This window comes from Juglans microcarpa x Juglans regia, chromosome 3D (genome assembly GCF_004785595.1).
Source record: "Juglans microcarpa x Juglans regia isolate MS1-56 chromosome 3D, Jm3101_v1.0, whole genome shotgun sequence".
NCBI classification, from domain to species: domain Eukaryota; kingdom Viridiplantae; phylum Streptophyta; class Magnoliopsida; order Fagales; family Juglandaceae; genus Juglans; species Juglans microcarpa x Juglans regia.
In genome coordinates, this window is record NC_054598.1 from 34,377,634 (window position 1) to 34,521,812 (window position 144,179).

Below are 144,179 nucleotides of genomic sequence, written 5' to 3' on the forward strand. Positions count from 1 at the left end.
CTAATTTAGTATAGTATAATATATATGATAATATATATTACTAATAGATATCATCTTACATTTTTATAGTATACTTTAATATAATATAATATATACTATACTATATCTATGATATTTAGTATAGATTACTAAATATATAATAGTTTATCTTACTATATATATGATAGTATATAGTACTAATGCATATGATCTTATAGTACTTTTCATTTAATGATAAAAAAAATATATTTAAACATTAAGGTGATGTGTTCGAACGGTATTCATAAACCGTTCGAACACATTATTTGCATTTGAACGTATGAAAAAAACATTCGAACGGATTATTGCAGTGGTGAGAAAATATCCTGCCAATTAATGACTCTGGATTATCGTGTGAATGTTATCTGTTATAGTTCGAACGAATTTTTTCAATGCTAGGAAAATATCCCGCCAATTAAAGATTCCTGGATTACCGTTGAAACGTAATTTTTAGCCAATCGAACGGCCTTAAAAAAATTTGTGCGGGCGGGAAAATTGGTGTGCTGAAATTTTTCGCATTCGACCGCACTTTATTTACGTTCGAACGGTTGGCCATAACTTATAATCTTCCTGCACACCGTCAGTCCCTCATTTTTATCTCCTCTTTTTCTCTCTTCTCTTTTTTCTCTCCAAAATCTTTCAGTTTCTTCATACAATTCTTCATTCTATCATCTTACAAAGAGGATTGCTTAGTATATTTTGCTTAAATGTATGACTTTCTTTATCATGTTACTTCTAAATCTATCATTTTTTTTTATTGATTTTGTAGTTTATATATATATATATATATAAATATTGTGTAAGTGTTTGTTAGATTAAACACAAATTATGTTTGTTAGAGGGTTGCTATTCGAAGTATATATGTTGTATGTTTGTAGTGTTTTTTGAATATGAGTTTATGATGTTTTGTGAGATTATGTCTCATTTGAACTGGCTAGTGTTTGGAATCTGGGTTGATACCGTTCGAACGTGGTAATATACTGTTCGAACGGATAAACATGTTCGAACAGTATATTACCGTGTTCGAACGGTTGTAAAAACTATCTTAAACTATCCTATAAATATGTAATATTATAGTAGATTATATATAGTATATATATGTAAGAATTAATAATACTTAAACTCATTAATATTTAAAAGATAATAGTTATAAAAACTATCTTACAACTAATTACGTAATATGTGCTAAATTATATTATAAAAACATAAGAATTATTAATACTTAAACTCATATTAATATTTAAAAGATAATAGTTGTAAAAACTATCTTACAACTAACTTAAAATAGGCTAAAATTATATTATAAAAACATAAGGATTATTAATACTTAAACTCATATTAATATTTGAAAGATAATAGTTGTAAAAACTATCTTACAACTAATTACTTAATATGTGCTAAAATTATATTATAAAAACATAAGAATTATTAATACTTAAATTCATATTAATATTTAAAAGATAATAGTTGTAAAAACTATCTTACAACTAACTTAAAAGGGGTTAAAATTATATTATAAAACATAAGGATTATTAATATTTAAATTCATATTAATATTTAAGTATTAATTAAACTATGAGAACTAACTTAGCAAATAATAAAAGATAATTAATATTAAACTATGAAGACTAACTCAACAAATAATAAAATTAAATTTTCATTAATACTTAAAATTAACTATAATGTATAATTAAGCTAATAAGTAATACACATGATATATATAATATATCATCTTGTATTCTAGCATTTTTTATTATTGTTGTGTTTTAATATCGTATCTTCTACTTGGCATTGAAATAAACCTTAGACTCATTTGAAAGTTATCAATCATGTTGAATGGTTGATTGATAACTCTTGAATTGTCCAAAGTGGATAGTTTGGGATTGTAAGATCATTCTCGCAAACTATCAAACTATATCTGTTGCATCTGACATTATGATTTTGGTAGAGTCATTCCTTATTGTTCTTTGGATATGTAGTTTCGGTAAAGGTGCATGATATATTACTCGTCGGTGTGCACGACCAAATGAGCATATTTGGACAATAAATAATTTTTCCGCTTACGGAAACTTGTCAAGTTGGAGCACTAAGGGGAAATTGGCATGTCCGACTTGTAACGAACATACCCAATCTGAATGGCTTACGTATATAAGGAAACTATGCTTCATGAGTCATTGTCGATTTTTACCTGGTAACCATAGATGACGTGGAAATGGTAGGATGTTTGATGGCACTGTTGAATGGGGGCACCCTCCACCATTATTGTCTGGAAAAGATGTTATTGTACAGTTTGTGAATGTCGAAAGTAATGATTTTGTTAAAAAAACAACGGAAGAGAAAACAAAGTGCAAATGTGTTGAATTCGACAAAAAAAAGTACATTTTTTGAACTCCCCTACTAGTCGACGTTAAAATTACGGCATAGTTTCGATGTTATGCATATTGAAAAAAATATATGGGAGTCCATATTAGGAACATTAATGTCAATTGAAGGTAAAACGAAAGATAATATTAACTCACAGAAAGATCTAAAGCGATTAGGAATTAGACCTGAAATGCATTTGCAACAAAGTGGTTCGTCTGTTTACATGTCAATTGGGTGGTATACATTGTCAAGGAACGAAAGGTCTACATTTTGTGAGTGGTTGCAGAAGATTAAATTATCGGATAGATATGCATCAAATTTAACAAGGTGTGTGCGTACAAATGACTGGAAAATTACTAGACTAAAAAGTCATGGTTGTCATGTATTTTTACAACGTATCTTACCTGTTGGTATCCGTTGGTTCTTGACAAGAGATGTGCGAGTTGCATTAATTGAGTTGAGTGCATTTGTTAAAGATTTATGTGCTAGAATGTTGAATGTAGAAGTTTTGAATCGTATGAAACGATAAATTGCAGTTATATTGTGTAAGTTGGAGAGTATTTACCTACTGTCATTCTTCGATATCATGGTTCACTTAGCTGTTCATTTGCCATGTGAGGCTTGACTTGTAGGATTAGTCTAGTATAGATGGATGTATCCATTAAACGGTTTCTTGAAAAGTTGAAACGCACAGTAGGTAATATGGCCTGTCCAGAAGGATCTATTGCAGAAACATATATTGATTATGAGTGGCATACATTCTGTTCCAAATACTTCCATGGCATTGACACAATGTTTGATCGGCCGGAAAGAAACTTTGATGTTGACCAAGCAAGACAACGAAACGGATTTTCTGTATTTTCTCAATAAGTACATCCACTTAGTACTCAGCATGATTATGATTTGTGTGAAAGGGAGTTCGAGAAAGCTCAGTGATACGGCTAAATAATTGCCCAAAGATAGAGAGTCACTTGAAGTAAGTTCAAATTAATTGTTAATTAATCATTAAATTTACTTATTAAACAATTATACGAATATACTTATTGTTGGTAATTTTTAATTTTAGTGATCATATTAACGTGCTAAAAGAATTGGGAGTAAATAATATAGACCAGAGACATGAACAGGAGTTCTCGAAATGGTTCGAATAACGGGTAATGACATTAATGCAGATGCAATTTTGCACTAACATATTTTAAATAAAGAGGATTGTTAACGGTTGAGTGTTTATATTTTATTTAATATATAAGTTGTACAGATGCATGCGAGTAATCTGAACGATATGCACTGGCGTGTGGCCCCTAGAGATGCGTTGCTCGATATTCTGCGTGCATTTCTCGAGAAAGTAGGTATCATACAATTGATCGAGAACTTTATAGGAAGATACAAAATAGTGGTGTCCTTATCGAAGGAAGTCATGATGGAGACAATGTTGATTTCTATGGAGTTATCATAGATATAATTGGAATGAAATATGTGAGGGAGCTTGTGGTTTATATATTTAAGTGTGATTAGTGGAATTTAAGCAATCCTCGTAGGAGAAAATGCCAGGATGAATATTTTCTGAGTATTAATACATCAAAAAAATGATATGAAGATAATCCTTTTATTTTAGATTCCCAAACATCTCAAATATTCTATTTAGACGATCTTCAGTTAGGAAATTAATGGCAAGTAGTACAAAAGTATTCTCTTATAAATATTTATGACGTTATCCCTGAGGCAGAGGGATAAGATGAAGAAGAAGATGATCCCTCTACTCAAGAAGCATACCAAGAGAGTCAACCTGCCTTTAACTTATTTGTGGATTTGAGCAAGTATGAGATGATCTCATTACATAGGGAATATATTGAGGCGAAAACAGTTGAGGCGACAGTTGATCAAAGTGTTGACTCATCTGAAGTATCTACAGATGATGAGAGTGAATCTATAGATGAAACTGATACAGATGATTGATCGATTTTGTGTTCACATTATACAGTATCTCGCAATTATGCCACCAAAGAGGAAGGAAGTTTGCATCCCATCTCTACCTGTTCCTAGCTTTCTGTCTGACTCACTATTAGAGTCTGACTCTACGGAACAAGGTAAATAACTAATACTCATTTTTTTAACTAAGATATATGATAATTGATATAAGGTAAATAACTAATATTATTTTATAGAAATAACAGTACAATCTCATCACGGAAGAGGCACTACTAGAGGCGTGACGTTGAAGAAATATCGTAAAGCAGGTAAAATAAGGTTAACATTCCCGACGAACATACCGGAGGTGATGGACAACAAGCAGCTTGGCTTGCATCGCATGTGTACGCTTTTACACAAACTTATACACATTTGGCTAAGAGTTCATGGCATAAAGTCCCGCAAGATGTGAAAGAGCTTATAAAGAATTGTTGTTTGGTACGTAATATTTAAATAATAAATTTTTATTGATATTATTTAATATTCTAAATGATAATATCTTTGTGTATATACTTTTTCAAGGATGACTTCGAACTAAATTTTAGTCGGAGAGAGGAGCGTAGGAGTGTCAAAGAGCTGATGTGTAATGTATTTCGCAAGTATAAGGTGAGGTGTCACGAGCATTACAAGAAATACGAGAACAAGGAAGATGCATGCCAGCATCCTTTTCAGGATGTCCGACCTGAAGAATGGAAAAAATTTTGCGACATGTTTGAGGATCCATCATATAAGATAAATTAAAAGAATTCTCTATGTGTCATATTTGTAATTTTCACTTACTAACTTCTACAACTTCTATGCATAAGCGAAGTTTTATAAACAAAGCGAATAGATCAAAGTTAAAGATTCATTATCATGCAGGCTCAAGATTTTTCCATCGCCTCTCTCAAAAATTGGTAATGTACTTTTTTTTTTAAATTTTTTTTATTCTATGTAGTTTGTTTTTAATATAGACTTTATATTTTAACAATGTCTCTTCTAAAAAGAGTCAGACACTAGAGTTATGATCGGATAAAATTATATGTTGCATCACATACTAATAGTAATGGAGAGTGCACTCATCCCGATGCTCGTAAGAATTATGTAAGTATTATAATATTTTTTAATTAATCATATTTAAATTATTGTGTCAATATTAATTTTATATATTCTTTGTAGGATAAAATGGTTACCCTCCGTGCTGAAGCTGCATCAGATCATAATTCATCAACAAGTGATGTTGAATTTTTTACACAAGTTCTAGGTCAACGTTAGGGCTACTTGAGGGGTTTGGATCGTTGTGTAAAGCCTTCAGGCTCTTCATCAACGTCAAGCACTACTGCTATTGTGTTAGAGAATGTAAATTTTAGGATCAAAGAATTGATGGCAAAACAACAGGAGCTAGAAGCTAAATTGACGAAACAAACATACATGGAGATGCGCATAAAACAGCAAGAAGATCAACAAAGAGAGATGCAACTCCAAATGCAAGAACAACAAAAACAAATGCAGATGCTTATGTAATAATTCAGGCCTCCAAACAATTGAATTTCATTAGAAGTGTTTTTGCATATTGAACAATTATATAATATCATGTACTGATAATTTTATTAGTATTATTAGTATTTTATTTATTTAGTTCTGACTTATTAGATTAGTTTTATTTATATTGAACAATTTGTAATGTATTTTTGAAATATAAATATCTATTTGGTTTTAAGTATTATCCAAGAAAATAATAATCGTTCGAACTTCTATCAAAAGTTCGAACATATATAAATCGGACACAACCGTTCGAACATTGCAAATTAGAGTTCGAATGGTAGAAAATTGCGCGCCGTTCAAACCTGTTCGAACAGGCAATTCACTATTTGAGTTCGATCATCAATTTTTTTTTCGAACGTTTCTTCATGTGTATTTAGTCAAACGGAGTGGTATCGATTGACCGGCCATGAAATACCTGTTCGAACAGTTCCTCATTGTTCGAATGTTATTTACGTCGTTCGAATGGATTTTCGAGACGAATTTAAATCGTCCCAAGAAAAAAAATCCGTTCGAACATGATTGAACGGTCCAGTTTAATTTCGTCCCAAAAGATCTTTTTTGGAACGAATTTTTTATTTTCGTCCCAAAATACCTTTTGGGATAGTTTTATAAGGACGAACATGGGACAGTTTTTTTTGTCCTAAAATATACTTTGGGACGAAATGCCTGTCTTTTGGGACGAAAATTTTCATTCCAAAAGACCTTATTTGTTGTAGTTGATATTCAGAGGCACAAGATACACAAATCATGGTACAGACAGATTATTGAAGATATTAGAACTATTTTCAGAGACATAACAAACTAGAAATTGCAATACACTCCAAGAGAGAGCAATAATGTAACCCATCAAGTTGCCAAACTTGCACTACAATGTGAAGTTGAGGTACTTGTATGGTTAGAAGAGGGAACTACTATTATTGAGAGTTACGCATAGTTTGATAAGCATTGTAAAGAGTAATGTTATTGATGTATGAAAGGCAGAAGTAGTTATTTAAAAAAATAAAAAAAAGAAAAAAAAACAATTTAGCTAAAAACTTGTGAATATAAGTGACCAAAGGATAGCAGTTTGTGAGATAGCAGCATTCTTATTTAATTTTCTTAATTTGCTTGTCATCTTCTTTGGCCAACAATATTTAGATGGAAAACTTTTACTGTTTGTTTTCGTAAATAAGATGAGTTAAAATGAAAATTAAAAGTTTAATAAAGTATTATTAAAATATATATTTTTAATATTATTTTTATTTTAAAATTTAAAAAGTTGAATTATTTATTTTATTTTGTGTGAAAACTTAAAAAATTGTAATAATTAAATAATATAAGATAAAATAAATTGAGAAGAGTTGTAAAAATAAACTAGACTTATTTTAGAATTGTAAAGAATTCTACTGCACAAATTGTGGCTCTATCCAGAACCAACTGTTCATAAGGCGAGTTAGGCGGTTGCCTAAAACCCTGTAGTGAAAGAAGGGCAAAAAATTACTAAAAGTTAATTATTAATTTTTTTTAATATTATCTAAACTAAACGACGTTAACCTAGAAAATTGGAAAACACCAATTCTTAATTCTAAGGTAAAAAAAGGAAAAGAAAAGAAAAGAAAATAGACGTTAACAAGCTTTTTATAGATTCTGCAACTTCACTTAGAAAAGCCAAAAGTCACAATAAAATCTCAAAAATGATGTTCCAATCTATTTGTGAAAAAAATTTCACATCTCAAGAACTCTCCTTTTATACTTGAAATTTACAAATTTTATTTTATCTCTCTTGTACTCTAGAGTCCTAAACTCCAGTCTATGGTCTCTAATCTCTAACTCTCTTACATACATCTTACTTGTATTTGGCACTAGCAGCCTCTCCTATCGCTGCATCGCACTTGCAGACGTTGAGCGGCATCTCTATTCTGCTATGGTAGACGGAAGTAAAGGTAAAACCGAAAAATTGTGTTATATATAGAGTACAATTTTGTGGCAATAAAATAGCCACGTGGCTTGTTTTCAAATCTTTAGAACATCCTTTGCTTTTGTTTTTTTTTTTAATCGTCTTTTTCAAGACTTCAACCGACCACGGCGACCAGAGGTTTCACAATTGAATTCACATGGCCCATGGGCCACGTATTCCTTGACTTTTTTTTTTAAATTTTGTTTTTTTTTTCAATTTCTATAATGTATAATTTATTTCTTGATTTTGAATATTAATATTAATTTATTTTATTTTATTGTGTAGATTAGTAGTGCCCATCTATTATATAAAAGTGAATCTCATTTGCTAAACCAGGTTCTATTGTTTTATATAAAAAGCGGTGCTCATATGTTATATAAAAATGAATCCCATTTGCTAAACCAGGTTCTATTGTTTCAGAATAATACTACATATAGTCATTGAATGTGCAAGCATCATGCAGTCGCTTTGAAATAGAATGGGGTCTACTATTAAAAAATTAATTTTTTTCATGTGAATCTCGTATTTATTCACTTTTTTCAAAGTGATTGCGTAGCGCTTACACATTCCCGATTGCAGCTATTATTTTTCATTGTTTTATGTTAATATTTATTTTATTTTAGAATATTCATAAGCATCATAGTAAGAATGTTCTAGCCATATTATCAATTGAGAATGAAATTTTAGAAGAATTTGAATATAAAAATTTAATTAACAATTTTGCATCTAAAAAAAAAAAAAAGAATAATTTTTAAATAAAAATATACTTTGATACAAGAAAAATGTTAAATTTTAGCTGCCTAGCATTAGCATTAGATTGACCATCCTATTATTCAAATTTTGATTAATATGTAGCTTTTTCACTTTAGCTAATCATTCAAAATTTGAAGTCTACATTAGATTAGTCATCACACTCTTTATAGTAATAAAATATTATTATTTATTATTTATATATTTTTTTAATTAATTATTACTTTTTAATTATTTGTTTATTTTATTTTCACAATCTTCAATAACCTCCAACAATCATATTCATTTTCATTTTCACAATCTAACAATCTATAATATAATAATATCATATGTAAATAAAAATTTCATATCTATAATATAATAATCTTAAAAAATACTTTTAGACTTGTTATAATTTTTTTATATTTGAAAAGAAGAATGAATTTACTGTATCTTATATTTTAGATAAAAATAATTTAACTAATTCAATTCAATATAGAATAAATATAGATAATATTTATTAAATTTAAAAATAAAAATATATTTAATTAATCCAATACCAATGCTCCTCAAAATCTATTCAGCCGGCCCTGGCTGTATGCCACCCCTTCTTTGTGAATTGTTTGTCACCTCACTCTTACCCTCGCCAATGGAAGATGACAAAGTGACAAGTCAATTTCTTACCTAGGGCCCACCACTTGGAGACTTGGGTATTAACCCTCAAACGAAGTAAATGAAAAAGTCAGAAGACTTTCATTACACTCCCCAAAAACGATCCGGCTTGCCTCCTGTTGGAAAAATAACAAGACATCTCCTGTTATGAAATCTAATGGTTACTCTCTTATACATATACTAGCAGTGGTAAACGTGCAAACATCCGCCAAATAGAAGAAAAAAATAAAGTGTGATTTTAAATATTAAAATAGTCTACTATATAAGAATGAAATTACTATTTATTCATGTTCATCATTTATTATCAAATTTAAATTATATTAAAAATTCAAATTAATTAGATAGGTTTTTTCTCTTAAAAATGTTCAGTAAAACTTCATCATTTATTTAATGATAAAAAATAAGTATTTTATAAATTAAAGTTGATTTTAAGTGTATGATATAATATTATTCTCTTAAAAATGTTCAGTAAAACTTTATCTTTTATTTAATGATGAAAAATTAGTATTTTATAAATTAAAATTAATTTTAAGTGTATGATATAATATTTATATTTTAATTATTTATTTTATGTTAGTCTAAATCAATATTTAAACTTATACCGTTAGTAAGAGTGTAACGGGTTCAGTCCGGTTTTGGATAAAATTTAGGACCGAATCGGTATGTACTGATTTTTCATTTTTCAAAACCGATTACGCTCCGGTTACTCTCCTAAACCGGTACATCCGGTTTTACCGGTTTCCGGTCCAGTTCGATTTTTCGATTTTTTTAAAATGTAAAAAACATATAATAAATTGTTATTTATTATGATAAAATGTTATTAATAATTTAATATATATATATATATTATATTTAAAGCACATGATCAATTAAATTTTCATCTTTAAGATTAAACTTTTATTTTATAAATTATAATAACATTATCTTATATATAATTATATTAATAACATATGATCAAAGAAATTACAAATGTTCATATTTAAGATTAACATTTTATATTATAATTTATAAATTATAATATGAAATTATTTCATATATGATATATAATTATATATTATATATAAAACTTATATATATATATATAAATATTTTGTATAATATATAAAATTAATTTATATATATTTTTTCTAACTGGTCCGGTTCGGTTCCGGAAACTACGGAACTGAAACCGGACCGGTTCCGGCCGGTTTTTATAATATAGGAACTGGTTTCAGACCGGACCGGTTAGGTTCAGTCCTGTTTTTCGGTTTAAATTTACACCCCTAAACATTAGATTAAATCTGAAGATTTAAGATGAAGGGTTGAGATTTAAAACCCAAAAACCAACATTTTCTCCCAGTTTTCCTTTCTCCCTTTCTCTCCTTCCCCACGCATGTTTGCCTAATTTAGCTAATTAAGAATATTATCATATTTAAATTATGTTAAAACTTTAATTATTTATATGGTTTTAATTTCTTAAAAATATTTAGTAAAATTTCATCATTTATTAGATGATGGAAGATTAGTATTTTATAAATTAAATTTGATAGTTTATGTATTATATGTTATTTATATTTAAATTATTTAAATTTTAAATTAGTTTGAATCAGTGTTTTAATAAGAGAAATTATTTATATATAAATTTTAACAAGAGAAATTATTTATTATAGTGATAAATATTACAGTCTTATAATTGTATCTCTAAATTTTAACAAGAGAAATTATTTATATAATTTTAAAGTGTGTAAAATATGCACAATATCTTTAAAAAATTTTGGTATATTTGAGATCTACTTTAAATAATCTACGTTTTACATAATAGTGATAAATATTTTAATGATTTTATTTTATTTTTATATATAATAGTGATAAATATTATAGTGATTTTATTTTTTATTTATATATAATAGTGATAAATATTATAGTATTTTTTTTCCTCACTTTCTTTCTCTCTCCTATGGCCCATTCTTCCCCCACGCCCCATCCTCCCTCAACCCAGTCCGGCGCCGCCGTGCGATGGCAAGCCTCACCGCCACCACCGGCGAGTCCCCCTCACGGCGGCGACCAACCCAGCCACAGCCGATCTCCCCCACGTGCAGCCCTCTCTCTCCCCTGCGGTAACCCAACCGAAATGGATTTTTCCCATTTCTCTCTAGTTGCGCAGCCGTACGCGGCCACCCAGCCTCACCGCCACCACCAGCCAGTCCCCCTCACGCCGACGACCAACCCAACCATCACCGATCTCCCCCACGCGCAGCCCTCTCTCTCCCCTGTGGTAACCCAACCGAAATGGATTTTTTCCATTTCTCTCTAATTGCGCCACCGTATGCGGCCACCCAGCCTCACTGCCACCATCAGCGAGTCCCCCTGACGCCGGCGATCAACCCAGCCACCATCGATCTCCTCCACGCGCCGCAGCTTTCTCCTTTGTGGTAACCCATTTCTCACGGCAACTCTCACTCTCTCACTCTCTCTCTTGAAACCAAAAATAAACGAATAAACGAAGAAGGAATAAAAAGCGTAAAAAAAAAAACACTATTCATTACAGTTGATCTTACTATTCATATCAACATAGCCTCTTTTAATATAAAGGAGATATATATATATATATATATATATATATATATGTGTGTGTGTGTCCAACACATTTCATCAACTATAATTTTTTCAACACAAAATAAAAAATGAAATCCTTTATTGACCTATTAATTTTGTAAGTAATTAAAAAAACCGTCTATTTATCCAATAAACATAGTAACTAGTATCGATATTTTATGTATTTTATTTTAATATTTATAATAAATAATATATTTATAAATAATAGTTTTTGTTTTTTTTTCCCAATGGCAATGGCTACTGTTGTTGCCTGTTGGCAAGCCAAATTCTTTAATTTTTCTTCTTTTTCTTTTCCTCCATTCTGTCGTGACACTTATTTTGATCAAACCAAACCACGTATTCTTTGTCTCAAAGTCCAACCATGTAAATAATAAACTCCCACCTTAATTTGGAGAGCCCACATGTTGTTTTATTCTTTTGTTAATTTTTGTTAGAATTTTACTAAAAATAAATTTAAAGAGACCAACAAGAATGTCTTGCAATTGTTTTGTTATTTTCGTATTTATATATAAATATATATTATTTATTATAAATATTAAAAAACAAAAACATATAAATATCTTTTCTCATTTTCTTATTGTTTCATTTCAATTCCTTTGTACTAACAAGTGAACCAAAATGAAAGGAAAAATCCTTTACTACTACAAATGACGCCATAATTTCTGTTCATTAAACATAATCCTAATAGAAAAAAATGAAATAAACATTAACCCAAGAATAGATTTAATTTTTAAACAAATTTTATTTTGGACATTGTTATAGCAACGTGAGGGTTATAAGCTTTCCATTTAAAAAAGTATAACGTGATGATACTTTAACAAAACCAACATCCTTGGGTGCTACGAACATGCTTAACTTTTTCTTATGTACTTTTTTGCGAATCAAATTGAACTTAGTAGAGTGATTTTTCTCATGTATATAAAATTATAAATCATCACAAAAGTATTTTTCGAAGATGCCTATATTCAAAAATATAAATGAATCATTTAATAGCTAAAATGTCTCGTTAGGTATCTTAACAAAAACTCTATTTGCAGGCCTTAGTGCGCAGGCGTTGATGCCACAATGGCTTGGCAATAAACATTAGGACCCATCGATGTAATATTTAAAGGAAGAGTAACACGAGATATAAGTTTAGAACGTTCAAATCTCGTATAGTCTATTTAAAAAAGATTATATCCACCATAAAAAATTGAATTTTTTAGATATTATGTACAAGTCTAGCAGCTTATACGTACGCTTTACATCTGCACAAATTATTTTCCTTCATTTGAAAAAAAGGGAGGGCAATAGAATGAAATAAGGGCAAAATCAACCTCCCATGCACTTTTAACCGCAAAACACCAGCAATATGTGTGGCAAAAAAATGGGAAATGTTGGACAGTACAACATTTCCCATTTTGGATAGATCTATATATATATATCTCACTCAACCTCACTGCGGGCATCCACTATTGAGCCACACACGACCTAACTGGCAACTAACGTACACCTCCACATCTTAACAAAGCTTTATTCTTGATCTCAACACGAAATTCATTCAAAGATGATTTTGCCTGGCTAGAATGAACCTATCAAATGAGCATGATCAGCCTCATGAGTCTCTCTCAAATCTTGAGTTATTACTTGACTGGAAAGCAAAAAAGTCGAGCCACTCTGATGAGATTTGGATTGAAGTGAGTAAAAAACGTTGCAAAAATGTGTAGGGGGAAAGAGCTTTAAATTAGGACATGAGGCTGAGAGCTTGCAAACGGATGAAAGAATGAGAGGGGAAGGAGGAGAGAACAACCTAGAGAGAAAGTATCCAAGCCCTTTTTGTACTTTCTCTTGTTTCGACTTTATTCTTTTTAAAACAATTGAATTCTTTTTGTTATTAAAGTCCAGTGGGCATGCGAGCCCCAGTTGTAGTTGTTATTGGTTGTCTTTCCGTTACATTGGAGTGGTATGGACTCTGGAGGTCGTTAGATTCCCTTTGGCCAGAACCTATTTTACTGTAGCATCTGATACGGATTTGGGAGGCAAAAATCTCAATACAATTATGATATTTTCTCTCTCTTTCTCACTATCTATCCATCTCTATTTCTGGAAGAACCCACTCTTGAAGTCAGCTTATACCCATTTTATGAAGCTTTCCATAATAGTTTTATATTGCTTGCCCAGGGTGTACAGGGGCAAAGGCACTGAGAGATCAGAGAGGTGGCTTCGTTTGGAAATATAATTCATCTCAACTCATCTCAACACATCATTACAATTTTTTCAAATTCTAACACAAAATATAATAAACAATTCATCTTTTTCAAATCTCAAAACAATAATAATAATAATAATAATAAATAATATTCTAATAATATTTTATTAACTCAACTCAACTCAACTCAACATCCAAACGCACTCTTACTATAGAGGTGGTGGAGGAAGGAGATGATCATCATGGCAATGGCCAAAATGGGTGAAGCCATGATGCTAGATGGCCTGAAACAAAATCTCTTTCGACTATTTGTCTTATTTTATGATTTTTTATTTTTAAATGTGTGTATGCAGTGGTGGTGCGCACCAGGGTCCCATATATAGAACAACTCAATCTTATTAGATATCATTTCTTCATCCGTTTGAAGATCATCTTAATTCAGTCTTAATTCATCCCTTGCTCTTGATTTATGAGAAAAACAAGCTGCTTTCGAGACCTTTTCAAACATTGTTAGAGATGCATGTATGGCTTCTTCATCAGAAGGAGAAAACGTACTTGATATATATATTTGCTAGTATTATTTTCAACAATGGTAACTATATATAAGGATTGCGGTAGGAATAGATATTTTTTTAGGAGTGCTTTTAATTATAGAGCTTTACTATCATTAAATAAAGATTGCTTTTAATTATAGGGCTTTACTATCATTAAATAAAGATGTTTATTGTTTTGTGAACATTTATTTAAAGCACTTTTAAAATTAGTTACGATTGTATTTTAAAAGAGCAATGTCAGGTACAGTCTCCATTTGGGGACTGCAATGCAAGTTTAGACAATTTTATCTTTAAAATTTTTTAAAATTTCAAAACTATCCCTCCTAAAATGATATTTTTTCTTAGGGCCGTGCTACTTACAGTCCCCGTTGGGGGCTTGCGTGCGCACGAAAGGGATGTTTATGTCATTTTCCCTGTAATTTTAGTCAAATGTCAAAAATATCCCCTCACTTTATCTTCCTCTCTCAAGCAAATGCGACAACTCTCTGCACTTTGATTATTTATCTCTCTTCCCAGAACACGAGGCCCAAACTCGTCGACTCAAAGCAAAGTGGCCTTTCATTTGAGTGTTTGAAAATAGATCTCTACTGTTTGAGTTCCCTCTGCATCTCCTCCACCACTATCAGCATGTATAGTCTCATTTGAAGCATTTGAGTGCTCTAAAAGTAGATCTCGTCTTCCAAAAACATATGCTTAAAAATAGACCACTTCAAAGATGGATCCAGATGAATTTTGTTCCGAAATTTTAGTCTCTAACGAGAAAAAATTTGATTGCTCACATCTGTAAAAGAATCATTCCAATCTTTCCCATAGGTAATTTCCCCATCAGGACCATCATAAGGGCGATCTTGCATTCTTGAACTAATATACCTATTTGAAAAATCATTTTGAATATCAAGAGATCCAGGCCTAAATTGAATATTGATTTGTAGCCGCAACATGGATTTGAGTTAAGACGATAACATACATGACCAGTAAATATTGATTTAATGAAGGATTTTGCAAGATTCTAGGAGTTTGCTTTCTAACATTCTATCTAGTGGACTGGGGTGAGGAAGGGGATGGCGGACTCGCGCTCGCCGCTCAGGAAGAGGACGAAGGACCATCTTTTAGGAAGGACTCGAGAAGGTCATTATGTTGGTCTTCTCCAATACGCACCGTTTGCTCCAGTCAATCACAAGACATCTCAATTCCACTTAAATAAACGATGCGTCTCATAACACGTCAGGTGTGCGCAGGGAGTCCCCTGACCTGGATTCCCTTTAGAATTATTCTTTTTCTCATTTAATAAAGGGCCTGCACATACAGTCCTCAAGTGAGGACTGCAAATTGAATTTCTCATTTTAAAAACAATTCTGCTACAGGTACTCTTGTTCGGGTACCCGTTGCTGAATATTGGCCACGTCAGCTTTATATTGTATTTATAAAAAAAAAAAGACGGAAAGGACCCGATTTCAGAGCGCCAAATTGATTTCTCATTTCAGATTTCAGAAACCCATTTTGCGCAGAAACAATTCTGCGGGGTCGTCGTTCTTCATCTTGTTCCAAAACGATTTTGCACTGAAAGGAAACGCACCAGAAACCATTTTACGCTGAAAAGAAAAATGGGTCCGTCGTTCTTCATCGTGTTCAAGTGAGTGCCGTCTTACCCATAAACCATTTTGCGCTCTCAGAGAAGAAAAGCGGGTCCATCTTCGTCGTTCTTCATCGTGTTCCTGCTGTCTTCCATGGCCATCTGACAAACAGGCGTCAAGTGAGTGCCGTCGTACCCATGCTCTGTTTTATGCATTTTATTTTCTATTATTTTCTTGATTTTTCTTCATCGTGTTCCTGCTGTCTTCCATAACCATCTGAGCAATTTTTTTTTCCTCTGTTTTATGCATCTAAGTTTTTTTGTTGTGGGTATGAGCATTGTTTGGACTGTTTTAGTGATTTTTTTTCTATTTTTGTATATTTTTCGCCACCCAGTGTGACAAAGCTGCGATAGCCTTTCTTCTACTGATATTCCTCTTGCTCTGTCTCAATAAACGACACCGTCAAGTATTTATTCAACCAGTGTATTTATTCTAGATCTGATGCACGAAAATTTATTCAACCTGTGTATTCATAAACATGATTGGTTTATCCTAGAATAAAAAAAGTCCACCACTTTCTGTAGATGTTTAGTAAGCTGGTTATGGTTTCTCCGAAGATGCATTTGACACAGAACAAGTCTTAGAGTGCATTGGCAAGCTTAAATCTGGTTAGCTGTAGCAATATATTTTAGGTTTTAAAGTAAACCTAGTATTTGGTTGCAAGTTGATGTCGGGCTTGTGCTCTTGGTAAAGTTTTTGCAATGTCTCTTTTAACAAGTTAATGCAGGCAGAAAAATATGAAGTTGGGACCTGTAATTTAATGGTCTTACCCCTAATGTGGATTTTGAGTGTACCTACCATATTTCCTCCCATTCAAACTCCAACCCAATACCTTCATAGACCAGACAGACTAGAAATACAACTATAAACAAGATTAGGATTAGGAGGGTTGTAGTTGGTGTGGAATATATGAACGATATATCTACTCAGAGAGAAGCATTAATAAGCTTTAAAAAATGAAGAGAGAGGATAAGTTTAAATAACTAAAAAAAAAAATTAGGTCATGGTGCCAATTTTCAGACGTGTAAAGTTACAATGATGGTGGTGGGTGCCTCTGAATGGTTGGCTGATTCCGTAGTGATTTTCCCTCTCATATAACTTACAAAACCAACACCTTTTTCTTTATTGCTTTATTAATATTTTTTTTCCTTGTTATTTTTTTGAAGAAAAAATAATTTGTGGAATTATGCAGTTCATCTCCTCTCAACATGGGAAAAAGGGAAGAACACTCATCTCCCCAAACACCATCTTGGCCTTTTTATTTTTTTAGTTTAATGTCATTGATTTTTTTTTTTTCTTTTTGCAGAATGCTAGCTACCCAACTCCTCTCATGACTACAAGCTCTGCTACAAGTGGAAGAGTTGATATAGAGGAACCACCTCAATGTAGAGAAACTGATATTCCATGTACCTCTGGAATAGTTGAAGAAAGTAAAGAAGATAGACCAAATTCACAAGAAACTGAGGATGACATTGTCGGGACATCGCAGTTAAAGGATGAAGTTGGTGGTGATATGATTGAAGAACCAAAGTCGAGAATGGAGTTTAATTCTTTTGAAGAATTAATAGATTATTATAAGTAATATGCTAAGAAAAGCTGGTTTGGGGTAATGATAAGAAGGACTGATAAGGGGGAGGATGAGACTGTCCGATATGTCACTCTTGGTTGTGCCTGTGGTGGGAAGGCCCGGAATAGGACGTTGAATGTCACCAGACCACGTCCAACGGGAAAGACAGAATGTAAGGCAAAGATTAATGCCTTAAACGTTGATGGAAAGTTTCGGTTGACAACAATTCATAATATCCATAACCATGGCATTAGTCGAAATAAATCTCGCTTCTTTCGATGTAATAGAGAAGTGAGTGACTCTGTAAAAAGAGTCCTAGATATAAACGATATGGCTGGCAGCCGAATGAATAAGAGTTTAGGATCTTTCGTCGTTGGCACTGGTGGATTCGAGAACCTTCCAGTTTTAGAAAATGATTGTCGTAATTATATCGACAAGGCAAGACATTTAAGGCTTGGGAAAGGTGGTGTTGGAGCGCTTCGAGAGTATTTTTGTAGGATGCAGTACAAAAATCATGGTTTCTTTGCACTGATGGATTTGGATGATGACGAGAGGTTAAGGAATGTCTTTTGGGTAGACCCCCGTAATAGGGCAGCCTACCAATACTTCCGTGATGTGGTCACATTCGACACTACGTACCTGACGAATAGATATGGGATACCATTTGCACCATTTGTTGGGGTAAACCCCCATGGGCAGTCAATTCTGTTGGGAGCAGGATTGATTTCCAGTGAGGATACAGAGAAATTTGTCTGGTTATTTCAGACGTGGTTGCAGTGTATGGATGGTATTGCTCCGAAAGCTATTATCACCGATTAGGACAGAGCGATGAAAAATGCAATTGCTATTGTCTTTCCTGAAACACGACATCGACTTTGTTTGTGGCATATACTGAAAAAAAGTCTCCGAGAAGCTGTCCTCCTATGCTTCCTACATAAGTGGATGAAGAATGCATTGATGAAATGTGTATATGATACGCAAATTGTTGAAGAGTTTGAGAAATCTTGAGATCATTTTATAACCACTTACAAGTTGCATGAGAATGTCTGGCTGAAAAGTTTATATACTGAGTGTGAGTATTGGGTGTCGGCATTCTTGAAGGACTATTTTTGGGTTGGGATGAGTACAACACAACGTAGTGAGAGCACGAATGTTTTTTTCGATGGTTATGTTCATGCTAAGACAAACTTGAAAGAGTTTGTCGATCAGTTTGATAGTGCGTTGAAAAAAAAAATTGAGAGTGAAAATAATGCGGATTTCCATTCATTTAGCAATACCATTCCTTGCATATCTAGATCTCTTATCGAAAAGAGATTTCAAGAACTGTACACAAATGTTAAATTTAGGGAAGTTCAGATGTAACTTACTGGCATTATCAATTTGGATCCAGAGTTACTTAAGAGGGATGGTGCAGTAAAGACCTATCTGGTAGAGGACGAAATTCGGGTTAAAGAGATCACGAAGTTGGTTACGTTTTCTGTGGACTTCAATGAGGAAGATGCAGATGCTAAGTATTCGTGTGGTTTATTCCAGATGAGAGGTATATTGTGCAGGCACATTTTCGCTATATTTAAATGTAACGGGATAAAATCCCTACCAGAGAAGTACATCTTAGCTCGATGGAGGAAAGACATCAAAAGGAGATACACCTTAATCGATAGCAGCTATGATGCAGGGGATCAGCGGCCAGATGCTTGCAGATATTCAAGTCTATTAAAAACCTATTATCAAATGATTACTCATGCAGCGGGTTCAAAAAAACATATTAAGGATGTCACACAAAAGTTACATGCAATAATTGAATTATATAGTGAGTATCAAGAACCCCCATCGATGACCCTTACTGGTTTTGATGTTGGTTGTACTCAAAATGACACAACCACAGTGGGTAGCTCAAAACAAGTACTCAGTCCATTAGTTGTCAGAGGAAAATGCAGACTCCCATCTCTGAGGAGAGCATCCAGAATGTTGAAAGACATGCAGAAAGTTAAAGGAAAGACAAAGAAAACACTTAGTAAACCGGAAACAGAAATAGGTGCACATTATTGAAGCTTTAAATATACATGTTTAGTCGGGTAATTTTATTAATGCAAAAACTTACTTGTTGCCAATGGTACATGTTTATTAGAGAGATGGAAGAGATACACCAGTGCAGGACACGTGCAGAAATTTATTTGGCCCATCAGAAATATATATTTCTAATGTTGGTTACATGCAATTATATTATTTTTGGTATATTTACATTTGAATTGTTATATTTATGTATTGATTTTTTATTTATTTATTTATCACTAGCTTGTTCAAGACAAATTAGCTAATGTCATTAGTGGAACCCAGAAATAATGGTTGGGAGTCAAGAAAATGTAATATTTATGCGCTTTACAGTTGTTAATAGTAATATTGACATTACTCTAATTTTTACATATTAATCCTTACAGATACAATTTGGGTTGGATGAATCACAATTGGTTCAACTGTCGTTGGAACGCCCAAGGAATTAACTTACGTAATATTTTCATCGACTAGTTGGATTGTTTTGGAGTTTTTGCTGTAATTTGATTCGTGGATTGTATCACAATTTGAATTAGGTTTTCATTATTTTCTTTCTTTTTCTTTTTGGGGGTTACTTTAAGACAATAGTCCCTTTCTGCCATGATTTAGTAGCATATTAGAAGTTTTCAAGTTCACAAAAATGGATAGATGCTGTTTCTTCCACTCACAAAGAAATTACATCCTCATTACAGACTTTCATTGATGTGGAGAAGGATTTGACAGAGAGAGAAACTCCAATGGACAGATTGATTTGTGGAGATGTTGGGTTTTGTAAAACTGAAGTTGCATTACGTGCCATCTTTTGTGTAGTCTCGGCCAGTAAGCAAGCTATGGTTCTAGCACCGACAATTGTGTTAGCCAAGCAACATTTTGAAGTTATTTCATTGCGATTTTCTATGTATCGTGATATCAATGTTGGACTCCTGAGCAGGTTTCAGGTAGATTTGTTTATCTCTTGCAACTACAAAGTCTGAGGATACTAATGGGAATCATTTCTAATCCAATTTGAATTGCTTTCATTTGTTATAGTTTAGAGGGAAATATCCATATTCAAATTTAACTTTAGTCTGTTAGTGTTAGATGCATGTCATTATCTCCTTTGCCTATATGATTCCGATTCATTTCAGTCTTTATGCATATCAGAGTTCTAAATGCTTTCAGTACCTATTGTCTTATCCTAGCACACCATGATCTGTTGGCCTTGTTTGTCATTAGAGTATCTTTGTGACTCTAGATTATAACTTAGACCTCGTTTGCATATCAAGGTTGCAGTTTGCAAAGTAAACAACTGGTATACAGACTTAAAGGAAGTTGCTCCTTTGAATTGCATTACTTGTTTTATTCTATAAGTCAAATATTCATAAATAATATGTAATTATTACTTTGGCTTGAGATTGACCGGAACTATGATAATATGCAGAGCAAAGTAGAGAAAGAGCAATACCTGGATATGATAAAAAATGGTCGATTGGACATATATAGAAATAGATTGGCCTGGGTTTAAAAACTCAGCAATAACTGATTTTTTTTACGAGCATATATAGCCTGTTTGTTCCTCCAAATATATACTCCAATTTATTTTCATTCTATTTTTTCCTTACTTCACATGAAGGAAACAAGTGGGTTGAACGTGAAGGTGAAATTGTAAAAAGAGTGAACGTCCAGCATTTTCAACCCGCTCACTAGATTGGCATTGATCAGTTCAGTTTGATAGTTTTTTGGAAGAAACGTTAGTCATTTGTTGTAAGAGGCGTGTAATCATTATTATTGTCGGATTATTGTAAGCTGTAAAGTGTAATAGGCACGGGATAGACTTATTAAAGTCATTCCAGTATATGAGATGTGCTTCACATACGAAATTTTCTCTTTTGGGGTCATTTCTATAACCAAGTACATGTTCTGATTGGAAGAACAATTTGAAGAAGATACATGACTTTTTCTTTTCTATAGCTATACAAATTGAAGAAGATACATGACTTTTCTATAGCTATATAAATTGAAGAAGATCCAGGACTTATTAAAGTGCATAGCCTCCAATCTTACTCTTCTTGGCGGCATGCTTTAGTTTTTCCAGTGCAACAAGTCCCGAGTTGCCTAACTTTTGCCTATGCAAGGACCCGAAAACTGAAAAATAGAAAAAACAAAAACTAGGCTCTTGTATATCATTTAACTCTTGTATATCATTGTAACCTTCTATGTCTAGGCTCGTAGTGCCTTACACATTGGCATAAAATCATGTTTCTTCCACAACTGAAAAACAGAAAAAACAAAAACTAAAAAGAAACTAAAAAACTAAAAAGAAACTAATTAAAAATAGTCAAAACTCTTCCATTTATATGGGAACCCATTCCAAACTGATAAAAAACTAAAAATAGAATTGTGATAAAAATTCAAATAAAGTTCTGACTAACACAAAAAAATATCCATAACTATTCGTAGTTTAAATTACACATTCAGACTAAGTTCTAACATCACCAACATATAAACAATTTATATACACATAGCAACTAACTTCTAACACTAATCCTAAGTCACTTATAAAGGCAACACAAGTAACACGCTACAACAAATGCAAAGGTCCAATACACCCTGGAGTAATTTGCATGAACATCTTATTTGAGCTTCGCGAACAACAAGTGCCAACTCCTTCTTCACAACCTCATCATTTCTATTGGATAGCACTATCTCTCTCATCTCGATCTCATCCGCTCTCTTACGGAGATCAATCTTGCTCTTTTCGATCTTGTCGAGTATCTTCTCCAGCTCTTTCTTGATTCTTAACAGTTCATTGTGAGTTTCTCCAAGATCGTACTTTCTATATTCATCCCCCTCTACCCACTTGAAATACTTACAATATGGTAATCTCTAATCATTTTAAACATATTTTTGAAACTTGTTAGATGCACATAATATTAAAAAAATTTATTGAACATGAATGTAGTTACCTTCGTATTGTACTTTGGACACCCTAAGAAGGGCCGTCCTGGATTTCTTGCAGTAGATGAGTATCTCAATTGGGCTTCTACTTCACAAAAGCATAATGGTCGACCCAGAGTTCGTTTACCAAAAGATGAAGAAGAGTCCGTGGTGGATGATGACATATTTTTAAATTTAATCCAATAGAGTTTTTAGAAAAATACAACAACCAGGTGAATAAGTAATCAACTTGGATTTTATTTGCTTCCTACCATAAATGTTCACTTTCACGAAATAGGAAAATAAGGCCTTAATCATAGATATATTGTTTTCTTATACATGAGGTTTACAGGTACTATGTACCATTATTGTGGATACAAAAAATACAAATTCATATTTTAAACTGTCATACCCACTTTTGCTGTCTTAAACTGTCATAGAATATTTACTGCATAACACCCATGGATGCAATATTTGGAGAAATATAGCTAACTTGAGATCGATAAAATATACCACATAGTACGTATATAGCTAGTGTCATCTAAAAGCCAATTAATTTGATTGATGGAGGTTGATTGAAGCCTTCAACATAATTCAAGGCCAAGCATGCTATGATGAGAGTACTCTACATCATTATTAATGTACGTATGTTTATACTTACTGAATTATAGTACTATCTTTCATTATAACAATGATGAAATTATCAACAACAATAATTGATATTGTCTAAATCAAATAAATCAGTTGCAATTTTGAATCTAAAACAAATGCTATTTCGAATCAGTGAGAGTTTCCAAATCTCCCATTTACGGTTAGGGTTAGGGTTTCCAGAAATTCAAAATCAAGTGCTAGAGAAATTCGAATCTCCCATTTACGGTTAGGATTTCTAAATCAAATGCTATTTCGAATCAATGAGAGTTTCCAAATCTCCCATTTACGGTTAGGGTTAGGGTTTCTAGAAATTCGAAATTAAATCCATACCAATTCGATGATTTTGAGAACACCCACCTAGTTTTAGGGCATGCGAGGTGTGAAAATGAGATCAAGAGCATGAGAACAACCTGTGACGCCCTTCGTGTTTCGTCTGGCAGCACATCGGTGGGCAAGGTTGTCTGAGGAGAAGCTTGTGGCCCCCATCGTACCTTCGTGGGGGAATGGTCTTCGAAGGAAGCTTGGGAAGCTTGGAGGTGTGAACACATCGAGGTGAAGATTGGGGTTCTTCATCATCTTCCATGGGTGTGTTCGTCTTCAGCAGAATCATTCTAGGGGTTAATGGACCCATTTTACAAGTTTTGACGATGACCCGGACCTAAGAGCCGAACGGTGCGTTTAACTTAAATGGAAACGTACCGTTTCAATAATGCTGAGTTGGAACCCGGGTACGTGGCTTGTCCCCCGTCCCGGGTGCAACCAGCTTTTTTGTTTTAAAAATGTATAGTTATCTACGAGATGATCCTTTCATCAATAACAGTTTCAATTTGGTGTTTTAAAAAAAATGGACTTTCAACCTTTTTTAAGTTCTTTAAACTCTTTTTATAAATAGAGAATACACTAGTCACAAATGGATTATATAAAAATAATTTCACAAACTGATGTAGCATGATGTGCTTCATCATATTGTACTTTTATTATAAAGTAGATCTAATGAATTACATAAAGAGGTTTAAGGTTGTTAAAAACATTTTTTAAGCTTCTAAACTCAAGCTAAAAGTAGTAATTGGCTTAATATAACCATATATATTGTAGCCAACTAAATCTTTTGTGGGAAAGGAGAGGAAGAAATTAACATCTCCAAACGAGATAATTATTTCATGAAGTCAATTTCACATATAACATATGATCAACTATATATACTTATGTAGTGTCGAAAGAGATCAGAAGATATATTGGAGAATGCTCTGATATTTACATCATACAATTACAATTAATATTTGAGAAAACGAGTTTTCACAGCTCAACCTATAGCTAATTGTGGTATATATGTTGCATATTATATAGACGTGGAAATTGGGGATCGATCGATTACAATCAATTATCAATGATGCATCTGCACAATGTTACTAGTACTTGTTAACATATATATTAATTAATCACAGATCATACATTCCTTAATTAATCCAAGGTAGCTAGAAACAAAAATGAACTAATTAAACAAAATTTGAGTCGAAGTTACAGACAGATCATAAACAGAGGCCGAAAATCAAACCAAATTATTGAAGTACTAGAGATAAGCAAAAAGAGAAAAAAAAAAAAAAAAAAAAAAAGAAAAAAGAAAAAAAACCTCTACAGTAAGACTAATTAATTAAGCCGTTTCAACCACTTTCTTGTTGGATTGCTCTTGATCATCTCCTTCATCCTCCCTCGACATTTCCTCCAGAGATTTTCCCTTGGACTCCGGCACCAAAAATGTGAAGAAGAACCCGACCACATTGACCACTGCGAGCACAAGGAGAGAATTTCTCATTCCAATTCCGGCTGGGTATCCCGGATCAGCCTTTGACTGGTCTTGGTTTTGCGACGCATACAAGAACCCAAAAGATCCCACTATTGCACCTGCTTTCCCTGCAGCTGCTGAAATACCATGGCATGTTGATCGAAGCCTCGCCGGGAAAATCTCTGCCGGCACAATGAATGTAGTGCTATTTGGCCCGAAATTGGCGAAGAAGAAGGTGAGGGCATACATGACAACGAAGCCTATGTGGTTGGTTTTTTCTGTCCAGTGGTGGTAAGGAATTGCGAGAGCAAACATGAAAACTGACATGAAGAAAAACCCAATTATCTGAATGGCAAACCTTCCAATATAGTCGATGAGAAGGACCGTTGCCCAGTACCCAGGAACTGTGCCACACAGTGCAATCAGGGTTTGAGCCCTCGCAATCTTGTAGAGCTCCTCAAGGGCGCTCATGGTTTTTGGCTTAGGGATCCAACCAACTGCACTGAAGATGTCTTTCTGGAAAAGATTCTGGCTATAATAAGCAATGTCTACTAAGAACCACGTCGTTGTCGTCCCCAACAAGTGCAGCCCATGCCGAGAGAGAAATTCTGAAGAGAACAACCCGAAAGAGTTTCTTTTTTCAACCACTTCGTCCTCCTCTTTGATCACGGCCTCCTTCCCTGATTCAATATCGACTTTCAAAACCTTCGCCATGTCTTCGCGAGCTTTCTGTTGATTCTTGGCAACTAAGGCAGTGTATCGAGGGGTTTCCGGCATTTTCATGCGCCAATAATAAGTCATTGCAGCAGGAACTGCACCGAACATGAGAATGATCCGCCATGCATAGTCCGCCTGAGGGACAGTCGATCCAGTTGGATCCTCGGAGTAAGCCCTGGCAGGGAAGAGAACCTGAAAGATGCTGGAGACAACTATAGCCACAGCGCCGCCACACAGAATGCCAAACCCTTGCATGGCGAAAACTGCAGCAATAAAAGCCCCCCGAGTTTTCTTGTTAGCATACTCCGCCATGATAGTTGCAGACAGTGGGTAATCTCCGCCAATTCCAAACCCAAGCCAGAACCTGAAAAAACACACAGTCGCAATAACCGAGTTTGGGGTGCTCCCAAAGGAAAGCCCGGAACCGACGGAACAGAAAACCATGAGCATGAGCGTGATGCCATAGACGCGCTTCCGACCCAACCTGTCGCCGAGCCACCCAAAGAAAAGCTGTCCCGTTAGTGTTCCGCAGAAAGCGACTCCATTAACCGCTGCGGCTACGTTAGGCGGCAGACTACCGGGCTTTGACGATCCCTCGACGTGATAATATATGCGACCGAGAAGCTTCGTGACGAGGGAAATAGAGAAAAGATCATAGGAATCGGTGAAGAACCCCATGCCGGCGATCACCACTGCAGTGAAGTGGTAAAGCTGAGTCTTGGCTTTGTCCAGCACGTCCAGGACCTTAAGCTGGTCTGAGGCCATGGTGGAAATCCTTAATTAGATTTCGATCTATACCCTAAACTTCTTCTTCTTCTTCTTTGTACGCTCTCCTGCAAAAAGTGAGACCGATGGAGGAGGAGATCTTTGATTTATAGGTAATCCACAGAAACGGCGTCTCTAAGAAATGTCGAACCCTAGCTGGCGCTCTTCTATCGGAAGAAGGAATCCTTCGTGGAATTTCTGTTGCGGTTTTCTCTGAGATATTTGGGAAAAATAATCTTTGTGATATACCTCAGATGGAGGAATAGATCCGCCTTTTTTTCAGCAAAAATTAAAGGTTTTAGAACTAAAACTAAACATAAATGAATTAATAACGTATAATTAATTTATCTATAGCAAATGCCGATCGAGCATCTTGATCTTAAAATTCCTATATTATAGTCCAAGATCTATGCGGAAAATTAATGAACACATACATTGAAAAGGTTTGATGATCAATAATTACCTGTTTAATGATATTATCCGGTTATATTTTAATGAGAATTGATATTTTTTTAGGATATGCAAGTCTCGCATACTCTCTTCAAAAAAATTATTTAAATCTAGAAACTACATGAAAAAATTATTCTTTTTTATTGATGGACTCTTTTTTCTCAAAGGGAGTGTACGGAGCTTGCACATTATTAGATTGTATCTAGAATTACCCTATTTTAATATACATAATTGAAGCAGAATTAAAATTATTTATAGAAAAACCAAGTGAATAATCACTTATAAAATTATGTCTATTAATATATGTATATAATGCCAAGCACCTTATATATTGAATTTTCATAACATATAGTGCTGGGCCCTATCTTCCAAGTGTGGAGCGAATTCTGTGTGGTTCAGGGTCACTGCTCTGTGAGGCCCATGGGCCTCATGGCCATGTGAAGGCTGAAAATGCAACGAAAATGCCATCTCGGGACAAGAAAGGAAGGGTCGACCCACACGTGTCTGCGTAGCCTTTCTAAAAGGATATGACCTTAATGGAAGCGCCGATAACATGGAACCTAATGAATCTTAGAAAGATACGTACCCTCTTCATGTGGACGTGATTAAGGGCCGGTTTGAATCCTAATAGCCTACATACCAAAAACAAGAGTGGGAAGCCAAACGGTTTGCCTTCGAAAAAAGTTTTAAGGATGAGTAAGTTTTATACATTCTTTTTGAAAAAAATTAATAATTTAAGACTTATATGAAAAATTATTTTTTTAAAAAAGTAATTTTACATACAACTGTGAAATGCTTAAATGCCACATAATCGCTTTGAAAAAAAGTGGAGTCTACTATTAAAAAATTATTATTATTATTATTTTTTACGTGAATCATATGTTTTATTTACTTTTTTCAAAACGATTACGTGGCAGTTGCACAATTCACAGTTATAAATATATTTTCTCTTTTTTAATAATGAACCCTACTTTTTTCAAAAAGAGTGTGCGAGTCTTCGTAGGACTGTATCTAGCATTACTTGTAGACATATAGAGTGGACCCTAAAATATTTATTATTGTCCATGTGAGTTTTTTTACCAACATCAAATGCCTAATAAATGTTATTGAATCTATTTCATGTCTATTTCTGTCACATGTGCTTGGGGATAGGATCTTGAAGAGGGGGGAGAAGGGTTGTGATGTCGTGATGAGGAAGAACTCATAACAGAAGTGAAGAGAAGAAGATTGAAGAAGGTTAACGGCTTTAACTGTCACATTAATAAAATGGTGAGTTTTAGGTAGTGTGCGACTTGTAGCATATGGTTAGTTTGTTGTTGTTTGTAAGTGTTGCTTAATGTGTTTCTATTTTGAGCAGTTTAGTTAAACGGTGCGTTTGAGTTATTAGATGTATAAGCTGCGTTTAATGTTTGTAGTTTTGTGTTTTGGAATTCTTCATGCTTTGTGATTATAAAAGCAGTTTCATGGCCTGTGTAAAGTCCATCTTGGATCATTGAAGTTTCAGTCTTTAGAGGTTGGGAATTCCTCGAAAATTCCCTGTCAATGTTCATCAATGAAATCTTGCGTTTAATCACTTTGTGTTCATGTTCTTGCATTCTTTCTTAATTGTTCTTGCAATTCTTGGGGATTGAAGTTTAGTTCAAGCAGTGCAGTAGTGTTCTTGTTATCAAGAATGTTACAATTTCTCTCGTACTTGAGACTCAAGTTCTGTTTGGATTCAGAAATGAGTTGAATAAAATATTGTTAGAATATTATTTTTAATATTATTATTGTTTTGAAATTTGAAAAAATTGAATTATTTATTATATTTTGTATGAAAATTTGAAAAAGTTGTAATAATAAGATGGGATTTGAAAAAGTTTTAATATTATTAAAAAATTTTTATTCTTAATCTGAAAGAACAAGCTTGAGCCCAACATCACCTGCATAAAACTTTGTTATGCCAACGCGAGGATATAGACTACCAAGATGGATGGTGCGGGTGGCCTTGTGCGTTATAATAAAATTTAAATGAGTAGATTTATCATTTTTTAGATAATTAATAATTTACATACTATTATAGTAAACATTTAAGCTTAAAATTTGACTATAAATTTACTCAAATTTTGATTAAATATTCTACGAATTGGAGATAGCATGTAATTGAATATGAATTAATGATTAAATTCACATTCTCTCAAGGAGCTCAACTTATGATACAAAGTGTTACGAAGGCAAATGGCAATGACAATGATTGTAGGATGAATTGGTGAGGATGCATTTTGTGGGTTGTCAGGACCAGGATCATAATTGTAGGTTGCAATTATGGATGGGGTCACAATCACTTTGTCACATGTGGGTTGAATGAAGTCAATAATTGCAAAGCCAGTCAATAAGCCGACGTTATTTAGCTATTTTTACAAGGATTGAGGAGACTGAAGTGGTTCAAGTGTTAAGGGCATGTGGTCCAGTTGCTTTGTTATTTGTTATTTGCACCCAAGTGACATTAGGCCCACTAGTATCCCATGTCTCGTATGCTTTCTGTTATTTTTTTGCATTCTGATTGGTTTAAGTCATAAGGAGAGTCAGTGTGTGGAATCCCTGGTTGTTATTAGTGGCCAGGTTGGCCATAGTCAGTATCTTGAATAATATTCTAGAAACTCAATTAATTTTCTCTCTCTTTCTACACTATTGTAGAGGTATTCACCCTCGAAGTGAGATTACAAACAATCAATTTTGTGCTATCAAATCTGTGTGTGACAATCTTAGTACCAGATATTGGATCCGGAAAGTTTGTTCATGGCTGAAGGAACACGCATGGGTCAATTACAGGATCGCTTGGCTTCTCTAAAAAAATCCACTAATTCTCAGTGCAAGACCATAGAAATTGAGATGCTTGCTCTGAAATGCCTGTCCCATTCAATCATTCAACAATTGGCTGCCATGACATTGGAGATGCTGAAGAAGAACTAGAATTCATCCCATGGAGAGTCCTATGCTTCTCACTTGCACAAAGAGGAACACTTGGAGTCAGAAGGGGAGTCATTTCCCAGGTCAGTGCGTATAGAATTCCCTAGCTTCTGAGGGAAGACCCACGTGGGTGGTTGTATAAGGCCAACAATTTTTTTTTTTTTTTTTGCTTTTTTATAACACTTTGCCTTAACAAAAATTGAGATTAGCCTATTTTTATTTGGATGGGCAAGTTTTAATTTGATTCCAGGACTTAGAAGAAACTGGAAATCTTGGCAATTGGGAGGACTTTAGAAAGTCCATTTTGACTCGATTTGGTCCCTGCTCCTATGATGACCCTATGGAGTCCCTTACTAGACTCAAACAAAATGGCATTGTGGAAGAATACAAGTCTAAATGTGAGGCACTATTAATAGATAAAGGGGTTTGTCTGAATCATATAAGTTGAATTATTTTTTAAGTGGGTTGAGGGATGACATCCGACTGCCAGTGAGGATGTTCAATCCAAACAACCTACTCACTAGTTAGAGCTTGGCTAAGATCTAGGAGGAGCACATGGGGATTATGAAGAGAAGTCCTAGAGGGTTACACCCAGACTCTGAGCCAGGGTTATCGAAATACCCTAGTACATCCATTGTGACTACCCAGAAAGGGGGACCAAGGCTCTAGTCCCTGTCCAAAAGATAAATCCACAGTAAATAAAGGAGAGCAATGAGAGATGTATCTACTATTATTGCGATTCAAGTGGAATTTGGGCCACAAGTGCCCAAATCCTAAATTGTTTCTAATTGAAGATGTGGAGGAAGAAATTAGTGATAACTCTCAAATTGAGAAAGAAGATGAACCCATAACAGAAGAGGACTTCGAATTAAAACTTAAAAACTGTCAGCCAGAGATTTCTCTACATGCTCTTATTGGATCCCAAAGCCCTAAAATCACGAGAGTTAGGAAAGAGTGGGCAGTCAAGAAATTACACTCATAATTTTCTTGATCCTTCAGCTATTAGAGGGGGAAATATCCCAATCAATGGTGCTGAGAAGGTTAAGATTACGGTTGCCAATGTGGAGTAGATTACCCAGCAAGGGAAAGTGTCATAAATTGGGGTTTAAGGTGCATGACACTCATTTCACCACATCTGTTCATGTTTTGGTGTTTGTAGGGTGTGACATGGTGTTATGGGTCCAATGGCTAAGGGAATTGGATTCTTTGGAATTTTGAGGACCTTTCAATGGAATTTCAGTAGAATGAGAAAATTGTTCATTTAAAGAGGCTGAGCCTTTTAGCTTGCATTAGGAAATGGGTATTAACAAACACAACAAACTGAAGAAAAGGGGATTGCAACTTCAATTAATTAAGGAAGAAAATCTACCTTAGTCTAGGGTTATTCATTAACCTATCTAGAGCCTCATTAACCAGTATTCTAATGTATTTGGGGAGCCAAATGGCCTGCCTCTTCACAGAACTTAAGACCTTTAACATTCTCCCTAATACCCCTATTTATGTGCAACACTATAGATATCCATACTTTCAAAATGATGAAATAGAAAATATTCTGAAAAAGTTGTTAACTACATTAGTGATTCAGCCAAGCCAAGCCCCTTATTCCTCTTGTGTTTTGCTAGTAAGAAAGGCTTATGGCTCTTGGAAGATGTGTGTGGATTGTAGGGCATTAAACAATGTGACTATCAAAGATAAATACCTTATTTTTGTGGTTGAGGAGCTATTAGATGAGTTGAATGGAGCCCAGTTATTCTCAAAGTTGGACTTGCGTTCAGGTTATCACCAAATTAGGATAAGGGCAAAGGATATTCCTAAAACTGCTTTTAGGACACATGGAGACCACTACAAGTTCTTGGTCATGCCATTTGGGTTGACCAATGCCCCCTCAATATTTCAAAGTCTAATAAATGAGGTTTGTAAGCCTTACGTAAGGAGATTTGTCCTAGTTTTATGTGATGACATCCTAATATATAGTAGTATAGCAGAAGAGTACGTTAAGCATTTACAGTTAATTCTGGAAATTCTAAGGAGCCATAGCTTGCTGGCCAAGCCCTTAAAATGCACGTTAGCAAGTTCTGAGGTGGCTTATCTAGGCCACTTAATATCAGTAGATGAGGTAAGAGCAAACCCCGATAAAATCAAGGCTAGCACACAACCCTGGACACACATTACTATGGATTTTGTAGAAGGTCTGCCTCTCTCAGGGTTTTGATAGCTTGTGGGTGGTAGTTGATCGATTGACTAAATACTCCAATTTTATTCCCTTGACCCACCCATTCTTAGCCAAAACCCTAGCCCAATTGTTTATTAAACATATCTCAAACTTCATGACATGCCTCAATCCATCATTTTGGATAGAGGAAGTACTTTTACTAGCTTCTTTTGGTAGGGTTTATTTAGGTCATAAGGGATACAATTAGCCTTCAGTACCTCATACCATCCCAGAATGATGGCCAAACCGAAGTGGTGAATAAATGCTTAAAGAATTATCTAAGGTGCTTTGTGGGAGATAAACCTAAAGGGTGGGCTCAGTGGGTACCCTGAGCATAGTGGTGATATAATATCACTCAACATGCTTTTGTTTGCCTTACTCCATTTGAGGCCCTCTACGACTACCCACCCCCAAAATTACTACCCTATGTTCTTGGAACAACTAAAGTGGAGGCAATGGAGGAAAATTTGAAGTCTAGGGACCAAATCATTCAATTACTAAGGCATAACTCAAAATAGCTTAAGAAAGGATGAAAAAATATACAGATTTGAGGCAAAAATAACATATTTTGAAGTTGGGGGGTGTCCGAGTGGGTCTACCTTAGGCTTCAACCCTATCGAGGAAGAATTTGAAGTTGGTGCCCAGATTTTATGGCCCTTTCCAGGTTACTGAGAGGGTTGAAAAAGTGGCTTAACGGCTCTAGTTGCCACCTTCATCCTCCATTCACCCTGCCTTCCACATTTCCTAACTCAAGAGAAAGCTTGGACAATAGGTGGTGGCATACCAAACCCTACCTCTAGTGACTCAAACATACATCTTGAAGCTTTAACCAGAGGAGATCTTGGCACGGCAGCTTAAAAAAGTGACGAATCAACCCCTGGTGGAGTTGCTCACTCGCTGGGAAGGACAACACTCCGATGATGCTACTTGGGAACCATACCATCTGTTGAAGGAACACTACCCCTACCTTGCGGGCAAGGATAGAGGGTGATTTGTCACACATGGGCTGAATGAAGTCAACAACTGCTGGGCCAGTTAATGGGCTGACTTTACTTAGCTTATTTTACAAGGCTTGAGGGGACTAAAGTGATTTAAGTATTAAGAGCCTATGGCCCAATTGCATTGTTATTTTGCTTCTTAAGGGACATTAGGCCCACTAGTAGCCCATGTCTCGGTTTTATGCTTTCTGTTATTTCCTTTGCATTTTGATTAGTTATATCATAGGGGGAGAGTTCGGTGTGTGGAATCCTTAGTTGTTATTAGTGGCTAGGTTGGCCATAGTTTGTATCTTAAACAATATTTCAGAAACTTAGTTAATTTTCTCTCTTTTTACACTATTCTGGAGATACTCACCTTCGAAGTAAGATTACAAACAATCAATCTTACGCTATTAATTTTTTATGTGACATGCTTCTTATAGTTGCCAAACAGGAGTACCCACAACTCCAAACGCTTGAGATCATGCTGTTGAAATTACCAGATGAAGGACCACCAATACCTACGGTTCCAACAGACAAAGGCACTACAGAAAGAACGTGGGAAGAACGTGATCAAGGCTAAAACAGAAATATTCCTTTTAGCTGCATGGTTGTTATGATGAGCTGTATATATTTACGGATTCTTTTTATTTTATTTTGTATTTTTCCTTTTCTTCTATTCTTTGGACTATGTCTATAAATAGTGAGAGACGTACCGTACTTTAGATCATTACACTACAAGATATATGAGAAGAAGTTTCTTTAGCACTCTGCAACTTTCTATTTTAAGCTTTCTGCTCCATTTGTAATATGGTACCAGAGCTATGACGGATATCAATACCAATACCAACACCAACAAGTCCACAAACCCTCATCACCCAGCCAGCCCCTATTTCATTCAACCTGGAGAATGAGCTTCTTCCTTACTAATTCCTGAGCTCATCACGACTGAAAACTATGTTACTTGGGCATGCACAATGCGTCGTGCATTGAATATCAAAAACAAACTCGGCTTCTTGGATGGTAAGATTCCTAAACCAACTAATCCATCTCATCCCTTATTTGCTCCATGGGAACGTTGCAATGATATGATCATTTCTTGGATACAACATTCTGTTAGTATTGAACATCGATCCACTATAGCTTATGCTGATACTGCTGCAAATATTTGGAATGATCTCCGTGAGAGGTTTTCTATCCAAAATGCCCCTCGCATTTTCCAAATCACCAAAGTAATTTCATCTCTTGTTCAAGATACTGACTCTGTGAGCATTTATTACAACAAGCTCAAATGTTACTAGGATGAACTTGAAATATATGAACCAATGCCTTTATGCACCTGTGGTTCAGTCAAAACTCTCTCAGATTATCATCACCGAAGCAGGGTCATGCACTTTCTCGTGGGACTCCAGGACTCTTATGATTCAATACGTGCTCAAATTCTGCTATATGACCCACTGCCTACCCTCAATCGTGTTCTATCCTTAATTCAACAGGAAGAACGCAGATGACCACTCCATTCCATCCCTGCTCCTGTTGCCATGGTAACTCGAGGTCCCAACCCACGTCCTCCTGGTCGAAAAGAAAAATTATTTTGCTCTCATTGCAACACTTCTGGTCACTCTTTGGAACGCTGTTTCAAGGTCAATCCCAACCTTCCAGTTTGCTCACACTGTCGCATCCCTGGCCACACCAAAGAACAATGTTACAAGCTTAACGGCTATCCTCTAGGTCACAAAAACTCTTTCCAAAATAAATTTTCTGCTAATCATGTCTATTCTGAGCAGGAAGAAGCCAACAATGGTCCGCCTATTACTCAAGATCAATTCAACCGTCTTCTTGCTTTGCTCCAACAACAACAATCCATGGCCTCACTTCCAGCTACTAACCATGTCCACGCCATTCCTTCCAACCCAAGCATTCTCCCGATGACTGGTATACCTCTCTGTTCATCAGCATAAACACACACATCCACCAACTTCAGTGATGCACCATGGATCATTGACACGAGTGCTACAGATCACATGATCTGTAATCTCCAATTTTTCACACACAACATTACACATGTTGATCATGACGTAAGATTGCCAAATGGAACCAAAGTTGCTGCCACACATATTGGCGATGTACATCTATCCTCTCATTTAATTCTTAAAAATGCCCTTTGTGTTCCAACTTTCTCTTTCAATCTTATCTCAGCAAAATCCTTAACTCAAAATTCCAATTGTTGTTTGATTTTCTTTTCGGATTCTTGTTATGTGCAGGACCTTGCCTCTTGGACGGAGATTGGACGGGGGAGAGTGCATAATGGCTTATACCATCTTCAACACCAGCAATTACATTCTACTATTTTAGATTTTCTTTTTCCTTCCAAGTTTATCAATTCTGCTGTTATTACAAAATTTTATGACTATACTTTATGGCATTATCGTCTTGGACACAGTTCAATGACCCAACATGTTTTAAATAACATTCTCAACGTTGATGGGAATCTTTCAGTTAAACAAAACTTTCCTTGTGAAATTTACCCTTTAGCCAAGCTGCATAAGTTACCATTTCCGCAAACCACAAGCACTGTTTCAAAAGTTTTTGACCTTATATCTGCTGATTTATGGGACCCAATCCAACACAAGCTCATGATGGCTCGAAATATTTTCTAACCATCATTGATCAATTTAGTAAATGCACTTGGATTTATTTGTTAAAAGCAAAATCTGAAGCTAGTAATGCTCTTCAAAATTTTTGTTCTATTGTTGAAAACCAGTTTGAGAGCAAAATCAAGACCATTTGAACAAATAATGGAGGGGAATTCCAAATGCCATTTTTTTACCAAACCAAAGGAATCATCCATCAACTTACCTGCGTCACTACTCCTCAACAAAATGCCTTAGCTGAAAGAAAGCACCAACACATCTTGAACGTGGCGAGAGCTTTAAAATTCCAATTTGGTCTTTCCATGAAGTACTGTAATGAATTTATAATAACAGCAGTTTACTTGATAAATCGAACACCAACTCCAAACCTTGGGTATAAATCTCCTTTTGAAGTTTTATACAAAACTCAGCCTTCATACTCCCACCTTCGTGTCTTCAGATGTTTAGCTTTTGCATCAACATTAAGCCATGCTCGAACCAAATTTGATCCCAAGGATCAAAAAGGTTTATTTCTAGGATACCCATATGGTGTTATGGGATACAAATTACTTGATCTGAATACTCAGCAAGTCTTCATTTCACGTGATGTAGTTTTTCACGAAGATATTTTTCCACTTAAGACATCTACAAGCACATCTTCAATCCCACCACAAATATCTGTCCATTTTCCTAACAACTTCCCAACACAAAATTCTGAGAGAAGCCCCAGTCATTCCACAAAAAATTACATGCTTTCTTTTGATCGTTCTTATATCGAAGAAGTGAACAACCTAACCTCCATCGATATGCAAGAAACTCAGCCATATATTCTTCCTCATGACACTTCCCCTCCAGTCATTCCATGAAGGTCTAATAGAGTTCAAAAAACACCTGCATATTTACAAAAATTTCATTGTCAACAAGCTGTTGCACTCAACTCCTCACAATCGACATCCAAGCTACAAGGTCCTCTACAAAAATCCACTTCAGGAAAATCAAAGGTATTATTTCCTCTGTCTGCATCTCTGTCATATGATTTTCTTTCACAAAATTTTAAAGCCTTCACTACTTCAATTTCCTTGCACACCGAACCTTCCTGTTATGACCAAGCCATTCAAGACCCAACTTGGTGCAAAGCAATGAAGCAGGAATTGGATGCGCTCGAAAGTAATGAGATTTGGACCATTGAAGACCTACCTCCTGAGAAGAAACCAATTGACTGTAAGTGGGTTTACAAATATAAGTTCAAATCGGATGGGACAATAGAAAGAGCTAAGGCTCGATTGGTTGCAAAGGGATTTACTCAACGAGAAGGGATAGACTTCAATGATACTTTTTCCCCCGTTGCAAAGATAATATCCATTCGTATCCTCCTTGCAATTGCAGCAATCAAAGGATGGGACCTCTAGCAACTAGATGTAAACAACGCTTTTCTCTATGGGGAGCTTGAGGAAGAGATCTACATGCGTCCACCACCAGGTCATCCATATGCTGCCTCAAGCAAAGTGTGTAAGTTGCAGAAAAGCCTCTATGGCTTAAAGCAAGCATCAAGACAGTGGAATGCCAAGCTCACCTCTTCATTGATCGAATTTGGATTTGTACAATCAAAAGCCGATTACAGTTTGTTCATTAAGTCAACAGAAACAAGTTTTACAGCTCTGCTTGTCTATGTTGATGACATAGTACTAATGAGCTCAAGTGACCAAGCTACCGCTGCTGTAAAAAATTTCTTGGAATCCAAATTCAAAATCAAAGACCACGGAAGCCTCAAGTATTTTCTTGGGATGGAAGTAGCACGCACAAAAGGGGGAATACAGCTCTGTCAACGCAAATATGCATTGGATATTCTATTAGAAAGAAGATTATTAGCTTCAAAGCCATCCAACTTGCCTATGGAACCAAATGTGAAGCTTCGAAAGGATGAAGGTGCTCTGTTCAATGATCCATCTCTATACCGCAAACTAGTTGGAAAACTACTTTATCTCACTAACACTCGGCATGATCTGAGCCACAGTGTACATCTCCTAAGTCAATTCATGGAAGCACCACTTGTGCCTCACTATAATGCAGTCCTCAAGATCATTCGATATATAAAGAAAACACCTGGACAAGGGATATTTTTCTCTGCAAACTCCAAAATGGAACTACAGGCATACTCAGATGTAAGTTGGGCAAGCTGTCCAAACACAAGGCGATCAACCACTGGTTTTTGTATCTTTATAGGCAACTCACTTGTTTTCTGGAAATCAAAGAAGCAAACTATTGTCTCCAGGTCATCAGTCGAATCCGAGTATAGAGTTATGGCAGGCGTGGTATGTGAATTAACGTGGATTAGGTATTTCCTTAAGGATCTGCATATCATCATTTCAAAACCATCCACCTTGTGTTGTGATAATCTGGCCGCCATACACATTGCTGCAAATCCCATATTTCACAAGCGAACTAAACACATCGAACGAGATTGTCATCTAGTCCGAGACAAAATTGCAGAAGGCCAAGTGACAACTGCTCATGTTCCCTCTCATCTCCAACTAGCAGACTTACTCACCAAGTCACTACACTCTCCTGCCTTCACTAGGCTCATGTCCAAGATGGGAGTAGTCAACATATACTCTCCATCTTGAAAAGGGATGTTGAAATTACTAGATGAAAGACCACCAATACCTACGGTTCCAACAGACAAAGGCATTACAGAAAGAACGTGGGAAGAATGTGATCAAGGCTAAAACAGAAATATTCCTTTTAGCTGCATGGTTGTTATGATGAGCTGTATATATTTACAGATTCTTTTTATTTTATTATGTATTTTTCATTTTCTTCTATTCTTTGGACTATGTCTATAAATAGTGAGACGTACTATACTTTAGATCATTACACTACAAGATATATGAGAAGAAGTTTCTTTAGCACTCTGCAATTTTCTGTTTTAAGCTTTCTGCTCCATTTGTAATACATGCAACTACTCAAGCATATGATCATACTTCAAAATAAAGTTTATTGTGTTATGCAGCAAGAAGCCGTTGATTATGAGCATCAAGAAATTTGGGAAATGATCTAAGGGATAGTTGTTGAGGTTGCGCCATTGGTACCGGTTTCTATACGTAAAGCTTGGATCTATCTTATCTCGATGTTGTCTACTTGTACAATGTGAGATAGAGATCGATCCCCCTTCCAAGGAGTACTTAAGTCGCCACCAGAGATTTTTATCATTCGATCTTTTGATATTAATAAACTAGAGATGCCGATCATATCAAAGTTAGTTCTCATTACATGAATTGTTTGAGTTCATCTTGGGACCATGATGATAGACGTGAACCAAATTCCTGCATGGGGTTGGATCACTGCCCAAAGTGTTAGTTGAAGTAGAGGTGAGCTAGGTACATCCTAATGAGACGACTTTTGGGTGTTAGCAAAGCGGCACCAAAGAAGGAAATTAAAGATATCAAATCTAACCAAGCAGATCTTATTTTTGAGCATTTGCTCAATGGCAGCGGGAGCTCAGGTTATGGCAATAAAAAAGCAGGATCATTTGGTAAAAGCTGCAACTCATGGCTCCAGTGTGCACCAGTAGAGGGGAGAAAGTTGGCATAGAGCCAAGAACAAGCATTGGCATCCCATAGGCTGGAATCCCCCCTTGATCTTCCACCGACCCCCAAGCTCTTAAATTTCTACATTCAAACGAGGGTGGGGGATGATTTTTAAGAGGAAAGAAGCATCTTTTCCCTTTCCCCTCTCCTTCTGTTTCTCAATGCTGTTTGTTTGGTAATGTCCCCCTTTACGGAGGAAACATGATAAGGGAGCCTAATAATAAACAGCTTGTGTATGAAATTCACAACACACCAATAACCACAGATACAACACAATTACTGAGTTCTTGTTGTGGCAACTCAAAATACCAAAGTCAAATGTGTTCTATTAGAACATACGACAATATATTAGCAGGAACTGTGTAGTTATAACACGCGCACACACATAGAGGGGCAATGAAAAGAAAGGATGCTTGTTGACCCAACACCGTAAAATCTACAAGAGTAATGAATGTATTAGGAACAAAGGCGTAGGCGTAGAATGTGAATAAAAGGCATCTTCATCAAAACAATGGAAGGTTTGCAATAAGAGGCAATGATAAGAAAGGATCCACATGACCAGACAATCATAATTTAATGACTATCTAGGTTCGTAGTGATACTAATCTACTTCTACTCTTCTAGCAGAGTAGCAGAAGGAAATCCATGTGAAAGTTCAGAAAAAACTGTCTTCAATTAGGTAAAAGGAAGGATAAATTCAACCTCAAATGCTTAACATTGCAACACGAACGTTACCATCTCACTAACTAATGAAATCCATGTGATCATGCAGTTGGATCACTTTCTCATCAACTTCTCCTTCATCCTCTTAACTGCAGCCTTCAGAGTTTCCTCGTCCTTGCAGAACGTAAATCGAACTAGATTCTTTCCATCTTCAGGGTTCAAGTAAAATACGCTAGTCGGAATTGCTACAACCCCAACTTCCGCGATCAGATACTCGCAAAAAGCAATATCATTTTCCAGCCCAAAAGGGGTATGATCTACAACCACAAAGTAGGTCCCACTTGATGGAAATACCTTGAAACCGACAGCCTCCAATCCCTCCACTAAAATTGCTTTCTTTGTCATGTAGTCTCTCTTGAGCTCCTTATAGTAAGAGTCTGGCGCTCTAAGTGCTACTGATGTTGCCCACTGCATTGGAGTGGAAGTAGCAAAAGTGAGGAAAGCATGTGCCTGCCGCACTCCCCATGTCAAATGCGGGGGAGCTATTGCCCATCCAATTTTCCATCCTGTCAAGGAGAACGTCTTCCCCAAGGAATTCATGGTGACTGTACGCTCAAACATTCCAGGAAGAGATGCCATGGAAATGTGATCCATTTCAAAAGCCAACTTATCATAAACTTCATCGGTGAAAACCAAAACATCATTTTCAATGCAGAGAGATGCAATCACATTCAGTTCTTCTCTGGTGAACATCTTTCCAGTTGGGTTATGTGGAGTATTTATAAGTACTGCACGTGTATTCTTCGAGATAGCGGACTTCAGTTCATTGATGGGGACAGCAAAATCTGGAGGGCGCAATGTTACACATTTGACATTGGCACCAGCCATGGAGAGAGTAGCTTCATATGAATCATAAAAAGGAGCAAAGAGGATCACCTCATCACCGGGATTTATCAACCCCAGAATAGTAGCAGCAATCGCCTCTGTGCACCCAGAGGTAACTGTAACTTCCTTCTCAGGGTCAACTGAAAGTCCAGTATCTTTCTTGAACCGTTCAGCAATGGCATTGTTTAATTCTGGGACCCCATATCCACGAGCATATTGGTTTTTTCCATCCTTGATGGCTTGAATTGCTGCTTCCTTTACAAACTCAGGGCCATCAAAGTTGGGAAAGCCTTGACCAAGGTTTATTGCCCCATGCTTGATGGCAAGATTACTCATTTGAGTGAAAATCGTCGTTTTGAACTTCTCCAAGCGCTTCGCAACCTGTCAAACAATAGTTGACACAATAAAAATAATGACTAGCAATTCATTGTTTTAAGAGAAGGGAAAACTGCATAGGAGGTCTAGACATTAACAAGGCACTAACCAAAGTTTGAAAAGAAAGGGGCCAGGCTATCTCACTTCCAATGGACAAAAACTCATATTTGTCACATGCTTCTATGTTTGCATGCACATGTGATGTTTATATGCATGAAAGTGGACATGCATTTGCATTACATAGATGTCAAAAGCTTCTGGAGCTAATACAGTGAGAGGCAAAATTAAAGAATGGTAATAATTAGGGGTGTAACGGGTCTGGTTCGGTCCTATTTTGGACATATTTTAGAATTGAACCAGTATATAATGGTTTTGAGATTTGAAGAACCGATACCGCACCGATTACACCCCTAAACTAGTACTTCCGATTTTACCGGTTCCGGTCCGGTTTTTCCGGTATATTATATAGTATATATGATATATAATAATATCATGACAGATCTTAGATGCGGTCCTTATCGCATATGAATGTCTGGACAGCAGACTGAAAGCTGGTAGTGTTGGGGTTATTTGAAAACTAGACATGGAGAAAGCATATGACCATGTTAATTGGGATTTTTTGCTTGATCTCCTAAGGAGGTGTGGTTTTGGGGAAAGATGGAGATCGTGGATCCGTTGGTGTATATCTACGGCAAAATTTTTAGTTCTGATAAATGGAAGTCCAACGGGTTTTTTTAACAGTACACGAGGCCTTAGACAAGGAGATCCGTTGTCACTACTTCTGTTTGTTATTGTAATGGAGGCTTTGAGCAGAATGACCTCAGCCCTGGTTGCAAATGGGTGTGTGAGTGGTTATTCGATAGGATCCCCGGGAGGGGGACTTATTAATATTTCGCATTTATTGTTTGCAGATGATACACTTATCTTCTGTGAGGCAGATATCAATCAGATTTGTGTTTTAAAGGCCCTCCTTTGTTTTGAAGCAGTTTCAGGGTTGAAAGTGAATTTGGATAAATCAGAGATGGTACCTATCGGAGGTGTACAACGACTAAGACAATTGGCTAATACTTTGGGGTGTAAGATTGCTTCACTCCCTATGACATACCTTGGGCTTTCATTGGGGGCCGCCTCGCGAGCGGCTTCTATATGGGATACAGTGATTGAGAAAGTATAGCGTCAATTAGCAGGATGGAAGAGATTGTACTTGTCTAAAGGTGGTAGGATTACCTTGACAAAGAGTACGTTATCTAACTTACCAACCTATTTTTTGTCCTTATTCCCTATCCCAGCAAGTGTGGCGGTTCGCATTGAGAAACTTCAACGAGATTTCCTGTGGGGAGGATTGGGTGAAGAGTTTAAATTCCACCTAGTCAGATGGGAAAAAGTATGCAGACCTATCTCTTCTGGTGGTTTGGGCATTAGAAATTTAAGAATCTTTAATTGGGCGCTACTTGAGAAATGGTTGTGGAGATATCATAAAGAACCTGAGGCTTTGTGGAAACTGGTGATTGAGAGTAAATATGGAGAATTATGGGGGGATGGTGTACCAATGAAGTGAGTGGGGCTTATGGTGTGGGTTTGTGGAAACGTATAAGAAAAGGATGGGGGGTCTTTGTCAGGCACACAAGATTTTGTCTTGGAGATGGGACTAGGATCAAAGTTTGGTATGATATTTGGAGTGGTAATGGTGCTTTAAAGGATCTATTTCCTGTTCTTTTTAGGGTGGCAAGTGACAATGACGTCTCTGTGGCGGAAGTTATGGTGTTAGTGGGGGAACAAATACAATGGAACATTAATTTTAGCCGGGCGGCACATGATTGGGAAGTTGACAGTTTTGCAGCTCTTTTCAGCCACTTGTATTCACTCAAATGCAGTAATCATCAAGCTGATAGGTTGTGGTGGAAACATAGGGGAAAAGGCTTATTTTCGGTTCGCTCGTATTATAAATCGCTGTCTCAAGAACCTCCAACTCAGTTCCCTTGGAAAAGGATTTGGAGACACCAGGCGCCTCTCAAAGCAGTGTTTTTTGTGTGGACAGCTTCTTTGGGTACGATCCTCACAACGGATAATTTGAGAAGACGAGGGGTGATCATCGCAGATTGGTGCTGCATGTGCAGGAACGAGGGTGAATTTGTCGATCACCTTCTACTACATTGTGATATAACTCGAGAGATTTGGAATGAAGTATTCAAAAGACTAGGATTGGGGTGGGTTATGCCCGAGTCTGTAGTGGAGATGTTGGCTAGTTGGACAGATCTAAGAGGTAACCAACAGATCAAGGCTGTATGGAAGATGTTGCCTATTTGCGTTATGTGGTGTTTATGGCAAGAACGCAATGAACGAACGTTTGAGGACAAAGAAAGATCAATAGAGGAACTTAAAGCTTTCTTTTTTAGAACTCTTTGTACTTGGGCCAGTGCTGTTAACTATAATGGCCAAGATTTCCATGCTTTCCTTGTTTCTAATGCTCCTACTTAATTAGGACATTCTTTGTACTGAACGTGGCTTTTGCCTATTCTTTTATTTATAATATACTTACACTTATAAAAAAAAATATATAATAATATCGTGATAATATATTGTAGTATATTATAATATATATTATAATTGTATTATAGACTATAGTGATATATTATAATATATAATATAGTGATATATTATAATATATTATAATATATAGTGAAATAGTATAACTATTAATACAATAGACTATAGTGATATAGGATTTTAAAATTTAATATTATATTAATATAATAAAAAATTATTTTATATATAATTATATATATTATATATAATATAAAAAATCATGTAAAAAATATTTTATACAATATAAAAAATTAAAAAATATATATATGAACTGGTCTGGTCCGATGTTAGAAAAAGGAAAACTAAAACCGGACTGATTTTGACCGTTTTGAGAAAAATGAAACCAGTACCGGTCTAGTCCGGTTAACCGGTTCACCGGATTTTTTTTTTACCGGTTTAGTTATTACTAATAACTAAAAAAGTTGTAAAGGTTTTCACAAAAGGGAAAAGAAGAAATAAGCCACCAGATATTGGCAGAAGAACATACTGATTACCCAACACAGATCTTGTTTCAAACGTTGCAGAATTCTGTGGATTTCCTTTGATAACACAATACAGATCTTCTCTGGTAAACATCTTTCCAGTTGGGTTATGTGGAGTATTTCCTTTGGATTTCAATCAACAATCCAAGCACTGAGTACCCTAGAAAAAATGGAGAAAGGATATTGGACCATTTCGAGTTATAGCTTAGAATTGATCATAATTTGATGTATATCAACCAGGAGAATTGAATTAACATTTGAAATGACTTGGGGATGGCACCATGTAGCAGTTTCTACTGGATCTATTTCCTTTTCCAGAAACATATACCAGGAAAAAAAAAAAAAAAAAAAAAAACCTCCACTCACATATAAAAATAAAAGTTGGATGGCAGTGAAGAGGGCCTCACAATTCCGCTTAAAATGGGGGAGTTAAGAGTGGGAAGAGCCTTACTCCCAACCTCTATATTTTCCACAACAAATGCATGCCTAGCAAGCAAAGAGAAATGTTCTTCTTCATCCTAGATTGTGTCATTCTCAGTCCCGCCTATTGATGTGACACATTTTAGGTGGCTGTCAATGTAGTGATAGACATCTGAAGCCACTTGTAACATCTTTTTGTGAGGAAGCATTTCATTAAACTAAAAGGAGGGGGTGGGGAGGCCTTGAAAAATTCTCCGTTACAACCAATCCAATGCATAAAAATACAATTAACAAAGAGAAATGGTACCATGACAATGGCCCGGGCCAAAATTCCATGGCTACGCTGAGTAGGGCTGTAAATGAACTAATCAGTTTGATAGCCCACCCAATACTCGCTCAGTTAAATTCAAATCGGACTCAACTTGTGAAAAAAAACTCGCTTGTGAAAGTAGATACCTGCTCAGTTAGAAAATGACACATACCCAAATAAACTTGACTTGGCTAAGGCTTGTTTATGCCCAAACCGACTCAATTAAAGCTCATTCATACATCGATGAAAGTATATATATATATATATATATTCACAATAGTTAATAATATAAGCATAGAAACTTTTATAACTAAGGGCTAGTTTGGTTATACAAACCAAACCATCTCATCTCATCTCATCTCATATAATCATTACAACTTTCTCAAACTCACACACAAAATATAATAAACAATCAACTTTTTCAAATCTCAAAACAAAAATAATATTAAAAAATTATATTCTAACAATATTTTATTCAATTTTCAACTTTTATCTCATCTCATCTCATCTATGTAACCAAACAAGACCTAAATATATAGTATGTAACCTAATTACTTATGCTTAGTCACTTCATAGTTATATGTTATTTATTTAATTACTCAAGTCATTAAATTATAGTAACTATTTTTATAATTTGTACCATAGTTAGGCGGTAGGACTAAATCATTTCATATACTAGTACGTACTATGTATGAACCATATATGAAATATTGATATATACCATTATATTATGGGTATAATATTAGTAATTTATGTAAACAAATAATATATGGTTATTATGAATAAATATCAACTAGTTACATATTAATTATTTATAAATTTTGGTAATTTTCTAATTCAATAAAGGGTCTACTTGTTAGTTGTAAAAATTCCATTAAATTTAGATTTTTTTTAATTCTCTAATTTTTTAATTATTAAATTTTATTTAAAAAAAAATAACTTGAACCAAGCCAACCCGAGCCAACTCGGCTCGAGCTCGTTTTTGGGTCGAGCTAGGAGCTCTTCTCATCGAGCCAAGCTCAAACAAAAATAATATAAAAATCTCGAGCTCAACCAAAGACCAGCTCGGCTCAATGACAGCCCTAACACCGAGGAAATAATAATCATAACAGGCAGTTTAATTTCATAAAATCTTCAATGGAATCTCCCACACCCTCATCCTCCATATACTCGGAGAAGAGAGAAAGGCCAAAAGCCTGCTTCAGGGAAAATTAGGAACAGCAAACTGTCTCCTGGAGAAAGTATCTAAACTGCCGAAAGGTCGATGTATAGAGAGGCATGTGGACTGCACACACATGGGGGAAGTTTGATCTGACTGTGTAGAACGATGTATCCAAGGGCATAATGGTCAAGAGAGGTGGCACATGGCAGCTGGAGAATACTGGAAGGCGGCAGATCAGAAGTTTTAGCTTCCCAACAAAAGGATGGAGGAAAGTAAGAGGATAAACATATAAACAACCGGGAAATAAGCCAAAGGATTTCCTAGGAACAAAAAACCTGGTAAAAAAAGGGCTAGATCTCTCGGCTTGATGACAGTGCATGGTAGTCGCGCATGATGGTGACGGCGCATGGCAGAAGGGGGTGGTAGAAGGAGGGATGGCAGTTTTGATGGTATAGGTGGTGTGGAGTGGAGTTTTGATAGGTAGGGAGATGTAGATGTAGATCTAGCCTCCAAGAAAGACGGGGGAAGAAAAACTTGGGAAAAAAATAGAGGGGGAAGATGAACCAACTTAAAACATGCTACATCACTTGCTGTGACTTGGGATGAAAAAATATAGGATGAAGAGTGGCATTGCTTGGCAAACTTGTTTCCATTGAAATATAAACAAAATCATAAATAGTTCGGGTGTTTTTTATAGGGGAAAAAAAAAAGACATCGGGGAACTCATAGAACAATTGATGAAAAAGAAAAAGGGGGTGTCACTTTATTGAAAGTTCCCAACGAAGTACAACATGGAGATGGCAATCTTCTGCAATACCCAACTCTCAGGAACTACGAGAAAACCACATACGGCAGTCCAATACAAGTAAATAAAGTAAACTACATAGAGAATTAGCATAATACTAATGCAACTAAAATCTCGTCAGGCTCAGCCCAACCTTCTTTGTTATCGTACATCATAACATATATGATATGGTTTCATGCTTCGCTAGGACGCCAATTCCACAGTGGACCTAACCTTCATAGGCATCTACCGTGATGATGCATGTGTATAAATGAGGCTCCAAATTCCAATCCAACCACCATGAAAAGACAAACTTCGAATAGATTCAGTAAACAAAACCAAAATTATAGCATGCAACAAAGTGGATTTGAATCTATGAAAAGATAAGACTTCAAACGCTTATTGAACTTATAAAAGAATAAGTCCTATAATGAATTCTATTCCCGATTTCCATTTCTATAATTGGGTTGGGAGATTCTCCTCTTTTTTTATAATTTTTTTATGATATTTTCCATTTTAGAGCATATAGTAACTCATATATCCTTTTCGGTTGTTTCAATTATAATTTCAATTCGTTTGATAATCTTATTAGTTAATGAAAGCGTAGGACTATATGATTCATCAGAAAAAGGCATAAAAACTACTCATGAAACAAGCAAAAATTCAGATAAAATGAGAAATGAATATAAAAAATAAAATAAAAAGGCTTCATAGCCGGTTAGAGATAGCAATGATTGTAACAGAAATTGGTCAAATTCTTTTTTATTCCTAAAAGACATTCAGATGCTACGAAGAAAAAAGCGGAGAACCCATTTCCTTTTAAATTGACATCAAATACAACAAAACAAAGAAGAAATTATTCTTATGTTACCAAAAGACAAAATGGGGGAACAGCCATTGTACTTCAAACCCGACCAAAAAAAAAAAGAATCAAAATATAACCAAAATAAAATGGGTAATACCTGCAAAGGCTGAGCGGTCTTCTGGATCGACTCGCTAGTAGTAGAAACAGTGTCTTTCTCAGTCGAAACGGTGGACATGGTGGGCACGAAAGATGGGTAACCACAGCTCCTTCCTCTTCCGCTCCCAATTCTAACACTGAAGCTCCCACTCAAATGCTTTGACAAGGAAAGAAATGACGATGTCGAGTGCCTGAAGCGCATTTGAGGGAATGTCCAGGTGCATTGGACATGCATGACTGATTTGTGGACCTAATATACAGTCGGGATTCCTCAAGGTTTTGTACGAAAGAATTGAAGGAAGTAACACTGAACTTTTGAGGTGAGGTCAGGCTCTGTTGGGAATCAACTATTTCATCTTTTCAGTTTTCACGCCACTTTGCATCGAATATATGACTTTTTTGTGGACTGATTTGGGTTTGGGCTCAGAGCGTTTCGGTTAGGTACATCCAGGCGTGGCTTGTGCCACATACTATATGGACTTGTCTGGTTTTTGTAGGCTCCGTTGGTTTCTGGGCCGAGATGTCAATAAATCCGAAAGACCTTTAACAAGCCCAAAATAATATTCCCGAGTTATTAATTAAATTGGAATTTAATTGAGATTTTTTAGGGAACAAAGTATAGATACATAACATAACATGGATGGTGTTAGCGTCGTGTTTCTTATACTTTTGGGTCAGATTCCAGCAACTTAAATCTTGGTCCTTGCACCTACACACTTAAGAAAACACAGAGAGTGGAGGGCCTTGGTGGAGGCCGGGGGGTCTCTGATGCTTAAGTCAATATATCTCCTTAAAAGTTTGTGCGAGAGCTTAAAGAAATTAAAGAGAGTCCTTCGTACCTGAGAGCAGCTTTTATACTAGGTTTTTGGGTGTGGACAACCCATACCTTACCTCAGGCCTCAGGGAGTTCATGTCACTTCAACTGTTCACCTAGTCAGCATTCCTTTAATACAGTGTGGCTCCTAAGGTGGTGTCATTAATGCGGCGTAGAGTCTGGGAGCGACGTCATTAATGCAGCATGGCTCCCTAACTCACTTTATCCTGTGGAGGTTCATTGTTAAGCCTTTTTATGCCTACTGTTAGGAGATCGAGGGTTCTCCGCATCTTTCTCTCACCTGCATGTACATGTTCTAGAGAGCTAGGCATCATTCGAGAGTGTCAGGGCGGCAAGTCCCACTGCCCCTACCGTTCGTCTTTCCCACGTGAGGGTTGCTTCTTGGGTTGGTCTTGCTCATGGGCCGAGTACTCTGTCGAGGCTCATTGATTCCTTTTAGAAGATGGTTGTTGGGCCTGATTGAACTCTCTCTCTCCCCCTCCCTCAAAGATCCCTTATGGGTTTCCTATACGAACCAATAAACGGGAAAATCCCCTTACAGATGGGATAATATTTATTCTCGTCAAGATATAGATACATAACATAACATGGATGTTATAATATTTATTTCCGTCAAGACTTAGTATGTAATAAGAATTTTTCGACTTCAATAGATATTTTAAGACCCACTTCACATATTTATCTCTCTATGAGGAGATAAAAAGATTTAATTGAGATTTTTGAGTGAACAAAAAATAGATACCTAACGTGGATGGTATAATATTTATTACGTCAACACTTAGTATGCAATAAGAATTTTTTTATGTTAATAGATATTATAACACCCACTTCACATATTTATATCTTTGTAAGGAGATTTTGATCCATGTCAAGCAAATTTGTGTAAAATACCCATGCTCAAAAACATGCAATCTCAATCTTTATATCGTGCAATTGGAATTTGGTTTAGTCCTAATGCAAACTAGACCAAGTCTAGGGTATCTTGTGTGTTTCATGTGAGCTTCATCCAACCAGTTAGTCATCAAATTTATTACAGATATTTCTAGTTGGTATAGATATGTAATTCTCATTCAATATTGGTATTGATCTTATAAGATTGTTTGGAAATACAACTATTTTCAGATATTCTTAAATTACTTCATTATTATTCACTACTATTTCACTACTATTTATAGATCATCTAAAATATTCGTAGTATCCAAATAGAGCCTGTGAGACTTGTTATTAAGTAGAGGAAGTGTTGTATTTATTCATGCCAACTATTTGAAGTACGGTCTTCACACGCTTTTTCTATTTCTGTTATTTCTATGCCTTTGTTTGGATAGTAAGATGAGATAAGAGGATAAATGAATAGTAAGTAACGAAATGATTTAAGTTAAGATGTTTTATGAGATTTTGATAATGAAAGAGAAAATATTGAATAAAAATATTATAGAGCTAAAATATTGTTAGATATTTGTTTTGATATTTGAAAAAAATTAAATTATTTTTTGTGTTTTTTTTTAAGTATAGAAAAATTATAATGATTAGATAAAAAATTTGAACATTTAAAATTAAAAAATATTTATGTTTATTATATTTAGATGCTGAAAAATTCCCCCATTGTCTTGGGGCACTAGTCCCTAGCTAACTATTAAAAATTGTCAATTATATATGTAACCATAGTCTATAACCACGCGACTCTTAAAAGGCAAGTCAACAACTGCGTGCGAGCCAATTAAACCTCGACAATTAATTTGTCCATAATTTATTAGCCAGCACAAAATTGTGGACGTACGTACAGTTTGACACATCTTTTAAACTTGAATAGTGGCACTATAATTAATTAATTAATTAATTTTTATAATAAAAAATATTATTACAAGCACAAAGCACAATGACAATGTATGAATTCAGAAATATTTTATTAAAATTCTACCAATAATATCTGTACGTGTAAATGTTATAACTAAAGGCCGGGATGATGTTTGGTAAGACGATACTCTATCAATGTTGATGAAGTGATCTAGCTCGTCGTTCCATTTGCAGATAAATATGGTTGATTATATATATATATATATATATATATATATCTTCCAAATGTTGATCAGATCATGATTAATAGTAGATTAAATTGTCACACTTTTCACATCATGTACTAAAAAACCTAGTCTATATGTAATATATCATTTAATTTATATCAATCATTGCACCATGTTTTCATGGTACTATTAATTAAAAAATGTGGCCTAGATTTTTATTGAATAACTTAATTAGTTTATATATTTCAATGTTATTTATAACACAAAATTACTTCTATATATATGTGATCGATAATGCTAGATCAGTTTGATTTGATCAAAAATCAAATAAGATTCTCAAAATGTGAGATAGCTTATATATATGCTTTTTCTTAGAATGTCAAATTATAATTAGTTTATGTTTTCCAAAATACTCCTATATATATAAAGAGAAAATAGATCATATAAATGTAACATTAAATAATGGTATTGTTATGGTCTCCCAACTAAACCAAAAAAATATATAGCACTAATTAATTATTAGGAATCTTGAAAAATACGGCCAGAATCAAACCTATTATTGCAGCCTAAAATAACTACAATCCAAATAAGAAAACCATAATATATAGAAAAAAAAGGAATCATATAATTTAAAAATGGTTTAATAGATCAATTAAAAATTAATAATAATGTTGCGAGTCCTCCTAAATATGGGGACAAAGCATCCCAACCTATCCTAGTATTTAATACATAAAAACTTCAATGAAAAGTCCAAAATAAATATACATGTTAAATCCCTGATAGGGCATATTCTTAGGAATCTCTCCCACTGTCACTGTGATTCCCGCCCAACGACGCTAGGCTTACGCAAGACTGAGATGGATATGCCAACAGCCAAGACCTCTCTCTCTCTCTCGCTCAGAAAATACAATATTAAAACTGCTGCATGTCTTAGTGGTGAGATGGTTTTCCTTTAGTAATTTTATAGAAGATTGGAGCGATTAATGATTTTTTTTTTTAAAGGAGAAATACCATCATTAATTCATCAAGAAGAATTTATATCTATGACTGAATATATGCGGAAACATCCTCGTATCAACCATTTAGAGCTTTACCAGTACGCTATTGGACTGGTCTAGACTTTACTATTGCTAATACTCTTTACAATCAAATGTTTAAGAGACAACACTCTGCTTAAACAGAGACTCAGGCTCACCCCTCATAGAAAAGGAGGATTTAACCTCTACGGACAAACCGTCTAAAAGACAAACTCTTTTTTTTTTTTTTAACTATATAATATTAAAGAAAACAAGATTGAAAAAAGGACAGATTACAATTTAGACCAGTTCCGGTAGACTTTGGAATCTATGACGGCCTTGAAGGCCACAATCTTTTCTCTTTTTAGCCACAATAGATCTGAAAGATCTGATGGTGGAGATTCTGGTGATTCGGCAAGTGTGGCGGGAAAAACTATCGGAAGGGATGACACTTGAGGACCGCGCACAATTGTGAGCGGCGCGTGAGGACCACATGCGATGATTTTCGTAAAATCACTACTATCCTCTGAACGATTTGTAGCATGTGAGCTAGTATTTTTGTGTTGCGTGTGTCTTTCGAGAGTTGCCAGAAAACTGTAGATCTGACTTTTTCACCTTAAGGAAAAAAAATTAAAAATTAAAAAAATTAAAAAAAAAAGAAAAGGAGAGGAGAAGGACGAGAAAGCCTCTGACAAAAATTTGATCTAAAGGCTTTTTTGGCGTAAGAGAGAGGAAGAGAGGGTGAGAGAGAATATATTTAATTTATGTTACAACACTTCAAACAATTAATAATGATTTTTTGTTTTGGGAAAAAAAGAAAGATCAAAAGATAATCAGGTCCACATGAGTTGCTACAAAAAAAAACCCTTATATATGCATATGGTTAGTTACTTCATATTTGTGATGAAAACTATTATATCTTATTAAAATAAGTCAATTTTTTATAATAAATAGTTATTTTTTTAACAAGAAAATTATAGCTTAGATTATGTTTATGTCTCTTGACATTATATATATATATATATAGAGAGAGAGAGAGAGAGAGAGAGAGAGATGCACACATGAATACAACATGTGCTGTTGGAGAAATAATGCAGTGTATTTGAAACTATTATATTTCTACGAATAAACCTAATTAAGGTAAGTTTTGGATAGTGAGATGAGATGGTTTTAGATAAAAGTTAAAAGTTGAGTAAAATATTGTTAGAACATTATTTTTTAATATTATTACTGTTTTATGATTTGAAAAAGTTAAATTATTTATTATATTTTATGTGAGAATTTAGAAAAGTTATAATGATGAGATGAAATGAGATAAATTAAAGTGATTCTTGAATCCTATGCTTTAAAGTTTACGGAAGTTCATGAACACATTCTGCATCCTACTCAAGTACATGCACAAAACATTCAAAACATAATCTAGAGATTTTGATCACAAGGAAACCCAAAAGTCGTATTTTGTTAAGATATTCATAAATATTAGGATCAGAGTACTACATACGTACGTATGAACGCCATCAAAACTAACAATCTTATCTGAATTAGGTAATTAATTAGTTGATTCTTTTTATAAGAAAAAAGCTATCTACAGTCAAGGAACATAACCGTGGGGGAGTTGGTGCTTATGTGGAAAATGAGACGGCACCATTTTAGTCAAATAGAAAACGGTGCGTTTTCGTCCCATCCCTTCGTCTTTTGAAGAATCCCCATTTTGCATCTCCAAACACCGAGCACTAGAACTTAGTCATCGACTACAGCATCGCGTACTTCTTAATGGACCTTTTCCATTTCATCGTCTTCAACCCCAGAGACCTCATCTTCATAGCCAACCACTTGGTGACACTTTTCGCCTTCCTCACGTGTCGGTACCTAGTCTCTCATGGTACCTGCGCCATACTCGTGCTCCTCATCCTTGCCGAGGTCACTTGCGCGTGCCAGAACAATTGGACGCTCGTAAATGCTTGGAAGAACGATGTCGTATTCGCCACGAAACTGTATGGTCTCCTATCTGCCCCCTTTTACACAGTGTATTCGATTGTCAGGGGTCTTGTGGGACCGTATTTTGTGTACAAAATGTTTACGTTTTATTCTAGTGGGGCAGCAAAGAGTGTGATCCCAAAATGGGTGTGGGTTTCTTGGATTGCTGTAATTCTTACGGCTATTTCTGTTAGTATATTGTGGGTTTCGAATCTTTGGTTTACAGAGAAAGAACGGGAAAACTGGAGAACGGGTTTCGAATCTTCTAACAGTAGGAGCAATGCTATGATGCCCAAGGTAGTGAAGAAAACAAACACTGTTCTTGCCTTGCTCAATAATTTGCAGCCATATTGGTAGAAGACGAGAGACCCCACGAAGACGATAATAACCAACGAAAAAAATTTCAACCCACGAAGACGAGAGACCCCTCCCTTCAAAGAAGAAGAGCTCTGAATGCAGCTCTGTCCTTTCTATTTTCATATGTTTTCATTTCTTTAACTGATAGGCTGACGTGGTAGGATGACTCCCCCGCAGTTACAACTCTCGACTATACATAAAAGAACTGTTTTTATAATCCGTGATAATTTTACCTACGTGGCACAATGGCATCATTTATTCCATGTTCTTTAATTTTGGTATATACTGAAGTGCATATATAATTATATAACTAATTAATTCGAAGCAAACCCAAAATTAGGACAATAGTACTTATTCTTATCCATTTTATTAGCTAATTTTATTTATTTTTTGGTTAAGATCAACTTGTTTTTTTTTTGGATAAACTTTTTTGAGGAGAGTTACAGTTATGAAGAGATTTTATAAAATTAAACCTATAAATTAATGTGTATTTATATAATAACATTAGATCATTTACTTTATAATAAAAGTAATTTTACAATCTGACATATCATATGAAGTCATATTAGCAATTATTTCTCAACTCTTCTCATCCACGTGTAAACCGATGCCACAAGTCTGAAAACTTAATTTTTATTTTTTTTGGCATGGTTAAAAATCCAAATAATGAACATGAACAGATGCAATATTGAAAACGAAATCTGAAAGATAGGATAAGTACATATTGTTCAAAGATAAAACCAAACAGACAAAAGTGTGCAGCTTGGTTAATGGTTATATCCTTTTCAGGCCGCCATCGCACATTTTTGTCCTGCATGCACTACTACGTACAAACCTTGACGAGAACTGGAGAAGGTTCAAAGCCCACATCGATCTGGGTGTTGGCTAGAAAACATAAAAACACAGTAAATTAAAGATGATGGAACGCAGAACAATCTGAATATATATAAAACTCACAGAATTAATAGGGTAAAAAAAAGGCTGAAATTAAATATACAAGTCAGAGTCCGAAGGTGTCCAGACAGAGGCTGACAGCAAACGCCGAGATTTCCACCCTAAAGCGATTTTATTATTTGCTAATTCCTCCACCCTATAGCCGTCGTTGAAGAGTCCCAGCAAAAGCTTCGCTTGACAGTGATTGGCAAAGCTTATGGGTACAGCCCTGAGTCCACTCGTGGCCAACCACTCCCCCGAAGAGCCACCCGAATTACTGTCGTCGTCCCCTCGAGCACGGTAGATCCGAGCTAATGACCCGGAAATGCGGGGCCCCAAGAAGACTCGCTCCACCAAAGCTCGGGTCCTACTGTGCATGGGGAAACCGGCCTCGAGTGAGTCGTACAAGGCGGAGTAGTGGTGGAGAGTGTCCAAAAACCTGCCCACGAATCCTCCTTCCCCAATGGGTCCGACCTCCTCTTCCACCATCGTCACTATCCTCGGGGTGAGAGTCTTGGCTCCTGATAAAAACGAAGCCACGGAGTCCGGTGACCGGTGGTTGAAGTGGGGGAGGTGCAGCATGCAGTTGACTACCAGGGCCTCGCCTCTCACTAACTTCAGAGCGGACGGTCGGAACGTCTCGTCCGAGTCCAGCCTGCACTGGTGAAAAGAGAAAGGTTGACCGATAGACGCCGCGAAGGCGATCAAACGGCGACCGGTCTCCTGGATGGTCCCGATCGATCGTCGACCGCTGCCGGACCCACCCCTCGAAATCGCGGTGATCCTGAGGTGTGGGGCGGGGGGCCCGTCCTTCCTGGAAACCAATGCTTGCATGAGAGAGGCCCATTGGATTCCCTCCATGATGTCGTAGTCGACGATGTGTACCCGCCTGTCGTGGGACACCGCCTCAAGAATGGCTTGGTTAGCCGTGAAGTGGCCGAACTTAACGTAGGGTGACATATCCTGCAGCAGCTGGAACGCCGCGAGGACGTCCGCCTGATGGTGCTGTTCATCGCGCTGTGGTCCATTGCCGATTAGGTTCTTGGACTGAACACCGCCGGTGCCTTCGAGCAAGCACTGCAGGGCCTCTGTGAAATACGCCGCTAATCTTTCCATGTTGGTTCCATCTGTGGGAGAGACCAACTCCTTGAGCCGAACCAATATCACCCGGGCCAGATCCCGGCTTTTGTTAACGCCGGTTAGAGCCTCCGCCGCCGCAATCAGGAGGTGGACTAGCCTTAGACCCTTGCAATCGTCGTTGTTAGCTTCATCATCCACGGCCATCATGTCCGCAGATTCAGAGTTGGACGAACCTCCTTCGACAACGTCAACCTCGCTCGGAAACAGGTTAAAATTCAATCCTCCATCGTCCATCATCGATTCGATGAGGTCCTTGAATTCGTCGTGCCCTGCAAGAGACTCCCAATCAACAATAGGAGGCCAGTTTTGCCGGTTACAACCATAGTCATGTTCAGTAGGGCTGGTGGTGGTTGTTGTGTTGTTGCTATAAACTGAACAGTCAAGTTCAAGGGTGTCTTCCATGGCCATAGCCATAGCTATTGCTGAGCTGACCAAGCTCATACGGTACGAGCTAGAGAGAAGTGTGTGTCGGTTGGTCTGAGACGTGTGGAAGATGCAGATTTAAAAGGGTTTGGAGAGAGAGAGAGAGAGAGGAAGGAGATGAAGCAAGAGACAGCTAAGGTTTGCAACTTGCTGATATCGAAGTTGCAACTGATTGGGTTTTTGAGGTTTTCTTATTACTATTTTCTTTCTAATTAAAATGAATAGAGGTAATTTTCAAGCACGCAGCATCTGATGAGAGAGAGATATAGATAGAAGTTGCGTTGGGTTTTATATGTATTTATATATGCATCAGTACTCTGCGCGCGCGTCGTAATCAGATTTCATTTTATATGTAGACAGACTATAATTAATTTGGTGCCCTCTCAAGATATTTTTGAATGAAAAATGATATTTGAAGTCGTAGATTGTGTAAGTATCATATAATCTTTTTTATAAAAGTGAGTAAAATAAAATTTATATAAAAAAAAATTAATTTTTTAATAATAAATCACATTATTTTTTAAAATAATTGCATAACGTTTGATTGTTGGTAGCATTACTCTTTTTAAAAATGAATCCAATGTCCATTTGCGGTTCCTACCACCTTTGCACTCCTTTTTTTTAACTAGGGACTGTGCCACACACAGTACTTGCTAGCTCTACTTGCATGCACCTAACAACCTTCAAAGCTGCTAATAATTCTATATGGAAAATGATGTATTTATGAGCCATGAAAGCTAGCTAGTTGTTGCTGCAGCTGCATTGACAAGTAATTGGAGGTTAAGGGTTCAAAATCATTTTGAGTATCTTTCACCCATTACACGTACGTACAGTATATTCCAAACCAAGAGTCAGTACATGATCATCGGTGGTAGCTAGAGATTATTAAGAGCATTAGTATTAGACTAGCCAATTATCGATGTATCTTCATATTTGGCTAGGCATGAGTAAAATCCTCTATATTAGACTAGTCAAACCACTACAGCTCAACATATAAGTTACAGTAAATTAAGCTCTCTAGTCATCTTTGACTGGATACTATTCACTCACCAAAATAATATTTTAATCATATCCAACAACCATTATCTTATCTAATTATTTTAAAGTATATATTATCCATTTCAATTTTGATAAATATTCCGTTATTTTCTATCTTATTCTATTTAATTAATAATAATTAAATTATGAAATTAAAATTAAATTATTAATTAATATATAATTCTATTCTCTATCTTATTTTAAGTAGAAATTAAATTGTTAATTAATATATGAAGTGTATTTGTAAAATATTACAATTTGTTTGTAAAATATTATTAAAATATAATATTATATTATTATTTTGACTTTAAGATGATTAGTCTAATGTGGATTTACTTAACCAAATGTTAATGCTATAGCCAAAACTTGAAATTCAAGCCAGAATTTAGACTTGGGCAATTCTTAGAGAGGGCATCGCCGTAATATCTTTTAATTAAAGTATAGATATCATATATATAATCGAACCTCCTAAAGATAAGATATTAATTATAGAGATACTAATTTGAAAGCTCATTTATATCATGTGAAGTTTAAAGCTCCATTAATTATTGGCAAACATGAACATGTATATGGTACTTCCGATCGACTAATTCGCCCTAATTCCCTAACTATTATCCTCAACCCTTTTGAAATTATATAATACTGTTTTCTTGACAAGCTAGGCCTTATATAGGTATATATATTCAGTGTTTTCTTTTCTTCTCATAGAAAAGAAAATTCGAGAAGTAACCGACCATAAAGGTTACTAGGTTAGTAGTTATGGAGGCTCCGGATCGAGAGGTAAATAATTAATGGGGAATTACATCAATATTATTGGGTGGATCCCAATTAATCAGAAATATCTAAGCTTAGAGCTGGTCTATAAAATGTAAATTTAGATCTTAGAGCAATATAATTAGCATTGGAATAGACAAAGATAAAGTTAAAATTTGACTAAAATCACATGTTTTGCATTTTGCTTATTCCATTCAAGAGAGATTCTCACATTAATAATAAAATATTATTAATTTGATAATAATAATATTTTTTTCTATTCTTTTTTTTTCATATTTTGCTATTCTACTTATCATACGTTAATTAATAATCAAATTATAATTAAATTAAATTATTAAATCAAAAAAATTATAATTAAATTAGCATAAATTTGCCTTGTAAGCAAAAATATTAATTAATTACCTTTGCCGAGAGAGAGAATTTAACATAAATTATTCAATAGATTGGGAACAGTTTCCATACAAATATATAGAATTACAGTAGCATCCTCAATGAAGTAACTAAATTTCAAAAAACTACTTCAAATAGCTATTAGAACATAAAAACTTATGGCATTGGATTAGGCAAATTCCAAAAAAATAGATTTCAGCTGCAATAAATCTAAACTTTTGGTCATATTTGGATGTACACTGTAGCACTACCAAATCAATTGTTTACTATTATTTCATCCTTCTCCTTTGGTTTTTTTTCTTTCTACTGAAATCTATGAAGTAAAAAAAGGCCTAAATAAAATTAAATAAATTAGGTAATTAAAATTAAAGAAATAGGTAGAATGGTAAAATATGATAAAATTAAATAAATTAATAATTAAAAAAATAAATATTTTTTAAATACATATTATTTTATTACTATATAATGAATAAATGAATAGTTCAATATGAGAATGTGATGTGAATCGAATTGTCAAAGTCAAATTCATCTCATAATATTTTATTATTATATAATGAAAAGATGACTATTCTAATATGGTTAATTATTTGATGTGAATGAAATAGTCAAAATCAAATTCATCTCATATTAAAGTGAGATTTAACTTTAACTAATTCATTGAAAGTGCTCTCGGCAAACGGTAGAACGTTAATGTGATCAAGTATGAATTATATATAAGAGATTACCTCGAACTGCCCCTTTTAGTACCCAACTTTTATATTCAGCAAAATAAGAAGTATATACTTTGGATAGAAATCATCGAAGGAAAGCGAAAGGAAAGCGAAAGTTGAGAAAAAGGCCTCTTGAGATACTTCTACAGATGAAATATAAGGGCCTCCTCACATCGCCGTTTTGGAGACCTAAAAACGTCGTACACACTAAACCTTTCTCTGGTGACTGTTTACGATGCTTGCCGTTTTCCCAAATAGAGTTAAAAAATGTCCTTTGACTGTTCTCACCTGATGACCACGTCAGCAGCTCCGGCGCCATTGGAGTACGGCCGTCCTCACCGTCTAACCCGAGCTCCTTCATCTGTCATAACGCACTAATTGAGTTCGCTTTCACTCACTTTTCCATTAGGTTGGAATATTGCATCAAGGTCATGAGGGCTCCACCACCAAAAATATATAGTTTTTAGGTCAAAAGGAGATGATTGCATATTATCCAATCAAACTGCTGCACCATTTAACTTTAAAATAATAATTCGATTTTAAATATGAAAATATTTGAATTGATGGATGAGTTTTCGGCGTATGTGAAGAGCTGCTTTACGTACCGTTAGTTTTGCAACGAGATGGGATAAGATATTTTTAGGTGAGTTAAATAAAATATTATTAAAATATTATTTTTAATAATATTATTATTTTAAAATTTGAAAATTTTAAATTATTTATTATTTTATATTAAAATTTTAAAAAAATTATAATAATAAGATAATATAATTTCTCATTCCAACCAAGCCTTTAATTGTTTTTGAAAGGTATGTTTTTTTGGTAAAAAGTGTTGACATTAATGAGTCAATTAAGTGGCTTTTGGCCAAAGTCGTGTACGTACGTGTTTCTTTCGATAGACTCATGATCAGTACTGTTTTAATGGTATCATCATCAATTGATATGATCATCAGTACTGTTTTAATAGTAATGCATTTTGAAAATAGAAGATTCAATATCCTGAGCATTATAATAAGTTTGAGAATAAGGACAAGACACGCCAACATCATTTTGACTTTCTAATTGGAAAAACTTTAATACATGTTTGAGGATCTTGTATATAAAGTAAATGACTTGCTTTACATGTTATATTTATAATTTTCTCCTGCTAATATTTATAATTTTTATGAAGGAGCCTCTTACCACCAAGCGAAACTTATGAGGTTCTTAATATGATGTTGGCATCATATAGCAAACTATATAGTATTGTCAAGGAATACGAGAAAAATGAGGTGTTCAGTGTCAAGAGTGCCTATCAACCGTTTCAGTCTTTTGGAGATGAGAGGCAGCTTGGTGAGGTCTCATATGGGGAGGAGAGAGGAAAATGTGGAAGAATATATGAAAAATGCAAGTGCCAACCATAGTGAAGATCTTTGCATGGAGGGTATGCAAGAGTGGTTTACCAACTTTAAAAAATTTAAAAGCAAAGAAGGTATTGGAAGAGGCATAATGCAAATGATGTAATGAGGAAGATGAAGATATTAATCATGCTCTCCTCTACTGTTCTAGTCTCAAAGACCTCTGGTATCATCAGTTATGTTTCCTGCAGAAGAGTGAGGTTCAAATGGATATTGCACAGGTTGTGGCTATTGTGGTGAGAAGGAACATCTCAGGAGAAATAGAGAAACTATTTTTGTGTGCGTGGGGAATATAGTATAGAAGAAACCAACTGGTTTATGAGAATAAGAAGCTCTTTCCAAAACAGGTAGTGGATCATGCTTTTTCAGTCTACCATGATCACAAGTATGTTGCAGATGAGCAAAGAAAAGGCTTGAAGCCAAAATGTTGTTGGCTGCATCCACCTATAGGAGCTCTCAAGTTAAACATTGATGGTGCTATTTTCCATGATCAGTGTAGATCAGGGGTAGGTATGGTGCTTAGAGATGAAGGTGGCAAGGTGATCTTCACAGCTAGCAAACTAGAACATGAAGTGAGGGACCCTATGAAAATTGAACTTTTGGCAGTTTTGAGAGGTTTATAGATTTGTTATCATTTAGGGATTCTTGAGCTTCAAGTGGAGAGTGACTCACTTTTGGTGGTACAAGAGTTTAATAGAGAACAAGAGTCTTTGTCTATTTGGAGAAATTTGATCCATGAGATTATAAGCATGCTGCACAGGTTTCCTAAGGTTACAGTTTAGTATAGAGGTTGAATGGCCAATGTTGTTGCCCATAGTTTGGCAAGATAATGGTGACATATTGATGATCTAGTAATTTGGTGAGATTCTTTTCTTGAAAGTGTTTCCCATGTTATTTGGACTGATGCTATGTTGTAATTCTTTTACAGATGAATAAAATAGTTTGCTTTGCTATTAAAAAAAAATAATTATGCAAGAGCAAAGTTCTATAAACAAAACAAATAAATCAAAATTGAAGACCTATCATCATGAACGCTCAAGATATTTCTATCGTCTCTCTAAGAAACTAGTAATGCTATTTTATATATTTGATTGCTCAAGTTTGTTATTTGTCATATTCTAAAAAATTTATATCTATAAAATATGTATCTTGTAGTAAGAGTCAGATACCAATTACGATATAATAAAATTATATGTTGCATTACATACTGATCGTAATGGAGAGTAGATTCATCCCAACGTTTGTGAAAATTATGAAAGTATTATTATCTATTTTAATTAAACATATTTGAGTATTTGTGACAATATTAATTATTTCTCTTGTGTGTAGGAAAAAATTGTTGTCCCTGCATGTTAAATCTGCATTAAATCAAAATTCCTCAATAAATGATATTGACATTTTCACAAAAGTTTTGGGCCTACATTTAGAATATTTGAGGGTTTGGGTCATTGTGACAAGCATTTTAACTTGTCCTCATCGTCCAACAATGCCTCCAACACTTCTAGAACGTTAGAGGAAGCAATGTCTGAGATCAAGAAATTGACGACAAAGCAACATGTCTCAGAGGCTCAAGTGGTGCAACAAGTAGACATGGAGATGCAATTAAAACACCAAGAACAACAACAAGAAGAGTTCATGAGAGATGCAATTCCAAATGTAAATGTTTATACAACAATTTAGGCCTCCAAGCAATTGATTTACATTATACAGATCTTACAACTATTTATGTATGATGAACACTACTGTTTTATTTATTTAGTTCGCACTTATGAGACTACTGTTATGTTTATTGAGCAAATTGTAATATATTTTTTAAAATGTTATGTATGTGTATTTAGTTTTTCATTATTAGGTAAAATCAAATTCCTACTGATTGAACAAGAAACAACTGCTCGAACATAGTCAGTCAAACCATTCGAACGGTTACACAGAACATTCAAACGTAATCCATAATCGGTATTCGAATATCAATCGAACAACGTTAGAACGTAATAAGCATTCGAATGCTTTCTAATGACATCTACGTTCGAAGACTATATATTCCATGTTTAAATGCCATTTCCTTGTAAATTGTTCGAATGTACCATAATCCAATTGAACATTCAATGTAATGCGTTTGAACATAGTTGTATGTTCGACCACTAAATTTAACAATATTCAAACGTTTTTCCATGTCAATCCGTTTGAATGAATTTATTTCGATCAACCACTCACCCCCAATGCGTTCAAACATATGTCAAGGTCGAACGTAATGATTTTACCATTCGACCGTATCTCTGGGATAAAATTTAATTGTCGCAAAAAAGACTTTCCATTTGAACGGTATCAAACGGTTTTGTTCAATTTCGTTCCCAAAAGTCTTTTTTGGGATGAAACTTAAATTTTTATCCCAAAAAGTCAAAAAATTTTGGGATAGTGATATTGAAATGACCTTGGGACGATTATTTTTGTTCCAAAAAGTGTTTTGTGGTGAAATCAGAGTTTTTTGGGACGAAAATTTTTGTCCCAAAAACCCTCTTTTGTTGTAGTGGGAGGGAGATAGAGAGAAATTCGGCTAGATCCAAAATGCTAATTAAGTCAATTAATTTGTATATTTGTGTCAACTAGATTAAAATGAGAAAATGGCCAATTAAATCTGCACGATCAGATCTCCATGAAAATTCAATGAAATTAAAAAGCGAGTTTTTGTCTGAAATACTGCTACTATTGATTCTATATATGTATAATATGGAGCTGGAAGAGTTGTTAAAGTATTTCACAGCTCGAACGTACTTAATTAGAGTTGAGTTGCAGCTTTAATTATTCATATCAAAGAAAAAAAGAGATGAGATTCCTTATAAATTTGTCTGTCACAAAAGGCCATTTCTGATATTAGAATTTTACCCAAACTGAGGCACATTACATGTTAATCAAGACTAATTCCGTTTTGACTTGTAGCCTGCTCAAAAGAAGATCATCTGATCAAAGTTTTCAAAGTCGTACTACTAATTTCCAAGCTTCTTATAAATTAATAATCTCAACCAATTTAATAATTTGTTTAATAATGGGTATCGATGCATTGACTTATTTCGACCTAGAATTACCTATATACTGCATTAGGTTTTATGTCTAGGTTGTCACTACTTAGCAAGTAATATTAATCAAGAGATTAATGCTGCGCGCCCATGCATATATAAAGCCAGAAAACTGACCCAGTACCATATAATAGCTAGCTAATTAATTACAAACGTTTATAAAGTAATTCATGAGATCCCATTGGATGCACACACATCTTGCTCTAAAACATTGCCAGCTCAGTATAGGGCCGGCATTAATTATCATTCAAAGATTCACTACAAGAAAAATGAATTTTTTTACGAGTTATTTACGGCGAAAATGATTATTTGTGATGAGAAAAATACTCATTTTAGTAGAAAATAGTCATTTTAAAAAGAAATAACTAACGATTTTTTTATAGTGATTGTTTGAAGAGTAGAACATGCATAAGCTATTACTCATCCTTGAGTAGTACTACTTTATCATCCCCAATTGCATTATTGATATGACACATTTCAAATAACTTTATAACTCAATCAATGATCAAAAGTCATTTAATTCAAGTACTAACCACGTAGAATGATAAAATTTAGAATAAATAAAAAAAAAAATCTCAATAAAAGAATGAAGTAAATACTAGTCATCAAGCTAACAACACCTTTAATTAGTCACAGAGATGGTAATTAGCTGGGTACTTCGAATTTGGTCATGGTTCAATCCAATACATCATGGTGAATATGTATGCAGGGAGCCTCACACTGTTATTAAATATTAATGTCTTCGATCTGTGTATAGTACTACTTAAATATTGCAGGATTTAAAATGTCATATTTATTTTATGTCTTTCCTAATTGTAAAAGATGTTTGGTACAGATGTTTCCAATTAAAGGATGGTCATCATCCCTTGTGCTGGCATAACAGAGACAAGTACTCAAAGGGGAGGCCGTTGAAACATCCACTAAAAACCAGCGTGGGAGTAGTACTATTACTTCATCTTATATACATATATATATTTAGATCCTACGTGAGACAAAGTAATTAGATGTAATTTAAAAGGATAAATCTTAAAAAAAACCTATTTATAAGCCTTGATCACGTGAGTGTATATATGTTACAAATTGACACACACATATTATATATATATATAAGAAAATGATTTATATAATTTTAAAATATGTAAGATTCGCACCAAATTCTTAAAAAATTGGGACAAATATTTTAAGACTCGCCAAATAAAAAAATTTTTTTATTTTTATTTTTATTATAGGCTTCACTTTTTTCAAATGAAATACGTAAGATTTGCAAATTCTGAAAGTATAAATAGCTTTTTCGATGGTTTGCATTCATCGAGCACTCATTGGTATTGAAAATGTTGTTAAATAATCCATGGTGCTTTCATAAAGTCAAGGATGATTATTAATATGTTCTCTTTTCATGTTAATGCTGAATATATATAAAAGGACGTTGTTGTCATATATAGTATAAAAACAAGTTGCATGCATATATATAGCTAGAGCCCTAGCTAGCTATTTCTAAATATAACTCTAGTACCCCATTAATTTCATATATAAGCTTACTAGCTAGCTAGCTAAGGTACCAGCAAACTTTCTATTTGCCTTCCACATGGAGCAGCTGCTAGCACTTTCAATATATATATATATATATAGAGAGAGAGAGAGAGAGAGAGAGAGAGAGAGAGAGAGAGAGAGTTGTCAGATGTTGCTGATCATCAGATTGATTACGCTTAATTAGTTAAAATTTATTCAAAATCAGCCTCCATCGATTATTAATTAACATAATTTCTGCTTCAGATCATCAATATCTTCCGTCACCCAATAATTCTGAGAATCCATTTGAAAGAGAGAAACTGTTGAGGGTTCGATGATTTGATGGCTACTTATAATTGTCTTCATATATATATATATATATATGTTTGATTAATAATTAAGATCCATTTCTGGTTTTTGGAAGCATTATTTATTTGGGGATTTTTTTTATGGGAGTAAGACAATGACTGCTAGCTAGCTCTAGCTTAATAAAGAAATTAAATGAAAATATGTTAACATTATACAAATATAAATATATTTATATATATATATACATATAATTAAACACCATATTGTGGAAGGTTGTTGGTTTTATTATTGTCTTCTTTCTCTTGTGATGGCCGGTTTAGTTCTTGGAACTTTTTTGAGTAGTCATGATCATGACTGCAATAGTACTTTGGAAATGCTATATATATATAATATGTATAGAGGTTAAGCATTCATTGGCATCTTCAGTATAATTAAAATTTAAAAGTAATCAAGAAGGTGTAGCTCAATGACATCAACCTGAGATTACTGATGTCATTTATTGATCAGCTTGTTGAGGCAAAACCTGGTTTCATTTCTCTTGGATCCGCAGTAACCCCAAACCTTAGAGAACCCAGCTGTAAGAGATTTTTCATTACTAAGTACGAGCACTTCTGATCTGATAATCATTGCCAAATAAACCCTAAAATATGGTTGAGACGTTTTCCCCTCATTGAACTACACCTTATTATAGTAACTAAATTAAGGATATGTTAGAGAGAGAGAGAGAGAATACCACACCTTCTTTCAGATCCTCTAACACAGAAGATGTTATTTGTACAATCCTGACAAGTAACTTAAAAACACTTTCAATATGGGGACTTTCAGGAACCTTTATACTATTAAAACCATGACTATCGGATATTTTGACTGCCAGTAAATGATCCTTGCTTTTGGTTCAAAGATACATGGAGGGCCTTGGCCGATGCTATGGCAGAGTCTCCTCTCTTGACAATTTTCTCGAGCTCTCCAACCATCTCTGATAGCAAACTCACATTTGAGTTGGTCGACTGGACCAGTTTGTTTGCAGTTTCCAGAGCAGAGCAAAACTACCAAGAAAAAGTGGGGAAGGGTCGCAAAATTGTCAGAATAAAGAAAAATGTGCTTCTTCTTTTTTCTTTTTTTTGTCCTGAAGAATCAGCCTTCCAAAACAGATTGGGGATTTAGGACAAGACTGTGCCTCCAGTTTAATGCGAACCAACATATGTTTGCGTGAATTGTGTGAAAGGTGCGGTTGTGAAATAGTAAAGTACTTTATAAAGCCAACATAGCAACTGTCCTATTAATGAGTACTATAACACTGAGAAATTAAGAAGTGATTAATTTATGCTGGATCCAATGAAAAAATGGCACCATGAACACCCTCTGCACACTTGAAAGGCCAGTAATGGTGGATTTATATCATGTTCGGGAGTGTCAAAAAAGCTAATCATAGAGACAGATATGTCATAACCATAACTTATATCTGTCTAAACAGCTGAATTATCACCTTTAGAGTTAGAGCTGTCCATGAGTGGTCTGTACCAGAGAGAGCCTCATTCAAGTGGTTGTACTCTTCCTGAATCAAGATTAATAGAATTAGATGCTTCCTGCTGTAGTATATACATGAACACTACAATGCAGATTAAATCAAAATGGCAAGAAAAATAATTACTTGTAGATTTGAAACTCTTAAAAGATTGCCTCTGGTAGATTTGAAACTTTATCCATGGCAATTATAAGATTAACCTTACTTCAATGAGCTGCTGAGGATCACGTTAGATACAAATTGAAGAGCTTCACCACTAAGTAAGGGCAATGATGTGGATTGAGAAGCTTCCAATATTGCACGTGCCAAGTTTATTTTGTTAATTGATTGCTTTTGTTTTGTTGCATAGATTATTGTTGTCATTATCAAAGAAGGCACAATATGTTGGGTGTGCTGTCAGGTGTTTTACTATTTCGGGAGTCTTTAATGTTTATCAAATAAGCTTTTTTAAGGCTATATGGATTGTAAGCAGACATTGAATTGCTCAATTGTTATTAAAAGTTCGAATTCAGTCCCCACTTTGAGGTGAGATTCCTTTGGTTTAGTCGTGATGAGGCTCCACAGCATCCTAGGACAAGGGTGTGTGACACTCATATTCCTGAGTAATTATTAGGTACTCCCGGAGGACGGGCATGTGATACTCTCATCCTATCATAGAATGCGATGCCAATAAAAATTGAAGCAATTATAATTTTATGGCATATTGTAACAGGATGGGAGTAACATGTCATCCTTTTCTTTGTGAATACCTAATAATTTTCCCTTCTTTCCAAGGTTATTGGTGTGACTCCAATAACTTATTAATGAGATTCTAGGACAAGACCGTTGTAGATAGTACAGCTCAAGTCCCACATTTCTGGTTGGGATAGGGTCTGATACCATTTGTAATGCCCCAATGGAAGGTCCAAGCCACATAGCCTATACTCCAAACTAGTCAATGGTATATTTGGAACTCTATTGGACCCATTATAAGGAGCAAGAACTTCTCATTCCCAAGTAATGTGTGATACACCACCTACCCTTACACATCATATGGGGTATCACAACACCACTTATAGATATCCCTAAAACAATAGCAATCAATTTCTTACTTGGTCATTCAAATATTCAAAAGAAAGGTTTCTTTACTACTTTTTGAATACTTGGTCCTAAAGCTTCTTAAAATTTGACCAAGCCATGGACCAGCGGTATCACCTAAATATCCAACTTTGAAATTTAACTCTCTCTCTCTCTCTCTCTCTCTCTCTCGGTTTGAGAAGAGAACTTAGCCCAGCCTAAAGAGCCCAAACCAAAAACTCTCGCAAAAACCTAAGGTGTGCTATGAGTGTGTTTACAAAAGATAGAAAAATTATGAGTGCTACTATACTTTGGTGTGACAGTGAGCAAAATAAGTAGAAGTAACTATCTTTGTTGAAAAAGTTGGCAAGCCAAGTCTATCCATCGCTAGGATTTCAATCAGTTCTTTTGGAAGATATATTTTGGTTGAAAAAGGAGCATCATTCTCTGCTGCCCCTCCTTTGATATCACCCACACTTACGGGGAACGTAAGTGTGGGTGATATCAAAGAAGTATTACAGGTACACAATCTACCACTCAAGCCTGAGATCACGCCACATACCATATTAAGCATTAATGGCTACAACACCTCAACCACAACTCAAGTGTGGGTGATTTTCTCCTGGATTATTGTGATTTTTTTTTCATGTTTTTCCGTATATATTTACACCAATGTACAGAACATATTGTAAGAAATGATTTCATTTTCAATAAGCAATTCAATATTTATCATGGTATCATAGAATACCCTTATGTCCTTTCTCTGTTTCTACCCTTGAAAAGCAGAGCATCATTTTGCTGCCTTTCAGCATCCGGATTCGGTAGAAATCATGACTTCTCAATCTAATCACTCTTCTTCCTCTTCTATCACCTCATCAGCCAATGATCATTCCAGCCCTTACTTTCTTCATCATGGTGACAGTCCTGGAGTTCTATTGGTTTCTCAACCACTTGTTGGCGATAACTACTCCACATGGAGTAGGTCTATGTTTATGGCTTTAAGCGCCAAAAAATAAAACAGGGTTTATTGATGGTACAATCTCCAAACCTTTTAGTAACACTGATCCACTCTATTTACCATGGATTTGTTGCAATCATATGGTCCTCTCTTGGATTTTAAACACTCTTTCCAAAGATCTTGCTGCCAGTGTTATTTATATTGATAATGCTCTCACAAAGCAATGCTCCTCATATCTTCCAACTCCAGAAAGCGATTTCCTCACTTAACCAGAATCAAACATCTGTTAGTACTTATTTCACCAAGCTAAAAGGCTATTGGGACGAACTGCTAAATTACCCGAATGGTCTTGTGGTGCTCTCCGAAAATTGGCGGAATACCAACAAGAAGACTACGTTATGTATTTTTTGATGGGTCTCAACGATTCATTCTCCCACATTCGTGGCCAAATTTTACTTATGGATCCGCTTCCCCCAATCATCAAATTGTTTTGATGGGTCTGACACTTACGGGTATCAGACGAATCCTACCATGTCTGAGCCACATCTGAGTCTGATACTTGCGGGACATGGATACGTTAGCCCTTCTAAAGAAGCAGATTAACAGGAAACACTGTTTTGAAGAGCACAGATTAACATAGGAATTCACTAATAAGCGAAAACGCACCCAAGTTAGACTTCTCATAGCTCCTTGACAATGGTACATGCGACTTCCCCTAACATTACTAATGTACGAAGATTCCAGAACTAAATGAGCGTTTCACTCAATTGGAAGACAAATCAGGATCTGGGTGTTGAAGTTACATAAATATCAGAAACAAATTGCTCAGATTTCAAGAAAAATTGCTCCGATTAGAAGCTGTCTTTCAAAGCTGTATCATTTAGGACAAAAAACCTGGTCCTTTCTTCTTCGACTGCCACCAACTTACCTTTTTTTGTCCAACAACTCACTAGAAAGTAGAAAGTAATCTTAATCAAAACTACGAAACCCGTAACGGCTCTAAGTATGATAATTCAGAGGGTATGAGATAAATTTCAATAAAAAGAGAAAGAAAACGAGCGGAGATTTGATAATATATAGAATCAAAGAAGATGAATAGGAAAGTGAACCTGGAAGAGCTTGGTGAGGTCCAAGGCTTGGATTGAGGGGTGTCATTGGGCTGGAAACTGAAGAGGGAGATGACGAGAGAGGGGTTTGGGGATGGCGCGAAGGGGCAGCACCGTCAGTGTCTCCGAGATCGCGGAGCAGATCGCCAATACATAGAAGCGGACCACCTATGCCTCTCATCTTACATTAGGCTCTTTCGTTTCTGGGAACTGGGTTCCTTTACGTGTTTATTGCAAATTTATAGGTTGTCGAGGTATATTATCCTTCGTGTTGGGCTTGGCCCTAAAGAGAAGCTCAGAGCTTTCATCCCAAGGCCTAGGTGTTGGGCTTGGCCCTAAGAGGTCTCCTTAGAATTTTACCAGGTGAAAAAAAAAAAAAAAAAAAACGGAAGCAAAATAGAGATGTTATTCATTATAATTTTTTTTTAATTATTGAATATCGTGTCAACAGATAATTAAAAAACGATAAATATTTTTTTAAAAAATTAAAATTATTTATAATGTATATTCACTTTCTGATAAAATATATAATCCTAAGATATTACTGGAAGGCTTCAATGAAATTAAATTAATAAATTCATATTTATTATGTATTTTCGTTGGCATTTTATTACTAGTGGAGTTGGGTAATGATGGATGAGGGTTTTCCAATAATATGTTATGTTTTCACATCCTAAGATTAAAAGGAAAATTTGAAAAAAAAAAAAAAAAAAAACACAAAAGAAAACCATCCAAGGGATCGGACCTGCAAATCAGGAACGATGGATCGCACCTGATTAAGAGAAATGATATTCTTCCTCTTGATTTTTGCCATCTCTAATTATTTTAAGTGGTCTTTTGTATAAGTGATTGATTAATAAAATCACTTAAAATATGTAGCATGAGTTGGTACGACTAATAATAACAAATATGAGATAAAAAGGTATGATTATTCCCTGAATTCATAACAAAAAAATGGCTTCTTTCTTCTCTGGACAGGGTTTTTTAATTTTAGCTTTCGTGAGTTTTTTGACTTTGGGTATTAAACTGGAAAAAAATCCTCACCGGTAACATTCTGGATGCCTTTTACGTTGATTACTTGATTTCACGCACACATATGCACACATGTATAAATCTACATTCTTGGCTGTTCTTAACCACAATAAAGTGATAGAAGAGATTGAAGAAAAAAGCTTCAAACAGGTTTTGGTGTAGAGCGGTGCTACTCTACCGCCCGAGTAGTACCGCTCGGTATTACGGTTAGTTGTAAAACTAGTTTTTTTATTTATTTTTCCATTCACATTTTTTAATGTATTTAAATATGTTTAAAAAATAAAAAAAAATACATCAATACATTTAAAATTACTTTCTTCATCATTCGGTAAAAAAAAAAAAAAAAAAAAACATAGAGCGGTCAAACCGAGCGGCAAGGTTTGGGCGGCATAGTAGAGTTTTCCTATGGTGTAAACAAGAAGTTTACACCATCCAATAAAATTAAAATACGTAAAGAATTTATTTTGCTTATTGTAAGTACGATTGTAGAATATTACCCTCATTCTCCACAATCATCTCTTCAGTCGTTTGTTCTCCTTTCTCATAGGTTTCTTTTCCTCTCTCTCTCTCTCATCTCCAGCTTTGTGAATCTTCCATCCAGTCAGATGGGTTAATTTTGTCTCTTTCTCCAGTGCAAGGAATCGATTTTGAGCTTGGTTAATTTCGTCTCTCTCTCCGGTACAAGGAATCGTCTCTTTTCAATACAAGGAATTGATTTCTTCTCCCTCCAGCCCATCTGTTCTTTGTTTCTCTCCAGTGCAAGAAATCGATTTTGACCAGAATATTATGAAGTTGCATATTTCTGTGGCGTCTGAATGTGAATGTTTTCAAGCATCTGATTGTGAATGTTTAAATCATTCGTTACTTTTGGGAGAGATTACAGTTTTTGTTTGGAATCTTTTGAGGTAGCACTAGGTCTGAATCTTGTATCTACCAATACATGGCGTGGTAAAATTCAACAATGGCTATCCAAGGCTTAAGCGGTGTCGCAAATCAACGTTGCGATTGGAATTCTTCCTTCATTAATAAGCTGGTTCCTATGGTTAATTGGTGGGAGAAAGGTGGATAAGTTCCTTGGTACTCAGATATACTGGAAAGAAACTAGGTTGATGGCTCGTTCGATGGTAGTATGTCTTTATCATTCTTTTAGGAAAATGAACCATATTGCAGACAGATTAACTAAATCGGGCACAAGAGGTACATGTATTTATTTAATACCAGAGACAGCCTTCCAAAAGATATTATGGGACCTATTCAAATAGATTAAAAAGATATTATAAGAGCTATTCAAATAGATTAGGTGGGTTTACAAGTTATACGACATCGATAACACTTTTTTGTTTTATTTTGTTGTACAATTTATGCTTTATTTTGTCTTGATTTGATTGTAGGTCTTGTTAGTACACACTTTTGTGTTTTGATTTGTTGGAATTCGAATTGGATTAAGTTTACCAATTTTTCTTTGTATTCTTGCAGTTCATTTTGATACTTGGGTTTAGAATTTAGGATGATATGTAACCCCCAGGTATCCAGTTGTAACCATGATTTTTCTCTGCCAGAAATGAGGGCAATTAATAAAATTGGAGTACCGTGTTCTTCAAAAAAAAAAAAAAAAGAAAAAAAAAAGAAAAGAAGAAGAAGCTAGTTCCTGTGGTTATACAGATGTAAAGCTAGAATATTGGTGGGGGTTATTCAAATTAGAGAGCAAGTGTGCTACAAGATCAAGAATTCTTTTGCTCAACTCATGCACACAAAAAAGAATAAGCCCTTCACCAAATGCTCAGATGGGGTGACTTTAGAGAAACTCGATTTAATGAATATGCTCATCTAGAAAAAGTCTATGCAAATATTGAAGTTGATGCGCTCGGCTTAGGGATTTGCTAAACTTAACGTTGATGGCAGTAGTCTTGGTAATCCAGGTCGAAGTGGAGGTGGAGGGATTCTTCGAGATGAGAATGGTCATATGATGTTTGCCTTTGTCAAGTTCTATGGTATTAATTCTAAAAATATTGCGGAGATAAGAGCCCTATCTGATGGTCTTAGTTTATGGGCTAGAATGAATATTAATCACATAGAGGTTGAAACAGATTATAAGCTAGTGGTTAATTGGTGGGAGAAATGTGGGCAAGTTCCTTGGTGTAGTCAGAGATACTGGAAAGAGGCAAGATTGATGGATCGTTTGATGGTGGTACATCTTTATCATTCTTTTAGAGAAACGAACCACGTTGCAGACAGATTAACTAAATTGGGCACTAGAGGTACAAAGTTTTTAATTAATACTAGAGACACCTTCCAAAAGACACTAGGGGAGCTATTCGAATGGATCAAGCAGGTTTACAAGTTATACGACATGGATCATACGACTTCTACTGGTTTGTTTTATTTTGTATTGTTTTGATTGTAGGTTTTGTTAGCATGTACTTTTGTGTTTTGATTTGATGTGTGTTCCTTTTGTATTATGGTTAGTGGTTTTTCTTTGTTTTTTTGCAATTCATTTTAATACATGATTTTTGATTTTAGGATTATATGTAACCCCCAGGTATCTAGTTGAAAACACGATTTTCTTCCATTATAAGTGGGGGAATTCAATATAATTGGGCTACCTTCCTCTTCTAATATATATATATATATAGTTATCTTCTTTCCACCTTTATTTTCTTGAGTTCCCATGTGGTTTTGCGTATTTTAGTTAGGAGTAATGTTACTCATCATCTCAATTTTTATCATCTTCTCACCATTTCATGATGTGACATTATATGATTTAAGACTATTTATTATATTTTACTTGTAAACCTATCATCTAATGCCACATCATAGAATGATGAAAGGATAATAAAAAAATAGATGATAAATAGATTTTTTCTTTAGTTAAACGCGCTGTCAATTAACAATTTTCTTGTGAGTCCCTTCAATCATGGTATTGTATACAAGAAAAATAAAGAAAATTTATAATCAAAATAGATTTTTTGTTTATTAGAAATATCATAACAATAAATTTAAATTGATATAATTTGTACTTAAAGTACACTGGATTTTGAATAAAATTTTATTGTAAAAAAATATAATATATGATCAAATATATCCACATTAATTTATGAACATTATTTTTTTGTTAATATCTATATATTATATATTAATTATATTTACAAGAGAATTTAAAGAAAAAAAGTTGGACTTGATGAAAGTGTTTGACGGTAGGCTTGTTACCCGCATGGTGCGGGGCGGGGGGTGCCCTTCCCCGCACCCCGCCCCGCACCATGCGGGGTTCGGGATTTTCCCCCCGCCTCCCGCCCCCGGGAGGTGGGGGCAGGGGAAAAACCCCCATCCGCCCAGCCCCTCGCCATTATGTTAAAAAAAAATTTTTTTGGTCTAAAAATATTTTTTTAGACCAAAATTATAATATATTTTAAATAATAAATTAAAATTTATAAATATAAAAAAATTTAAACTCATTAGAGTTAGATTTTGGATTGATTTGGCATCCTAGGCCAATTTTTATATAGGAGGCCAAGGCAATACAATAGTCATCCTTAAGCAATGTGGGACTTAGTAGGAAGGCAAGTCAGGTTGGGTTGATGGGGCTGGAGTGTGTTGGGTATTAGGTAAAATGGGAGTGGGCTGAGAAGTAGAGGAAGGCCCAGATGATGTTGAAGGAGTAAAGGAAGGTAGTTGTTGGGATGGACGGGCAGTCAAGGATGGGCCAAGAGATGGATTGAGTAGTAAGGCCCGATGGGTTATATTGGGTTGAGAAGTAATATGTGTGGCAGCAGTATTATGGGAAGAAAAGGGAAATGTTTGTTCGTGAAATTGAACATCCCGTGAAGTATAGGTTCGTCCAGTAGGAAGATGAAGGCAAGAGTAGCCTTTATGATCCGAACTGTACCCCATAAAAACACATGGTTTTGAACGAAAATCAAGTTTGTGACGATTGAATGGCCTTAGATTAGGCCAACACAAGCACCCAAAAGTTCTTAAAAATGTATAATCTGGAGAATTTAAAAAAAGAAGTTGATAAGGAGATTGATGATTGAGAAGTGGAGTGGGCATTCGATTTATGAGAAAAACTGCCGTAAGAAAGGCTTCGGCCCAAAATTTTTGTGGAACAGATGCATGAGCCAAAAGGGCCAATCCAGTCTCAACGATATGACGATGTCGCCTTTCAACAGTGCCATTTTGTGCATGTGAATAGGGACACGTTATGCGATGGTTGATGCCAAGATTTTGACAAATTGTTTGTATGGGCCGAAATTCTCCACCCCAATCGGTTTGGATGGAGACAATTTTGGAGGAGAAGAAATTTTGTACATATTTATGAAATGCTAAAAAAATAGAGGAAACATTTGATTTTGCTTGAAGTGGAAAAATCCAAATATATTTAGAGTAGTCGTCAACTATAGATAAATAAAAATGACAGCCATTAGAGGAGGGCACAGGCGCCGGTCCCCATACATCTAAAAATAAAAGACTAAAAGGTGTGAGTGACCGAGATGAGGTAGGAGGATGAGGTAAGGAGTGGGTTTTGGCTTGAGGGCATGTGGAACATGGAGTAAATCGAGTCTGGGAAGTAACAGGGAGATTAAATTTTTTAATGGTGAGGTTGGTTGTCCGGTGAGAGGGATGGCCAAGACGAGAGTGCCAATTTTGAGTCGAGGTTCGTTCACCTAGCATAGCTTGAGGAGAGATACTTGGAGGAGCTGAATTCTTCTGTGCCGAGACACCAGTAGGCAGTTCATAAATGCCATTTCTAACGTGGCCCTGAAGAAGAGCTACCCGGGTGTGCAAATCCTTCACAAAAAAATAATTGGAATGAAATTCAAAGAACACGGAATTATCAAGACAAAATTGACGAATAGAGAGTAGATTGCGAGTAATAGACGGAACATGTAAAAGTTTATGAAGTAAAAAATTGCCAGAAGAAGAATATAGGTGAGCTGAACCAGTGTGCTGAATGGGAAGAGTGGAGCCGTCTCCGATGCTAACTTGGTCAGACCCCTGGTATGAAGCTACATCCAAATTTAAGTTAGCAAAATCTGCAGTAAAATGGTTCGTAGCCGCTGTATCCGGAAACCAAGAGCCCGAGGTCGAGGGAGGAGAAGAAACCATAGTGGAATTTGCAGTGAAAGAACTAGGAGGTGGGGCTTGGTAACTATGATTGAACCTATAATAACAAGAAATTGCTGTGTGACCAGGTTGAAGACAAACCTGACACACTGAGCGACCATTAGAGCGATAAGATGGATTAAATTGACCACGAAAATGTCCACGGCCTCTACCACCACGAGAAAAGGAACCTCTGTTTTGTCTAGGAACAGAGTTGGGAGTTGGCTGTCTAGAAGCAGTGTTTGCCAAAAGAGAAGAGCCCGAGAGAAGCGAGTTTGTTTGATGGGCAAGTCTGGATTCATGGTTAAGAAGAAAACTGAAAACCTGATGAGTGGAAAGTGGGTCAGGTCGTGTGGTTAAAGAGGTGACAATGGATTCATAATCACTTCCAAGACCAGCAAGAAGATAAATCACAAATTTAGTAGAGGATAGGGGTTGGCCAACGGCTCCTAAGGTAGCAGCAAGAGCTGTAGCTTTATGGAAGTAAGAGGTGATGGAATCCGACCCCTTCTTCAAGGTAGCAAGCTGAAACTGTGTTTGCATTATATGGGCTGAGGATTGTGCCGAAAACATTGTATGGAGAGTGGACCAAACCTCAAATGAAGTGGAACAATTAAGCACCTGTGCAAGGATGGTATCTGACAGAGATGCGTTAATCGTGGAGACGATGAGCTGGTCTTGCAAAACCCAGTTTGTATATTCTGGATTTGGCAGGCCATCGATCGTAGAAGTTGGTTGAGGATTTGATCCATCAACATAGCCAAAGAAACGATGCCCCTTGAGGAAAGGCACTATTTGGGCCTTCCACAAGAGGTAGTTTTCAGTATTTAACTTGATTGTGATGAAATGAGTGGAGGAGTGAATATATGTGGAGTTGATGAGGGGTGAGGACGACGAATCTGATATGGGGTTAACAAGGGGAAGGGACGACGTGTTTGACGTGGGGTTGATGGGAGGTGGGGACGACGTGTTTACTACATTAGATGCGTCGAGTTCAGCCATGTATGAAAGGGTGATGAGAGACGGACGGTGGTCCTAAAGGGCTCTGGATACCATGCTAAAGTGTAGTAAAGACAAAATAGATGTTGCACTGTAAGTGCTCGACAAAAGGTGCCAGAGAATAAAGTTTTCTAACAGACTTTCTTCATATATTCATTCCTTCTTTTAATTACATCCCAAGGGTCTATTTATACAGATTTTACACACAGATGAAAAACAATCTCACGGCTCACATTTACTCATTCTGTTACAGGAGAATTCTCTAGAGCTAGACAGGTGTAGCTCTCTCATTAGTTGACTGGATATTCCTTTTCTGAAGGCTGAAGGTCTAAGAACACTTTCGTGGAGTTTGTTGCAGCAGTTTTACCATGAGCACTATTTGCCTTAATAAAGCTGCATTCAATTTCTTTCTGTACATCCTTGCCAGTCATGTAAGTCTTCTGGCCTGTTCACTTGAGCTTAAATTAATATTTTTAGTTGAGGTAAGCAAAATAAAAAAAAAAAATATTTTAATGAGTGTAATAAATCTATCTATATATATATATATATATATATAAATGAATTAATTTGCAAAATTGATCTTGTCAAGACTTTTGTTCTCTTAAACGACGGATCAAGTAGTAATTTCCTCTTTACTGCAGAATTCTCTTTCCTGCTGCTTCTTGTTTTCTCGAGGATACCTGCGCAAAATTTACTCATCTCTAAAGGGAAATGCTGGTTTTTTAGGTACTGGGTGCCCTTTGGTACTTATTTTCTATCCAACGAGAGACGGCATGCTGGTGGCACAGAGCTTGTGAAAAGCTAAAGCGATCATGTACCCCGAGTACTTTCAGTTGTCATAAGAGACCCCCCAGTTTGGGAAATTACACATTTTTAAATGATTATTGTCCTCTTGATAAAGCAACAAAGTCGCAATTTGATTTTGGAATATTTCTTGATGCCATTGAATCTGGTACCGTCGCGTCGAAAGATTTTCCCAAAAAGATGTTGCACTGTTTCTGGTGGGGACTGAAAAATTTGAGGTTTGCACGCCTGTTAAATATTAGACCCTTTGCACCTCTTATTATTAATTAGATGATGGTTCTTGTTCTATTTTTTTTAATGTTAATCATTTGAGGATTTCTTGTTCATATTTCTAATTGAGTAATGGATATAGTTATAAGTATTCATCGAATTCTCTTTAAAAAAAAATATTATAGAGTTTGTGGGACTTGCATAATATATTTATGACTGAATAAATTTCGTTTCTCTTATTAATTTAAACCTAACATTTACATCAATAGATCATTTTGCAATTCTGGTACTACTACTATCTCATACATCATGGTTGCTCCAAATTTTGCAGTTCTTTCGGTCAAAACCTTCAAACCACCAACTATTTCTGGGAAAACTGCTTTGCTGTTTTTATTTCCATCTCTGGCTTGCTCCTCTTTTTGTATTTCATTGGTAATGTGCAGGTTGGTTCAAAGCCCTTCTTTACATAATTATGTGCGCGAACTTTAGAGATAATTTCTATGTACATAGAAGAACAGTACTAGTACTACTACCTACTCCTTCGTTAAGTCCACAGATCAGTTGAACCCTCTCATATAATTCTGCACTTTTTTAAATCAGAAATTTTTAAAGAGCCAATTTCATGCCACGTATACCGGTCAGCATGTACTTGATCTATCTACATCATGATATTATTATATGTGTGGCAGACATATATTCAGTTGACAACCGCAAGGACAGAGGAAGTTATACAGAAGATGAAAATCAAAGAGATATAGAGTTGTGGATATCAAGGAACAACTTCGGTGATGATATTAAACCACATATCATGCCCAACATACAACGGGTATTGGAACAAAATATAGATGTCGATGTAAAAATATACGAAAATACATGCTAGAAATCAAAATCTAAAACAGCAATGCCGAAAACAAAAATGGTGAAAATATACCTGCGGAAGCCATGTTTGCAGAATGCATATAGGTAGATCTTCTCCTCCTTGCTCCTCACAAATTATCAGCTATCAATGGGGCAAGCCAATGGACATATGGAGAGGAGGAGGGACCTAGCCTCTTATAAAAGAAAACTAATGGAGTCCACCCATTAAAGACTCAAATTAATATGGGTCTATAAAAATTCCATAATCAAGACCCTTGATTTTCCAGGCTTACATACGTAATTATACCACAATATAAATAGGATATAATCCTATATTACTAAGGTGCAACAAACCCCAAATGATCACTCAACTTAGTGGGTTAAAACAAAATATCATTGTGAGCTATATATATGTCTAACCCGTTTTATAAAATGTGCAATCAAATGAAGCTTTGATCAATCGATTATGAAATACGATTTTCTTGCCCAAAATTGGTTTCGAAAATTAAAACAAAAATATAAATGGTGAAACCATAACAGTAAAGTTGCGGAAGCAATGAAGAGAAAATAAAAACCCAACCAGATTGAAGATTTACGGCAAATAAATCCTACACATTTCATTTTGAGCGATCGATTTGCATAAAGAAAATAAAACCGAAAACAGAACAACAAAAACTGCATCATCGCATTCTTAACGAGAGATTCTAATTCTAGCATGGAGGCTCTGATACCAAATGTAAAAATACACGAAAATACATGCTAGAAATCAAAATCTAAAACAGCAATGCTGAAAACGAAAATGGTGAAAATATACCTGCGAAAGCCATGTTTGCAGAATGCATATAGGTAGATCTTCTCCTCCTTGCTCCTCACAAATTATCAGTTATCAATGGGGCAAGCCAATGGACATATGGAGAGGAGGAGGGACCTAGCCTCTTATAAAAGAAAACTAATGGAGTCCACCCATTAAAGACTCAAATTAATATGGGTCTATAAAAATTTCATAATCAAGACCTTTGATTTTCCAGGCCTACATACGTAATTATACCACAATATAAATAGGATATAATCCTATATTACTAAGGTGCAACAAACCCCAAATGATCACTCAACTTAGTGGGTTAAAACAAAATATCATTGTGAGCTATATATATGTCTAACCCGTTTTATAAAATGTGCAATCAAATGAAGCCCATATTTAAAATATTCTAACATTCTCCCACTTGGGCAAATATTGATTGCTATAAAATAAAACTTGTTTGAAAAATGACTCTCGGGTTAGACTACATAGGTGGCCACACAAATACATAGCTCAAATGATAGCACCTTAGAAAACATGATCCGGTCCAACAAGAATATCAACATCAAACATGGAAATCGTTACACCACTTAAACGATGTAAGACTACTCCACAGCTACAAATGCTAATATCCTTATCGACATGGATCCCCATCCTCCGACCAATGTGGTAGTATGTAGTATGAACTTAGCACCAATGTGATCAAAAACTGTGCTAATTCATATCAGTCCTCATAATGCTTCAAAATGAAGCCATATGTCTCTAAAAGAGACTCATCTTATGTCTTTTGCCCATATATCTCGAGATCATAATGATATTATAATAAAAGACATAAGCCAAATGCATGCTCAAAAATTAGTATATGAATAGGGGAGATTTATTTTTATTGGAAAAGGGCTGCACCCTAAAACAAATGGGTTGCCTACGTACCCTGTAAAGGGATCAAGCCAAAACGTAGTTCCTTTTACATAAGTAACTCCCACTAACCAAAAACATCAAAAGTTTCCACAATACCCATATTAGTAACATGTGTTTTAAAAACTTTAGGAGCGAGTCCCTTAGTCAAAGGATCTGCAATCATCGTCGCTGTATTAATTTGCTCTATCTTTGTCTGCCCTTCTTTAACTCTATCTCTGACCACCAAATACTTGATGTCAATGTGCTTGGATCCACTAGAACTTTTATTATTCTTTGAAAAGAATACCGCTGCACTATTATCACAATAAATAGTAATTGGCCTTGAGATGGAATCAACAACTTTCAGTTCAGAAATAAAGTTCCTTAACCAAACAGCTTGGATAGTAGCTCCATAACACGCCACAAATTCAGCTTGCATAGTAGAAGATGCCACCAGAGTTTGCTTAACACTCTTCCAAGAAATAGCACCCCCAGCAAGCATAAAAACATAACCTGAGGTTGATTTCAAATCATCTTGACATCCAGCAAAATCAGAATCTGAGTAGCCTACCACCTCAAAGTGATTTGAACGCTGGAATGTGAGCATGTAACCTTCAGTTTTCTTCAAGTATCTCATAACTTTCTTAGCTGCTTTCCAATGCTCTTGCCCTGGATTCGACTGAAACCTGCTAAGAACACTAACTGCATAGGCAATATCTGGTCTAGTGCAAACTTGAGCATACATCAAACTCCCCACAGCACTAGCATATGATATGTTCTTTACAGATTCCCTTTCAAGTTCATTTCTGGGACATTGAGTTTTGTTAAACTTATCTCCTTTTATGATGGGTACATCACCAGGTGCACAATTATGCATTTCAAATCTTTGCAGTACACGTCGTATATAAGCTTTCTGAGAAAGTCCCAACAAACCACGAGCTCTATCACGACATATTTCAATGCCAAGCACAAAAGAAGCTTCTCCCAGATCTTTCATCTCAAAATTAGCAGATAACATTTTCTTTGTTTCATGAAGTAATCCCAAGTCACTGCTGGCAAGCAAAATGTCATCTACGTACAGAATAAGAAAAATAAAGTTTCTCCCACTGGTCTTGCAATATATACACTGGTCCACTGCATTTTCAACAAAACCAAGTGAAGTTACAACCTCATCAAACTTTAAATACCACTGTCGAGATGCTTGCTTCAGGCCATATAAGGATTTATTTAACTTACAAACCAAGTTCTCTTTTCCCTTCTCAACAAAACCTTCAGGCTGTCTCATATAAACTTCTTCATAAAGATCTCCATTCAAAAATGTTGTCTTTACATCCATCTGATGAAGCTCCAAATCATAGTGTGCCACAAGTGCCAGGATAATTCTAAAAGAATCTTTAGATGAAACTGGTGAAAATGTTTCATTATAGTCAATGCCTTCCCACTGAGTGAACCCTTTTGCAACTAATCTTGCCTTCTTTCGTTCAACATTCCCTTTCGAGTCTAATTTACTTTTAAAAATCCATTTGTTGTCAATGGCTTTAGCATCTGGAGGAAGTTCAACAAGTTCCCAAACTCTATTCTTTTCCATAGAATTCATTTCATCTTCCATAGCACTAAACCACTTATCTGACTCAAGACATGTCAAGGCTTGCTTAAAAGTAACAGGATCAACTACATGTCCAATATTAAAATCACTTTCTAACAAATAAACAATGTAATCATTAGGCAATGCAGACCTTCTTTCTCTTTGAGATCTTCTGACTTGTGGCTCAGAAAATAACTCTACTATTGTTGGAATTTCTTCTTGTTGTTCAGGTTCTTCACTAACAATCTCAATTGGCAGAGAAACAGCTCTTTCCTGTACAACGGGAACTGGAACAACAACTAGATTAGGATCAGCAAATAACTCCTTCAATACAGAACTCCCACTGACACCAACATTATTTTCCAAAAATTTTGCAGTAATGGACTCAACAATTCTGGTGCCACGATTAGGACAATAGAACTTATATCCTTTTGATCTATCTGGGTACCCAATAAAATAACAATTTGGGTCTAGTTTCTTTTCAAGCGGATTATAAATCCTAATCTCAGCTGGACACCCCCAAACTCTGAAATGAGCCAAACTTGGCTTACGGCCTGTCCACAATTCAAAAGGAGTTTTTGAAACAGCTTTACTAGGAACCCTGTTTAAAATATACATAGCAGTTTTCAAAGCTTCACCCCATAGATATTCTGGCAAATTTGTTCTGCTCATCATACTCCTAACCATGTCCTTTAGAGTTCGATTTCGTCTTTCAGAGACACCATTCTGCTCAGGTGTTCCTGGCATGGTGTATTGAGGCACTATTCCACACCCTTGTAAAAATTTTGCAAAATCGCCCATATTTTGACCAGACTCATCATATTTCCCATAATACTCACCGCCTCGATCAGATCTTACAACTTTAATACTTTTCCCACATTGATTTTCTACTTCCATTTTGAATATCTTAAATTTCTCAAGAGCTAGAGATTTATCATTAATCAGGTAAACATATCCATAGCGTGAGAAATCATCAATAAAAGTTATGAAGTACTTATTCCCACATATGGTAGAAGATAAAGGTCCACTAATGTCGGTATGTATTAAGTCCAAAATACCGTCACTCCTAGTAGAACCCTTTCTTGTGGATTTAGTCAACTTTCCTCTTATACAGTCCACACATGTGTTAAAATCTGAAAAATCAAGAGAGGGAAGTATCTCAACTTTTACCAATCTCTCCATTCTTTCTTTTGAAATATGTCCTAATCTCTTATGCCACAACATAGAAGATGATTCACGGATTAAAGACCTTTTCTTCGCTACATTAGTAACACAAGAAACTTCACCAAAAGAAGCCAAAGACATTCTATATAAACCATCACACAAAAGACCATTTCCAACCAAACGAGAATCATAGAACAATTCAACTTTTCCATTGCTAAACTTCAAAGAAAAACCAGATTCATCAAGTTTTGATATAGAAATCAAATTCCGTCTCATTGACGGTACATAAAATGTTTTCTCCAAAACAAGAGAAAAACCAGACTCCAAAGATAACTTTACTACTCCTATAAACTCGACCTTCACTTGAACTCCATTCCCAACACATAAGCTCACTTCATTCTCACTTGGCCTCTGTTTGCTTACGAACCCCTGCAAGGAATTCGCAATATGAATACTTGCACCTGAGTCTATCCACCAAGAATTTAAAGGCACATCTACTAAAGAAGACTCAAAACAAACTAAGGCCAAGGAGGTACCTGCCGAGTTCTTCTTCTTCTTCTCCAACCAAGTTTTAAATTTAAAACAATCATTTTGCCAATGACCCTTCCTCTTACAAAACTTACATTGATCATTTTTCTTCATAGTTTCTTTAGGACCACCAGAAGTCTGACCTTCAAACCTTTTACTGTGCTGATTTCAATGTGACTTATTTCCCTTATGGAACTTGGACTTATGATTATGAAAGGACCCCTTGTTTTGTTGTGGCTGAAAAGCTAATTGCACAGTTTCAACAGTCTCACGACGCATCCTACACTCCTCTTGGGCACATACTACTATCAAATCATTTAAATCCCATTTATCTCGCTGAGCATTGTAAGCTACCTTTAGCTTATTAAATTGGCTAGGAAGACTATTAAGAACATGATAAACAAGAAAAGGCTCAGCAATGGGAATTTTGAAGGCTTCTAGCTTAGAGGATATATGTATCATTTTCATAATGTACTCCCTAACTCCACTAGAACCATCATATTTCATACTCATCAGTCTATCCATCAGGTCTCCAGTTTCAGCTTTATCGGATTCAACAAACTTTTGTCCTATGGCACCCAAAAATTTCTTAGCACTATCATTGTCAGGAATAGCTCCCATAATGGAATCTGATATAGAACGTTTGATGATCTTTAAACAAAGTCTGTTTGCTCTATCCCACTTTTGATATTCAGCCACATATTCAGCAGTGCTCTTATCAGTAGGTTTTGAAAGTTCGTCTTCCAGGGCAAAATCCAATCCTAAAAGACCAAGAGCAATTTCTACGTCTCGTTTCCATCTCACATAATTATTCCCAGTCAAAGTTTCAATAGCAGATAATTGACTTGAAATAGAGGAGGCACTCAAAACTGTGGAAACATGAAATAGTACATTTCATTTAATTATCATCCAAATAGATAGCATGCAGTCAATAGATGATATCAAATCTTTCTAATTAATATGAGCTATTAATTAGACAATCCATAATTAAGCTCGGAACCATATGAGCTTCATTACGGTAAGAGCCTTGGTGCATCATTGTAAAGTCACATTTGGGCTGACTAAACAACATGCTATAAGGTACTCTTAAAACATATCACAAAACTAATTAATAAAATCACATCAGTTTCAAAATACCATCACCTTTAGGCAGAAGGAAATTTCTAGACTAATGTAATCTCATTAACTAATTTACACCATTTTCTAAAATGTCACACACAATAACACCTTTGGGCAAGATATTATGTGCAATAAATTAGGAAAAACAAAGATATCCTTTTTTTTTTTAAATATCAATGAGTGTGCCACTTTGGCGGCTACCACCCACGAATATTTAAAAAATTTTATTTAAAGGAAAAATAAGGATAATCTGAATGCCCATGAATTACAATCACAAAATGATAATAATAATCATCAACTTGATACAATCAAAGTTAGAATTCAAATGTGATTGTGATACTAAAACAGTGTGAATAGATCAAACATATAAGACAATAGATATGTCTAAAATTAAATATGAATTTTGAAAGCATATATATACAAAATACTTATAACAAGTCACAAAATTAACATGCATCTAAAACATGTTGAGAGAGAGAGTACACATATGCACAGATCATATAAGATACTGACTATTCACCACAAAAAAATTATAATATTCAGTACACTGTAGCCCACAGAAAAATGTGTAAATAATATTCAAAAATATAAAACAGTGTCTTATGATGTTACAAAAAATTTTCAAAAAATATATATAGATATACTAGGGCGAGTACATAAATACTGGAAAAAGAAAACCAGAAAAAACATTGTTCACTGTGCTACACGCGCCGCACGCGCCGACTGCTGCGCGTGGGAAACGTTCTGGCTGGAGGTGAATTCATCTTCAACCTCCAGCCGGGTCTGCAAGCGGGTCGCGGGTCTGAAAATCGGGTCTACGGGTTTTTAAACGGATTTTCTCAATTTCTTGCAATTCTTTGATCAAAAACTAAAATTAATTTAGGGGAAACAATATATAGTGCCCGAAAAACACATATATGATGTTTTAAAACAATGGGTATCTATATTTAAGGAAGATTAATCAAATTTTGAAATGGGTATTAACCCTAGTTTTGTAAAAACTCAAAACCAAAACTAAGCATCGATTAAACACATCTAAAACAAGTAAATTGTGGCGCCCCCAATCCCCCTTATATAAATACACAGGGATCGAGACGCCAGGATGGTGACAACACGGTCACACATCCCAACGAAGTGCCAGTGTGTGTACATGCAACAGTGTACAAATAAAATAACGCAGCGGATAGTCAAATAAGTACCAGAATTTAAATACAAATATTTAACACAATTTATCTTTAAAAAAATAAATATACAGTCATCCCAAATATAATACAAAAGGTAAATACATAAACTGATAAAAACACATAACTCACTAAACAGGAGCAATCCCAGATCACTCCTCCAACGGAGCCAAGCTAAGGCTCGTCATCATCATCTGCATCAAAATCTGCGATACCATAAAATGGTACCACAGGTAAGTATAAACCAAATAACTCTCGGGATAAAAATACATTAATGCAACCAACAATATAGCAAAATACATTTAGCCATAAAATATCATTTTTTTCCCAGAAAAATGATTATTTCCAACACACGCCAAAAATCCCATTTTGGCCCAAAATAACCGTAAAACATTTTCTCATAAAATGATTTACACAAACAATCCATTTATCGGACACTGTAGGCGGGAATCGCAGGCGGGACTCTACCACCGTCCCTGCTTACCACCATCCCTACTGCGTGCACCGTAGGCGGGAATCACAGGCAGGACACAACCACCATCCCTGCTTACCACCATCCCTATCGCGTGCACCGTAGGCGGGAATCACAGGCGGGACTCTACCACCATCCCTGCTTACCACCATCCCTACAGTTCCTTTACACACAATAAATACTAAACAGAGCACTGTAGGCGGGAATCACAGGCGGGACACAACCACCATCCCTGCTTACCACCATCCCTACAGTCTCTTTTCCTTTTACTCACATGAAAATCCAAATCCAATAAATACATGAACATGTATGCAATACACGAAAACCCAGTTTTCTTTACAAACATGATCATGCATGCAATATGCGATGTACGTGAACAAGTCATAACCAACAACCACAATTCACAATGCAAACAAACACAACTCCGTCCACAATCCATCCGACCCCCGAAACTCCTCGGACTCAGTCCGGCAAAACAAACCAATTCACAGATAATATGTGTTAGTGCAAAAATATATTTAAATCACGAAAGTTCTTTAAGGAAAATACTTACAGTGCAATATAATAATTTCCGGAGGATCTCGAAGTTGCAAGTGGTGATTTCTGAGCAACACCACAGTGTAAAATACACTGTGGCCGTGGGTCACAGATACCCACTTTTCAACGAGGACAAACGAAGACCCAAGATTGATAGGGTAGGGCCTAGGGAGGTCGGTGAAGCCAATGGTGGTGGTGGTTTGCCGTGGGTGGCGGCGGAATGGGCGGTAGAAGACCAAAATGCCCAAATCGGAAATGTAGTTGGTGGAGCTTCACCGGTGACGGATCGGAGGTGGGGTTGGGTCCAATGGGTTGCCAAGAGGTCGGGGATGAAGTGGTAGGAAGATGGTGGCCAATGGTGGTGCGACGGCGGCGCAACGGCGGAAAGAGTGCCGCGGCTTCGAAGAGCTACTGGTGGTTAACGGCGGCACGGATGGAGGTGAGGTTGGTGGGGTGAGGTCGCCGGCGGCAGGGGAAGCTAATGGGCTGGGCGGTGAGGGCCACCGCCGGCTCACGGCGGCGCTGGCGTGAAGGTGGCCCGCGGCTTCGTGGGGGGCGTGTGGGCTACCGGCGGCGAGGTAGGGGCTGAGATTTGGGAGGTGAGGTCGCCGGAGGGAGGGGGAGCTGGTCGGCTGGGCGGTGTCGCGCACGGCGGCGCGACGGCGGCGCTGGGAGGAGACGATGGAAACGGGCGGAGGAGAGGAGAGAGAGAGATCGCGCGGGAAGGAGAGGAAATAAGGAAGAAAAAGAAAAGAAAGAAAAGAAAAAGGAAGGAAAGAAAAATGGAGGGAAAAGAAATGAGGTCCAATCCTCATAACTTGGGTCACAAAAAAAATCCAACGGAGACGATTTTAAAACCACAAGTTAAATAAAATAATTTAAACGTAATGGTAAAGTCACATTGAAATAATTAAATCCCACGGTAATTAATTTAAATATTAAAAGCAATTTAAATGCATAACAATAAATAAATATTTGGAAAGCACATAAAAAAATAATTTTCACCAAATTAAAATCATAGAAATAAACTTACTAAAAATCCAACCAATTTTAAAATAAGAGGATAAATTTTTGAACAATAAAAATAATCCTTCAGTAAAAATACACTGAAATACGGGGTGTTACATAAATAGCATTCTAAAAAACCGATCTTGATATGAGTTTGATCAATCGATTATGAAATACGATTTTCTTGCCCAAAATTGGTTTCGAAAATTAAAACAAAAATATAAATGGTGAAACCATAACAGTAAAGTTGCGGAAGCAATGAAGAGAAAATAAAAACCCAACCAGATTGAAGATTTACGGCAAATAAATCCTACACATTTCATTTTGAGCGATCGATTTGCATAAAGAAAATAAAACCGAAAACAGAACAACAAAAACTGCATCATCGCATTCTTAACGAGAGATTCTAATTCTAGCATGGAGTCTCTGATACCAAATGTAAAAATACACGAAAATACATGCTAGAAATCAAAATCTAAAACAGCAATGCTGAAAACGAAAATGGTGAAAATATACCTGCGGAAGCCATGTTTGCAGAATGCATATAGGTAGATCTTCTCCTCCTTGCTCCTCACAAATTATCAGCTATCAATGGGGCAAGCCAATGGACATATGGAGAGGAGGAGGGACCTAACCTCTTATAAAAGAAAACTAATGGAGTCCACCCATTAAAGACTCAAATTAATATGGGTCTATAAAAATTTCATAATCAAGACCCTTGATTTTTCAGGCCTACATACGTAATTATACCACAATATAAATAGGATATAATCCTATATTACTAAGGTGCAACAAACCCCAAATGATCACTCAACTTAGTGGGTTAAAACAAAATATCATTGTGAGCTATATATATGTCTAACCCGTTTTATAAAATGTGCAATCAAATGAAGCCCATATTTAAAATATTCTAACAGTCGATCCCCAAAATCCGCTACCTCATCTTCCCATTGAAATAAGAAAGGATATTAAGCGCCATCTTTGCTTGCCCATGCTAAAGAAAGTGAGTGCTTTTCTTAATTAGTTCATTCTCCGGCCTCTTCTTTTGGACACAGTAAAAAGCTGCTTTTTACGAATTTGCTTTGGAGGAAATGTGAAAAAATATTATCAAAATTAAGTTGAGAACATCGTGTAGAATAGTAAGTACTATGTGCAATTGGACAAGCAATGATCTGTTTTCGCACTTCACCCTCCACGCATGACAGATGATGCAAGGCACAAAGATCAAGGCCTTGATCCTTGACATGCTATATATGGATGAGTAGTTCTGTAGCTAATAACTTGAGTTTCCATGCCGTTTTTACATCTTGACTTTGTTCTCATGATCATTCATCGATCTCGATTGGTTTTAGGTGCCAATGTTGCAGACAAGTGAAAAACACATGTTGCAATCCATCTGCGACAGTCTCAAGCCAGTGTACCACAACGAGCGCACCTATATTGTTCGTGAAGGTGAACCCCTTGATACGATGCTCTTCGTCACGCAAGGCATTATTTGGAACTTCACAACCAGTCGTAGGGTTGATGAAACTTTCTTAAGCGGAGAGTGTATTGAAAGAGGTAATTTCTATGGAGAAGAACTTCTAGCTTGGGGGTTCAGAGGCTCCCCCGAACCCAACCTTTCGGACCTTCCAGTCTCCACCAAAACTGTCAAAACCCATACAAAAGTAGAAGGTTTTGTTCTAACGGCCAACGACTTGAACACTCTGATTTCCAGGAGGCCGATTGAAGCAGCTTTTGCTTTAGAAGCTGCTTGGCGGCGCTTTAATGGAAAGAAGAATGGTGAATCAATGTCCACCAATTTTGCAAGGAGGCGGCCAAAACCTGGCTGTCATGCTCATGCTTCAAGACGACTTAAACACCTAGAACCCAATGTTATTCGTGGGCGAGAATTTGAGACCATATAATGATAGTTAACTAATTAAAAGGTTTGGCTAATGGCAATCAACCAGGTAGCTAGGTATATATAGCTTTTGTCTTGCGTTTCTATTCCAACTTATAAACAATTACAATTATATGAACAATTACATGATTCTGTCATTTTCTGTACATATCAATTAGGGCCAGAGCAAAACAAGGTACGTCTGGAGTCTTCCGCCCCAACATTACAAATTTGATTGGCCATTAAAAAGCAGCTCGATCTTAATGGAAAATTCAGCTTGCATCCAATTTTAGCAATCACAAAACAACTGTACCCTTCCATTTATTTTTTGTTTAATTCACTACAACAAAAATAAGATTTTGGGACCATTTTTTTTTTTGGGACAAAATGAAAATCGTCCCAAAAAGTCTAAAAAAAAACAAAAAAAAAAAAAAAGGGTTCCAAAAAATGAGTTGTAGGGACCCTAAAATACAACCAAAGGCTTTAACTTCGAACAATATATGTAGGGATGAGAAATTTTGTCCCTAATAAAATAACCATTCGAACGTTTACTAAAACATCAAAATAAAATAAAATAAACATTCGAACGGATAGTATATATGGTCAAACGAAAATTTGGCACTTTAAGTGATTAAATTTAACAGAACATTGGCTTACCGTTCGAACAACATACAACAACGTTCGAATGTCAATGTTAATTAATGTTTGAACGGATATTATATATGATCGAACGGAAAATTGGTGGGTTAAGTCACTAAATTTAGCGGGACATTGACTTACCGTTCAAACAAATTACTATACCATTCGAATGAATAGGTTAATCAATGTTCGAACGTAAAATAAAGATTTCGAATGTAAATTTATTGCAGAAATATCTGGCAGGAATTAAGAAACATTTGAATGGTTATACATTTCATTCGAAAGAAGACAAAATTTTTACAACTTTTGATACCAATATAACCTTACTTAATTATGGAGAAATATTTCATTTATAAAAAAATTAACAATTAAACAATATATTTAATAGAAATCAATAATTAATTTAAAAAAGAAAAAGACCATTCATAATCAAATTAATTTTATAAAATACAAAATATTGTCTATACAAAAAAAAAAATGCAAATAAAAGATATAAACTACTGTTGACCCAACTCTCTAACCGCATCCTCGACTGCAGTTAGGCATATCTTTAATTGTATTAGCTAAGTACCAATCGTGACTTGAGTCACAGAAATGACATTATTCTATGTACGTAAGTAAGATATGCTAGTATTTATCTTTGTACGAAAGTAAAAAATAGCACTCTATATGAATCTTCGTATATACTGCATCAATCACTTCTGAAATCTGTGTGCGGATCTTTGCACGAACTACATTTTTTATCTCCTTACAAGTAGTGGCCTTACGTATTGAAAGAGGTCATTTCTACGGAGAACTTCAAGATTGTGGGTTAGAGTCTCCCCGACACCCAACCTTTCAGACCTCCCAGTCTCCACCGAAACTATCAAAACCCATACAAAAATATAAGGTTCTGTTCTAATGGCCAACAACTTGAAGACTCTAATTTCCAGGAGGCCGACTGAAGCAGCTTCAGCTTTCCAAGCTGCTTGGCGGCGCTTTAATGGAAGGAAGAATAGTGAATTAATGTCCAATACCACTTTTGCAAGGAGGCCAAAAACTAGCTATCATGATTTTCGTGCTTCAAGACTATTTAAAGGCCTAGAACCCAACATTGTTTGTGGGCGAGAATTTGGGACCATATAATGACAGTAACTAAAAGGTTTGGCTAATGGCAATCAACCTGAATGTAGCTTTCGTGTTGTGTTTCTATTCCAACGTATAAACAATATTTACAATTGTATGACCAATTAAATGATTCTGTGTTCTGTACATATCAAGGGCCAGAGCAAAATAATCTCTTCGAACAAAGTACGTCTGGACTTGGCATTATAAATAGATACTCGCTTAATCAATTTAAGGACGTCCGCCCCAACATTACAAATTTGATTGGCCATTAGGTTTGTCTGGGTGATGAGCTCATCTCAATCTATCTCTTACCAATCATTAATGAGATTTATTATTTTTTCAACTTTCCATAAAAAGTTAAACATACTCAACCGAATTCATACATTAAACACATTTTTAACGTTGTGTTTTGCACACATTTAGACCAAGCTCCGACAATTCAAATATTCAAAAATAGGCATTGCACAAGGTAGAAAATACTGCGGATTTGAGAGAGTTGCCTTGGGGCTAGGTAACCACTGATACCAAAATTAGTAAATATATTTGGAGTTTAGCAGATAAGTAAGAAAGTTTAGGAATTCAAGAGATATTGTATCTGAGATATGCTTTTATACTACAAGCATGAGGAGAAAACAGTGCCTACTACCATGATGTCCATGTTCCCCGTACTGTTCATTGTGTCAGAGTTTTTAAGTGCGGCGTGGCTCTCGACATTGTCATTGATGTGGCGTGACTTTACAACGACGTCATTTAATGTAAAGTGTTGTTCGGGTGGTGGAGCCATTATTGCGGCATGGTTATCCGACCTCCTTCTCTCAATCTATCTCCCTTCTGGTCCGTTTATCCTATTTCTGCCAGTAGATCAATGGCTCCCCGTATATCACGCCTGCTATGTGGGCGAACACTCGAGGCCTGGACACTACTCTAGGGGGCTTCAGATCGACGAGTCACATCCTTTGCCGCACCATCCCTCCTGCAGGTTGTGTGCAGAGGAGATTTCCGGGGCTAGTAACTCCGGGCCGGGCTTTTGGTCTTACTTTCTTTTACTTTATGGGCCTCTTGGGCTTAGAAGGGGAAAATTCCCCTACACACATTTCTTGGCTAGGCGCAAAGAGGGGTAAGATGTTCTTATTTGAAAGAGTGAAAATGATGGTAATTTTAATACTAAAAGTGATTGGGACTATATTAGGGTTCACACGCCTTCTTTACCTTGGACTCAAAGGATTTGGCATGCTAGCCTCCCTAAGAAAATCTCCATTATATGTGGAAATCTACTAATAACTATTTAAGTGTGCATTAGAAGATTAAAATGACTGGCATTTCTATGGTCTCTAAATGTAATTGTTGCCCTGTGGGTCATCTTGAGGATCTTAATCACATTCTTTGTACGAGTGATTTTGCTAGACAAATATAGTGTTTGGCAGCGGTTCAATTAGGTGTGCATATGAGTCTTTTCTGCACCTGGTAGGAGCAAGATAATTTCTGGTTTCTTCGTGATGGGCATCCCTCTCAAATTCAAACTGTCTTTCGTCTCCTCCCATCTGTTGTTTCTTGGAAGCTATGAGATAAACGTTGCAAAGCCCAGTATGAGGGTAAGGTTGATACGGTTGAGTCGGTTTGGCTGTTATTAAATTCTGGATCCGTCGTGTTATGCAAGTGTCTATGAAATATTTGAGGCTCCCTAAGCAAGATGTTGTTATTTTAAAGAGGTTGGATATTCCAATGTTAACTCCTAAAGCTAAGAAGGTTACTCTAGTGAAGTGGACTCGACCTCAGCAGAATTGGGTGAACCTTAATATTGATGGTAGTAGTTTGGGTAATCCATGTTCGGCTGGTGCCGAGGGTGTTATTTGGGATGATAGTGGAAAGTTGCATGTGGTTTACTCTGAGTTCTTAGGCCAAGGCTGTAATAATTTTGCCGAAATTAAAAGTTTACTAGAAGGAGTTAGGAGGTGTTGTTTGCTTGGCTTTTATCGGGTTCATATTGAGACATACTCTCAACTTCTAGTCAACTGGGTTATTATGGGTATTTGTAATATTTGATATCTTGAGGATTTTTGGGATGAGATCCAAGCTTGTCTTCTTTGCATTGGCAATGAAATTACTCATATCTATCGTGAATGTACTGTTGTGGCTGATTTTCTTACTAAGCAGGGTGCTAAGGGTTTAAATATTAAATGGATTGATGATAGAGATACTTTTGCTAGTTAGTTAAGAGGTCTTCTTTGCATGGACAAAATTGATTTTCCTTATTTGAGGTTATCAAAGTGAGGTACTTGGTTTTTGCTTCTCGCCTCTTTGTTATTTTCTTATATGCGTGATTTCTTTTAGATTGGTTTGTTAAGGTTGTTCTTTCTATTTGGTTTTTAATTTTTTGGCTTTCTTAATTTGTGGTTGGATTTTTTGGTTTTTGATACCCGGGTTTTGGTCTTTATGCTTATTTGTAACTCCCAGGTGTCTGGTTGTAACCACAATTTTTTTCTGCCAAAAGTGAGGTCTATCAATAACTTTAGAGTACCGTCATTTTCTAAAAAACAAAAAACATTAAACATATATTTCAACCTATTTCATAGATTCAAATGCATCTCAATAGGATCCACGAAATATTACTATTCATATATTAACTCAGATCATCTGCAATTATCTCAGTACCCAAACACAACCTAAAAAGCAACTCTCAATGCAAAAATTCAGCTTGCATCCAATTTTAGCAAAATCACAAAACAATTGTACGCTTCCATTTATTTTTTGCTTGGGGCACAATAAACCCGCAATTGATAAAGTACATATATGATATGAGCTTAGCTAGATGTGCGTACTACCGACTATATATATACTCAACAAAATATGTTGGTATTTTTTAATAAATAGTATTTATCAATAACGTTTATCTCTTTAAATTGGTTGAATTTAATGTTTCAGTTGCTCAATTGTTTTTTAAATGGCTGAACGTTTAAGTTGCTCAATTGAATTTAATGTTTCAGTTGCTCAATTGTTTTTTAATTGCTCTTTATCGTCCGTTTTACAGCCCAGCCGTTTGAACTTTAATTTTATCAATTAATTTCTTACCGACTCTTAGTTAATGGTCCATAAGTTTTTGACGTTGGTTTTTTCTTTTTAATTTGGTAGTGGCTGATTGTTCATTGTGCCGTTTCTTGGAAATACGTTACTTTATTCATCATTTCATTGCACAATTACGAGTGTATTTTGAATTGTTTTAAATTGAATGGAGGTTGGCATCCAGTGAGTGGTTGTGATTCAAGGATAGTACATTTTCTTTTCAGTACGTACGAAGTTAGCATTTTTCTTTTGAAAAAGAAAAAGACAGAGTGTGTATATATATATTTTTAGAGATTTTCTAGGTAATAGAGATGTGTTCTTTTGACTTAACTATTTGTGTATAGTGGGCTTGAGTCATACGACGATCAGTTGAGGTATTGTATCCTGGAGGAGTCAAGTCAAGATGAATTTTATTGCACTAGTTAATTTGAGACTTTGTACACCGTAGATGGCTTAAATCTCTTTAAAAAAAATGAGATTTTCGTGCCTCAGTCCTAACTGGCTTCGTCTTAATTTTAATTTCATTATAATTTTTATTATATTATTATGTATTTCACCAACAAAATATGTGTATATATATATATACACTAACAGTGGCTAAACGTGCAAAGCACGTTTGCCACATCTAAGAAAAAAATAAAGTGTGACTTCATATATTAAAAAAGTCTAATGCATAAGAGTGAAATTACTGTTTATTCATGTTCATAATTTATTATGAAATTTAAATTATATTAAAAATTCAAATTAATTGGATAGTTTTATTCTCTTAAAAATGTTCAATAAAACTTTATCATTTATTTAATAATGAAAAATTAATATTTTATAAATTAATGTTGATTTTAAGTATAAGATATAATATTTATATTTTAATTATCTATCTTATTTTAGTTTAAATCAATATTTAAATATCGACCGTTAGATTAAATATGAAGATTCAATATGAAGGGTTGGGATTTAAAATCCAAAACCTAAGCTTTTCCCTCACTTTTCCTTTCTCCTTCTCTCCTCTTCTCCACGCATGTCTTTCCTCTCTCTCACCCGATCTCCTCTCTCAAGCAGCCCAATGCCGCCGTGCGTCACCCTGCGGCATAACCAACCATCTCACTGGCTTCCCCTCACGTCGGCGAGCAAACACTACTGTCGAAGCCTCTTGGCAGCTCGTCCCTTAGCCGCACGTGAGCAACCCGAAATGGGTCTCGATGCACGGGTTCTCCACCATTGCACCACTGCGGCTCAACCCCAGCTCCACCAAGCACCACCACCAAGCCCTTTTATACGCACGGGTTTCTCCCCGTAGCGCCGCCGTTAGCCACCCCTACGGCACCGCACCACCACCACCAGCCTCCTCCTTTGCCAACGACCCTTCCACTTCCTCATTTCCTCTAGTCGACGACTCCTGATTTGTGATTTGTGTGAAGATTTTGTAATTGTGTAAAAACTTGTATGGTGATTTTGTTATATATATATATATAGACATGATACAAATGTCGCTTTAAAATTATTTTTCTCCGCAAAAAAAGTTTTTGTGATGCAATATTTGCGTCCATCTAATTTTGACGACAAGATGAAAAAAATATATGGCGACGCATATATGCTGTAGCGTGGATTGCAGCGTAAACACCATCTCACAATATGCATGGTCTTAATTACTCTCTACTACATCATTACGTCTTGAAATCACAGATGTTTGATTTTTTTTTTTTTTTTTGTAAGCAAGTTGACTTCATTAAACAGGAAAAGTGATACAGATGGTGTTTACTAGAATTAATAACAACCTCTCGAGTGCTTTTTCTTTATCTATATAAAGTGACGTACGTGGAAAAAAGGGAAAAATAAAAAGGAAGGTCAAGGTTTCTGGAATATTCATGATCACATCATGCGCAACTTCTGATATTTTTCTTTTTATTGATATTAATTACGATATTGCCGGAAAATTAAAGCCCAAAAAGACATAGCTAGCTACTGTGCTAAAACCTTGAGCCTTTTATTTTATTTTATTTTCAATAATAAGAAAAGATAGAGCGATCAGCGTAGTTATTCTCTTTGAACGTGATTATAGGAACTCATTCTTACTGTGAAATGTCCGGTTTGAACCATAACTATTGCCCAATGAGCAAGCCTATCATCACAATACTACCAAACTGTCAACCGGTCTAAAACTCATTACATAGACTCTTGGTTAAGCACTACTCCTGCAAGCGGTTTCAACTTATGCCTAACTCAACTTCTAATTTCAAAGTTATGAAATACCAGTTCGTACCAACTGAGCTATTATTTTGGTGGTTAAAACCTTGTGCTTCTAATTTCTTTTTCAATTTTTCTCCAACAGAAAAATGAAAAATAATCAATCAGCCGAAGCAAGCAGCGATCGACCTGCAGTTCCTGGGATTCAAGTCTTTGTTACGCGCGAGTTGGAGCTAGCTAACTAGCAGCACTTATTTGTAATATTATTATTATTATTATTATTATATGAAAACAGTTGAAATATAAATTTTAGCTTTCAGAATAAAACTAAATTTTTAAAAAATCAATTATATTGTATTCTACATTATTAATATTTTTAGGTACCGATAATGTATGGACGTGAAACTACATATGGCCGCAAACAAAAAAATGATAATAGTTTTAGAAAAAATAAGAAATAAAATGATAATGATGATGAATCGAAATTTGCGGTTTGTGACCCTCCTTCCAGATCTTGACTGGTCCGGACCGACTGCATGCCTAGTGACAAGACGTCAATGGTGGCAGCGGCAACAAGGGATGGACGACGGAAACTTAGTGTTTGGGCTGGCAGCCAAGACTCAGAGGAAAATAAAGAGAGAAGGAATGGGGGAGCTTCTCGGCAAGAAATGGCTACGGTGGTTGTGAGCAGAGCAGCTTGGAGTCTGGTGCGGCAGCAGAAATGAAAGCAATGTGGGCAGTGATTCGTCTGTAGAGAGAAGAAAATAAAGGTATAATAAGGGAAAAAAAATGAAGGAAATGTGTTTAGGATAAAATGTAAATGGGCTGAACTTCGGGCCTAAAACTTGGGCATGGGTTCTTTTAGAGGATTCATATTGATTTATGCATATGCATGTATAAAATCATTTCTTTTAAAGATCTATTTTATTATTCAAGTAAAATTCTAACGCTTATACATATTTGAAGTAAAATAATATTATTTTATTATTATTATTAATATTTTACCTAAATGTTTTTTTTTTTAGAGTTTGCAATTAGCACCAGTAGAAATTCTATTATTTAACCTATGCTCAAAAACAACAATTTCATGCATCTAAATTTAGCAATTCCTATAATAAAATGAATCAAATTTATATATACAAAAAATAATCCCATGTGCTCACAAACATTGTTCATAATCCCGTTGGAGGTGTTGGAGAGAGAGAGAGAGTATGAAAAGAGAGAAATAATGAGTAAAATATGTTTCATAGAGTGAATAATAGATCTCTAAATTTATATAGACAAGTTTATAACTAGTTAAATATTTGGAGATGTATAAATCTATATAGAAGAATTTAAGTTCATATTACATATGATTTTGTATATACAGATATATAGACCAATATAAATACTCTAAAGTCTAAAGTCCTTGGGTTTTGCCTACAAGGTGGGCCTCACAATCCATCTCGCAATTAGAAGATTCTTTCGGCTCTCACGCCGTGGGATAAGTCTTGAAGATTCTTTTTTCAGCAGGTCATTATACATTTTGTTTTGGATGGTACGAGTGGTCCATCCACAGGTGCCGGGTCGAACGGGTTGTCACATCAATACGAAGGTCTTAGTAAACTTTCAATTGAGTTTATTTTAATTTATTTTATCTTATCTTATCTCATTTAATTATTATAATTTTTATAAATCTTTGTTTCAATTCATCTCATTTTAATTCAGTATCCCGATCTTAATAACAACTCATTCCAAGTGGCCGTTTGATGGGTAATGTAATCCCAATTTTACGGTACCATGCTTGGCTGGTCAAGTTTTAGTACTTCAGAATTATTAACTAATTTTCATTCTTTATATATATATATATATATATAATATAAAAAAAATATTCATCATCTTTGTATTATATAACACATAATTTTTTTATCTTTTTATTTTTTTTCGTTAGCAAATATGGTATAAAATTATCTTTTTATTTTTTTTTTCGTTAGCAAATATGATACAGGAATAACGAGTAAAAGAATTCAATTAATTTATCAAAAATAAAATAAAATAAAATGTGATATATAATATGTAGAATAATAAAACTCATATTGAGTGAAGACTAATGTGAATAGTTCACTATTAATTAACACGGAACTATTTATGAGAAGATATCCTATACATTTTTCATTACTGTCATGATCAGCTCATTCCGAAAATCTAAAATGAAGATAAATTGATACTTATCCTCAAAACAAGGAGATGCCCCAATTACACAGTCAGTCCTTATAATCTAATAGATGAATACAAGAGAGACTTTGTTGGGAATTAGGCGTTGTCGGGAGATTTCAACATCAATACTAATTTTGATTTTCTTTATTTGTATGTATGCGTATTCTATTTTTCCCACCTTTATTTTCTTGAGTTCCCATGTCATGAACCCGGCGACAAAACCCTAAAATGTAGAAGAAGATCAGTCAAACGTAGGGGGTTTTGTTCGCGAACTGAAGTGTGCGCGTGAAGGTTCTCGAACTGAAGTGTGTGCGTGAAGTGAAGTGAGGCTTTAAGTGAGAAGTGCAAACGACGTCATGTGGGAGTGCCTGTTTGAGAAGTGAAGGGGTTAAACGGTGTTGTGTTTTGTGTGTGTGTGTGTGTGTGTGTTCAGTGCATTTAAATAAACTATAATACGCACCATTTGGGATTTAAAGACTCCAAACGGTGCGTTTTGGGTTAGTGGGTTAGCAGTCAGTAGTTAGAAGCAGCGTTTGGGATCATTACCAAACGATCCGTTTTATATGCTTGTTATTGCTTTACTGTTTCATGGGTCATCTTAACTTTTTTGGACTGTTAGGTACATGCCAGGAAATGGAAGAATAAAAGAAATCAAAGAGGAAGAGAGGGGCATCAAAAAGCAGAATATTGTAGTGAATTTGGAGGTTAAGGGATTCCCTCGAAAAACCCTATTGACAATACAATTCTATGGCCTTTAAGCCATTTTATCAAACACTTCATGTGCATCTTGTTCCTTTCATTTTGATAGTTCATCTTCTTCCTTCCATCGCCAACCTGTTACATTCATCACCACATATCAGTTACAAAACCAATAGCCATACAAGAGATCATCACAAGCAAAGACACAAGGTTCTTAACTTTGGTATCAAGAGACATTCGATCCTAACCAACCCAGAAATACAACCCTACCCAAATAGATTCTAACCCATCCCATTACCATCCAAACAGCTTCATACACTACCATGGCAGAAAACACCTGATCAAATGCCAACAACAATAAGCCTTACAACATCAAGTGACCATCACCAACAAGAACTCACTAAATTGAAAACAGATGTCCAGGAAATTAAGGATATGATAATTACCTTTTTCACCCAACAACACAATCCACATCTTCCTCCACCTCCAAACCAGGAAATTCCTCAGGATCTTGAATATCCAGACTCGAGAAGGTTCAACCCTAGGGGGGTCAAACTCGACTTTCCTCATTTCCATGGCGTTAAAACCACTGCTTGGCTTTGTAAAGCCAACCATTACTTCAAGTTCCACCAAACATCACTGCCTCGGAGATTGTTGATGGCCTCTTATCACATGGAAGGGGGATGCCCTGGTGTGGTTCCAAAATGCCGCTGAAGGGGGTTTATGTCGTGATTGGGAAGCTTTTTCCTGATCGTTACTTCTTCGCTTTGGAACCACGGCATACGATGAACCAATAGAGGTGTTGAAGAGGCTGAAACAAACAAGTAATATGGTTGCTTACATGGGTCAATTCGAGGCATTGTCCAACCGCTTGAGAGGCCTCTCAGATCCTCACAAACTGAGATGCTTCCTTAGCAGCTTAAGAGATGAGGTTCGTATCTCGGTCCGTATGTTAAACCCTGTAAATTTAAATGCAGCATATGGGTTAACAAAGATGCAAGAGGAGTATCTTAACAATACCAAAAAATTCACTAAGCCTATGAGAGAAAGGGCAAGTTCTGTTTGGGGAGAAAATTATTCTTAAGGTTCTTATTCGAGTGACAATTACAACAAGTGGAGGAACCCTATTGGGGGGGGGGGCACTAAACCAGTTTCTTCTATGCAAATGGCTGAAAAGTGACACAAAGGCCTGTGCTACCACTACGATGAGAAGTGGAATCTGCTACACACTTGTAAAAATCCTTGCATCTACTTGTTGCAGGTGAATGAGGAAGAGATTGATGAAGAAGAGGAACAGTCGATTGAGGAAAAGGAGGAAAAACCACAGCTGGAAACATTGCCTAGTAGCAAGGAGGAGCTGAAGGTCCGAGTGGCCAATGGCCAAGGCCTTGGCAGTGAGGGAATCTGCAAAACAACCTAGTTGAAGGTGCAAGGTAACTTGTTAAACCCTCCTCTTCATTTATTGGACCTTGCAGGGTGTGACGTTGTGCTTGAAGTCCAATGGCTAGAGACCTTGGGCCCCATAACTTGGGACTTTTCGAAGCTCCTAATGACTTTTGGGTTGGAAGGAAAAACCATTGAGTTAAGAGGGTTGAAGTTGAATTCCTCGGTTGTGGAAGATAGTCAACAGTTGCTTAAGGCAACTATAGCTAAGGGAAATGGCATTCTTTTGCAGATTGTATGTGAAAGGGGAAGTGAAGGAAAATTGAAAATTGAAAAGATTGTGGCTGAATTGTTGAAATCAGGAGTGATTAGACCTAGTTCTAATCATTTTTCCTCCCATGTTTTGCTGGTTCATAAAGCCGATGGTTGTTTGTGGCTTTGCGTGGATTATAGAGCACTTAACAAGGAAACAGTAAAGGCAAAATTTTCTATTCCAGTTATAGATGAGTTGCTGGATGAACTCTTTGGATGGCTGATCTTTTCTAAGCTCAATTTATGATCGGGCTATCAGTAAGTGAGAGTGGTGCCTAGTGACATTCCTAAAATGGCTTTCCGTATCAATGATGGACATTACGAGTTCTTGGTTATGCCTTTTGGCCTCACCAATGCTCCAGCCACATTTCAAGAGTTAATGAACAATGTATTCAAACCTTTTTTGAGGAAATTTGTACATGTATTTTTTGAAAACATCTTGGTATATAGTAAGTCTTGGGAGGAGCATATGGGTCATTTGAGGGCAGTTTTAAACATGCTGAAACAACATTGCTTATATGCAAAAAAAATCCCAAGTGTCAATTTGTTATAGATGAAGTTGATTATTTGGGTCATATTATCAATACTAAGGGTGTGATGGTTGATTCTTCAAAAATTTCCTTTATGTTGGAATGGGAGCCTAAGAATGTGAAGGCCTTATGACAATTCCTAGGGCTCACGGGATACCACTAGAAATTCATTTAGAATTATGGGCTTATTGTTGCCTCCTTCACCTCCTTACTCAAGAAAAACTATTTTTCTTAGAACTTGGAGGCCAGCAAGGCTTTTGCAGCCTTAAAGTAAGCTATTTCCCACCCACCAGTTCTAAAACTACCTAATTTCAGTACAAGAGAGCGAGGGAACCAAGGCCCACCGAAAGTGGATCACAAAGATGATGGGGTATGACTTTTTTATTGAGTATAAAAAGAGTAAAGAAAATAAAGTGGTGGATGCCCTTTCAAGAATCGAGGGGGAAATACAAGAGGCTATTTGCTCGGCTATGATCTCAATTCCTACGCCCCTTTGGATAGAAGAGTTGAAGAGAAGTTACCAAGACTCTACGGAGTTGGCTGAATTACAAAGAAATCTACATGCTAATAAGGACATTCCTAAGGGATTTACCTTGCAACAAGGGTTGATTGTTAAGAATGGAAGGTTGGTTTTGACCTTAGATTCAGATTTTAAAAAGAAGGTGTTGCAATACATTCATACTAACCCCCAAGCTGGCAACTCGGGGTATTCAAAGACTCATTAAAGGGCTAAACATGATTCTTATTGGAAGGGAATGAAGCGACATATCAAACAACTGGTTAGAGAATGCGAGACCTACCAGGCTGTAAAATATGAGACTACACATCCAGCAGGGTTGTTGCACCCCTTCCTAATTAGCCTTGGACTGACATATTTCTTAATTTCATTGATGGCTTGCCTAATTGTAAGGGATTCAGTGTTATTTTTGTGGTGGTGGATCGATTTAAAAGTATGGACACTTTATAGCCTTGGCCCATACATACACGGCCCAAGGAGTAGCTGAGGAATTTATACGAAACAATTTTCAAACTGCATGGTCTTCGTAGGTCCGTGGTGTCAGATAGGGACCCCATTTTCTTGAGTTCATTTTGGCAAGCTTTATTCCACTCCCAAGGGACTTCTTTAGACTTTAGCTCGACCTACCACCCCCTTATCGATAGTCAGATTGAGGCCCTCAATAAAAGTTTAGAGTGCTACCTAAGGTGTTATGCAGGGGTAAAACCTAAGTCTTTGTCATTGTAGCTTCCCATGGCTGAGTGGTGGTATAGTATCACCTATCACATAGAAACAGAGAGGACCCCTTTTAAAGCAGTATATGGACACCTTCCCCCAACTCTACTATCCTATGTTCCTAGGATGAGCAATAATGTCACAGTGGATCAAGTGCTCAGAGATAGGGACCAAGTGATACAGTTGCTAAAGAGTAACCTCAGTGAGGCCCAGAACCATATGAAACACTATGCAGACAAAAATAGAATAGAAAAATATTTATAGGTAATTGAGTTTATTTGAAATTGCAGCCATACAGACAAAAAACCCTAGCCTTAAGATACAATATCAAATTAGCCCCTAGATTTTATGGGCCTTTTCAAATTGAAGCTAAGGTGGGTTCAGTGGCTTACAGATTAAGGCTTCTTGAGTCTCCTACTTTAAGAGAAAGCTTAGCTCCCAAGTTCAAGTATTTCCATCATTGCCACCTACAGATCACACGGGTGAGTTAAGGCCAGAACCAAAGAACATCATTGAAAGATGTAAGACGAAACAAAGGGAGAGAGCATTTACCAAAGTCCTCGTGAAATGGGTGGGTTTGCCCACTGAAGATAGTACTTGGGAGTTGTTGTGGCATTTACAAGGCCTTTACCCACACCTTGTGGGCAAGGTGCTTTGATGGGGGAGAGTTTGCCATGAACCCAGCGGTGGAACCCTAAAATGTAGAAGAATATGGGTCAAAGGTAGGGGTTCTATTCTCGAACTGAAGTGTGTGAGTGAAGTGAAGTGAGGCTCTAAGTGAGAAGTGTGAACAACGTCATGTGGGAGTGTGTTAGGGACCCCAGTCTTGTCCCTAACACTAAGGACCACGAGTTTACCTTGGTAAGGATGATGATCGAGTGACCTTGCCAACTTGTTTGGCCTTCAACAAAGGGATGGTGTTTGAATGATGAAATGACGGAGATGATGATGAACTCGGATAGGCTAAGTGTTGATTATGAGTGTTTGATGCAATATGGGCAGCTTGAAGGGTGCCCTTGATGTTTGGGCCACTTGGATGGTGATTAGGGTTGGTATTGTGAAGTGTAGCTGGGTTTTGTGAGATAGCTAGGGTGGATTTCGAGATTTGGAAGAGTTGGTTTAGGGTTGGAGTTTAGGATGATGTTAGGGTTTGAGAATGAGGTTTCCGAGTGAGGCTAGGGTTTGGTAGCTAGGGTTTGGTGGTTGAATGAGCCTAGGGTTGCTCATTGACTTTAGGGATTGATTAAAGATGAGGAAGATAGGATTTGGATAAGGTAAGTGGATGAAGATGGATGGTGTTTGAAGGAGCCTAAGGTTGTTCCTAGAGTTTAGGGATTGGCTAGGATAAAATTAAGGAAAGATTCCTAAGTGGTAGGAATCTCTTTAGGTAAGTGTTGGATTTGGTATTGGCTAAGGTGGACGGATTGGGGTTGACTTGGTCTTTGGAAGATTGGCTAGATTTGGTTGGTTTAGGAATGGATATGGAAAGTTTATAAGATGGAGGGAATCTTTGAGGAAAGAGGGGAATTCGAATTTCTAGGATGGCAAGTCAATAGTTGACTAGAGAGATTTTAGGAAGAGTGATTTAAGGGATTGAATGTGATTGTCAATTCCTTAAATTAAGGGATTTGAAATGGGATTTGAATTTGAATGTGAAGAAGTCAAGACTCTTATATTAAGGTGGGTGGCTAAGATTTTATGGAGGGAAGGATTTATGATGTGGCCGAATATGGTAAGTGTTTGTATGGAAAGATGGAAGGTAATTAGGGATTCGACTAGGTTAAAATATGTGATGGATGAAAGGCAATTATGGTAAGGGTTCACTTATGGAAAGTAGGGCAACACTAAGGTCGGTCGAGTGGTGTATGTGGGAAGATCAAAATGGATGGATGGATGGATAGGGTTGTGATCGTGTATGGTAAGTGGGAAATATGGCTAAGGCGACTTGGATGATGGAAACAATTTATGGAAAATGACAAACACTTTAGTGGTCGAGAATAAGGGTATGGAAGGATTGGAAAATCAGTTGAAGAATGAACACTAAGAACAAAATGATGAACACTGAAGAACAAAGTGAAATACTTAAAAGCTTGAATGAACAAAAGGTAACAAATCAACTAATGATTCACAAATTGCACAATAGTTGAAATAAACCTCATGAATTGATAACTTGATAAAAACAAGGATAACACAACTTGGATTCACGAATTGCACCAAGTTGCAAGAACAAGATAAATGAACCACACCTATTCACGAATTGCAAGGTGTGATCCTCTATTTGGGATTCACGAATTGCACCCAAAAAGCCCATGTGCCTAGCACCGATCGTTGATCTCCTAAACAAAATAATCCTCCTCTAGGGAATTTGCCAAAAGATGTAAATGAAAAGACTAAGGGTCTTATTTATAAGGATTACAACTTGGAAACCCCTAATAGGTCCCTTAGAAAATAAATAATTAAAATAAAATAAACAATAAGCAATAACATAGTTGGCATGGGCCAAGTTGACTCATGGCTTGCATGAGCCCATGGGTGGGCTAGGCTGGCCCATGGCATGGGCCATGGGCATGACTGACATTGCTGGCTTGGCTGGCATGGCTAGTGGCTTGGCCATGGGCCACAAAGCATGGGGTCCTACTAGAGTACCTGTTTGAGAAGTGAAAGGGTTAAATGATGTCGTGTTGTGTGTGTGTATGTTCAGTGCATTTAAATAAATTGTAATACACACCATTTGAGAATTAAAGACTCCAAATGGTGCATTTTGGGTTAGTGGGTTAGTAGTTAGTAGTTAGACGTAGCGTTTGGGATCATTACCAAACGATGTGTTTTATATGCCTATTACTTCTTTACTGTTTTGTTGGTCATCTTAGCTTTTTGGACAGTTAGTTACATGTCAAGAATTTGAAGAATAAAAGAAATCAGAGAGGAAGAGAGAGGTATCGAAAAGCAGAACATTGTATTGAATTTGGAGGTTAAGGGATTCCTTCGAAGAACCCTATTGACAATACAATTCTCTGGCCTTTGAGCCATTTTATCAAACACTTAGTGTGCATCTTGTTCCTTTCATTTTGATAGCTTCATCTTTTTCCTTCCATCACCAACCTGTTACATTCATCACCATATATCAGTTGCAACACCAGTAGCCATACAAGAGATCATCACAAGCAAAGACACAGGGTCCTTAACATCCCACGTGGTAAAATGTTTGGGCCACCGAGACTTTGTATCGATAAGGTCTGACTATATCAATTTTTTTTTAATTAATGGTTAAATAAGTATTTTTTAATGAGTTTTTTTCAATGCCTTAGAATTGACTGTTTTTGTTTTAGCTCAGTCCGACATAACTGCAAAAAGGTTTGTTTTCTTCTTCTCTTTTTCGGGTCCAGATACTCTACCGAGTTTGGGAAAAGAAGATTTCTCAGAGTGATAATGTCTTTAAGCTATTGTTTTTTACTTGCAAAAACAATCTATGGATGTTCATGCACTTTAGAATAAGAGTGTTGCACGTGTCTCTAATATATTTTCCATTTTTATCAGGAAGCAGAATTCACACTGTTTGGATAAACTACTTGAGTATGAGCTTCTTTGGGCAACAACAAGCAGGGGAGGAACCAGAAATTCGACTTTGGACGGGCCATAACGACAATGTTGATGGCATACACGAGTATGAGTTTGTTTATCTGTATTATATATTTTATTATGTATAATTATAAGAAAATACGTTGTAGACATAATTTCTAATTTAAATAAAATAATAAATCACACTATACCTAAGTAACTTATTTAACTGGTCGCTGATGCGACTAGTTATATCAGATGGTGTGTCAATAAAATGCTTTAAAATTGTGTAAATCAAAGTATTAACTCCATCGGATTGGGTGGATCCAATAGATTCATAAAAAATAGGCAACCCTTCATCATTACACTTGACAACGTTCTGAATGGTTTCCTTGGCATCTCTGGTTAGGTATTTATCCTACTAGTTTCTCAAAACACTAGAAAAACCTTGTGTTAAAATCTTAACAATATCAGATTGCCTAATATTGTTATTTACATAAGCATTTGCCACAAGAGACATTTTACTCATGGTATTCATGATGTCTTGTTCAGAGAAACCATCAATATTCCATTCATAAACCTTGTCGGCAGAGTAAGAAGATTGGCTTTGAAAAACTTTTTCTTCAAACTGCAAATCAGGAGGAGTAGGCTTGGAATACCAGTTCTTCGTTAGACTCATTGGTTTGGGTCTTTTTGAAGAAAATCTGGCTATTTCAGGTTTGAAAACAATATCTTGAAAATTCTTTTCAAGTAAATCAAGATCATTTTCTTCAGAAGAGTGATCGTTAGAAGACCCATCTGTAGTTTCAACAAGAACTTCTTCTTCTATTTCTTTGTTAGACAAAGTACTAGTAGAAGGCTATTCTCTTTTCAGATCATTAAGCATTTGATCAATCTTATCTAAAGTCTTTGCCTGTGGATTCTTAAAATCAATTTTGGCTCGACTTTCAGGTAAGATAATCAAAGGTTTTTCAATTATTTTCTTTGGTTGATCTGTAGTCAAAATCAAAGGAATAGGATCAGGTTTTTCAACCTTTTCTTCAATCCGATCTAACTGTTGTCCGATCGTAAGAAGAGCAAGATTCACAAAGTTATTTTGAGAAATAACATTTTTTGTTTATTTGAGAATCTTGACCTTCTCAGGATCTCTGAAAACAGTTTCTGAGATTTTGAAAGGTGAATCAGATATCTCAACCCCTTTATGGGTGATGAGAACAGTCTCCAAAGGTGAATGGCTAGATTGAACTACCATTTTACCTTCTTCCTTGATAAAATCAGTTTTAACAACATTCAAAATATTGTTAGAAACATATATTTTTAACAAAATCAAAGAAAAGAATGTGCTTTTGCTGCTTATTCATTTCTTCTTTCCATTTCCGTGTAACACGTTGTTTTTCTTTTTCAGAATACTTTGCATGGTAGGCTTTTCGCCTAGCACTGTTTTTTGAAAGTTTGTATTCTTCGAAAAGGTAAACAAGATCAAAAGCAAATGGTTTATTCAACACAGTTAAACTGTGATGAACTTGTGGTGCAACAGGAGCTACCATATTTGAAGCTGTAGGTGATAAAGATGAGTCATCTTCTTTATCGGCTTCATTATGAATAGGCTGATTTTTAGAGGATCCAGCATCCTGTGCAGAAAAAAAGGCAGAAGTAACTTGAGAGGACGTAGAAAGTCCCTTCAGGAACACGGAGGTGTAAGTCCCATTTTGAAGCCAGGGAGGCGAGTATAGGGCAGCTATAGGTTCAAATCCGGGGGCCGAGAGTGGTAAGTTCGCAGACCCCTGAGATGCGACGGTCGGTGTTGTCCTAGGACAAAATGAGTTGGATAAATAGATCCAATTCAACAATTAATTCTAGGTCGGCCATGCCGACTGACATAGTTAATGAGGAAGACTGTGCTTTTGAAGCAACTGAGTTGTCTGTACTGGGATCGTAGAAGATTCCAAAACTTGATGTTAGCACTATGTATCAAACCAATTGGTTTGAAAGATCTTTGCACACACAATTTTGCGTGCGTACTGTTGAACAAACTTATGCTGTTTACAAAATACAAGAAAAATGTTATCTCTTCCTGAAAGAACATATGACAAAATTCTTGCAATAAGGTTTTAGATATATTCATATTGGATCTATCCAAATTGCTGCCAAACCTTTAACAAGGAGAGACATCAATGCATCCGTATTATTTTGTTTAAGGGATGCCAGATTCAATAATTTTGAAACAAGTATTCTCGGAATGATCCAATCCTCTCTAACAGATGGACCAGTCCATTTTAATTGTTATCCAGATTTAACATTTGCTCTTGATGATGAACATATTTCAAAATGTTTGACTTTAAACATTTTAACTTCTGGATATGATATGCTTAAGGGTAGCAAACCCCTTACTTTGATTTACATGATTTATTATTGTCTTTTAAAAACGAGTTTAAATCCAAAAGCCATTGCAAAACCCATCAAGGGAAAACTCTTCTGATCCAGAGTTCAACCCCAGATGTTGATGTTTCAACTCCAAAAATGATTTTTTGGAAAGATATAATTCTTCCCAAAGAATGGATTTTGGAAGAAAAGGCTTCTCCTATCCCTCGAAACCCTGTTGACAGTTATCCAAGTAACATTCAACAGTATTTGGATGGAACCATTAAAATTAGCTTTGATCAGACAAGATCTCCAGGGCTAAGAAGAAATTCTTTTGCTAGATCTAGTTCTTCTTTTGCAGGGTCAGAAATTCTAGTAAGAAGAGACCAAAATCTCAAACAATTTCTGGAAGATTCTGTTAAAACAGCCCTAATATATATAATTATATATCATATATGAAATAATTTTCATATTATAATTTATAAATTATAACATAAATATTAATATTAAATATGAACATTTGTAATTTGTTTGATCATATGTTATTAATATAATTATATATAAGATAATGTTATTATAATTTATAAAATAAAAGTTTAATCTTAAAGATAAAATTTAATTGATCATATATTGCTTTAAACATAATATATATATTAAATTATTACTAACATTTTATCATAAGAAGTAACATTTTATTATATGTTTTTTACATTTTAAAAAAATCGAAAAACTGGACCAGACCGGACCGAAAACCGGTAAAACCGGAGGTACCGGTTTAGGTGGGTAACCGAGGCGTAATCGGTTTTGAAAAATGTAAAACCGGTACATATCGGTTCGGTTCTAGATTTTGTCCAAAACTGGACCGAGCCGGACCCGTTACACCCTTAGCTAAAACAGATTATAAGCTAGTGGTTATTTGGTGGGAGAAATGTGGGCAAGTTCCTTGGCGTAGTCAGAGATACCAGAAAGAGGCTAGATCGATGGATCGTTCGATGGTGGTACATCTTTATCATTCTTTTAGATAAACGAACTACGTTGCAGACATATTAACTAAATTGGGCACTAGAGGTACAAAGTTTTTAATTAATACTAGAGATAGCCTTCCAAAAGACACTAGGGGAGCTATTCGAATGGATCAAGCAGGTTTACAAGTTATACAACATCGATCATACGACTTCTACTGGTTTGTTTTATTTTGTATTGCTTTGATTGTAGGTTTTGTTAGCATGTACTTTTGTGTTTTGATTTGATGTGTGTTCCTTTTGTATTATGGTTAGTGGTTTTTCTTTGTTTTCTTGCAATTCATTTTGATACATGGTTTTGGATTTTAGGATTATATGTGACCCCCATGTATCTAGCTGAAAATACGGTTTCCCTCCATCATAAGTGACGGTATTCAATAGAATTGGGGTACATTCCTCTTCTAACGCTACTCATCATCTCAATTTTTATCTTCTCATCATCCCGTAATGTGACATTATATGATTTGAGACTATTTATTATATTTTATTTGTAAACCTATCATCTAATGCCACATCATAAAATGATGAAATGATAATAAAAAAATAGATGATAAATATATTTTTTTCTTTAGTTAAACGCGCCGTCAATTAGCATTTTTCTTGTGAGTCCCTTCAATTATATGGTATTGTATATACGAAAAATAAAGAAAATATATAATCAAAATAGATTTTTTGTTTATTAGAAATATCATAACAATAAATTTAAATTGATATAATTTGTACTTAAAGTACACTGGATTTTGAATAAAATTTTATTGTAAAAAAATATAATATATCAAATATATCCACATTAATTTATGAACATTATTTTGTTGTTAATATCTATATATTATATATTAATTATATTTACAAGAGAATTTAAAGAAAAAAAGTTGGACTTGATGAAAGTGTTTGACGGGGTACGTAGACTCTCGATCAACATCTGAGAAGCTTACACGTAATTAATTATAATGGACTTGACTCGGCCAGTTCCTATAAGTAGACTGGCTGGACATGGATGTGGACTCGTCGGCTGGCTTGCTTAAAATCCAGCTTTCTGATAGCTGCTCTTTATCCTTAGCTCGATAGAGCACATGACAAGTCTATCGGGTGATTCAGGTTCAATGAATTGCTATATGAATTAATATTACACGTTCCTTTATGTACATGGTTTCGCAATATCGAGGGCCCCAGTCAATTAGCAAATTGTTTTTTGTTTTAATCGCTTCAATAATTTGCTCGTCAAGTCGCCAAGTTTGATTTGTTCAAAAATTAAAATTTCCATGTTGGTAAGGAATTAGACTGCATGATTGATATACATGATATGAAACATATACAGAAGACTTGTCAAGGAAAAAACAAAAAAACTAAATACACTTGAGGAGTAGACCAGACTCTTATCCGTTAATGGCCGGTTCATATATACACAGCTATGGCAAGACTTGAGGGATACGTAGACTCTCGGCCAACGTACGGCTACAGGGCTACTTACAAATATCTATATATGTACTGGTGATCTGCAAGCTCGAACAAAACCCAAGAGTCTTACAAGGTTCAACGAACTGTTACGTGAATATAATAAAGGTTCTTTTTCGGTTTTATTGTCTGCTTTTAACACAACGTACGTTCGATCGAGGAGAGGCTTTTTTTCTGGGTCCGTCGAGTAAGTACTATATTCTACTGAGATTTGTAAAAGTATATTCAAGAAGACCTTTGCTTCTTTGTAATCATGATATTGTCTTAAGCAGCAGGTTTTTACTTAAGATTGTGGCACATACGTTTCTCTAATCTGTTTTCCATTTTTGTCAGGAAGCAGATTAATTCAGTCTACTACTGGTACGTAAAACTAAGAATGAGCTACTACCCGCGTGGGCGCCTTCAAGAGAACGGGGCTAGGTGGGCATATATGCATCCTCTGATCTTCTTCTTCCACGGCGCTGGTATATATATATATATATATATAATTGTTATTCATCGTGTAAACATCTTTCACAGGGTGTGGCTGAAAGACGTCATTGACGGAATCTTGCAACTATTAATGTGTCTTGTGGAGCAATTAATAATAGGAGTCCGACCAAACAACCTTAATTTATCATCAAGTTTGTCTTTTTTTTTTTTTTCTTTTATCTAAATGGTCTCTTGGGGCAATATGCTCAGTACAAGTCAGAAATATTGCACCAAGTTGATTTACAAAACAAAGCATGCATATATCCTCGAATTGTATTAAGAAATGAATATATATTATGATTTGCAATCAATATATAATTAATAGAGCTGACTTCTGATCAGGTTTAAAATATCTAACTTCTGACTTCTGACCAGATTCATAACCCAAAAAACTAAAAATATCTATTGATATGATTCTTTGCTCGTTATAATTTTCTGTCCAGGGACGAGGACGTGGAGAAGCAAGTTGCCAACAATAATGGACTTAATTCAGAAGAAAAGAAAACAACAAAAATGAAAATTCTCCACCCACATGGGCAACCCCTTCGAGTCTGGAGTTGGATTTTTGTAGTGTCCTGTGTTATTGCAGTATCAGTGGTGGACCCGTTGTTCTTTTACGTTCCTGTGATAGACAGAGATGAAAAGTGTCTTGCGTTGGATACAAGATTAAAAAGCATAGCTATTTGTTTGCGAGCTTTCACCGACGTGATTTATTTTGTGAATATCATTTTGCAATTTGTCTGCCCATATATTGAAGAGGGAGCTCGTAAAGTTGGACGAATTAAGTTTGTAACGAGTCCTTCGCCAATAGCGAAGAGGTACATGTTGTCGTGGCGCTTCCTAATTGACATTCTCGCTATTCTTCCACTTCCACAGGTTAGATATATAAGCTTTCTCTGCTTCCACTTCCACAGAATGTTGATCAGGATTTGTTGGTACCGCAGGAAGAAATGATATCAAGATCTTACATATATTTACTGAATTCCTGGAATCTTAATTTCCAGGTGTTACTTCCAATTATATTTACAGAGATGAGAGGCGCAAGATATTTGGATATGAGGAAGGTTCTGACTGGTATTGTTCTTGTCCAATATGTGCCAAGAGTTATGCGGATCTACATATCATGGAGGAAACTTGTCAGAACTGCTAACATAGTTGCTCGAATTATATGGCTTAAAGCTGCATTCAATTTCTTTCTGTACATCCTTGCCAGTCATGTAAGTCTTCTGGCCTGTTCACTTGAGCTTAAATTAATATTTTTAGTTGAGGTAAGCAAAATAAAAAAAAAAAAATATTTTAATGAGTGTAATAAATCTATCTATATATATATATATATATATATATATATATATAAATGAATTAATTTGCAAAATTGATCTTGTCAAGACTTTTGTTCTCTTAAACGACGGATCAAGTAGTAATTTCCTCTTTACTGCAGAATTCTCTTTCCTGCTGCTTCTTGTTTTCTCGAGGATACCTGCGCAAAATTTACTCATCTCTAAAGGGAAATGCTGGTTTTTTAGGTACTGGGTGCCCTTTGGTACTTATTTTCTATCGAACGAGAGACGGCATGCTGGCACGGAGCTTGTGAAAAGCTAAAGCGATCATGTACCCGAGTACTTTCAGTTGTCATAAGAGATCCCCCAGTTTGGGAAATTACACATTTTTAAATGATTATTGTCCTCTTGATAAAGCAAGAAAGTCGAAATTTGATCTTGGAATATTTCTTGATGCCATTGAATATGGTACCGTCGAGTCGAAAGATTTTCCCAAAAAGATGTTGCACTGTTTCTGGTGGGGACTGAAAAATTTGAGGTTTGCACGCCTGTTAAATATTAGACCCTTTGCACCTCTTATTATTAATTAGATGATGGTTCGTGTTCTATTTTTCTTTTTTTAATGTTAATCATTTGAGGATTTCTTGTTCATATTTTTAATTGAGTAATGGATATAGTTATAAGTCTTCATCGAATTCTCTTTAAAAAAAATAGGTTCCATGGTGAAAAAGTTGGTTTTTTTCACTTAGGTTCCATATTTTTCTACTTGTTTCGAATATATAGAGTTTGTGGGACTTGCATAATATATTTATGACTGAATAAATTTCGTTTCTCTTATTAATTTAAACCTAACATTTACATCAATAGATCATTTTGCAATTCTGGTACTACTACTATCTCATACATCATGGTTGCTCCAAATTTTGCAGTTCTTTCGGTCAAAACCTTCAAACCACCAACTATTTCTGGGAAAACTGCTTTGCGGTTTTTATTTCCATCTCTGGCTTGCTCCTCTTTTTGTATTTCATTGGTAATGTGCAGGTTGGTTCAAAGCCCTTCTTTACATAATTATGTGCGCGAACTTTAGAGATAATTTCTATGTACATAGAAGAACAGTACTAGTACTACTACCTACTCCTTCGTTAAGTCCACAGATCAGTTGAACCCTCTCATATAATTCTGCACTTTTTTAAATCAGAAATTTTTAAAGAGCCAATTTCATGCCACGTATACCGGTCAGCATGTACTTGATCTATCTACATCATGATATTATTATATGTGTGGCAGACATATATTCAGTTGACAACCGCAAGGACAGAGGAAGTTATACAGAAGATGAAAATCAAAGAAAGAGATATAGAGTTGTGGATATCAAGGAACAACTTCGGTGATGATATTAAACCACATATCATGCCCAACATACAACGGGTATTGGAACAAAATATAGATGTCGATCCCCAGAATCCGCTACCTCATCTTCCCATTGAAATAAGAAAGGATATTAAGCGCCATCTTTGCTTGCCCATGCTAAAGAAAGTGAGTGCTTTTCTTAATTAGTTCATTCTCCGGCCTCTTCTTTTGGACACAGTAAAAAGCTGCTTTTTACGAATTTGCTTTGGAGGAAATGTGAAAAAATATTATCAAAATTAAGTTGAGAACATCGTGTAGAATAGTAAGTACTATGTGCAATTGGACAAGCAATGATCTGTTTTCGCACTTCACCCTCCACGCATGACAGATGATGCAAGGCACAAAGATCAAGGCCTTGATCCTTGACATGCTATATATGGATGAGTAGTTCTGTAGCTAATAACTTGAGTTTCCATGCCGTTTTTACATCTTGACTTTGTTCTCATGATCATTCATCGATCTCGATTGGTTTTAGGTGCCAATGTTGCAGACAAGTGAAAAACACATGTTACAATCCATCTGCGACAGTCTCAAGCCAGTGTACTACAACGAGCGCACCTATATTGTTCGTGAAGGTGAACCCCTTGATACGATGCTCTTCGTCACGCAAGGCATTATTTGGAACTTCACAACCAGTCGTAGGGTTGATGGAACTTTCTTAAGCGGAGAGTGTATTGAAAGAGGTAATTTCTATGGAGAAGAACTTCTAGCTTGGGGGTTCAGAGGCTCCCCCGAACCCAACCTTTCGGACCTTCCAGTCTCCACCAAAACTGTCAAAACCCATACAAAAGTAGAAGGTTTTGTTCTAACGGCCAACGACTTGAACACTCTGATTTCCAGGAGGCCGATTGAAGCAGCTTTTGCTTTACAAGCTGCTTGGCGGCGCTTTAATGGAAAGAAGAAAGGTGAATCAATGTCCACCAATTTTGCAAGGAGGCGGCCAAAACGCTGTCATTCTCATTCTTCAAGACGCTTCAAGACGATTTAAACACCTAGAACCCAATGTTATTCGTGGGCGAGAATTTGAGACCATATAATGATAGTTAACTAATTAAAAGGTTTGGCTAATGGCAATCAACCAGGTAGCTAGGTATATATAGCTTTTGTCTTGCGTTTCTATTCCAACTTATAAACAATTACAATTATATGAACAATTACATGATTCTGTCATTTTCTGTACATATCAATTAGGGCCAGAGCAAAACAAGGTACGTCTGGAGTCTTCCGCCCCAACATTACAAATTTGATTGGCCATTAAAAAGCAGCTCGATCTTAATGGAAAATTCAGCTTGCATCCAATTTTAGCAATCACAAAACAACTGTACCCTTCCATTTATTTTTTGTTTAATTCACTACAACAAAAATAAGATTTTGGGACCATTTTTTTTTGGGACAAAATGAAAATCGTCCCAAAAAGTCTAAAAAAAAACAAAAAAAAAAGGGTCCCAAAAAATGAGTTGTAGGGACCCTAAAATACAACCAAAGGCTTTAACTTGGAACAATATATGTAGGGATGAGAAATTTTGTCCCTAATAAAATAACCATTCGAACGTTTACTAAAACATCAAAATAAAATAAAATAAACATTCGAACGGATATTATATATGGTCAAACGAAAATTTGGCACTTTAAGTGACTAAATTTAACAGAACATTGACTTACCGTTCGAACAACATACAACAATGTTCGAATGTCAATGTTAATTAATGTTTGAACGGATATTATATATGATCGAACGGGAAATTGGTGGGTTAAGTCACTAAATTTAGCGGGACATTGACTTACCGTTCAAACAAATTACTATACCATTCGAATGAATAGATTAATCAATGTTCGAACGTAAAATAAAGATTTCGAATGTAAATTTATTGCAGAAATATCTGGCAGGAATTAAGAAACATTCGAATGGTTATATATTTCATTCGAAAGAAGACAAAATTTTTACAACTTTTGATACCAATATAACCTTACTTAATTATGGAGAAATATTTCATTTATAAAAAAATTAACAATTAAACAATATATTTAATAGAAATCAATAATTAATTTAAAAAAGAAAAAGACCATTCATAATCAAATTAATTTTATAAAATACAAAATATTGTCTATACAAAAAAAAAATGCAAATAAAAGATATAAACTACTGTTGACCCAACTCTCTAACCGCATCCTCGACTGCAGTTAGGTATATATTTAATTGTATTAGCCAAGTACCAATCGTGACTTGAGTCACAGATATGACATTAATCTATGTACGTAAGTAAGATATGCTAGCATTTATCTATGTACGAAAGTAAAAAATAGCACTCTATATGAATCTTCGTATACACTGCATCAATCACTTCTGAAATCTGTGTGCGGATCTTTGCACGAACTACATTTTTTATCTCCTTACAAGTAGTAGCCTTACGTATTGAAAGAGGTCATTTCTACGGAGAACTTCAAGATTGTGGGTTAGAGTCTCCCCGACACCCAACCTTTCAGACCTCCCAGTCTCCACCGAAACTATCAAAACCCATACAAAAATATAAGGTTCTGTTCTAATGTCCAACAACTTGAAGACTCTAATTTCCAGGAGGCCGACTGAAGCAGCTTCAGCTTTCCAAGCTGCTTGGCGGCGCTTTAATGGAAGGAAGAATAGTGAATTAATGTCCAATACCACTTTTGCAAGGAGGCCAAAAACTAGCTATCATGATTTTCGTGCTTCAAGACTATTTAAAGGCCTAGAACCCAACATTGTTTGTGGGCAAGAATTTGGGACCATATAATGACAGTAACTAAAAGGTTTGGCTAATGGCAATCAACCTGCAGGTAGCTTTCGTGTTGTGTTTCTATTCCAACGTATAAACAATATTTACAATTGTATGACCAATTAAATGATTCTGTGTTCTGTACATATCAAGGGCCAGAGCAAAATAATCTCTTTGAACAAAGTACGTCTGGACTTGGCATTATAAATAGATACTCGCTTAATCAATTTAAGGACGTCCGCCCCAACATTACAAATTTGATTGGCCAATAGGTTTGTCTGGGTGATGAGCTCATCTCAATCTATCTCTTACCAATCATTAATGAGATTTATTATTTTTTCAACTTTCCATAAAAAGTTAAACATACTCAACCGAATTCATACATTAAACACATTTTTAACGTTGTGTTTTGCACACATTTAGACCAAGCTCCGACAATTCAAGTATTCAAAAATAGGCATTGCACAAGGTAGAAAATACTGCGGATTTGAGAGAGTTGCCTTGGGGCTAGGTAACCACTGATACCAAAATTAGTAAATATATTTGGAGTTTAGCAGATAAGTAAGAGAGTTTAGGAATTCAAGAGATATTGTATCTGAGATATGCTTTTATACTACAAGCATGAGGAGAAAACAGTGCCTACTACCATGATGTCCATGTTCCCCGTACTGTTCATTGTGTCAGAGTTTTTAAGTGCGGCGTGGCTCTGCGACATTGTCATTGATGTGGCGTGACTTTGCAACGACGTCATTTAATGTAAAGTGTTGTTCGGGTGGTGGAGCCATTATTGCGGCATGGTTATCCGACCTCCTTCTCTCAATCTATCTCCCTTCTGGTCTGTTTATCCTATTTCTGCCAGTAGATCAATGGCTCCTCGTATATCACGCCTGCTATGTGGGCGAACACTCGAGGCCTGGACACTACTCTAGGGGGCTTCAGATCGACGAGTCACATCCTTTGCCGCACCATCCCTCCTGCAGGTTGTGTGCAGAGGAGATTTCCGGGGCTAGTAACTCCGGGCCGGGCTTTTGGTCTTACTTTCTTTTACTTTATGGGCCTCTTGGGCTTAGAAGGGGAAAATTCCCCTACACACATTTCTTGGCTAGGAGCAAAGAGGGCAAGATGTTCTTATTTGAAAGAGTGAAAATGATGGTAATTTTAATACTAAAAGTGATTGGGACTATATTAGGGTTCACACGCCTTCTTTACCTTGGACTCAAAGGATTTGGCATGCTAGCCTCCCTAAGAAAATCTCCATTATATGTGGAAATCTACTAATAACTATTTAAGTGTGCATTAGAAGATTAAAATGACTGGCATTTCTATGGTCTCTAAATGTAATTGTTGCCCTGTGGGTCATCTTGAGGATCTTAATCACATTCTTTGTACGGGTGATTTTGCTAGACAAATATAGTGTTTGGCAGCGGTTCAATTAGGTGTGCATATGAGTCTTTTCTGCACCTGGTAGGAGCAAGATAATTTCTGGTTTCTTCGTGATGGGCATCCCTCTCAAATTCAAACTGTCTTTCGTCTCCTCCCATCTGTTGTTTCTTGGAAGCTATGAGATAAACGTTGCAAAGCCCAATATGAGGGTAAGGTTGATACGGTTGAGTCGGTTTGGCTGTTATTAAATTCTGGATCCGTCGTGTTATGCAAGTGTCTATGAAATATTTGAGGCTCCCTAAGCAAGATGTTGTTATTTTAAAGAGGTTGGATATTCCAATGTTAACTCCTAAAGCTAAGAAGGTTACTCTAGTGAAGTGGACTCGACCTCAGCAGAATTGGGTGAACCTTAATACTGATGGTAGTAGTTTGGGTAATCCATGTTCGGCTGGTGCCGAGGGTGTTACTTGGGATGATAGTGGAAAGTTGCATGTGGTTTACTCTGAGTTCTTAGGCCAAGGCTGTAATAATTTTGCCGAAATTAAAAGTTTACTAGAAGGAGTTAGGAGGTGTTGTTTGCTTGGCTTTTATCGGGTTCATAGTGAGACATACTTTCAACTTCTAGTCAACTGGGTTACTATGGGTATTTGTAATATTTGATATCTTGAGGATTTTTGGGATGAGATCCAAGCTTGTCTTCTTTGCATTGACTATGAAATTACTCATATCTATCGTGAATGTACTGTTGTGGCTGGTTTTCTTACTAAGCAGGGTGCTAAGGGTTTAAATATTAAATGGATTGATGATAGAGATACTTTTGCTAGTCAGTTAAGAGGTCTTCTTTGCATGGACAAAATTAATTTTTGAGGTTATCAAAGTGAGGTACTTGGTTTTTGCTTCTCGCCTCTTTGTTATTTTCTTATATGCGTGATTTCTTTTAGATTGGTTTGTTAAGGTTGTTCTTTCTATTTGGTTTTTAATTTTTTGGCTTTCTTAATTTGTAGTTGGATTTTTTGGTTTTTGATACCCGGGTTTTGGTCTTTATGCTTATTTGTAACCCCCAGGTGTCTGGTTGTAACCACAATTTTTTTTCTGCCAAAAGTGAGGTCTATTAATAACTTTAGAGTACTATCCTTTTCTAAAAAACAAAAAACATTAAACATATATTTCAACCTATTTTATAGATTCAAATGCATCTCAATAGGATCCACGAAATATTACTATTCATATATTAACTCAGATCATCTGCAATTATCTCAGTACCCAAACACAACCTAAAAAGCAACTCTCAATGCAAAAATTCAGCTTGCATCCAATTTTAGCAAAATCACAAAACAATTGTACGCTTCCATTTATTTTTTGCTTGGGGCACAATAAACCCGCAATTGATAAAGTACATATATGATATGAGCTTAGCTAGATGTGCGTACTACCGACTATATATATACTCAACAAAATATGTTGGTATTTTTTAATAAATAGTATTTATCAATAACGTTTATCTCTTTAAATTGGTTGAATTTAATGTTTCAGTTGCTCAATTGTTTTTTAAATGGCTGAACGTTTAAGTTGCTCAATTGAATTTAATGTTTCAGTTGCTCAATTGTTTTTTAATTGCTCTTTATCGTCCGTTTTACAGCCCAGCCGTTTGAACTTTAATTTTATCAATTAATTTCTTACCGACTCTTAGTTAATGGTCCATAAGTTTTTGACGTTGGTTTTTTCTTTTTAATTTGGTAGTGGCTGATTGTTCATTGTGCCGTTTCTTGGAAATACGTTACTTTATTCATCATTTCATTGCACAATTACGAGTGTATTTTGAATTGTTTTAAATTGAATGGAGGTTGGCATCCAGTGAGTGGTTGTGATTCAAGGATAGTACATTTTCTTTTCAGTACGTACGAAGTTAGCATTTTTCTTTTGAAAAAGAAAAAGACAAAGTGTGTATATATATATTTTTAGAGATTTTCTAGGTAATAGAGATGTGTTCTTTTGACTTAACTATTTGTGTATAGTGGGCTTGAGTCATACGACGATCAGTTGAGGTATTGTATCCTGGAGGAGTCAAGTCAAGATGAATTTTATTGCACTAGTTAATTTGAGACTTTGTACACCGTAGATGGCTTAAATCTCTTTAAAAAAAATGAGATTTTCGTGCCTCAGTCCTAACTGGCTTCGTCTTAATTTTAATTTCATTATAATTTTTATTATATTATTATGTATTTCACCAACAAAATATGTGTATATATATATATACACTAACAGTGGCTAAACGTGCAAAGCACGTTTGCCACATCTAAGAAAAAAATAAAGTGTGACTTCATATATTAAAAAAGTCTAATGCATAAGAGTGAAATTACTGTTTATTCATGTTCATAATTTATTATGAAATTTAAATTATATTAAAAATTCAAATTAATTGGATAGTTTTATTCTCTTAAAAATGTTCAATAAAACTTTATCATTTATTTAATAATGAAAAATTAATATTTTATAAATTAATGTTGATTTTAAGTATAAGATATAATATTTATATTTTAATTATCTATCTTATTTTAGTTTAAATCAATATTTAAATATCGACCGTTAGATTAAATATGAAGATTCAATATGAAGGGTTGGGATTTAAAATCCAAAACCTAAGCTTTTCCCTCACTTTTCCTTTCTCCTTCTCTCCTCTTCTCCACGCATGTCTTTCCTCTCTCTCACCCGATCTCCTCTCTCAAGCAGCCCAATGCCGCCGTGCGTCACCCTGCGGCATAACCAACCATCTCACTGGCTTCCCCTCACGTCGGCGAGCAAACACTACTGTCGAAGCCTCTTGGCAGCTCGTCCCTTAGCCGCACGTGAGCAACCCGAAATGGGTCTCGATGCACGGGTTCTCCACCATTGCACCACTGCGGCTCAACCCCAGCTCCACCAAGCACCACCACCAAGCCCTTTTATACGCACGGGTTTCTCCCCGTAGCGCCGCCGTTAGCCACCCCTACGGCACCGCACCACCACCACCAGCCTCCTCCTTTGCCAACGACCCTTCCACTTCCTCATTTCCTCTAGTCGACGACTCCTGATTTGTGATTTGTGTGAAGATTTTGTAATTGTGTAAAAACTTGTATGGTGATTTTGTTATATATATATATATATAGACATGATACAAATGTCGCTTTAAAATTATTTTTCTCCGCAAAAAAAGTTTTTGTGATGCAATATTTGCGTCCATCTAATTTTGACGACAAGATGAAAAAAATATATGGCGACGCATATATGCTGTAGCGTGGATTGCAGCGTAAACACCATCTCACAATATGCATGGTCTTAATTACTCTCTACTACATCATTACGTCTTGAAATCACAGATGTTTGATTTTTTTTTTTTTTTTGTAAGCAAGTTGACTTCATTAAACAGGAAAAGTGATACAGATGGTGTTTACTAGAATTAATAACAACCTCTCGAGTGCTTTTTCTTTATCTATATAAAGTGACGTACGTGGAAAAAAGGGAAAAATAAAAAGGAAGGTCAAGGTTTCTGGAATATTCATGATCACATCATGCGCAACTTCTGATATTTTTCTTTTTATTGATATTAATTACGATATTGCCGGAAAATTAAAGCCCAAAAAGACATAGCTAGCTACTGTGCTAAAACCTTGAGCCTTTTATTTTATTTTATTTTCAATAATAAGAAAAGATAGAGCGATCAGCGTAGTTATTCTCTTTGAACGTGATTATAGGAACTCATTCTTACTGTGAAATGTCCGGTTTGAACCATAACTATTGCCCAATGAGTAAGCCTATCATCACAATACTACCAAACTGTCAACCGGTCTAAAACTCATTACATAGACTCTTGGTTAAGCACTACTCCTGCAAGCGGTTTCAACTTATGCCTAACTCAACTTCTAATTTCAAAGTTATGAAATACCAGTTCGTACCAACTGAGCTATTATTTTGGTGGTTAAAACCTTGTGCTTCTAATTTCTTTTTCAATTTTTCTCCAACAGAAAAATGAAAAATAATCAATCAGCCGAAGCAAGCAGCGATCGACCTGCAGTTCCTGGGATTCAAGTCTTTGTTACGCGCGAGTTGGAGCTAGCTAACTAGCAGCACTTATTTGTAATATTATTATTATTATTATTATTATATGAAAACAGTTGAAATATAAATTTTAGCTTTCAGAATAAAACTAAATTTTTAAAAAATCAATTATATTGTATTCTACATTATTAATATTTTTAGGTACCGATAATGTATGGACGTGAAACTACATATGGCCGCAAACAAAAAAATGATAATAGTTTTAGAAAAAATAAGAAATAAAATGATAATGATGATGAATCGAAATTTGCGGTTTGTGACCCTCCTTCCAGATCTTGACTGGTCCGGACCGACTGCATGCCTAGTGACAAGACGTCAATGGTGGCAGCGGCAACAAGGGATGGACGACGGAAACTTAGTGTTTGGGCTGGCAGCCAAGACTCAGAGGAAAATAAAGAGAGAAGGAATGGGGGAGCTTCTCGGCAAGAAATGGCTACGGTGGTTGTGAGCAGAGCAGCTTGGAGTCTGGTGCGGCAGCAGAAATGAAAGCAATGTGGGCAGTGATTCGTCTGTAGAGAGAAGAAAATAAAGGTATAATAAGGGAAAAAAAATGAAGGAAATGTGTTTAGGATAAAATGTAAATGGGCTGAACTTCGGGCCTAAAACTTGGGCATGGGTTCTTTTAGAGGATTCATATTGATTTATGCATATGCATGTATAAAATCATTTCTTTTAAAGATCTATTTTATTATTCAAGTAAAATTCTAACGCTTATACATATTTGAAGTAAAATAATATTATTTTATTATTATTATTAATATTTTACCTAAATGTTTTTTTTTTTAGAGTTTGCAATTAGCACCAGTAGAAATTCTATTATTTAACCTATGCTCAAAAACAACAATTTCATGCATCTAAATTTAGCAATTCCTATAATAAAATGAATCAAATTTATATATACAAAAAATAATCCCATGTGCTCACAAACATTGTTCATAATCCCGTTGGAGGTGTTGGAGAGAGAGAGAGAGTATGAAAAGAGAGAAATAATGAGTAAAATATGTTTCATAGAGTGAATAATAGATCTCTAAATTTATATAGACAAGTTTATAACTAGTTAAATATTTGGAGATGTATAAATCTATATAGAAGAATTTAAGTTCATATTACATATGATTTTGTATATACAGATATATAGACCAATATAAATACTCTAAAGTCTAAAGTCCTTGGGTTTTGCCTACAAGGTGGGCCTCACAATCCATCTCGCAATTAGAAGATTCTTTCGGCTCTCACGCCGTGGGATAAGTCTTGAAGATTCTTTTTTCAGCAGGTCATTATACATTTTGTTTTGGATGGTACGAGTGGTCCATCCACAGGTGCCGGGTCGAACGGGTTGTCACATCAATACGAAGGTCTTAGTAAACTTTCAATTGAGTTTATTTTAATTTATTTTATCTTATCTTATCTCATTTAATTATTATAATTTTTATAAATCTTTGTTTCAATTCATCTCATTTTAATTCAGTATCCCGATCTTAATAACAACTCATTCCAAGTGGCCGTTTGATGGGTAATGTAATCCCAATTTTACGGTACCATGCTTGGCTGGTCAAGTTTTAGTACTTCAGAATTATTAACTAATTTTCATTCTTTATATATATATATATATATATATAATATAAAAAAAATATTCATCATCTTTGTATTATATAACACATAATTTTTTTATCTTTTTATTTTTTTTCGTTAGCAAATATGGTATAAAATTATCTTTTTATTTTTTTTTTTCGTTAGCAAATATGATACAGGAATAACGAGTAAAAGAATTCAATTAATTTATCAAAAATAAAATAAAATAAAATGTGATATATAATATGTAGAATAATAAAACTCATATTGAGTGAAGACTAATGTGAATAGTTCACTATTAATTAACACGGAACTATTTATGAGAAGATATCCTATACATTTTTCATTACTGTCATGATCAGCTCATTCCGAAAATCTAAAATGAAGATAAATTGATACTTATCCTCAAAACAAGGAGATGCCCCAATTACACAGTCAGTCCTTATAATCTAATAGATGAATACAAGAGAGACTTTGTTGGGAATTAGGCGTTGTCGGGAGATTTCAACATCAATACTAATTTTGATTTTCTTTATTTGTATGTATGCGTATTCTATTTTTCCCACCTTTATTTTCTTGAGTTCCCATGTCATGAACCCGGCGACAAAACCCTAAAATGTAGAAGAAGATCAGTCAAACGTAGGGGGTTTTGTTCGCGAACTGAAGTGTGCGCGTGAAGGTTCTCGAACTGAAGTGTGTGCGTGAAGTGAAGTGAGGCTTTAAGTGAGAAGTGCAAACGACGTCATGTGGGAGTGCCTGTTTGAGAAGTGAAGGGGTTAAACGGTGTTGTGTTTTGTGTGTGTGTGTGTGTGTGTGTTCAGTGCATTTAAATAAACTATAATACGCACCATTTGGGATTTAAAGACTCCAAACGGTGCGTTTTGGGTTAGTGGGTTAGCAGTCAGTAGTTAGAAGCAGCGTTTGGGATCATTACCAAACGATCCGTTTTATATGCTTGTTATTGCTTTACTGTTTCATGGGTCATCTTAACTTTTTTGGACTGTTAGGTACATGCCAGGAAATGGAAGAATAAAAGAAATCAAAGAGGAAGAGAGAGGCATCAAAAAGCAGAATATTGTAGTGAATTTGGAGGTTAAGGGATTCCCTCGAAAAACCCTATTGACAATACAATTCTCTGGCCTTTAAGCCATTTTATCAAACACTTCATGTGCATCTTGTTCCTTTTATTTTGATAGTTCATCTTCTTCCTTCCATCGCCAACCTGTTACGTTTATCACCACATATCAGTTACAAAACCAATAGCCATACAAGAGATCATCACAAGCAAAGACACGAGGTTCTTAACTTTGGTATCAAGAGACATTCGATCCTAACCAACCCAGAAATACAACCCTACCCAAATAGATTCTAACCCATCCCATTACCATCCAAATAGCTTCATACACTACCATGGCAGAAAACACCTGATCAAATGCCAACAACAATAAGCCTTACAACATCAAGTGACCATCACCAACAAGAACCCACTAAATTGAAAACAGATGTCCAGGAAATTAAGGATATGTTACGTACCTTTTTCACCCAACAACACAATCCACATCTTCCTCCACCTCCAAACCAGGAAATTCCTCAGGATCTTGAATATCCAGACTCGAGAAGGTTCTACCCTAGGGGGGTCAAACTCGACTTTCCTCATTTCCATGGCGTTAAAACCACTGCTTGGCTTTGTAAGGCCAACCATTACTTCAAGTTCCACCAAACATCACTGCCTCGGAGATTGTTGATGGCCTCTTATCACATGGAAGGGGGATGCCTTGGCGTGGTTCCAAAATGCCGCAGAAGGGGGTTTATGTCGTGATTGGGAAGCTTTTTCCTGATCGTTACTTCTTCGCTTTGGAACCACGGCATAAGATGAACCAATAGAGGTGTTGAAGAGGCTGAAACAAACAAGTAATATGGTTGCTTACATGGGCCAATTCGAGGCATTGTCCAACCACTTGAGAGGCCTCTCAGATCCTCACAAACTGAGATGCTTCCTTAGCAGCTTAAGAGATGAGGTTCGCATCTCGGTCTGTATGTTAAACCCTGTAAATTTAAATGCAGCATATGGGTTAACAAAGATGCAAGAGGAGTATCTTAACAATACCAAAAAATTCACTAAACCTATGAGAGAAAGGGCAAGTTCTGTTTGGGGAGAAAATTATTCTTAAGGTTCTTATTCGAGTGACAATTACAACAAGTGGAGGAAGCCTATTGGGGGGGGGGGCACTAAACCAGTTTCTTCTATGCAAATGGCTGAAAAGTGACACAAAGGCTTGTGCTACCACTACGATGAGAAGTGGAATCTGCTACACACTTGTAAAAATCCTCGCATCTACTTGTTGCAGGTGAATGAGGAAGAGATTGATGAAGAAGAGGAACGGTCGATTGAGGAAAAGGAGGAAAAACCACAGCTGGAAACATTGCCTAGTAGCAAGGAGGAGCTGAAGGTCCGAGTGGCCAATGGCCAAGGCCTTGGCAGTGAGGGAATCTGCAAAACAACCTAGTTGAAGGTGCAAGGTAACTTGTTAAACCCTCCTCTTCATTTATTGGACCTTGCAGGGTGTGACGTTGTGCTTGAAGTCCAATGGCTAGAGACCTTGGGCCCCATAACTTGGGACTTTTTGAAGCTCCTAATGACTTTTGGGTTGGAAGGAAAAACCATTGAGTTAAGAGGGTTGAAGTTGAATTCCTCGGTTGTGGAAGATAGTCAACAGTTGCTTAAGGCAACTATAGCTAAGGGAAATGTCATTCTTTTGCAGATTGTATGTGAAAGGGGAAGTGAAGGAAATTCTGAGTTGGTTGATGAGCAATTTTTAGAACTGTTAATGGAGTTTAAAGAGGAATTCAATGAACCTCAAGGGTTACCCTCACCTCGTACTCACGACCACAAAATAATCTTCAATGAGGGCACTCAACCCATAACAAATCGGCTCTATCGATACCCTTATTACCAGAAAATGAAAATTGAAAAGATTGTGGCTGAATTGTTGAAATCAGGAGTGATTAGACCTAGTTCTAGTCATTTTTCCTCCCATGTTTTGCTGGTTCATAAAGCCGATGGTTGTTTGTGGCTTTGCGTGGATTATAGAGCACTTAACAAGGAAACGGTAAAGGCAAAATTTTCTATTCCAGTTATAGATGAGTTGCTGGATGAACTCTTTGGATGGCTGATCTTTTCTAAGCTCAATTTATGATCAGGCTATCAGTAAGTGAGAGTGGTGCCTAGTGACATTCCTAAAATGGCTTTCCGTATCAATGATGGACATTACGAGTTCTTGGTTATGCCTTTTGGCCTCACCAATGCTCCAGCCACATTTCAAGAGTTAATGAACAATGTATTCAAACCTTTTTTGAGGAAATTTGTACATGTATTTTTTGAAAACATCTTGGTATATAGTAAGTCTTGGGAGGAGCATATGGGTCATTTGAGGGCAGTTTTAAACATGCTGAAACAACACTGCTTATATGCAAAAAAAATCCCAAGTGTCAGTTTGTTATAGATGAAGTTGATTATTTGAGTCATATTATCAATACTAAGGGTGTGATGGTTGATTCTTCAAAAATTTCCTCTATGTTGGAATGGGAGCCTAAGAATGTGAAGGCCTTATGACAATTCCTAGGGCTCACGTGATACCACTAGAAATTCATTTAGAATTATGGGCTTATTGTTGCCTCCTTCACCTCCTTACTCAAGAAAAACTATTTTTCTTAGAACTTGGAGGCCAGCAAGGCTTTTGCAGCCTTAAAGTAAGCTATTTCCCACCCACCAGTTCTAAAACTACCTAATTTCAGTACAAGAGAGCGAGGGAACCAAGGCCCACCGAAAGTGGATCACAAAGATGATGGGGTATGACTTTTTTATTGAGTATAAAAAGAGTAAAGAAAATAAAGTGGTGGATGCCCTTTCAAGAATCGAGGGGGAAATACAAGAGGCTATTTGCTCGGCTATGATCTCAATTCCTACGCCCCTTTGGATAGAAGAGTTGAAGAGAAGTTACCAAGACTCTACGGAGTTGGCTGAATTACAAAGAAATCTACATGCTAATAAGGACATTCCTAAGGGATTTTCCTTGCAACAAGGGTTGATTGTTAAGAATGGAAGGTTGGTTTTGACTTTAGATTCAGATTTTAAAAAGAAGGTGTTGCAATACATTCATACTAACCCCCAAGCTGGCAACTCGGGGTATTCAAAGACTCATTAAAGGGCTAAACATGATTCTTATTGGAAGGGAATGAAGCGACATATCAAACAACTGGTTAGAGAATGCGAGACCTACCAGGCTGTAAAATATGAGACTACACATCCAGCAGGGTTGTTGCACCCCTTCCTAATTAGCCTTGGACTGACATATTTCTTGATTTCATTGATGGCTTGCCTAATTCTAAGGGATTCAGTGTTATTTTTATGGTGGTGGATCGATTTAAAAGTATGGACACTTTATAGCCTTGGCCCATACATACACGGCCCAAGGAGTAGCTGAGGAATTTATACGAAACAATTTTCAAACTGCATGGTTTTCGTAGGTCCGTGGTGTCAGATAGGGACCCCATTTTCTTGAGTTCATTTTGGCAAGCTTTATTCCACTCCCAAGGGACTTCTTTAGACTTTAGCTCGACCTACCACCCCCTTATCGATAGTCAGATTGAGGCCCTCAATAAAAGTTTAGAGTGCTACCTAAGGTGTTATGCAGGGGTAAAACCTAAGTCTTTGTCATTGTAGCTTCCCATGGCTGAGTGGTGGTATAATACCACCTATCACATAGAAACAGAGAGGACCCCTTTTGAAGCAGTATATGGACACCTTCCCCTAACTCTACTATCCTATGTTCCTAGGATGAGCAATAATGTCACAGTGGATCAAGTGCTCAAAGATAGGGACCAAGTGATACAGTTGCTAAAGAGTAACCTCAGTGAGGCCCAGAACCATATGAAACACTATGCAGACAAAAATAGAATAGAAAAATATTTATAGGTAATTGAGTTTATTTGAAATTGCAGCCATACAGACAAAAAACCTTAGCCTTAAGATACAATATCAAATTAGCCCCTAGATTTTATGGGCCTTTTCAAATTGAAGCTAAGGTGGGTTCAGTGGCTTACAAATTAAGGCTTCTTGAGTCTCCTACTTAAAGAGAAAGCTTAGCTCCCAAGTTCAAGTATTTCCATCATTGCCACCTATAGATCACACGGGTGAGTTAAGGCCAGAACCAGAGAACATCATTGAAAGATGTAAGACGAAACAAAGGGAGAGAGCAGTTACCAAAGTCCTCGTGAAATGGGTGGGTTTGCCCACTGAAGATAGTAGGGAGTTGTTGTGGCATTTACAAGGCCTTTACCCACACCTTGTGGGCAAGGTGCTTTGATGGGGGAGAGTTTGCCATGAACCCAGCGGTGGAACCCTAAAATGTAGAAGAATATGAGTCAAAGGTAGGGGTTCTATTCTCGAACTGAAGTGTGTGAGTGAAGTGAAGTGAGGCTCTAAGTGAGAAGTGTGAACAACGTCATGTGGGAGTGTGTTAGGGACCCCAGTCTTGTCCCTAACACTAAGGACCACGAGTTTACCTTGGTAAGGATGATGATCGAGTGACCTTGCCAACTTGTTTGGCCTTCAACAAAGGGATGGTGTTTGAATGATGAAATGACGGAGATGATGATGAACTCGGATAGGCTAAGTGTTGATTATGAGTGTTTGATGCAATGTGGGCAGCTGAAGGGTGCCCTTGATGTTTGGGCCACTTGGATGGTGATTAGGGTTGGTATGGTGAAGTGTAGCTGGGTTTTGTGAGATAGCTAGGGTGGATTTCGAGATTTGGAAGAGTTGGTTTAGGGTTGGAGTTTAGGATGATGTTAGGGTTTGAGAATGAGGTTTCCGAGTGAGGCTAGGGTTTGGTAGCTAGGGTTTGGTGGTTGAATGAGCCTAGGGTTGCTCATTGACTTTAGGGATTGATTAAAGATGAGGAAGATAGGATTTGGATAAGGTAAGTGGATGAAGATGGATGGTGTTTGAAGGAGCCTAAGGTTGTTCCTAAAGTTTAGGGATTGGCTAGGATAAAATTAAGGAAAGATTCCTAAGTGGTAGGAATCTCTTTAGGTAAGTGTTGGATTTGGTATTGGCTAAGGTGGACGGATTGAGGTTGACTTGGTCTTTGGAAGATTGGCTAGATTTGGTTGGTTTAGGAATGGATATGGAAAGTTTATAAGATGGAGGGAATCTTTGAGGAAAGAGGGGAATTCGAATTTGAACTAGGATGGCAAGTCAATAGTTGACTAGAGAGATTTTAGGAAGAGTGATTTAAGGGATTGAATGTGATTGTCAATTCCTTAAATTAAGGGATTTGAAATGGGATTTGAATTTGAATGTGAAGAAGTCAAGACTCTTATATTGAGGTGGGTGGCTAAGATTTTATGGAGGGAAGGATTTATGATGTGGCCGAATATGGTAAGTGTTTGTATGGAAAGATGGAAGGTAATTAGGGATTTGACTAGGTTAAAATATGTGATGGATGAAAGGCAATTATGGTAAGGGTTCACTTATGGAAAGTAGGGCAACACTAAGGTCGGTCGAGTGGTGTATGTGGGAAGATCAAAATGGATGGATGGATAGGGTTGTGGTCGTGTATGGTAAGTGGGAAATATGGCTAAGGCGACTTGGATGATGGAAACAATTTATGGAAAATGACAAACACTTTAGTGGTCGAGAATAAGGGTATGGAAGGATTGGAAAAGCAATTGAAGAATGAACACTAAGAACAAAATGATGAACACTGAAGAACAAAGTGAAATACTTAAAAGCTTGAATGAACAAAAAGTAACAAATCAACTAATGATTCACAAATTGCACAATAGTTGAAATAAACCTCATGAATTGATAACTTGATAAAAACAAGGATAACACAACTTGGATTCACGAATTGCACTAAGTTGCAAGAACAAGATAAATGAACCACACCTATTCACGAATTGCAAGGTGTGATCCTCTATTTGGGATTCACGAATTGCACCCAAAAAGCCCATGTGCCTAGCACCGATCGTTGATCTCCTAAACAAAATAATCCTCCTCTAGGGAATTTGCCAAAATATGTAAATGAAAAGACTAAGGGTCTTATTTATAAGGATTACAACTTGGAAACCCCTAATAGGTCCCTTAGAAAATAAATAATTAAAATAAAATAAACAATAAGCAATAACATAGTTGGCATGGGCCAAGTTGACTCATGGCTTGCATGAGCCCATGGGTGGGCTAGGCTGGCCCATGGCATGGGCCATGGGCATGACTGACATTGCTGGCTTGGCTGGCATGGCTAGTGGCTTGGCCATGGGCCACAAAGCATGGGGTCCTACCAGAGTACCTGTTTGAGAAGTGAAAGGGTTAAATGATGTCGTGTTTGTGTGTGTATGTTCAGTGCATTTAAATAAATTGTAATACACACCATTTGAGAATTAAAGACTCCAAATGGTGCATTTTGGGTTAGTGGGTTAGTAGTTAGTAGTTAGATGTAGCGTTTGGGATCATTACCAAACGATGTGTTTTATATGCCTATTACTTCTTTACTGTTTTGTGGGTCATCTTAGCTTTTTGGACAGTTAGTTACATGTCAAGAATTTGAAGAATAAAAGAAATCAGAGAGGAAGAGAGAGGTATCGAAAAGCAGAACATTGTAGTGAATTTGGAGGTTAAGGGATTCCTTCGAAGAACCCTATTGACAATACAATTCTCTGGCCTTTGAGCCATTTTATCAAACACTTAGTGTGCATCTTGTTCCTTTCATTTTGATAGCTTCATCTTTTTCCTTCCATCACCAACCTGTTACATTCATCACCATATATCAGTTGCAACACCAGTAGCCATACAAGAGATCATCACAAGCAAAGACACAGGGTCCTTAACATCCCACGTGGTAAAATGTTTGGGCCACCGAGACTTTGTATCGATAAGGTCTGACTATATCAATTTTTTTTAACTAATGGTTAAATAAGTATTTTTTAATGAGTTTTTTTCAATGCCTTAGAATTGACTGTTTTTGTTTTAGCTCAGTCCGACATAACTGCAAAAAGGTTTGTTTTCTTCTTCTCTTTTTCGGGTCCAGATACTCTACCGAGTTTGGGAAAAGAAGATTTCTCAGAGTGATAATGTCTTTAAGCTATTGTTTTTTACTTGCAAAAACAATCTATGGATGTTTGCACTTTAGAATAAGAGTGTTGCACGTGTCTCTAATATATTTTCCATTTTTATCAGGAAGCAGAATTCACACTGTTTGGATAAACTACTTGAGTATGAGCTTCTTTGGGCAACAACAAGCAGGGGAGGAACCAGAAATTCGACTTTGGACGGGCCATAACGACAATGTTGATGGCATACACGAGTATGAGTTTGTTTATCTGTATTATACATTTTATTATTTATAATTATAAGAAAATACGTTGTAGACATAATTTCTAATTTAAATAAAATAATAAATCACACTATACCTAAGTAACTTATGGATTTACCTAGAGTCGTAAAAGCTCCGATACCAACTGTGGCACCCTCGCCCCGAAATGTGATTTGACAAGAGTTACGATGACGAGGTGCTGGCCACTCAGGTCACACACACCATGCGCAAAGTGGAAGCATGTGTGTGTGAGCATGCAAAGCATAAGAGTGCAATTAAAAATGAAGTGAAAAATAAAAAAGGCAACCAGAAATACTAAAAGTAGCATAAATGAAAATTACATCACATAGCAAAATAAACCATAGTCACCAAAACTCCCGAACACTGATATAAAAGTTAATACAGTCATCTGACTAAATAAAAGGAAATATCAAATCACGCTGCAAAAGGGAAAAGGTCCCCAAATCTTCACTCGTTAGGCAGAGCTGATCCTCCAAGCTCTTAGTCGTCCTTTGAATTAAAATCCAAGGTTGTGCAGAGCAGGACAACAAGTGGGGACACCACAGTGAGATTTCACAATCTCAGCAAATAAAGCCATAGAATAACACCCAAAAACCCAAACACAAAAAAATGTGGACATATCACAACAATGGGAAAATTGAGGTGCGCATCATGGTCTTCCCTAGAGATTTTCAACATTACCAAAATTGTATAAAACCAATTTCCTTCTCAATATTTACAAAAAAAGCCACATACTCAAAATCACCTTTTTCTTCGAAAAGCCACAATTTATTTAATTAAGGTGTGCATCATGGTCTTCCCTAGGGACCATTCGCACACTTTGTCTCCCTTCATCACACCAAGGGTAACGACTGTGCATGTGACTTCATAATGAGGGATGCCCAACTCTATGCCTCGCGCGTACTTGACCAGGCACCCTCTAGCTTTCGTCATCAGAAAGACTACGGAGTCGACACGAGAGCATTATCGTTCAAGCCCGTTGCTAGCCAACAACAACCAGGGGTCGTCACTTAGTTTTATAGGCTCCCGAGTGACCAGAAGAGCTCCCTTGAGATAATGCTCCAACTTGGCTTGGGGTTGTGAAGCACACATATCCAAAAAATCATAGTTTTAATATTTTGGGCATCAAAACTGTAGTTTTCCAAGTTTTTAGCACAAACATAAAACAGAGCACAATTAAATCAATTTTAATGACATGGAAAAATTAATGCAAACATGCAACATATAGTTATTGGATGACATAGCGCAATAGTAATCAGCAAATAACACAACATAGCACACAATTTCAAAATCTTACGATTTTGCAATTACATGTGATTCACAACGCTCCGCAGGGCACTTGGCCACTTTACCATTCACAACTAGATTGTAGCAAAACACAATTTAACTATTTTTCCAAATGTCAGCATTCCAAAGGTAAGTTCGGGGTTTTAGTGACCAATGTGGTGGTAATTTTGTGATGATCGTGGCACATTGAGTCTTAAGCTATCGGTAGTGGTTGTTCCTCTTGGATCAAGAGGAAACAATGCATGTGTGGGTGTGCATGTGTCGCTACATAGACCGACAAAGTTGGTTAGACTGATGTGAACATGACCAAAAATTTAAAGTACGAGGCAAGAGGCGGATGGGCTTATTGCGGTGGTGTCTAAAGGGGCAGTGTATGGCGGTGGCACTACAAGAAAAAACTGTTTATGTGGGCAAAAGATATTGCAGCGAGCAACAATTGGACGGTAGAGGCCGTTTATCACTGTAACCGTGTTTTTCTTCTGGAGAGGGAGAAAATTGCAGTTAAAAAGACTATTTGCGGCGACAATATGTCACTGCAAATATAATCCTAGATACAGCCTCGGCGTATAGCACGTATGGGTCTTTGACGGCAACTTTTTCATTGTATTTGCGGCGATTTTCAACCGCCGCAAAATGTCAGATTAAAATCCTGCGAAGTCCCCTTCTTTCTTTTCCCCCCTCGTTTCTTTTCCTTCTCCCGCTTTTTTCTTTTCCCCCAAATTGATACTCCTTCTCTATTGTTTATGAGTTTGCTGCCGCCCTTCCCAAGCCGTGCCTACTGCTGTGCCATCGCCACCTCACCGAGGAGGTGAGTCTCTCAATCCTCCGTCTATTTCTTTCTCTATCTTCGTCTCTATGTGTGCGCGTCTCTCTCTCTCTCCCTCTCCTTTATCTCTCTCCTTCCGTTTCTCCCACTCTCTAGTCCGCCCTAATTCTCTCTCTCTCTCTCTCTCTCTCTCTCTCTCTCTCGGTTCCATCATCGTATGTGGGGATCGCAACCAGATCGTGGACGAGGGGCTGCTACTCAATGAATGGGTCAATGTTTTTCAATGTTTTTCCCCTCTCGTTTTAGGTATATGTATTGCAAGTATTTCATCTGAGCATAGTGCTATTGCCTTCATCTATGTTTGTTTTGATTTCGTAGATTTGGAGTTTCTGTGTACTGTTTGGGTAAGTTCACTTTTTTATGGATATTCTCCATGATTGATTGTGAATATATTATGAATGCAATGCTTTATCTACATGATGTATCCAAGTGATTCTATATGGAAAAACGATAATGGTGTTTGTCAAGTAATCATTCATATCTATCACATTCCTCTGTTCTGTTGTTTCAATTATTTTGTAATACAAGTGTAGTAGTTGGAAAATTAAGAGTTTTCATGAGTTTACCTTTGAGAAACCTCAGCTATAGAAAAAATTCAGATGTTTACTATAAATTTGCTTTCGAGAGTGATGAGATACTTACAATTCAATGATCATTTTGGTGACAATTTGGATTGGTTGTCAATTTCCAGCCTCCTAAAAATTAGATTGGTTGTCAATTTGGTGATGGTTTTTCCGCATGTATATTTGTACGTTCAGTTAGCATTCTATTGTCTTGAATGGGGGCTTGAATTCTTGCATTTAATTTAAGTGTATTTGCATGTATTGATAATTTTATTTTGAAAAAAAAAATCAAATGGTGTTTATCAGCAATTAAAGAGAAAGAGTGACACAACAGATTATAAAGCTGATTCTGTTGATAGAATGGTTGGTCCTGGGTTCACTGAAGTAGTTAACAGTCCCCTTCAAAAACCTGTGTCAGTAAAAGGGGGAAAGGCAAACAAAACATCACGGCTTTCGAACTGTAGTAAATCTGGACCTCATACTCCTGTCTCAAATGTTGGTGAGAACAAAACTTTTTGAGTATTTTCCAATATCTGTATTCCTACTAACCTATCAAAGAAAATATATGTATTCCTACCATGTATCAATGTCAGTATTGGTCAATGTAAACCACAAGATACGTAGGTTCTATTAAAATTCATGAGATACACTTACTATCAAAATTTCTACAAAATTTGGCAGGTTCTCCTTCTGGTAATAATCTCACTTCAGCTGGTCCTTGTCGTTATGACAGCTCCTTGGCTAACAAATTACTATTTATGCATTTATTGTTATGTTATATGTCATTATTTTAAAAATAAGCATGGTTCATTTCGTTATAGGCTATTTGTGGAATTTAGCTACTTCTTGTTTAAGAATGACATCAATGTCATATGATTCTTATACAGGTCTCTTGACAAAGAAGTTTATCAATCTAATCAAACATGCTGAAGATGGTATTCTTGATCTAAATAAAGCCGTTGAAACTTTGGAGGTGACCGTTATTCTTTCTTGTTCAACATATCAATTATTTTTAATGTGCTGTTAGTTGAAGATTTCTGCTGCAGGTGCAAAAGAGGAGGATATATGATATAACAAATGTGCTTGAAGGAATTGGTCTCATAGAAAAGAAGCTCAAAAACAGAATTGAGTGGAAGTAAGGGAATGTTTTCTTCTCTTTTGAAAGTTCTATGTTATATTTGTTATCCTAACTGTGAGGACTGATTATCGGCTGAATGTGAGAATTTACTTTGTTTGATGGATCATTTTATTAGAGGACTTGATGTCTCAAGGCCAGGGGAGGCTGATGATGTCGAGAGCTTGTTGTCGAGAATTTACTTTCTGCTCTGGTGCTCCTGCTATTGAGGATGTTGAGAGCTTGATGAAGGTTCTAGAGCAACTTCCCCATAAATGTGCCTCTGGTCCCTTGTGTAGTTCATTGATTGATGGGGTTAAATGGCTAAAGAAAGCCTTAGAGACCATTGCTGCGCCACACAATTTCAAAAGATGCAAGCTGAGTGATGCTGAAGAAGTTCTTACTGACTCTCAGTATATTAAAGTCTCCTTTCCGGTGATGGTTGGTCAACTTCAAAATTCTATTAAAAAACGCAAGCTTTGGCAAGAACTGGTGCCTCAGTTTTTCAATCATATGTCTGAGGATCAATCTTGGTGTTTAATATTAGAGCTCAAGGTGATCATCTGCAGGGAGCTTGGAAATGCTGTTACTTTCAGTTGCACTAAACTTGATTTGGTCTCTCAATTTGATTTTGCTGGTTTGGTATCTTGAGACTTTCATTTCACTTTTGTTTTCTCTTGTAATTCTTGTATAATTTTGATGATCTTGAGGACTCTGGTTTAGGCTCTGTAGTGTGTAATATATAGCAGAATAAGTTGGTTTTTTTTTTTAATGTTTGTATGATTTAGTTTGCATGTTTGCATCTTCAACTTTTAGCAGAATAATTTTGGCTCTGTAGTTTGCATGTTTGTAATATATAGCAGAATAATTTTGTAATGTGTCATGTTTGCATCTTAACTTTTATATGATGTTTGCCTTTTAGAGGACATTTATTTTTATTCTTTTGGTATTTTTATTTTGCTTGGATTTTTATAGATTTTCCTTGAAATATAAATTTAGTGCATGGCTTGGATTTTGATGAATACGGTTTTATGCTTTTATATTTTTTTTGGGGATCATTGTTCTTTGCGGTGAATTAGGATTCGCTGCATATATTTTTTTAAATGTTTAACTTTATTTCTGGCGAGTAATGCTCGCCGAAAATAGTTATTTTCGACACGTAGTAATTGCCAAAAATAATTATTTCCGGAGAACTAATCAAGTTCCAAAACTGTTTATACCTTGGTTCAAACTATTATTTTCGACCGAATTCAGTCGCGGCAAAAGATCTTCTATGCGACGATAGTCAAAGGTCACCGCAATTGATCAACCCAGACTTGTTTTTCTTGGCCAGTTTGTCGCGAACAAATTGAGGTCGGGTGAAATATATTGTGGCGATTTACATGCTTTTTGCGATGAACTTACCTCTCCGCAAAAGGACAGATTTCTTGTTGTGTGGTAGTGGCTGGGCATAATGGACAGTGGTGGATAAGGGTTATGACAGTGGCGTTGCATTGAGGAACTAGATGGGGACAATCTGGAGGGAACAAAGGGTCTGATAGAGAAAAACCCGCATGTAACGACTCGACCCAATAATTCTAATGTTGAGATATTAATAATTTTTGTTAGACCTAAATTATATTTAATGGGCCAATAACTAGGTTAAAACCCATTTGTTATTTATTGAACGAGTTAGACTTCTTTTAGAATTTAAAGATAGGCCATTAGAAATTTATTTTAATTTAAAATCATCAATGATTGAAGTCCCCTATCCAGTCTCAGTCACTGCCAATCCTTTATTAAATGTAATAATAAATCATATTTTTAAATTCAAACTCTCTTCTTAGATGATTAGCACTAAGTGTTCAACAGATTAATGTCACTACATGTATTAATCGAGTCCAATTCAAACTAGTTGTCACCCTATCCCAAATCTCTATATAAATATCTTACTTCCGCATAGTTATTTGAAAAAAAACATAAACCTCCCAGTCCGGCACCGTGATCAATTTTGTGTTGAAAGTTTTAGGAAGCAACACTACAATAAAAATAGATTGATCATAAATTAGGATTGGCTTACGTTAGCTAGTTATATATATTGTTATTAAAGTCAATTCTTTGGAAGCCAGTGTTTATGTAAGACACATGTCATGATATTTGCAAGTACGTCATTCCTCATGTTTCATTCTGCTTATTATATTTATGTGTGTATTATGCATCTCACGTTGCATATGACACGTAAGCTTACATAATGTCAAGTGTAAGATAAACTGAGAATAGTTATTTAGATGGACATTCAAATGTATGGTACCAATGCGATTTATGGGTGGATGAGTAAGCCATAGAGCTAAGCGTGGTCTACCATAGTATGCTAGAATACTATTAGCAATTCCTCTTGGGCCGCAGGATGTGAGGCCGGTGCACAACCTTACACACATGGTTAAGTGTGTGTGAGCCAATATGATAAGTAAGATAAGTCATGCATATCATAGCATACGTATGAACAATTATGATTATAAGTTCTCAGTATAAAATATTTTATGAAAACATTTGTGTTAAGTATGTTTACATTATGATGGATCTTTTACTAAGTTATCAACTTTTGTTTGTTTTTATATTTTTAAACCACTTCAGGTCATAATATTTATGAAGATAGAGCTGTAGGACGAGACTTAGTCTAGGGAGGTATGACAATAGCATAGATCATGTAAAGAGATTTTAAATTATGCTTTTTATGGCACGAACTTTCAATATTTATGATTTCAATATTTTAATATAAAATGACTTTATTTATTATAAGGAATCTTTGTACTTTGCTTCTTTTAGAAAAATATATATTTTTAAATCAGGTTCAGTAGTAATGGTTTGGCTCTCAAGAATTTTTAAAAGTGACTTTATTATTAATTGTAGGGAGCGGGCTGTTACATCTCGGTGGTTGGTAAAGGCTGCGAAGGCAGAAAACCCTGGGAGAGAGAAAAGTGAAAATCAAAATAGGGCTTTTTACAAGGTGGTGGGTGGTTGGATGACTTTCAGGGAGCACTTAAGGGCAGCACATGATGGAACCCTAGGAAAGAGAAACAAAGTGAAAGGATCTGAGAGAGAAAAGAGAGATATTTGATGAATGGAGGTCAAGATCGAGGAGCCCACCGTGGGTAACGTTGGACAGTGGCGGAGGAGTTACAAGAGAGACAGAGGGAGAGTCGCTAGAGAGAAAGCAAAATCGAAAGAGGGACTGAGGAACAGAGATATCAATGGATGACTTACTAGCAGTGGCGAGCTAGCAAGGGAATGCTCACCGTAGCTGGCGTCGAATGGGCATGACACGATGGCGTGGCGTCATGTAGCGTGAGTTTTCATACCCGAGTGAGTTTTTGTGTTTGGGGAGAGAGTGTGAGATACGAATGAGAAGTGAAGGAGAGGGGGCCAGTAGATGCTTACTGACGGGGTGTGGGGTCAAGGTGTGGTGGACGACGGCCGCGGCTTGCTCGATCGATGACAAACAGAGAGTGAAGGAGAGAGAGAGAGAGAGAGAGAGAGAGAGAGAGAGAGAGATCGAAGGGGGTACACCAAGCAAGGATGTCGATGAGGGGAAGGGGTGGAGCTGGGCAGACGGAGCAGAAAATGTGCGGCCAGCGAGCTCATGGCGGGCATAGTGTGGCGCCCCCAATCCCCCTTATATAAATACACAGGGATCGAGACGCCAGGATGGTGACAACACGGTCACACATCCCAACGAAGTGCCAGTGTGTGTACATGCAACAGTGTTCAAATAAAATAACGCAGCGGATAGTCAACTAAGTACCAGAATTTAATTACAATCAAACATCAGTAAAGATTTAAATAGCAGTTATACAGTCATTCATAAAATAATTTACAATAGTTTTAAAATGTACAAACGAGTGATCCCAGATCACTCGTCAGGCGGAGCCGTCTCCTCAGGCTCGCCCTCCTCCTCCTCATCAGCATCAAATCTGCGACACCACAAAATGGTCTCGCAGGTAAGTATAACCCAAACAACAACGTAATACAAAATGCATTAAATGCAACTAACATGCACGCACATGAAAACATGCATTTTTCCACAAAACATCATTTTCCCCGAAAATGATAAATTTCCAACACACACCAAAATCCCATTTTGGTCCAAATTATCCGTAAATCATTTTCCCAGAAAATGATTTACCCAAAAATCAACTCGCACTATTTTCCCAGAAAATAGTGCATTAATCCCAAATGCACCATGCATTATTTCCATATGCACCATGGTCTCCCCTATGGACCATCCGCACGTCCTGGCTTCGCAGCGGTGCTCAGTTCCGCGCCCAGCGCGTACGTGGCCAAGCACCCACACTACGCAACGAGCGATGCCCAATTCCGTGCCCAGCGCGTACGTGGCCAGACATCCTCTAGTCCCCGCCAGCAGAAGGACCACAGAGTCGGCACGAGACCATCTCGTCCGATCCCATTGTCGCCCGGCGACAATCCAGGGGACGTTACTCAGTATATTCCGCTCCCGAGTAACCAGAGGAGCTCCACCGAGTTAATGCCCCATCTCGGCTTGGGGTCGTGATACACACGCACCAAAAATATTAACACATAAAATCATAGCTTTTCAAAGCACATGAACATGAATGCAATACACGAAAACCCAGTTTTCTTTTACAAACATGATCATGCATGAAATAATGAAATGCACATGTACCAACACAACATCCAAACCAACAAATACCAATCCAATCAAATCCAACCAAACAACTCCAATCACAAATCCATCCGACCCCCGAACTCCTCGGACTCAGTCCGGCATGCCAAAAACACAGTGAAATGGGTTAGTGCAAAAATACATTTAAATTACGAAAGTTCTTTGGAGAAATACTTACAGTGCAATATAATAATTTTCCGAGGATCGCGAAGTAGAAAAAGGCGACGTTTGAGCAACACCACAGTGTAAAATACACTGTGGCCGTGGGTCACAGATACCCATTTTTCAACGAGGACAAACGAAGACCCAAGATTGATAGGGTAGGGCCTAGGGAGGTCGGTGAAGCTAGTGGTGGTGGTGGTTTGCCGTGGGTGGCGGCGCAAGGGGTGGTTTTAGGCCAAAAAAGTGCAAATCGGAGATGGACTTGGTGGGGCTTCACCGGTGACGGATCGGAGCTGGGGTTGGGTCCAATGGGTTGCCAAGAGGCCGGGGATGAAGTGGTAGGAAGATGGTGGCCGGAGGTGGCGCGACGGCGGCGCAATGGAGGAAAATGTGCCGCGGCGTCGTGGGTTTCGTGGGCTTCGTGGAGGCTAACGGCGGCACGAACGGCGGTGATATTGGTGGGGTAGGACGGCCGGCGGCTGGGGAAGCGGTGGAGCCGGGCGGTGTCGACCACCGCCGGCGGACGGCGGCGCAGCTGGTGGGGGGAGAAACGGACGCGGGGAGAGAGAGAAGAGGAGAGAGAAACGTCCGCACGGGAAGAAAGAAAAAATAAGGAAAAAGAAAAAGAAAAGAAAAAAAAGAAAAGGAAAAGAAAAAATAGAGGGAAAAGAAATGAGATCCAATCCTCATAACTTGGGTCACAAAAATGATCCAACGGAAACGATTTTAAAACCACAAGTTAAATAAAATAATTTAAACGTAATGGTAAAGTCAAATTGAAATAATTAAATTCCACGGTAATTAATTTAAATATTAAAAGCAATTTAAATGCATAACAATAAATAAATATTAAGAAAGCATATAAAAATAATTTCCACCAAATAAAAATCATAGAAATAAACTCACTAAAAATCCAACCAATTTAAAATAAGAGAAATTATTTTAATTACATAAAAATAATTCCTTCAGTAAAAATACACTAAAATACGGGGTGTTACATCCTCCCCCCTTAAAAAAAATTTCGTCCTCGAAATTGGCAAGGTCCACATTAAGACTAAGACAGGAATAAGATTCAACTAAGAGCAGACTAAGAACATACCGCCAAAATAGTCCGGCAAGGCCACTCTATAAGCAACAAGCGCAACCTTCTCTACGATCTGAAAATGGCCAACATATCTTGGACATCAACAATCGCCCAAATTGAGTTCTTCCCACTAGGAGTCCTCGGCAACCCTACCACAAAATCCATAGAAATATCATCCCACTTCCACTCTGGAATAGGGAGAGGTTGAAGTCTACCTTGATGCTCAACCTTAACTAGACGGCACGTGGCACATTCCTCAATGAGCATGGCACTATCCATCATACTCATTTTAGTCCCCCAATGACACATCACGACCAGTATTCCTAGAGTGACTGCTATCCAAAAATCTCATTTCCTCGAGAACCTTAATACAACATCCAATAAATTCCAATGATCAATAGATCCATACAATAATATGTGCCAACCTCAATCAATTCCTATGCTCCAACTTCTAAACCTTTATTGAATTCTACTATTGGAAACCTAATAGCCACTTCCAATGTTAACCATCAATAACAAATTGCACAACCAAATGATTAATCTCCAATTACAAATATCTTCTCAAAATTCAAGTCACCG

At 36.2% G+C, this 144,179-nt stretch overlaps 10 protein-coding genes across 10 annotated transcripts; 5 read left to right on the forward strand and 5 right to left on the reverse strand.

The window, feature by feature from the left end:
* The first annotated feature begins 17,791 nt into the window (after positions 1–17,791).
* On the forward strand, positions 17,792–19,798 carry LOC121255254 (protein FAR1-RELATED SEQUENCE 5-like). The gene is made up of 2 exons (XM_041155528.1): positions 17,792–18,536; positions 19,140–19,798. The coding sequence occupies exons 1-2, from the start codon at positions 17,792–17,794 to the stop codon at positions 19,796–19,798; spliced, it is 1,404 nt and encodes a 467-aa protein (XP_041011462.1).
* Positions 19,799–25,004: 5,206 nt separating this feature from the next.
* On the reverse strand, positions 25,005–26,680 carry LOC121256643 (low affinity inorganic phosphate transporter 1-like). Its single transcript, XM_041157484.1, has one exon. The coding sequence runs from the start codon at positions 26,631–26,633 to the stop codon at positions 25,020–25,022; it is 1,614 nt and encodes a 537-aa protein (XP_041013418.1). The 5' UTR covers positions 26,634–26,680; the 3' UTR covers positions 25,005–25,019.
* A 13,260-nt stretch (positions 26,681–39,940) lies between these two features.
* Positions 39,941–48,444, reverse strand: LOC121256644 (probable N-succinyldiaminopimelate aminotransferase DapC). The gene is made up of 2 exons (XM_041157486.1): positions 48,071–48,444; positions 39,941–41,370 (listed from the first exon to the last, which is right to left on the reverse strand). The coding sequence occupies exons 1-2, from the start codon at positions 48,302–48,304 to the stop codon at positions 40,219–40,221; spliced, it is 1,386 nt and encodes a 461-aa protein (XP_041013420.1). The 5' UTR covers positions 48,305–48,444; the 3' UTR covers positions 39,941–40,218.
* A 3,827-nt stretch (positions 48,445–52,271) lies between these two features.
* Positions 52,272–54,275, forward strand: LOC121255255 (TLC domain-containing protein At5g14285-like). Its single transcript, XM_041155530.1, has 2 exons — positions 52,272–52,355; positions 53,679–54,275. Exons 1-2 carry the CDS (start codon positions 52,272–52,274, stop codon positions 54,273–54,275), a joined length of 681 nt encoding a protein of 226 aa, XP_041011464.1.
* Positions 54,276–55,052: 777 nt separating this feature from the next.
* On the reverse strand, positions 55,053–56,916 carry LOC121256645 (protein NODULATION SIGNALING PATHWAY 2-like). Its single transcript, XM_041157487.1, has 2 exons — positions 55,273–56,916; positions 55,053–55,160 (listed from the first exon to the last, which is right to left on the reverse strand). Exons 1-2 carry the CDS (start codon positions 56,787–56,789, stop codon positions 55,133–55,135), a joined length of 1,545 nt encoding a protein of 514 aa, XP_041013421.1. The 5' UTR covers positions 56,790–56,916; the 3' UTR covers positions 55,053–55,132.
* A 9,798-nt stretch (positions 56,917–66,714) lies between these two features.
* Positions 66,715–70,845, reverse strand: LOC121256646. The gene is given in 4 exon segments (XM_041157488.1): positions 66,715–67,018; positions 67,459–67,527; positions 70,621–70,644; positions 70,646–70,845. Coding segments are annotated over 4 exon segments (441 nt in total). The 5' UTR covers positions 70,799–70,845; the 3' UTR covers positions 66,715–66,823.
* Positions 70,846–78,116: 7,271 nt separating this feature from the next.
* Positions 78,117–79,520, forward strand: LOC121255256 (cyclic nucleotide-gated ion channel 1-like). Its single transcript, XM_041155531.1, has 4 exons — positions 78,117–78,179; positions 78,475–78,770; positions 79,094–79,205; positions 79,452–79,520. Exons 1-4 carry the CDS (start codon positions 78,117–78,119, stop codon positions 79,518–79,520), a joined length of 540 nt encoding a protein of 179 aa, XP_041011465.1.
* A 5,241-nt stretch (positions 79,521–84,761) lies between these two features.
* LOC121255257 lies at positions 84,762–89,799 on the reverse strand. Its single transcript, XM_041155532.1, has 2 exons — positions 89,427–89,799; positions 84,762–85,462 (listed from the first exon to the last, which is right to left on the reverse strand). Exons 1-2 carry the CDS (start codon positions 89,452–89,454, stop codon positions 84,762–84,764), a joined length of 729 nt encoding a protein of 242 aa, XP_041011466.1. The 5' UTR covers positions 89,455–89,799.
* A 19,759-nt stretch (positions 89,800–109,558) lies between these two features.
* On the forward strand, positions 109,559–114,599 carry LOC121255258 (cyclic nucleotide-gated ion channel 1-like). Its single transcript, XM_041155533.1, has 6 exons — positions 109,559–109,626; positions 112,863–112,949; positions 113,444–113,876; positions 114,005–114,217; positions 114,264–114,268; positions 114,524–114,599. The coding sequence occupies exons 1-6, from the start codon at positions 109,559–109,561 to the stop codon at positions 114,597–114,599; spliced, it is 882 nt and encodes a 293-aa protein (XP_041011467.1).
* LOC121255259 (cyclic nucleotide-gated ion channel 1-like) lies at positions 112,492–116,675 on the forward strand. The gene is made up of 8 exons (XM_041155535.1): positions 112,492–112,716; positions 112,863–112,949; positions 113,444–113,876; positions 114,030–114,217; positions 114,524–114,815; positions 115,207–115,318; positions 115,565–115,813; positions 116,163–116,675. The coding sequence occupies exons 5-8, from the start codon at positions 114,607–114,609 to the stop codon at positions 116,673–116,675; spliced, it is 1,083 nt and encodes a 360-aa protein (XP_041011469.1). The 5' UTR covers positions 112,492–112,716; positions 112,863–112,949; positions 113,444–113,876; positions 114,030–114,217; positions 114,524–114,606.
* The last annotated feature ends 27,504 nt before the right edge of the window (positions 116,676–144,179 follow it).

Bases quoted from the DNA above. Each gene is read 5' to 3' on its own strand.
- LOC121255254 (XM_041155528.1), top strand. From the start codon at position 17,792: ATGATAAGAAGGACTGATAAGGGGGAGGATGAGACTGTCCGATATGTC. The intron at 18,537-19,139 runs GTATTGCTCCGA...ATTTGGATCCAG, and splicing joins GTGGTTGCAGTGTATGGATG to AGTTACTTAAGAGGGATGGT.
- LOC121256643 (XM_041157484.1), bottom strand. From the start codon at position 26,633: ATGGCCTCAGACCAGCTTAAGGTCCTGGACGTGCTGGACAAAGCCAAG.
- LOC121256644 (XM_041157486.1), bottom strand. From the start codon at position 48,304: ATGCATGTCCAATGCACCTGGACATTCCCTCAAATGCGCTTCAGGCAC. The intron at 41,371-48,070 runs GTATTACCCATT...ATTGTTTGACAG, and splicing joins AGACCGCTCAGCCTTTGCAG to GTTGCGAAGCGCTTGGAGAA.
- LOC121255255 (XM_041155530.1), top strand. From the start codon at position 52,272: ATGACGGCCTTGAAGGCCACAATCTTTTCTCTTTTTAGCCACAATAGA. The intron at 52,356-53,678 runs GCAAGTGTGGCG...ACCGAGCACTAG, and splicing joins GTGGAGATTCTGGTGATTCG to AACTTAGTCATCGACTACAG.
- LOC121256645 (XM_041157487.1), bottom strand. From the start codon at position 56,789: ATGAGCTTGGTCAGCTCAGCAATAGCTATGGCTATGGCCATGGAAGAC. The intron at 55,161-55,272 runs GTATATTTAATT...TATGTTTTCTAG, and splicing joins ACACCTTCGGACTCTGACTT to CCAACACCCAGATCGATGTG.
- LOC121255256 (XM_041155531.1), top strand. From the start codon at position 78,117: ATGAGCACTATTTGCCTTAATAAAGCTGCATTCAATTTCTTTCTGTAC. The intron at 78,180-78,474 runs GTAAGTCTTCTG...CTGGTTTTTTAG, and splicing joins TGTACATCCTTGCCAGTCAT to GTACTGGGTGCCCTTTGGTA. The intron at 79,206-79,451 runs GTTGGTTCAAAG...TATGTGTGGCAG, and splicing joins ATTTCATTGGTAATGTGCAG to ACATATATTCAGTTGACAAC.
- LOC121255257 (XM_041155532.1), bottom strand. From the start codon at position 89,454: ATGCATTCTGCAAACATGGCTTCCGCAG. The intron at 85,463-89,426 runs GTATATTTTCAC...ATGTTTCCACAG, and splicing joins TGCAAACATGGCTTCCGCAG to TTTTGAGTGCCTCCTCTATT.
- LOC121255258 (XM_041155533.1), top strand. From the start codon at position 109,559: ATGCCGACTGACATAGTTAATGAGGAAGACTGTGCTTTTGAAGCAACT. The intron at 109,627-112,862 runs GTAGAAGATTCC...CATTTTTGTCAG, and splicing joins GAGTTGTCTGTACTGGGATC to GAAGCAGATTAATTCAGTCT. The intron at 112,950-113,443 runs GTGGGCATATAT...TTTTCTGTCCAG, and splicing joins CTTCAAGAGAACGGGGCTAG to GGACGAGGACGTGGAGAAGC.
- LOC121255259 (XM_041155535.1), top strand. From the start codon at position 114,607: ATGTACCCGAGTACTTTCAGTTGTCATAAGAGATCCCCCAGTTTGGGA. The intron at 115,319-115,564 runs GTTGGTTCAAAG...TATGTGTGGCAG, and splicing joins ATTTCATTGGTAATGTGCAG to ACATATATTCAGTTGACAAC. The intron at 115,814-116,162 runs GTGAGTGCTTTT...GATTGGTTTTAG, and splicing joins GCTTGCCCATGCTAAAGAAA to GTGCCAATGTTGCAGACAAG.